This window comes from Cibotium barometz, chromosome 7 (genome assembly GCF_041138505.1).
Source record: "Cibotium barometz isolate CiBa-2024 chromosome 7, ASM4113850v1, whole genome shotgun sequence".
Lineage (NCBI taxonomy): Eukaryota > Viridiplantae > Streptophyta > Polypodiopsida > Cyatheales > Cibotiaceae > Cibotium > Cibotium barometz.
Genome location: NC_141052.1, coordinates 5780537 through 5917500, shown reverse-complemented (window position 1 = coordinate 5917500; position 136964 = coordinate 5780537). Strand labels below are relative to the sequence as shown.

At 44.8% G+C, this 136964-nt stretch overlaps 2 protein-coding genes across 5 annotated transcripts; one reads left to right on the top strand and one right to left on the bottom strand.

Annotated features, from left to right (window-relative positions):
• Positions 1-15289: 15289 nt before the first annotated feature.
• Positions 15290-109153, bottom strand: LOC147636623 (regulatory protein RecX family protein). 4 transcript variants are annotated; one of them, XM_086800068.1, is made up of 6 exons: positions 108999-109153; positions 108370-108584; positions 107802-108216; positions 107617-107709; positions 24321-24408; positions 15290-16197 (listed from the first exon to the last, which is right to left on the bottom strand). In XM_086800068.1, exons 1-6 carry the CDS (start codon positions 109100-109102, stop codon positions 15877-15879), a joined length of 1236 nt encoding a protein of 411 aa, XP_086656194.1. In that variant the 5' UTR covers positions 109103-109153; the 3' UTR covers positions 15290-15876. The 4 variants fall into 4 exon arrangements, with proteins under 4 accessions (XP_086656194.1, XP_086656193.1, XP_086656196.1 ...); XM_086800069.1 differs by adding an exon at positions 24016-24088 and having other exon boundaries at positions 16070-16197; positions 107802-108584; XM_086800067.1 differs by having other exon boundaries at positions 15292-16197; positions 107802-108584.
• LOC147636624 (uncharacterized) lies at positions 73619-74436 on the top strand. Its single transcript, XM_086799925.1, has one exon. The coding sequence runs from the start codon at positions 73726-73728 to the stop codon at positions 74434-74436; it is 711 nt and encodes a 236-aa protein (XP_086656051.1). The 5' UTR covers positions 73619-73725.
• Positions 109154-136964: the final 27811 nt, after the last annotated feature.

Genomic DNA, 136964 nt, shown 5'->3' with positions numbered 1-136964 from the left:
GTAAATATATTAGTGCGTAGGTAGCTCTTGTATGTATGTATGTATATGTATATGTACGAGGTGTATGAATTTAGGTAGATATATGTATATATATAATTATATCAATAAGTATGATGTGGATCAAAAGACTTTGTAATCGAGACTCTTCATGGTTTGGAACTTTAAAGATCGGTATATACATTTTTTATCTTTAAAGGATTGTTTTTTATATTTAAGTAAGTAAGAAAGTATGTATGTATGTATGTATATATGTTAGTATGTAGGTAGCTCTTGCATGTATGTATGTATATGTATATTTTGTATGTGTATATGTATAAGGTGCATGAATTTAGATAGGTTTATGTATATATGTAATTATATCAATAAGTATGATGTGGATCAAAAGACTTTGTAATTAATATTTTTATGGACTAGATCTTTAAAAGACTGAAATTTATATTGTTGATCTTTCAAAGCTTGTTATTTATATGTAAGTAAGTTCTTGGTCCTTTACAAAGCTCATAGTAAGTTCTTGGTCCTTTGCAAAGCTTGGACTACTTGTTCATTGCTCCAAAAAGCTTAGCAAAAAAAGCTCGCAAAAAAAAAATCCCCCCTATATGATAAGTGGTCGTATTGATATATAACACCTTTTGATTTTCATTTAGTACTAAATGATAAGTATACAACAGTTACTATATAGAATTGATTGACTATTATTACATTTTATATTAAGATTGAGCTTTATATGAGGCTCAAATCAACTTTTATAGATGCCAAAATTGGGCAACGTTTGTTTGAAAGCCTAAAACCATTAATTAACAACTCTAGTTGAATAGCTTTCAATTACTACTATATAGTAGTATATAGTGTTGTAAAGTAGTAAGGTAGTGCCATATAGCACTTTACAGTAGTCTTAGTGCTTGAAGCCATTCACTTATAGCAGTCTAAGTGCTTAAATAATCTAAACCATTAACTTATAGTAGTCTAAGTGCTTATAACAGTCTGAACCATTCACCAACGACTCCAATTAAATAGCATTTAGTCACTACTATATAGTAGTATATAGTGCAGTGATGCAATGCTATATAGAACTTTATAGTATTCAAAGTGCTTTGAAGTAGACAACTATAAAGCACTTACTCCCTGCTATATAGCAATCAGTCTAATAAAGTGTTATATAGCACTACCTTGCTGCTTTACAACATTATATATTGCTATATATAGCAATCACCCTCTGCCTATAACATAATATAAAGTGTTGTAAAGCAATGAGGGAGTGGTATATAGCACTTCATAGCAGTCTATGAGTGCTTACTAGAAATGCATTAGATTTCTATTAGGTGCTATATTGTGCTACCTAGCTCCTACTATAAAGCAGCTACTTCTTGGCTACACAATAATGAGTGCTTTGTAGCAATGAGACTGATTGCTAAATAGTCAGGTGTAAGTTCTTTATATATCTTCTTGCTATATATCATTCGTTGCTACTAAGACTCATTAACTCATTCAGGTTCAAGTGGCAAAAGTAGAGCAATTTAGAGAATGTCCAAGAAGCTTTCCAAAAGATGTTCATGTGGTGGACTTTGCTAAAAACCACACATTTAAAGAGAAAAATGAAATACAATCTATGTATTGGTATAATGATCAATGCACCATCCTTGTCTATATTACTTTTACCATTCACAATCAAGAGGATAACCGGATAATAAAAGAGATGCATTTTTTTATTTTTTATAATAAAATAAATGATTCTTTATTGATTCAAGATTTCTTTATGCTTCATTATAATTGGCTCCATAAACAAGGTGTGCATTTTAAGAATGGGTATGGTTTGTGATGGTGTAGCTTCATAGTTCAAGTTAGCCAGGCCATTTTACTTTGTGGACAAGTATATTGGTCTTACAAATTTGGAGATGACATGGAATTTTTTTGGATCAGGCCATGGGAAGAGAGAACACGATGGAGTAGGTGTGCAGCCATCAAGAGCAATGAGTAACTCAAAACAGATGACATTGTAGTAAAAAAAGAAGGAGATGTGCATTTCTTAACAAAAACATTGAGTAATGGAGAAGCAAAGGAAAGAGAAATGAAACAAATACTGTGGGAGGAAAAGGTTGGAGAGGTGGATAGAAACAAAACCTAGGGATGTGAAATTGTTGAAGGTAGTTGATCCCTCCATAGTGTATGTGGTTTTTCCAAGCATGATTCCACATAAATAAGAGCAAGGTACAATTATCTTGCTATTATGATGCATGTATATATGTGGAGCATGGAGAAGGTGTTCCAACAGGACCCATGTGACAAAGTGGGCATATATCAAGCCCCAACCTACAACAGATGAGGTTTCACAGATGGGAATATAACCAACAATCCAATATATAAGGGGTTTGAATGTTTGCTAGACAACTTTCTCATTGAAGTTAATATTTTTGCAGTATAAATGTAGAGGAGGAAGGCAATGAAGAATAGGTGGGGTTCTTGATTTTGAAATGTACTTTACTTTGCAACAAAGTAGTGGCAAGTGCTTCATACACTTGATAAATGTGCTTTATGGTAGTTATCACTGCTTTAGCAAAGTAAAATGCTATGTATCAATCACCCACTACAGGCAAAGTCCCATATAGCATTTTACTACTATATAGCAGTAAAATGTTATATAGCAGTCACCCACTATAGGCAAAGTCCCATATAACACTAAGAACTGCTATACCAGCACAAGACAACTTTCAATACAATGTGGGGGACATTTGCATACAAAGTTATGCCCTTCGGCCTCACCAATGCCCCAGCAACATTTCAACAAGTGGTTGATGTGCACAGCCTTCACGGATTACTTATAAAAGTGGTTGGATGTATTCATTGACGATCTGTGTGTACCCTCTCAATGGGCAGACCATCTAGCCTGCTTGAGAAAAGTGTACGAGCGATGTCGATTATATCACATATCCCTGAACCCCTTAAAGTGTCAGTTTTGGGTCAAGCATGGTGTGATATTAGGACAAATTGTCTCAAAGAATGGTATATCCACGGATGATAGCAAGGTCAAGTCGATATTGGAACTGCCACTTGCCCACACCAATTACAAGGGTGTGCAAAGATTTATGGGCCATGTTGGATATTATCGCCGCTTCATAATTTTCTATGCTAAAATAGCCAGACCATTGTACAAGCTAGGATATTGTCTTTGAATGGACTAAGGAATTCCAGGAAGCATAAGATCGACTGAAGCAAGCATTGGCAGTGTGCCAATTTTGCGACCCCCCCAATTGGGATCTCATATTTCACATGCATATTGATGCATCAAATTTTGTTATTGGTTGCGTACTAGCCCAGCCTGGTGAGTTTAAATTGGACTATCCAGTCTGCTTCACTAGTCGTTAGCTAAATGATGCAGAAGTGAACTACACCACCACAAAGAGAAAGGATTGGCCATGGTTTACAAGAAATATCAACATTACCTCTTGGCCAAAAAAATTGTATTCTTCGTGGACCATCAAACCTTATTATATGTGGTGAATAAGCTTTGCACCACGGGGAGAATCACATGCTGGTTGCTATTATTGTTGGAATTTGACTTTATAGTCACGGTAAGAAAAGGAACACAATATGTGTTAGCCAATCACATGTCAAGAATTCCAAATGGGAAACTAGCAACTGGTGTTGATGATCTCCCTGATGCTTGTTGAAGTTAGATATGGACTGAGGAGATCTCAGATTATCTAGCTTATGGTTTTTTGTTGAAAATACCTTTGAACAAAGATAAAATGTGGCGGCTTATCAAGCTTGCTGCACCTTATTAACTGATTGTGGGAGAACTATATAAGCTAGGAAAAGATAATGTGCTCAGAGAAGATGCGTTAGAGAAGATGAGTTCGTCACCATATTGGAAGAAGCTCATTCAAGGATAGCAGGCGGGCATTTTGCTAGAGAAATCATAGCTCGAAAAGTGCTCCAAGTAGGACTATGGCAGCCTACGTTATTCAGAGATGCCATAGAATTTGTCAAAAGATGCGAAGAATGTCAACGTTTTGCTATCCCACAACAAAAGGACAAGATGCCGCTCGCCCCTATAATTGTAAGACAACCATTCAAGAAATGGAGAATAGATTTTGTGGGACCTACTAGTCCATTGGCACATCCATCCCAAGCCCAATACTCCACATGGACTATTTCACGAAATGGGCAGAAGCCAAAGCCTCAAAGAGAGAAGATGCACAAACAATGGTAAAATTTTTATACAAGCAAATTATCTCGAGGTCGGCTACCCAAATTATCTCGAGGTCGGCTACCCATTAGAATTAGTTAGTGATCACGGCTCACATTTTATTAATGAGGTGATTGATCATTTACTTGCAGGATTCTTAGTGGTCCATCGAAAGTCATCACCTTATTATCCACAGGCCAATGGTCAAGCAGAGAGTACAAACAAAATTTTGTGTACTATCTTGACAAAAACCTTGGAACCAAGTAGAACAGACTAGGAGCATAAGCTGACAGCAGCCCTATGGGCGTATCGAACATCATATAAGGTAGCGACAGGATACCCTCCCTTCCGTCTAGCTTATAGTGTTGAAGCAGTTATGCCCATGGAATACCTAGTCCCAAGCTTAAGGATTGCCATACAAGAGCGTCTAACAGAGAATGCATTAGCTGAAACACTAATTGACTTAGAGAAGCTTGATGAGACCAGGCTGATAGCATCACATGGACTCATGGTCAAAAAACTACACAGGAAACATTGGTTCGACAAAAACGTTAAGCAAAAAGAACTGGAAACGGGGGACCTTGTCCTCATGCATGGTGTTGGAAGCACTAGGAAAAAGAAACTCAAATACCGGGGCCTGGGACCATTCCAAGTATCAGAGATCACACCTCAAGGGTCTATTCGAATTGAGACAATTGACGGCATCCAGATTGAGGGTTACATCAATGAAAGTAAATTAAAAAAATATTTTGGACCACTGACCCAAGAGATGCTCTTACAAGAACATCTCTTAAAACAACAGAAACATCTTGCAAAGGAAAAAATCCAGCAAGGCTCAAGAAGAATCTAAGGCTAGGGAGGCTAAAGCCAAACAATTACTGCACAATAGACTGATACATGTTAACATGGCTTCTGTGTGACACTCTTGGACGAAGAGGAACTAAACATTGAGCTAGCACGACTCAAGTTGGGACTTATTACAGCTAAAGGTCATGCAACAAGAATTGCATTAATAGTAGATACGGGGTCAAGTCATAACTTGATCTCATATGAAACCTGGGTAGCATTAAATAGACCACACCTTGAACCCATTGATGCACAAGTATGTAGTGTTCACTTGATAACCACAAAAGTCTAGGGATTTTTAAATGTTAACATTTCCATCAGAAATAATTCCTTGGTCGGGAAGGTGTTTTTCATGCCTGCAGGTTCCATGGAAGAAGAAATGATTCTAGGACGATCCTAGATCTATGCAAGTAAATGCAATATCCAATGGGAAGAAAGGACAGCATTGTTAAGCACGGACGACGACAAGGTCATGTCAATACCCTTATATGGAGCTTGACAAATAGAGGGAAACATATAACTCATGAACAAATGAGTGCAGTGGCAACACCATAGAAAACAAAACCAGTATCCGTCTCACGAAGCTTGCACACACAATACCCAACATCTAAGGGTACACAAAGTGGGTGCCCAAGATTCAACTTTAAGATCAACCAAACAAAAAGGACACCATGAATGAGAAGGGGACCACAAGAAGAATCTGCAAAAAATTCAAAAGTCAGACCTTGCTGACACAAACTGATTGGCAGGACTCCAAGCATCCCAAGGGACCTCAATAGTTCCATAAGCAATGGATCCAAAAGGACCTACTGTGCGAGCACAAGGATACTACCAAGGCAATACGGCAAAATGGCTACCCAAACCCCACTCAATGTCCAATACCAACAGTTCAAATCATAAAAAAGAGGGTGGTAAGAGCATACAACATCAACTCCCAGCTCAAGCAAGAACCTCTCCAACCCTTGTGTGGAGGAAAAAGACAACTCGGCCAAATGGGTTGGGAATTGCCAAAGCAACAAAAGAACCCACTCCGGTTACAGAACTGAACAAGGAACCTAAAGGTAGAAACAAAGAAATTCAACAAGGAGAAACAGATAGAAGCCCTCCACCACAAGGCACAGTGACAACATTGTTCAGTTGGGTGGAAGGAACAATAAAAAAATCCCACATCGAGCTAAAATGTCATCAACAAATGCCCAAAAGTTCCCAGGTGACCCCTTGGTTCTCGTGGGCAATAAAACAAAAGGGTGACCAATGGTTGCACAATGGGTACGAGGTAAGCAAGGTATCATCACTCATCATGTGAATATCTGACTGCTTGAGCATGAAGGAAAAAATGATAAGGTATCGATCTTATGCATTCAAACTTTGAAAAGATTCACGTCGTGAACAAATTCCAAAACGTTCACGTCGTGAACAAATTCACAAATATTCACGCCGTGAACAAATTCCAAAACGTTCATGATGTGAACAAAATCACAAAGATTCATGCCATTAAAAATTCAAAAAATGTTCACGTCGTGAAACATTAATTTCTCACGGGCCAATCGAGCAGTGCCACGTGGTGTTCTTCATTAAGGCAACCGCCCTGTCCGCCGACGACTACGTTATAAAATCGAAATTCTTTTCTTTTTTCATCATTTTGCATCGTGTGCCGCCTTGAATTATCGATTGCGCATCGCTTCCATTTGCATCTCCCAACCCGCCATTTCATCTGCGGATTTCGACTATCTCCTTTCAAGGTGGGATCTTGATCCTCTTTCTTTTCGTTTTCTTTTTATTCTTGTATTTTTTATCTTCAAAGATTCATCACATCTTGTGAACAAACATTGTAATTAAACAATGTCTTCATAGAATCTTCACATGTGCATCTTTACAATAAAATTAAAAAAATGAAAAAACCCTCATAAACAAACAACCATAATCAACGATTCACAAAAACATCTTGCAATTTCACGGTGGAAACTCAAGTTCGTGAACTTGTAGTTTCACGAAACCTGCAGTTTTATGGAAAATTTTCACGGCCTGACTTTTCACGACTAAATTTTTCACGGCCTGACTTTTCACGACCTGACTTTTCATGACTCACTTTTTCACGTCTAACTTTTTCACAGCCTGACTTTTCACATCTCACTTTTTCACGGCCTGATTTTTCTCACGACCTGACTTTTCACGGCTCACTTTTGCACGGCCTGACTTTTCACGCCTGACTTTTTCACAGCCTACAGATTCACGAACTCACTCTAACCATGCACCTCCACGCCACAACCTTCTCCCCTGACTATTAACACACCCCAAGATTGCTCCTACACTAACAAACTCCTCAATCCAACTAACCTATTATCCATTATTTATTTATTTATTTTTTAAGAAAAAGAAAAAAGAAAAGATGATATCAACCCCACCAGTCGGTAGACTGATCCGAGGTACATGTACAGATGTCGGCCTCAGAGTCAGAAGCTCTCGAGACCCCAGCCAGTGCCTTTGGATTCCCAACCAGCAAGTTAGAGAAAGAGGCCAGCACAGTGCCCAAAGATGAACTTTTTGGGCCCTTATGCCCAAGCCTTCCATGGGGCCATCATCAGCAAAGAATCTCTCACGGCCCATGGAAAGGTAGCCCTCCAGTATCTGCCTACAAATTCTGGAGGAGACCAAGGTTAAAGCAAAGGTGGACAAGGCTGGTCTAGATAAGATGGCAAAGATACTCCCAAGAAGTATCAACGCAGAACTATGCACAAAATACCTCAAGACCTACGACAAGGGAACCAAAAGAGGAACCATCACCAAAGTAGACAACACTACCGAGCAACTCCTCATCACAAAAGATCTCATACAGGATGCTCTACAACTTTCGCCCGTAGTCAAGGTCCACGCACGCTTCATTGACAAGATGCCTCTGGATGCCATACTCAAGAAAAGTTCATACAATTCAAATGGGGCCAAGTACGAAAACATCCAAGATGAGGCTATCAAGAAAGCCATGTCCTTGATGCTGCAAGTGAAGCCTGTGGGACAGATACAACAGGGTCAGTCTAAATAGGATTGCAAAAGCACATGAGGGAAAGAAGACGAATTGACACACTACGTCCATAAGGAGATGGAGAATTACTTGAAGGCACACCAATCAAAAATCTGTAACCCATACCTCCTCACACAGGTTCTAAATCACGTAGCAAAAAGGCCTCTCAAGGAGCTCAAACTAGAGGAGCACATGCAGTTGGCACTGCTACCAGACCAGCCCACATTAATAGCTGAAGATATGCAAGAAGGGCAGGCAATCTTGATGGAGACCAAGGAAATCATGAAGCAGATCAAGAAGGGGCGAAAGAAGAAAACAGATAAGAAGATGAGGGGAATGTTGCTAGATATAGCTGCTAAGTCACAGAGATTAGAGGCTGAAGTGGCCCAAGAAATCCGCACATACTAAGAGGCCCTGGAAGACACAACTCTCAGCCAAGCCACACAAGAGCCCCTACAACAAATTACTCCTTCGACAAGCCCATCGCAACTAATATTTACAGATCTATCTCCTCTCAAAGATTTCAACTCTGGCGACACGCTAACAAAGGTAGCGCCAACACCAATACAGGCTAAGGACAGACAAGGCATTGAGGCGGCCACAACTCCAGTACAAGAACCAGAGGCCCCAATTGACGCAAGAAAAAGACAAAGAACTCCAGATCCATCGAGTCCAAGCAAGATAAGGAGGTTGGAAGATGAAGAAAGACTACCCCAGCTGGCCTCCCTGCAGAACATAGACTATCAACAATTCTTGTGCAAGAGACCACATGGAAGGACTCGATGAGCTGCTCAACCAACCACCACAGACTGGGCTGGAAGCTGAAGCAAGCACAAGTGCGATGTGGGAGCAATAACAAAAGGTCTGGCAGTGCCACCTCCTGACAACGCACATGCTCCACGATTGTAACGTTGCCCTCTGGAAATAGGTAAAAGATGCATCCACACAAGCCCAAAGATTAAAAACCAACTTGGAAGCAACTGAAGCTACCCATAAAGATGTCATCTCACGAAGAGCTTGAAGGCCACGGAGGAGTAGGAGAAAAGGTACAATGCCCTGGAGAGAAATAACATGGTCGTAAGCCAAACAATAGTGCAAAGAATCAAGGACAATGTGGACCTCAATTCCAAATTAGAACAAGCGAAGGAGCAACTTCAAAAAGAAGTCACCCACACCAAGGAACTCACTACACTTCATGCACAACAAATACAGGAGTTCCAAGCAAATGCCAAGGCCAAAGAAGAAGATTTGCAAGGCTAAATCCAGAAGCTAACATCATAGCTAAAGGCAGAGGAGGAAAGGGAAACCCATTTACAGCATGAAAGGGAACAAGCAAACAAGGCCCATGCAGAAAAGCTTAGAGCACTTAATGAAACAATATATGCAAGCAAGGCCGAAGCACAAAGAAAAGAGTTGGCACACCAAGAGGCAGTGACGCAACTTACACAACAACTACACGACACTCAGAGGCTAGCTGCCCAAAGGCTCCATCAAATTACCAAAGCTCAAGAAAGAGAAGTAACGGCCAAGCAGGCCCAAGAAGACGCAACAAGAAGATTCGGAGAATTAGATGCTGCAAAGGATGGTCAGAGAAACAGCAATTTCAAACCTCCTTAGCAACATAGACTCCCGCCTACAAGAGTTAGAGCGTCAACTAGTGGTACAAGATAGAAGTCAGTGGCCAGAGCCTAGCGCTGATCTCCGCCTCCTCCTTGAGCGTGCCTCTCCGAGTTGGGTCAGCTCTGCCAGTAACTCCTCGGGCCCCTCCTCAATAGTATTAACAAATCCCCAAGTCTACCTTCTACATCCTATAGTGCTAAACCTTCATAGTTGGTGTCGCGTTCTCCAAAATTCAAAAATTCTAGACAACAGTGTCGAAAAATTAGACCTGTTTGTCCCAGATGACATTCCAGAGACGCCCGCCAACTATGAGGTAGTAGCACATAGTTACCAACAATGGATTATTAGTCATGGGTGGCTAGAACTATATAACACTCACGAGCATCTAAATTTATGTGAGTCCACATTATATCATCCTTTTGGCATTCTAAAACTCTACGCAAATATCTACAAACGCTTAGAAGCCATGCTAACAAATGTACAATACAATTTTGATGCTACCCACATAGAATATCCCACTATCAATTCTAAAGAAATTCCAGACTTACAAGAATTTATTAAGTCTCATAAGCCTATCCACCCACCCCCTAACACATGTCAGGGTCAAGAAGAATCCTTCTTCATTCTTAAAATCAACTTACCCTGTCTATTCTAATGTCGCTACTAGTAAGTTACTTAATCCATATCCTAATACGCCACCTACTAACACACTCAAGATGACTGCATTTTATCATCTTTCAATCCTCCAGAGATGGATTTTCCCACTAACACTCTCCCAATACTGGCAGCTCACCCATCTCCACCATGGCACCCTCAAGAGGTACGACATCTTATCCCATAAGATAATATTGAGGCATTTAGTGATGATAAAATATTAGAATCTTTGTCAGGTGTAGAATACGAGGGTTTCATTCATGCTGGCAACCCTCTTTTGAAGACAAAGTTAATGTTCAAAGTCCTCATGTAGATAATTCCATTTGAGCCCACAAGACGAATCATGCCAGAAGCTTATTCGAAAGTCACTCCGGTAAAACAGCACAATGTGCCGTACCCTCTCCGCACTCCACGCCATGAATTAGAAGAACTACTTCTGTTGGCTGGAGAGGGTACATTATGGGCAAATGTGGCAAGACATACAAAGCTAGCAATCCCTCAGTTAGTTTATTTGCTGGAGATACGGATTGTTACATTCATGATCAGCTACTGTTTCTGAAGGTGGAGGAAACCAAACCCTGTGCACACAAGAGGTGGCTATGCCACCATAGTCACCAATGAAGAGCATCCCAGACTGGAAGACTTTGGCATACAACCAGACAGGCGAAAGGAGTACTTGGCAATTCCAGAATATAGCCAAGTGTATATGGGTGCGCCACCAACACTACAGGTAGATCCTCTATACATGCCAGTTAAAAGAAGATGGACACCGTTGGACTTTCAGGAAACCAAAAGGTGCGACTCACATGTTTGCTACAACTTCCCAATTTTCTTACCAACATTTGCAAACATTAAGGAGCAAAGACAGCAAATGCTTACATGGATAAGGGCCTGGCGCAAAATTCCAGACCTCGCAATTGTGGCTAGCGTCAAATTTTTAAAATTGGTGATGGTGCTAATAGACTAACCAATGGAGCCCTATGATGGATATGAAGCAGAACACCTAAAGTTCGACATGAACCAAGGGCCATCCGCCGACAAAGGTATCATGCTTTACTACCACCGACTGCAATGTTTTCCAAGCTACATGCATATCACTTTCGAAGACATGCTGGATACAAGATTCTGGAGATCACACTTAGCATTCTGATGCACACTCAAAAAGCTCCAATCCAGAAGGAACTTCTACCGACATGAGTTCGATGACCAGGTCTTTAGACCTCGGTAACAGGTTCTGTGTGGACAGAACGCGGACAGAACCTACATTAGGAAGGGGGGATGTTAATCCCGTTTTGGATTAACAAACATGATCCTCCAATTGAGGACATTAATAAGTGTCATGAAACGGCACTATAAAAGTTGTACATTATGAGATATTGGCCACCCAAGGCTAGTAAGTAAGTTTTGGGCGCCTAAGTGTAAATAAGGGCCAAATGTATATAAGGCATTTTCTCATAATGAAAAGACACAATCCCCTTTGTGCTATAGAGAGCTCTCCCTTGTATCTTGAGAGAGATTGAGAGAGAGAGAGAGAGAGAGAGCATTCTAGCATTGTTCCTCTTCTATGCTTGTGTGATTCATGCTTGTGTGGAAGAGTGAGAGAGAGTGTGATTGCCTTATGCGACGGTGCTAACGACTCTACGGTGACAGCGTGGAGGTGGAGCTTGGAGGTTGGAGCTTAACAAACGAGCTTGGAGGCCTCAAGGGACTCAAGATTGAAGCATTGCCCTACGACAGTTGTGATCTATTGCTCATTCTTTAGGTGAATGTGTTGAGTTCCCTCTTGGAGGTGTGGTAACCCATAACAAAGACATAGTGTTTCTCCAAGCTAAACCAAAGAAGAGTTTCCTATCCTTGGGAAAGTTCCAAGAACTCTTCCCTAAAGTTCCAAGAACTCTTCCCTAGGTATTGTGGTCCACATCAAATCACAAGGAAAATTGGTGTGACCAGGCCAATCAACTACTACCTCCTCATCTATAGATTCATAATGCCTTTCGTGTAAGTCTTCTTAAGAAGTATGTAGCTAACCCCTCCTATATATTAGATGATGCTCAAGTGATCATCCCTAAGCAAGGAGAGTTTAAAGTGAACTAGAATATATCTTAGACTTCTGAGAGAAGACCCTTCGGAATAGAATTCTCCGACGGAGAAATTTTGGTGAAGTGGAAGCACTTACCATTACAGGATCCTACTTAGGAAAAGACTCATGATATCGAACATGCATATCCTCGTTTCTTGTGCTAAGGGAAGCTTGTTCTTTTTAGAGAGAAAGGATGTAAGGTCCTTCCCTCTCGACATCTGATGACTTTAGTCATTGTTTTTAAAAACCATACCTCCTTGGCTGTAAAAATTAAAGTTGTGAATTTTATCGTAAAAGCTAGCTAGAAAAATTCTTAAGCTAGCCATTTCTTTAAGATGTAAAATTACTTTCAAATTTTGAGACTCCGAGATCGATAATAACTAATATTATTTAAATTTTACAAGGCACTAGTGTTGTAAATATTAGATGAGAGAATTTTTACTAGGAGAAAAGCTAGAAAAAATCTTAAGCTACTCATTATCTGGACATATAGTAGTAAATCTCAATTTTGATTTGGGCATGGTGCATTAGTAATAAGTCAAATGAAAATATCAAATTATTTTTTAAAAAAAATAAAAACTAATTTTTTAATCAATTTTTGGAAAAGAAAATTTTAGTCTCTTGTAAGTGACTGTTCAGACACCTAGGGATGTCCAGATTGTTCCCTTAAGTACTTGGACCTTAATTATAAGGGGTCTTCTTGGATAAGATGCCCAAAGGGGCTTGCTTCTCCATCCCCCTGCCATGTGTCCACCTTACCTCGTTTCGGAAGGGACTCGCCATACCTCTCACTGTTCCCTTTCCCTGTGAGGCCACACCTACCATAACCCTGCTAAATTTGGGTTGACTGGAGGCTTCTTTTCCCTAGTCTCATTCTAAAAAAGGTGCCTACTTTACATTCTTATGATAATTTTCTCTCCCTTTTGCTGCCTGGTGCTTCCTACTTCTACCCCTTCTACACTTGGGTCACATTGGAGCAGTTTATGGAGCTAGAAAGCTGACACCCACTCAAGCTAAGTGTTTTGTAAGTAATTTTCTAGGTTTCCTTTGAATTTTGAGCAATTAAACTTAATTAATATTTGCCTGTTTATTTCTTAATTATGCTGCTAATGTGTTATATAGTGCCTCGAGAGACCCTTTCTTGGAGTTCTCCACTCGTTTCTCTCTTTTTTGCAATTAGAGATCACTTTCTCATGAAATTAAGTTTTGAAATTCCATTAATTGTGATTAGTAATAAGATATAATGATTAGAGAAAGTAGTGAAATAGATCACATGATTACGTTATTCTCTAATTCCCTACTAGAGATAGGCTATTTGTGAGAATTTTTCTCGTATGAAATTTTTCTTCTCTCTATGTTTTCTTAGGTTTCAATTAAATTAAGCATCTCTTTTATGACTTTTAAGAGAATTAGAGATAAACTACCTTCTCTAATCTCCCAAATAGAGTAGAGAAACTTTTGTTGATAATTATGATTTTATTATACTATGTGTAAAGATTTATTTAGTTGATTAAGGTTAGAGTTTTGTCTCTTTTAAGTAAAGAAATGGTTATTTACAAGTGTGAAAGAAGCATTATAATTGTGAATAATGCATTATGACTATACCCCTCTCCAAGTGCAATGAATAATGCTTACCTCAACACATCGTGGGACACTTGCCAACATCCAAGGTCGTATCTCTAGAGACTCCAAGTTACACTAGTGGTGGCTAGCTCCACTCCTTTGTCTCCTTCCTCACAAGCTATCACCAAAAGATTGTCTCTCCAAAGACTCTCACTTCTCTCTCTTCGCACACTCATGAACACAAGCATAAGAGCAACATGCACCAAGAATGAAGTTCTCTCTCCTCTCAACTCTCTCTCTCACATTATAAACACAAGAGAGCAAATGGAGATTATGTCTTGCATTATGAGAATTTATTATTTATACAACTCGCCCTTCTTCACACTTGGACGCCCAAAACTTGAAAACAGATAAACTAAATGACTACAAGATATACAGAGTGCGAATGGCTAGCCGTACTCATAATTGCAACATTTATAGTGCCATTTATGACCTGTCTATGACCTGGAGATGGAGTTGGAGACTTTGCACTTTTTTGTTAGCAACTCCATATTGACGCGGCTTCCAAGGAGCTGGCGATGGTGATGACAAGCTCCTGTGTGAGGGAGAGGAAGACTCATACTACGCTCTCCTGTGTCGAGTCCCCCTCTGTGATTCCTCACCTACCCCTTGTAGGATAGTCCCACAAGCATGCCTCACCTTCTTCATCATTACCCTGCTACGTTCTATTTGCCAATGGTCCACAGCAAGTTTCAATTTTGAACTTCACTTTGCATGTTACTACCACTCCTTGTTACTCGTTACTAAGACACTTGAGAAATCTTAACGCATGCATGCATGAAGTATTTTCAAGCATGCTTATCTGAAAAGGAGGAGAATAAAATCATTTGGAAGAACTTGCAATTTTAAAAGACATGTAATTCTTTCATTTAGAATGTGCTATAAAAACACTATGCTTGCATATGCTTACAAGCACAAAAAGCGTAGCACATTAATGTGTGTTCACCCACAACTACAACCACGAGGGCATGAAATTTGACCACAACATAGGGCCTTCCGATAGTGTTATCATGTACTACTACTACAAGCTTCGTTGTCTTCCATCTTACATGCATACTACTTTTGAGGATATTATCGATACCAACTGAAATTTTATTGCTAAAATCTTATTTCGATATTGAAAATATAATCAATTCGTTATATCAAGCAAAAACACAGAATTTTGTGAAAGCAACAAAATAATATTCTTATACTTAGTTCTTTCCTCTTCCTCCCTTGGATTGAAATGTGATATAATAACAAATACTTTTACACACAACATATCACATTTATTCACATATCACAATTTTTTTGTTTTGTTTTTTGAGCTGAGGTCAACTGGGCACAGAAATATACCATAATGTTTTACATTTGTGTTATCACATCACACTGAGGATAGAGCTCAGCCCCGTGTTGTGGATGGACTGAACAAAGGATGCTACATGTCACATTAGCAGTAGGGGTTTGCACCACATTAGGATCATTTTGAAAATGGGTGCACAGCTACAGCATCAAAGAAGTACAAGCATGAGACTGATGTCAACTCAGTAATCTGTTTTCTTCATGAATTACATCATGATTGTGGCAGGTTTTTCAATAACCATCCCACCCCTACCACCAATAAATGTGCAAAAACTTTACATATTTAGACTTTCATAGCCATTTAAGCCACAAACACAAGTACCATAGAAACCATCACTGCATGGGCTACAAGGCAATGGATGGAGGGTGGAGGACATTTTAGTTTTCCCACAGTCAAGGACAAGCTCACAAAACCCTCTGCTCTGCAGAGCTAATGTTTTTGTACAATGCCTAAAAAAGTAAGCTCAAGCTTAGCTCTTCATGTGTCTTGCTTTCTGAAGAAAACCGGATTCACTTCCCCCCCTCAATGTGAGCTTTCTGCTGCAGAGAGTTCAACACAGTTCTAATCACTTTGTAGCTGAAGCCCCGATACTGCAGCCAAGAAACCATTCTGCGGACCTTAGTATCGTTGGTTGCATTCCTTCCGCGGTTCCATTGCTTGGTGGCCTGCACTAATAGCTGTTCCATTGCAGTTTTTGACATTTCAATCAAGCTGGACTCTGAGTCATTTTCCGATTCCCCATGCTGCTCAAATTCATTTTCATCCTCACGGAAAACACCATTGATAGCTACCTGAATGACATCATCACTGATGCCTCTCTGTTTAAGTCCCTGTCAACAGAAGGCAGTGTCAGAGAGCTGCTTTACAAAAAAGAACAGACAAAATTACTACTCGTGGCAACCAAAACAACGAAAAAAATAGATATGCATATATAATCATATAATTATGACAACTTAAACAACTCAGGCACCCCCACCCTCACCACTTAGCAAAAAAGATCAAAAAATACGAGAATGGCTACTCACTCTGCACCCAGAGAGGGGCTGGGGAAGCTAAGTTCTCTGCCAATTGCCATAAGCTTGCTGCATGATCAAGCAGTTGCTTCTCTTCTTGGCCTAAATACCCGTAAGGCTTTTCATGGGCTGAGGGCTGAGGGCTGAGAAGCAGTGCTTTTTGCTTAGCACCCAGCTCTAAGGCTGATTTGCAGCTTATGCACGTCTCCCAAGGCAGACCAAGTTGTTGTGCACAGCTCCCAAGTAGGCTCTGCAACAGTGTGTAAATCTAGAGGCAAAGAACAAGGCTGGTTCAGTGCTCTATTGCCAGCAGCAGCCCACAAGTGCAATCGGTTCGGCATTGGCATCTGTTAAGCTGCCGTCTCCGGTTCAGACATCAGCGGACTAGTTGGTCACAATCTGGACACAATCCGGCCGAGTGTTTGACATTGACTAACTAGTACTCCAACAGTGTCCAGAAGGCATAGCTAGGAAAAGCAGAGCTACAAAGGCAGTGTGCTCCTGGGGTCTAAGTTGGATTACCAGGCAGTCACGTCACTCACACCAGGGGATCTCCTGTAGTTGTGCTATTGAGTCACGGCCACGAGATTGTCAATGAGAGTTGCATGCAGTTTAGCATTGACACAGAGCTGATTTCTAAGAGTTCCTTTTTAGCGTGTTTGTCAGAATATGCGGATTCTGTGTGACCTAGCACCCCCAAAGCTTTGTAAAAGTTTTTCCCTTTTGGAGTAAAGAAACCAGAAAAAGGGAAGGGGGGAACGGACCGTGCCAGACCTGCCTCCACAATGGTCCCGAGGTAACAACCGGACAGGCCCCAAAGTCAGAAGTGAAAAAGCGCAAAATCTGCCACCAAACTTGCAACGCCTTTGGGCAATCCTAAAGGCAATGTCGCTAAGTCTCATGGGCATCACCGCCCTGACCACACAAGGCAAAGCAATGGCAATTGCAAGAACCAAGTGCCCACCGCAAGACTCCTGTGGACAATCAGCCATAGGAAGGGTGGGTTGAAAGCTGTCCTAGAGCCTCCTCCAGAAGTCCTCAAAGAATGAACAACTTCGGATGTGCCATCAAATCTCGCGCAATTGAATCTGTTGACAGTGTGGCAGAGTACTCAAAAGAATGCAAAACCAAGGTGCTCCGAAAGACTACTCGAGGGAGATTTATATACCACTGCACCAAACGCCACAAGGTTCCCTTCGTCACTGGAGAGGAAGGCCGCCGTGTCATCAACCACCCCTAAATCCAAGAGCTCCTCCAGAGTCCGAATGGGCAGTCGAAGGCCCTAGAAACGTCTATTCTATGCACCAAGAAAGTTGCTCATGCATTCCGCCACGAACAAAATGAGAAAGGGAACCAGGGGCAGCCTTGGCCCACAGATCTAGAGATGGAAAAGTGCTCCCCTAACACCCTTAATAAGAACGTGACTGTGAGTTGAGGAGAGGGTTGTAACAGCATAGGTTTCCCAGTTTTCTTTCTTAGACAAATTTTGTTTCCAAGAGTGGCAACGTCCGAGGAGGGGAAGTACGTTACGTACCTAGTGCTAATCCTCGAGATTAGTGGCCTAATCTGGCAAGGTTAGGGAAGCCCTGGGATTAGGAGAAAGCAGGCTAATTCGCACAGCTAAGGTTAGTATAAATAACTGCATGTGTACTGGCTATTTATAACTATTTAGTTATTTATTGCAACAGTGGACACTATAAGTGAAAATGGGTTATTGTTGTCATAACCTCACTATTGGTCAGCGTTCCCAAGACTCCAGCTATGTGTGTGGCAGAGCTTAGATCGGCATGCCAAAGGACTAGCATGGATCTATGGGAGTCACACCTTAGCCCCTGGCAGGGGGGTGGTTCAAAGCATAGAACCGACAATTGGGAGGTGAGCTAGCCTGCACCCTTCTCAGGGCATTTGTACTAATCACACATGTTTTGTGTTTAGGAGATCCGTGGGATTGTAACAGGCTAAGACCACCTGCACCCATGTAGCAAAAAATCCCATCCTAAGCATAGTGCCCTCAAGAGAAGCACAATCCACACTATCATAGGCTTTCTCAAAATCTAAGAAAAGCACCACCAAGTCCTCCTAGTAGATCCTGGCTACAATTGTTGCCTTGCAAAAGGTGAAGATATTATCCAGGATGGTCCTATCCTCGATGAAACGTGTCCAAGTACAAGGATACTAATCACACGTGTTTTGCGTTTAGGAGATCCGTGGGGTTGTAACATGCTGAGACCCCCCGCACCCATGTAGTCGAAAATCCCATCACCACCAAGTCCTCCTAGTAGATCCTGGCTACAATTGTTGCCAGGATCTAGAAAAGCACCACCAAGTCCTCTTAGTAGATCCTGGCTACAATTGTTGCCTTGCAAAAGGTGAAGATGTTATCCAGGATGGTCCTATCCTCGATGAAACGTGTCCAAGTACAAGGATACTAATCACACGTGTTTTGCGTTTAGGAGATCCGTGGGGTTGTAACATGCTGAGACCCCCCGCACCCATGCAGTCGAAAATCCCATCCTGAACATGGTGCCCTTGAGAAAAGCGCAATCGACACTGTCATAGGCTTTCTCAAAATCTAAGTGAAGCACCGCCAAGTCCTCCAAGCAAATCCTCGCTGCAATTGTTGCCTTGCAAAAGGTGAAGATGTTATCCAAGATGCTCCTATCCTCGATGAAACCTATCTGAGTACAATGGATGAAGTCTGGGACGTAAGGCTAGAGGTATCTGCTGATGGCTTTGGCGAGGGTTTTGGAGGTAGTCGGTCCCGCCCCCCTCCTTGGGGAGAGATGGATCAACCTCAGAAAGCCGTTCGGGCATGACTCCAAATGCCATGTTCTCATTGAAGGCACTCCCCAAGCGAGTCTTCATGAGATCCCAATACCACACGAAGAGCGACCCTAGAAGGCCATCCTCCATCCTTGCCTAGACACTTTCCACACATGGAAGTGTCCAAGCAATTGGTACCTAGTTGAGAGACTCAATCTGGCGTCGGCTCTCATCTTCTCTCTTAAGTAAAGTGGATTTTGCATAAACTCATAGGTTTAAAGAAGGCTTTGTTGCATGTTACAACAGTCGACCACACCATCCTTTCCTAGACCGACATCTTCCCACAGGAAAGATGTTGGTCCCTAGCTGAGAGGAGACAAGAGTTGGTCCTTTAGTTGCGAGTGAGAGACTAATGTTGACCAGCAAGATAATCAGCACATTAATGATGAGGATTAACAAGATGATTAAAGAGGGAATTAAGGACGAAGACACAAGAGTTGTGGAAAGCATATTTGTATTATTTTATTTGTTCCGAAGGAGAGGCCCCCCTTTACAAGGTGTGTGCATATGCTGCCACCACACATGCCACATGTTGGCATGATGCCAAGTGTGTCCCTAAGAGGTGTCACCTTTACACATCATTGCTTACATAAGATCCTTCTAAGGGGCTGTCTCCACACATAAATGAACCTACACACCAATGGTTGTTCACACACACTAGAATCGCTTTATCTAAGCCCCAGTTCACGCAAGTGCTAGTTTACACAACCACCTAACATTCATTTACTGACCCATTACACATTCTCACTACCGTGAATGTGAATACCCTTGTAGTGGTAATGCGGTAATGCGTGTATGTACAGAGTCATGTCCCAAAATGACAGGAAGCCCAAGACTTGTCAAAAAGCCTTGAAATTTACTCTTGAACGCTCTTTCTTCTTTGTCCTTGAAGCTTGGCCTACTACTGACGAGTCATCTGCAGAGGATGGATGTCCAGCACCGGTTTTGTCTTCAACTTTGGTTGTGAATGGTGCTTTGTACTCAGCTCCACAAGAAGTTTGTTGTGTTTCAAAGTTCCCTGTTGAATTTGAACAGCTCCAAGCACCAACTACTCCCTAGAATAGCAAAATCCAAAGTCCAAGAGAACCTGTATCTAGGAGATACCCAAGTCTTGGGCTTTTGTCGGCTCTTAGGATCTCTTCTCATGGAGGTTTTCACTCTCTCTCTCTCTCTCTCACACACACACACGCACACACATATATATATTATGTAAGTTGCGAGCTTTTTTTTCTTGGGTGATGATGTGGCACACACGTGAGCCTACGTGATGATGTGGTACTCTTTTTTTGTGATGATGTTGCACACATGAGCCTACATGATGATGTGACAAACGTAAGCCTACATGCTAATGTGTCACTTTTTTCCCCACAATTTTTTTGGTGATGATGTGCTCCACAACTAATGGCCAATGCTGACGTTGGGAACTTACAACCAATGAAACCTCTGCACAAAGCATCTAGCCCATACACACTCAATGGTAGCTATAAATGTTGCCCTATACTTAGCCTCACAGCTAGACGTGGCCGTTGTCGGTTGTTTCTTGCTAAGCAATGATATGCATGAACCACCATGAAGAAACAAAATCCGCTAGTGAATACTCTGGTATCGTAACATCCTCCCACATGTAGTTGTGCTCTCACCACCTGCAGGAGCAAGAACCACCATGAAGAAACAAAATCCGCTAGTGGATACTCTGGTATCGTAACATCCTCCCACATGTAGTTGTGCTCTCACTACCTGCAGGAGCAGGAGCAGGAGCGGAAAACTGGCAAGGGAGGACGGACCTCCTCACCAGTAACCATAGCCCATAGGCCCTTGGCAACCAGCAGGTGCCTCATCATATATGCCCAGAATGGATAGTTTGTCCCATCCAATTTGTCCTCAGCTGTAAGCATGCCAAATACATCATTGCCAGCCATTGTTCATGCAAACAAGTTCTCTAACCCACACATTGTGCAAGTGTCCAAGCACACTGCTAATGCAATATCCACTGAATGCAACCAAAAAGGCTGCCAAGTGGCCCCTAATGGCTGTAAACTTGCAAATGTAATGAAAAAGCAAGTGTAGGGATAGAGATTACTGGCCAATTACTGCAATTAATGCTTTAGAATGCCAATATTGCGAAAAGCCCCAATTTTTGTTGATGTCGAATGGTCCAATTGTTGCAATTTCTCCTCAAAGCCCCAAAATCTGATGCCGATTTTTGAAGAATCTCTGAATTCGATGCCGATTTTTGACTCCCCCATATTTGGACTTGATTTTTTTGAGAAGCCCCAAGTTCTGGCAGGAGAGGGCATTGCTACAACAAAGGAGGTGGTGTCAGTTTGCTTCGTGTTGGTGACGCCTGCTCTAACGGGTTGTCCACGTGGCTGTGAGCTAGTTGCCTAGATGGCGGGCACGGCCTGTGTGAACTGGACGGCGGGGTTGCGAGTAGCTAGACGGCAGGCGCGGCTTCTGTGAACTGGACAGCGTGCGTACCTGGAGGGTGGGTCCGAGTGAGCAGCTGGACAACGGGCACAGGCTATGTGAAGTTTGAACACACACGCACTGAACTATGCGAAGACCTACTGAGAAATGGCTAGCTATCCGCGCAAGCCACAAAGTGGGCTAATCTCCACCGGCTCGGGAGCAAGCACCGCTCACAAGCTGGCCATTGGTGGTTCTCCACGCACTAGCGCTGCCCATTCAGGAGGTGGTACGGGCTGCACTAGGGCCGCCAAGAGTGGCTGAGCAGAGTGGTGGCGAGCAAGCCGCTCTGGACTCCAGCATGGCGAGACGGGTGGCTCATACAGGAGCACACACAGCAGCTCAAAGGCCAAGGCAACAGCGCACAGCAGGAATGGCTAGCTCCGAGAATGACATGCTCTGATACCAAATGTTGAACCTATGTTGGACCTGTATTAGGGTTAGCAGCAGCAGTACACAGTACGCATACACAGTGAAGCACTCGTGACGGAGAGATGGCACATAGCTCGATTAGATTTTCCTGGAGTGAGTGTACAAAAAACAAGTACAAAGATAAGGACACACCATAAGCGAAATAAGAGGGTGTTTTAGTGCATGAGGGAAAAAACCTGGTGGTGAGGAAAAAAGTATTGCGGCTGGTCCTAGAGTGTTCACACACCACTGCCCATGACAGATGTCTACACCATCTACCTCAAGGATGAACAATCGAGAGTGAATTTCATCCATGGTCTAGGCACAAATCATCTTGTCACATGACAATACAATATATCCATTCTACAAGCTCATCTCAATTATATAGTCACTTATCAGTTATAAATAACTATAACTTATGGAATTATTGACTTTTGAGTCTTATCCACTATAATCAGCCTACTTTCTAATCTTTTGGCCCCCTAACTCACAGATTTACCTCACGTTAGCCTCAGGTACATAACAGCCTTGATGGCATGCTGTAGATTGTGGGCTATGCATGAGCTTCATGCTATACACAAATTGTGAATTGTGCATGGATTGCCTAAAAACTAATTGCATAATGTTTTTTTTCCATAAGTAGTATAAGAACAATTTTGTTTGCAAAAAAAGGATTAAGGCCTTGTAAGGAGAATCGGCAAAACCCTTGCAAGATGGCCAAAACCCCAGAATCATTGCAAAATGGCCAGAACCTATAACCATCTCAAGATGGCCAAAACCCTAGAGCCATCGCAAGATGGCCAAACCCCAGAACCATCTCAAGAACCCGAACCATTGCAAGATGGCCAAATCCCAAAACCATCTCAAGATGCCCATAAACGCAGAACCATCGCAAGATGGCCAAAATTCATGTACCAAGAACTCAAGAATAATTTTGAGAGAAAACTACAAAAGCATGAAACTACGTCATCTTATGCTTGATTATCATGAAGAAGTATGGATATTTGGTTTCCTCACGTTTTAAGATATAACTTGAAGTCAAGGATGACTTTCTTCCAAAGGGGAGGATTGTCATGACACTAAAGAATCAAGCTGACACTAAAGAATCAAGTCTTTTTTTGAGATAAGAGAGCGAAATCAATCACTGAGAGCTTTGTAACATTGAATACCATATAGAAGTCTAAAGTTTTTATGTGGAACCTTTCCACAAAGAAAAATAGAAGAAAGTTAGTTTTTTAAAATTAATATAGAGAAGTAGTACTGTCCAATTCATTCCCAAAAGAAAAACTACTACTTCAAGAAACAAAAGTTTCTTCTTGTAAATATAATAAGAGAGAAACCTATGCAGAGCCTGCTCTCCCCCCCCTTCTCCCCATCTCTTGTAAGACTAATGGCATTTACCCATCCACCCTCGTACTCACCTCTAGCAAGATTAATGAAATCCCACCCTTGATCTAGGAAGGGGTTCCTGGCCACAGCCTTAGGTGCAAAGTCCCATGGCCAAGTCCTAGCCTTGTGGGCAACAATTTCAAAGTTTTTATTGTAATGTTTTACTTATCTATGAGGTTTTAAGTTTGCTTTAAAGCTAATCATGTTGATTAAGGATGGATTAGTTGAGCCTAGAGTAGTGTGGGGTTGCTATGCACATATCCGCTCCATTGCCATCTGGGCCTGTCCACTACCAGACAGCCTACAGAATCCCACAAGCTGACAACACTGCCACCCATGCCACCCGGTCTGTCCACCCAGCACCCGTTGCTTCTGGTGCTGGTCAGCATGCTCCCACATGGAGCAGGGATCGGAGAATCCAAGGGATAAAAAGGCCAAAATGCCTGACAAAGACCTGGTCTCTTTATTATTATCTAATACGATATGCATTAAAAAAAACCAGTCCAAATCATGAACACGCCTTGCAACTCCATGCCATGGACCTACATTGAGATGATGTAGCTCGAGTAAAGAATGGTTAAAGAAATTTGTGCCTTCCTTGCATTTCCATACTATGGACCTACATTGAGTTAGGAAAGAATGATTAAATAAATTTGTGCATTCCTTGCTATCATCCTATGCATACACACTTATAAACAAAACAAAAACAAGACAAAGGACCGATCCATTTTCTAAAAACCCATGCAGGCGAAAAATCAGAGATTGTGCATGTTGTTTTTATTTTTCACATTCCATTTGAATATGTTCTTGTACAGTATAATACTTTAAAAGGTGGTGCAATGCTTTGCTACCAGCCTGATCCGTTGTGGTCCCCAACTTCCAGAATTCCATCTCGCACGTGAGAACGTTTCGGCATAATCTAAATCACTCTGCATTCCACTACCACAAGCAAAATATTAACACAATTGCACACGAGAAGAAGAATACAAAGAACAAAATAAATTTACGCTTCACAAAAGGAAAATTTAAAAAAATGTTCCGGAGATATATTTGCATACTTTTACACGAATCCCATGAAACATCACATCTTAGGCCATGTGACTTTTTTATTTGGAGAATTTACTTACCATAATAAGAAAATACTAAAGAGTAGGAGTGCTCAAATGGGTGCATGCACTCAGCTCGCTGAAGCTTTCGCTCCCCCCCTGCTTGCGCTGCCGCCTGCACGCACATCCCCCTCCCCGCCCTCGCGTCTGCTTCCCCCCGCCTGCCCCGTCCTCTCCGCCCTCGCATCTGCTCCCCCGCCTGGTCTTCTCGCGCCCCCCGCCCCTGTTCTTTCGCGCACGCCGCCCCCTGCTCCGCCTCCTTCGCTCCCCCCTGCGCCTCCCCTTCCTTCGCGACCCACCCCCCCTCCGCCTGCCTCCGCCCTCTTCCCCCCACCCCTCTTTTCGCGTTTCCTCCGCCCCCCCCCAGCCCCTTTTGCCGCCTCTGCCTTACGCCCCTCCCCCACCCCTTTTCGCGTTTCTTTCCGCCCCCCCTCTGTTTTCAGCCCCTTCCCCCTCTGTCTCCCCCCTCCCCCTCTGTCTTCCGCCTTTCCCCTCCCCGCTCCGCCTTTTGTGCAGCTCGGCTCTTGCAGGACTTTCCGCATTCGCTTCGCCTTCGACTCAGCTTCAGACACTGATGGAGACTCCTCCCGCCCCACCTCAGATGGACTCTTCCGCAGCCCCCTCGCCCGCCCCTGAGGATTCTCCCATCAGGCTTTCTCTTTCGCCAGAAGAGGAAGCGAGCCTCGCCGCAGAGGTGGAACGCCTCCAGGCACATTCCACCATCTGCCGTATAGTCGGCACTCGCCCCTGAATGGGAGAAGAAGAATTTTAGGGTTAGAGATTCATGTGTGGGAGACATACACAGAGAAGCAAGGGAGAGAGAGAGAGAGAGAGTTGTGGGGATAAGTCAACTCATCAAGGAATGTGAGTGTGTGACTCCCCTATCACACATGTATATTGCACTAGTACACATAGTGCACTTAGTACATTAAAAGTACTAAGTGTACTATGTACTATAACTTATGGGCTTGTACACACTATAAGGGTGGGCATTATGCCTTTACCCCAACAACCTCCCACTTAAAGGCAAAGTGCCCTTAAGTAAAGGAAAAGAAAAAACAGCATGTACATGATAATATACAAGGCCATATCAAGGCTAAAACTGGCCTCATCCAATGCCCATCAAGTGTCTGCAATGAGCAAACCGCTCCGGAGGCAAACTTTTTGTCAACAGATCAGCCGGGTTGTCATCCGTGTGAATCTTAACAAGCTGAATTTGCTTGTTCTCTATCACCTCTCTGATGAGGTGATACTTCACATCCACATGCTTCGTCTTTGCATGAAAGACAGGGTTCTTTGCCAACTGGATGGCACTCTGACTGTCACAATGCAACAATGGAATATCCCCTGTATAGCCCAAATCAACCACTAACCGAGATAGCCATAATGCCTCCTTGCAAGCCTCTGTGGCTGCAATATACTCGGCCTCTGTAGTAGATAAGGCTGTGCACTTCTGCATCCTGGATATCCATGACACAGCACCTCCTGTGAATGTAAATACATAACCGGTAGTAGACTTCCGGTTATCTGGATGACCGGCATAATCCGAATCCGTGTAACCATGCACTAATGCATCCTGTTTGCCAAAACAAATGCACATATCCTATGTGCCCTTCAGGTATCTCATGACACCTTTCACTGCTTCCCAATGCTTCTTGCCAGGTTTAGCCATGTATCTAGAAACTACTCCCACTGCAAATGCAATGTCCGGCCTAGTAGCAACCATGGCATACATGAGACTGCCACAAGCTGAAGCATACGGAACCTTGGCCATATCCCTGTCTCTATCCGACTGTGGGCTGTCCATAGCACTGAGTTTCACATATGGAGGCAAAGGAGTACTAGTCTTCTTCCCCCCGTCCATATTGAACCTCTGCAAGACTTTGCCAATGTATTCCTTCTGAGACAAATACAACACATGCTGATTTCTGTCCCGAAGTATCCGCATACCCAAAATGTGATTTGCATCACCCAAATCCTTCATATCAAAGGTTTCATGCAGCCTCTTCTTCAAAGCATCCATCTCTTTACGAGATTTCCCGGCAATCAACATATCATCAACATACAAGATGAGGATCAAGAGACTGCCATCCAAAGCTTTCTTGGTGTACAAGCAGTGATCTATGTCACTTCTCCTGAATTTCTGGGATTTCATGAATGTATCAAATTTATGATACCATTCCCTTGGTGCTTGTTTGAGCCCATAAAGACTCTTTTTCAGCTTGCATACAAGCTTCTCCTTTCCACTCACTACATAACCCTCTGGCTGCTGCATATATATCTCCTCATGGAGATCACCGTGAAGAAAAGCAGTCTTCACATCCATCTAAATCAAGTCCAGATCATCATGCGCAACCAAAGCTAACACAGCTCTAAGTGTGGTCATTTTGACCACTGGAGAGAAGATCTCATCAAAGTCCACACCATATTCCTGCTTGAAGCCCTTAGCCACTAACCTGGCTTTGTATCTTGGCTTTGCATCTGGTGCAACTTTGAGCCTGTAAACTCATTTGCATGGCAAAACCTTCTTGCCTGCAGGCAAATGCACCAACTTCCATGTTCCATTTTTATGCAGAGAATCCATCTCTGACTTCATGGCACGCTCCCAAAGAGCCTTGTCTGCCCTCTGTAAAGCCTCCTTATAACATGAGGGCTCCCCACAGTCAATAAGCATCAAGTAGTCAACCCCTGGAACAAACCTGTCAGGGGCTCTGGAGAGTCTTGTGGACCTCCGTACCCAATGACCATCATTTGCAGGTTGCTGTCCAGCCTGCATATCACCCATTGGTGGCTCTTGTTCCATGCCATAAGGCTGAAAAATCATGCCCGGTATTTCCTCTAACTGTGGTATATCCATAGGGATATGTCTGGCTGTCCATTTGGACCATTTTCAGCACCATTTAAGGGCTGGTTTTCCTGCTGTAATGGCTGATTTACAGCCCTTGGTTGTTGTCCATGATGTCCATCATCATCAAAGATGACTCTGCTAGGCTCCTGTTGCCTTGCAGGCTCCTTATACATGCATGTTTCATCAAAAATGACATCATTGCTGCGTATAATCTTTCTATTCACGGGATCCCAAAGTCTATACCCCATTTCACCTCTGTCACCATATCCTAGGAATATGCATTTGTGAGACTTAGGATCAAGTTTGGTGCGCATTTCCCTGCGTATGTGCACGTACACAACGCAACCAAACACTCTCAAGTGCTTGTATGACGGAGGCTTCCCTGTCCATACTTCCTCTGGCACTTTCCCACCAAGCCTCGTGTTAGGTGACCTGTTTATAAGGGGAACGGCTGTCATAACAGCTTCAGCCCAAAAACCATGAGGTAACGCAGCATGTGACAACATAGAACGGACCTTCTCCTAAATAGTCCTGTTCATCCTCTCTGCTGTCCCGTTTTGTGGAGGATCATAAGGAGTAGAGAGCTCCCTCTTGATGCCTTTAGCATCACAAAAGTCCTGAAACTGTTTGGACATACACTCTCCACCATTGTCGGAACGCAAAGCCTTCAGTGTTTTGCCAGTTTGATTCTCAACAAGAGCAACAAACTTCTGAAACACTGAGAATGTATCACTCTTCAAACGAAGAGGATAAACCCACACCTTGCGTGTGGCATCATCAATAAAAGACACAAAATATTTTGCCCCTCCCAAAGAAAGCTGAGGCATCTCACATACATCTGTATGCACAAGCTCTAACTGAGCATCTTTCTGTCCAAGAGCTTTCTTGTGGGGGCACTGTAGTTGCCTACCATATATACATGTAGTTGCCTGCCATATATACAATGCTCACAAAACTGAAAACTTGAAAACTTTAGAGAAGGCAAGTAACCCAAACGAGACAATGGCTCCATTCCCTTGACACTCATGTGTCCCAACGGGCTATGACACATAGAGATTTCCGGCAGCTCGGTTGCATTTACATTAGCATGGTGACAACATGCATAAAGTAAAGAGTGTCCACCTTAGAGCCTCTGGCAACAACCAGTGAGCCCTTACTAATTTTCCACTTTCCACGACCAAATGTGGTAACATAATCAGCATCATCAAGCTGTCCAGTAGAAAGCAGATTCTTCTTGATCTCAGGCACATGCCTGACATCATGGAGCATAAGCTGTGAGCCATCTGAAAACACAAGCCTCACATCACCTCTGCCAAGAATCTTGCATGCATGGTTATCACCCAAATAAACCACTCCTTCATTGCCAGCAGTATACCTGACAAACAAGTCTCTGCAACCTGTGACATGAAAGGAGGCACCTGAATCAATGATCCATGAGTGCATACTATGACCACCTGTAAGAAGTGAATGGGCATCAAGTGAAGACGTAAATAGGACCTCATCCTCACTGTCACCTGCATGTGACACATTGATTTCTTCAATCTTGACTCCACTTTTGCCCTTTGGCTTTACATCTTTGGCTTCATCTTTGTCTTTGTCTTTGCCTTTTCCCTTTTCCTTTTGATCATTTTTCCATTTGTAGCATTGCTTTTTAATGTGTCCCTTCTTGCCACAATAATGGCATTCCAAGTCCTTTTTGGAGCGGGACTTGCTCCTTCCCCGTTCTTGGCTTTTACCCCTTTGTTGGGATCTCCCACGTGCATTCATTGCATTGGACTTTCCAACAGAGTTGTTTTTCCTGTTCATCTCTTCTTGAAGAAGAGCACCCTCAACATCTGCATATGACAGCATAGCATTCGAATTGCTAGTGGCTGTCCTGAATGTGTCCCAACTCTCTGGCAAAGTGCATAAGAGAAAAGTGGCTTTGAACTCATCGTCCATTGCCAACTTTTGATTAATGACTTGGCTGACAATACCATTAAACTCATTTAGATGGGCTGCCATAGACGCCCCTTCCTTCATCTGAAGACCTATGAGTTTCTTCAACCAATACACTTTGCTTGAGGCACTTTGCTGGGCATACAAGTCCTGCAATCTTTGCCACATTCCCCAAGCTGTCTTCTCTTCACGAATGCTGAAAAGTAAAGAGTCTGACACAAACAACATGATAGTAGATCTTGCCAGCTCATCCATATCTTCCCACTCTTCAGCAGTAAGAGAAGCGGACATTACACCCCTTTCTTTGATAGGCTTGTGCTCCTTCTTTTGGAGCAACACATTGTAGCACTGGGTTTGCCAAATATCATAATTATGCGAGCCTTCAAGCTTCTTGATGTGAAGCAATGAAGAGCTCTCACCTGTGGTTGCCATAGCAATATGCAACCTGTCAATGCCTGACTCCCTGCAAAATGTGCAAACACTGCACCAAAAGCACACAAAGTGCTCACAGTTGTTCTCCCAAGCTTTATCTCCCACTGCGGAAGCACAAATGCAACTCTACTCCCACTGTATGTGATGAAATCATCAAAATCTGGTTGCTGCAGTTTTAGGACAGCACCTTAAATGTGCTCTGTTGCCCTTCCAAAGTACTGTACAGCAGTACTAAGTGCTCACCTGTGATGTACCAAACCTGTACCGGCAAGTACAACAGCTGAAAATGAACCTTTTGCTCACTCAAATCAATGTGCAGCCATGCCAAAACTTGTACAAAGCTGTACCAAATCTGTACCAGCAGGTACAGTAGCAATAAATGCTCTCTTGGCTGTCCAAATGAGTGAAAATCAGACTTTTACAGTCCCGAACACTGCATACAACAGTTCCGAACAGAAATTGGGCAGAAGCCCCTTGATTTTAAGATCAATTGCTGATCATACATGGTACATTGACGCACATAAAGACATCCAGAGTCTTCGCGATGCTTCCCCCTGGCCACATATACATCAAATACATGAAAGCCCCTTGATTTACAGGCACATTGAGTGCTTGACAAGCATCAACACGTTGCCCAAAGCATCAACTGCGAATGCCTGCATGCAAATCAATTCAATCGGCACAAAAGCCCCTTGATTTGCACTGCAATTTGCTGCAATTTTGCCCGAATGTGCGATTTTTTACATCATACAGCATGTATGACTGCTTAACTGCACAATTACATCAAAAGCCCCAAATTTCGACATCCAATTTCCTGCAAATTGATCCTGATTGTGACCAATGTCACCCAATTTTGCCAATTTTGCTCAAAAATTGAGCAATTTGGCACCTGTACCTGCTCAATTGATGATTGTACCTGCTCAATTGCAAATCCCAAGAAAAATTGAAGCAAAATACCTTGTAATTTTCTGATTTTTTGTTTTTGTTGCAGAAAAAGGGGGGTTTGCTGATGCTGCTGCAGAATTAGTGCAGATGAAGGACTCCTTTGCAGCAGCCCGTGCGAATCTCTACAGTTCTCTGATGAGACCCTTTTCTGTGCCAAAGTGTGCTGCAGAAACGCAAGGAATACGAGGATCGATCTTCTTGAAGCTCTTCAAACAAAAAAAAGGTCTTCCTTCTCTGTGGAGAGTGGCTTCTGCGCCAAAAATGCTAGATGGGAGGAGGTGATCCGACACAAGAATTACTTGCGAGGGAAGCTCAACCATGGCATTCACACGAGGCCGCTACTGCTGTTGAGCTGGGCGCTTATGACTCCATGCTTGGCACCTTCGACGCCGATGTGAAGGTGGCGAGTGATAACAATTCACAAGACAGCAGCGCTCGCAGTAGTCGCAGGTACTCACCACTTGTCACCTCGTAGGAGTTTGTTGACGCCGCCTCCGACCGGTAGCTTTACGCCGTCTAACACCCAGCGCTGACACCCCTTCTTCGTTATCGCTCCCAGCTGCCTTCGCCGCCTTCCTAGTAGCTTTACACTTTATGTGGCCAGGCGCCTTGCTGCAAGCCTACGACTGGCTGTTGGCTACCTGCGCTAGGCAGCCTGAGCTTCTTACTCGTCCCAGATTTGCCACCACAGCCTCTGCGCCTGGTGTATTGACGCCCACCTCCTAGCCCAAGCCAGTCACTTGCTTCGCTTGTAATGGGAGCCTACAAATACAGCATATAGAGCCGTCAATTTTGCTGCCCTGCACTGGAGGTGTGTGAAGCGAAGGCTACAGAGATGAAATCAGTGGCACTTGCTGCTAGCTCTGATGCCAGTTGAATGGGAGAAGAAGAATTTTAGGGTTAGAGATTCATGTGTGGGAGACATACACAGAGAAGCAAGGGAGAGAGAGAGAGAGAGAGAGTTGTGGGGATAAGTCAACTCATCAAGGAATGTGAGTGTGTGACTCCCTATCACACATGTATATTGCACTAGTACACATAGTGCACTTAATACATTAAAAGTACTAAGTGTACTATGTACTATAACTTATGGGCTTGTACACACTATAAGGGTGGGCATTATGCCTTTACCCCAACAGCCCCAGCAGAGGGGAGATCCGGGATCTTCTCCAGGCCCGCCTTCTTGCAGATGTGGGAAAGATCCTGGACGTTCAGTTACTGGGCCGCGGACACTACCAGATTGAGTTCGAGACAGCCCAGAGCGTGGCCCAGGTCCTAGCCATGAGTCCCCTTGACATCAGGGGCGCTCGGGCATTCTTCAGACCATGGCACCATGGCTTCGACGCCAGTACCTTCCACTCCTTTCTAGGATAGGAGCATTGGTGGGCTCGGTGCTTGAGACTGGCCCCACAGCAGCTTTAGTGGTGGCTAGAGCAACTAGCCTACCTTCGGTCAGAGTTTTGGTTCCTGACATCTCCTCCCTTCCGACGGTCATTCATCTACCTAGGATGGGGGGGGGATGGATCGATCAAAGAGTGGAGTTTTCGGGGCTCCCGAACCAGTGCTTTGTATGTAGGCAGGTCGGCCACATGGCCAAGGCGTGCCCTCGCAGGAGACCCCGACCTTCACCGCAGCAGCAGGCCCCCGATGGCCCGCTCACAGATGAGGCTCGGCAGGTAGCCTCCGGGACACCTGCTCAGCCCACGGAGACCTCGGAGTGGCAGCCGGGACAAGGGGTTCGTAGAGGGAGACAGCCTCAGCAGCAGGCCCAGAGACCGGTGCAGCAGCAGCCACAGTCTCAGCATCACTGGGTTCCAGTGAGGAACAGCTTTGCTCCCCTCTAGGAGGAGACCCCAACGCAGACTGAGGATCAGGAGATGCCAGCACCCCCTCCTTCGCCCCCACCCCCCCCTCCCCCGTCCCCCCCTCTCGCCTCGCTTCCAGCTTCGCCTCCTCCCGTTCCCGCTCCCGTTTTGTCAGCGGCTCCTTCTCCACCCCCCTCTCCCCCCCCTCCTCCCCCTCCGCTCGCCTCAGCTCCCCGGGAGGCCCTGGCAACACCATGGCGCTCACCTGCAGTCTGGCGGGCACTGAGCACCGACCTTGCTCGAGCACCGCAGAGGAGACCTACCATGCCGATTCGGGCTTCACGGATATCCTCTATCCGTAGTCGGCTGAGTAGTCTCGACACTAGACAGAATGTGGTGATACCTCCTTCCCTCTCTGTGGCCCTAGCGACCGGGAGTGGACTCTGGATCTCGCTCTTAGCATTTTGAAGACTCATGCAGTTGAGTTTTCTCACCATGTGAGCGATCTGGAGATGACAGACGTGATAGGCCGACTCTGGGAGTTGGCTCATTTCTTTGATACCGGGAGTGTGGATGCCTCCGGGATTCGACACTTGGTGGTTCGCATTGTGGCAGACCTAGCACGCGACCCTAGATATGTATGCATACACGAGGTTGCTCTCTCTGAGCGAGAGGCAGTCGCCATGGGACAGCCAACTGGCGCCTGATCCGAGATTCTTGCAGCACACCGGGTGGGCAGATTCGTAGCCGCTTGGATGGGGACTATTCTCCATCCAAGCTGCTTGGGAAGGCCCGCCGTATGGCTGAGACAGCCTCCACCTCAGCAGGTCATCCATGACAATCATCTCATGGAATGTACAGGGCCTTGGCGGCGCACGCTATGTACGTTATCGTGGTTGCTTGAGGCAGGAGCTGCAGAGATGCCTGGTTGGGGGCAGTATTGATATTCTGATGATACAGGAGCACCATTTGAGTGAGAGCAGGATTCGGAGATATGGTTCGGTGATGCATGGTAGATGGGACACATTTTGGTCTGCAGGGTTTGGCCCCTTGAGTGGGCAGGGAGGAGTATGTATGGTCATTGCGGATGTATGGCGGCAGGCCACTGTGGATCGTGGGGTCATTGTGCCTGGTAGAGCACAGTATGTTATTCTGAGGATGCACGATGAGCTCTTTGGCGTGCTCAATGTCTATGCGCCCAACCATGCTAGTGCCAAAGCAGAGTTCTGGACTCTTGTCACAGATGCATTGCCTGAGGCCGCACATTGGTGTGTCGGGGGTGACTTCAACATGCTTGAGGACCCGGCCGATAGGGTGGGAGGCAGTCATGTTATAGTGCACGGCACGGAGCTTGCAGCTTGGGAGTGATTTTGCATGACACTGCAGATCACTGATGCATGGCAGCATGAGGCTTTCTCTCGCTCTCAGGACAGTCTTAGTTTTTCTCGGTCGGATCGCCGGCAGGGAGGGACTAATCTATCACGGATTGATCGCTTTTATGTGGGCGACAGGTTCGGGGAGCGTGGGGGCTCCGTTGGCATTCTCGCTGGCACCTCTTTTTCAGACCATGCACCAGTTATTTTGACTCTTGAGGAGAGGGCACGGGAGACCAGCTTGCAGTTGAGGATCCCAGAGAGGATACTTACAGATCCCAGTCTTTCTGAGGACATTGAGAGGATCTGGCATGATAGCCAGAGCTCTGACCTGGATGCAGCAGGCCGATGTGCCCAGGGACTCATCGAGCTCAGCTCTTTTTTGCACGCTGTAGCCTTAACACGGCTGGGAGAGACACGAGAGCGGGAGCGTCGCTTGAGACGTAGCCTTGCTTCGCTCCAGCGCCTTCAGGAGCAGCAGCCTACATGTGAGTGGGTGGTGTCCCAGCTGAGCCAGGCACGCCAGGAGGTTAGAGAGGCAGAGGAGCAGAGACATGAGTTCTACTATCATCGCCAGGCCTCTCAGTGGACACAGCTTGGTGATAGAGTGACTGGGGAGTTCTTTGAGATTACCGGACCCCGCCATGCTCGAGCAGGAGTACGCCAGCTCAGGAGGCAGGATGGATCGTTAGCCACTGAGCCCGAGGAGATCAGAGCCATTGCCACTGAGTTCTATAGAGACCTGCTTTCAGCGGAGCCAGCGCAGGATCTCGACTTTCCAGTGCTGGTTGCCCACAGGGGCTCTGTGGTTGGCACCTGGCTTGTCTACAGTGGTCTTCTGGCGGCCTGCGTCTGATGCGGCCACCCATTGAAGACGCAGAGACATTGCCTATGGGACTGCCCACAAGCGCATCAGATTTGGCTGCGGATGCTGCGCATTTTGGCCCCCCTCTCCCCAAGGGGCATGTATACGTGGGGTGCCACTGCTTGGTCGACTTCGTCAGGGCCTGCTCTGGGATACGAGACGGAGCAGGACAGCCAGGCCATCAAATTCATTAGGGGTCAGCCTCGCCTTGTTCCTTCACCGGATTTCTCATTCGCCGGCTGGACACAGGAGAGGGATCTACGATGGGAGCTCCTCAGCAGCCTCACCATCTGGTTCACCTGGAGGGCCCGGTGTTTCAGGGCCTTTGAGGGGAGACTGGAGCCACCAGCAGAGACTGTTCGGGGGATCTGGCAGGAGTTGATCCACACCCTGCGAGGACAGTATGACCGCATCCGGGGCGACTCGGATGCGGCGATCTTGCGGCGCCAGGCCTTTCACACCACTTGGCGCAGCGGTCCCTTCTATACCCTACATGCGGGTACCCCCCGCTGGCATTACAGGCCACATGTTTGGATTTCCCCCCTCCTATTGTATGATATAGCCTCTCAGTTATTTGTACTTTTTTGCACCTAGGGAGAGTCTCCCTAGCTGCCTTGATTGGATCTCTGCTCTGCCTTCTTATGAGCAGGAGAGTTTTTGTAGCCCAACAGGCGTTTTTTTATAACTAATGAAAGGATCTTTTCTCGGAAAAAAAAGGAGTGCTCAAATGATCCAATTTGCAAGGCAAAAATCTGCCTTGTCCCAAAACGAGTTTTTTTTTGTTGACCGCGTGGGGCTGGGGAGGGGGGGTGTGGGGGGTCAAATTACAAAAAAAGAAAGTCAAATGAGAAATTTTGAAATTCAACAATAAAGAGGGCAGTACTGACATGCAGCAAGTGTCTTGCATATGCTATAGTACCTACACACACCAATACTCCCCATAACATGAAAGAATGCAGAATAGTAGAGCATCACGCGAGCAAAAGCATAGCACACGGATGGAGGCCAACAAACGGCCGGGTCCCCCCCACCCAAGAATCCCGTGAACCACCATAAAGGTGGGGGATGAGAGGAGACCAAGGGCTATTTAGCCCTATATAGAGGAGTCAATTAGACCCCAAGCTAGTATGTGGGATATTACACTGCCACATGGCAGCATGAGAAGTAGGCGGGCAAGAATCCATTTCCAACACCCCCTCTCTGGATGCGAAGCTTGTTGCCGAGCAAGAGCTAACGAGGCTCAGATGCGAAGCCCAATGCCGAGCACGAGCTGACGAGGCTATGATACCATGAAAGAACGCAAAACAACAGAGCATCACGTGAGCGGAAACATAGCACGCTGACAGAGGCCAACAACCGGCCGGGTCCCTCCCCCCTCTCCCCACCTGAAGATCCTATGGACCACCATAACGGTGGGGGATGAGGGAAGACCAAGAGCTATTTAGCCCTATATAGAGGAGTCGATTAGACCCCAACCCACTATGTGAGATATTACACTACCACATGGTAGCGTGAGGAGTAGGGCAAGAATCCATTTCCAACATAACAAAGCCATCCGCACCACACAATACAACTTAGCTAACCTAAGAAGGTACTTTGGGGACATGGAGTAATGTTCTTTCTCTTGGGTAGTTACTTGTCTCTAAAAAACACCACCTCAATAAGGACCTAAGAAGTTACTACACAGAAGTGATTTTAGCGCAAGCCATTAAGGAGCATTGAGCTAACAATTTGATGATGACATTTTTATGTAAACATTTTACATGTCACAAATCGGTTGTATGGGATGGCAACCAATGACCATCAGCTAAAAGTATGGACAGAATTATGGTAAAGTGCCTTACAATCTTTTGCAACCAAATTCGATTTGCAGTTTGATTTCAATGACGCAATCTCTATGAATGACAGACCATGGGATGCATATGCGTAAGGTACTTGCAATCCTAAGGAAAATAAACTTCGCAAATCCCAGCAATCATAGACTAGCCGAAACATAAGACAGTCAAGGAGACGCGGATTTCTCGGATTAACAAGATGGTATCACATCTTCATTTCCCATTATGCCCACATCAACCATGGTTTCTAGGTGAATGTTCCTTGTATGCAAGGGACTAAATCCTTAGTTGGAGTATGTGCACACTCGTTGTGTGTGTGGCAAGTGCCGAGATTGTGTTGGGTTAGTGTCGGGTCATTTTGTGAGATGGCTTTTGTGGGTTGGCTAGGTATGGAACGGGGTTTTAGACTTGTCGGGTGAAAGCTCTTGAAGTTTTTAGGTGTGCTTTTGGATTATCCGGGTAGGTAACTACAAGCAAACCTAGGATACCAGCTTACCCTCCATGTGGAACGCCAGTGGAGCCAAAATAAGTAGTAAAAGGAGGATTGAGAAACTCTTTACCTTACTTACCGAGTTTTGCGATGATGCCTTGCATCTTGTGAATGTGCAATGTAAAGTAACCTTATTCACGCTTGAGGAATGCAGCCATATATATGGTAGTGATATGTGTGAACACACTTAAGAGCATCCGGGGCACGTTTCCCCTCTTCAGGAGGTGCATGTGAATATCCACTAATTGGGTGTCCTTATCTTTTGTACTTGGCACTCATTTCATTATCTTTTGTACTTGGCACTCATTTCATTACCTAATGCTATCACTATCAAGTTGTGTGCTTCTCTCTCACAAATGTACTTGCTAGACTGCGTGTGGAATTTGGTATCAGAGCTTTGGTCACCAACCTGCAGGCAATTGCCATCTCTCAGTAACACCGGTGGTCGTCACTTCAATTCCATCCCTCCCCTCTGTGCACAAAAAAGCCCGCCCTCGAAGCACTCGCGTTCAACTCTGAACGCCCTTGGACCACTACCATTTCTGCCTTCCTTTGCACCACCACTCCCCGCCACCCTTCTTGGCCGAGCTCAACCCCTTTTGGCCTTCCTGGGATGTTGAGTGCTCACGATAAGTTGGATGGCACCAAATACCCTTTATGGTTCAAACGGGCTTTGAAATGTGGTCATACGTACCGAGGCATGCCTTGTCTCGACAATGCAGCACAAGCTACAGGCGGTTTAGAAGTAGATTATGACTCTAATATCACAGGTGCGTACCCACCTACTCCAGAGAAGATAAGATGGGGATGGCAAAGATGCACATTTGTTCATGCAGAATTGCCATGCAGGCTTGGAATGTGCTTGCAGCGCTTTACCAAGTGTGTAATGAGGCATGCAAACAATTGGAGTTCGAGCATTTGAATGAGAGAGACTTGATGAATAAGTTCCTTACAAAGATTAAGGATTTCAAAAGAAACTTGCTAGCATTGATGAGATCTATCCGAACAGTTCTCTTTGGTGCCGACTGTCCTCGATGCATTGCCAAATTCCTTGCTTCTACTATCAGGCTCATGATGAAGGGAAATCCTAATGCCCTCACTTTTGATGAGCTAGTTTTTGTGCTCTTGCAAGAAGAGAAATCATAGCATCTTGCATGTTGGGGATCAAGGTGAAAGAAGCAAAGGCAAAGTCTCTTCACAGGGTGGCTACAAGCCAAAGGCAGATTCACCCCATTTTTTAGGCAAGGATGCCGAGAAAGGGGGCGAAAAGCCTAAGAAGAAAGGCAAGTGCAATTACTATAGCAAGCCAGGGCATTACATCATTGAATGCAGGAAGAGACTGGAGAAGGAAAAGAAGAAAGATTCAAGCATATCTGTAGCTAATGCATCAGCACCTAGTACTAAGGAGGAGTAAGCTAGATACACACATGATGATGGGGCTTTCACAATGCATTGTAACTATGATCCTTCTATACATGATGTATGCTTATTTGTAACAGACTCACATGTTTGGTACTTTGATAGTAGTGCTAACAAGCACATTATGTCTCAGCATGGTTTGTTTTCCTCCCTTGAGTTTGCTCCTCAAGGAGGCACAGTCACATGTGCAAACAACTCCTAATATCCAATGAAAGGAGTTGCAAAGATTGTGCTCACTACTGTAAATGGTGGAAAAATCACGCTCACATGTCTTGTTTATACCTAGCATCAAGAAGAACTTACTGTCAGTTTCTACCATTACTAAAGCAAGTCTAGAGGTTAGATGGGTGGACGACAAGTGTATAGTTCGTGATCGAAGTGATAGAGACATCATTGTTGCCTCTGGTACACTATGCCATGGTCTTTACGGGCTGGATAGTTATGAGAGACTGGCACATGATGCATGCTAAGTAAGAGGAAAGAAATGATGTCAAAGTTGCCATCGCTTGAGGCCCCGGTCAAACATGATTGTGAGGGGTGTATTTTGGGCAAGATGCAACGGGCATCATTCCCGAAAGACGGATCAGTAAGGGCTGTCTAGAGACTACAGCTTATGCATAGTGATGAATGTGGTCCTATGACGGCACCATCTATTGGGGGTTACCTCTATTTTGTGACATTCATTGATGACTACTCCACGCATGCTTGGGTATATTTGTTGAAGCAGAAGTCATAGGTTTTTACATGCTTTAGACACTTTCTTTCCATGGCTGAAAATGTATCTAGGGGGGGGGGGATGTGGTAGGGTAGTACATGTCGAAAGAGTTTACTGCATACATGTCTAAGAGGCATAAAACACCTGTACACAGTGCCTTACACACCTTAGCAAAACCATGTGGCAAAGAGGAAAAATGGGTCTCTCATGGAGATGGCACATTGCATGGTAAAGGGGCAAGATTTGCCTCTCAGTTTTTGGTTGGAGGTTGTTATAAGCCACTTATGTGCTCAACATGTGCCTCACCAAGGCCCTGCAAACATCGACGCCTTATGAAGCTTGGAATGGCACGAAGCCCTCAATGCAGTCAAAGTATATACAGAGATTGCTTAAAAGTTTTAATCTTGATGATTGTAAGCCCGTGGCTACACCAGTTGAGACAGGTGACAGGCTCCTAGTCGCTTGTCAGCAACTCCTTTTCTACCTGTTTGCTTCCACACACATGCTCTATTGGCCACTCTCTGCTTGAGCCACTGCTTCTCAGCCGCGTGCCAGCAGCCCACAAGCGTCGTCGCTAACTGCCTCACGCCAACACTTTGCACATGCTCCACCAACTGCCGCACCTTTGTCGCCTACACGGCGCCCTCGTCTTCGTCCCTATTGCAGCCGTCATCTCTCCAACACAGCCACCACAAATAGATAAGGTTTTAGTTATTTTAGAGTAAAAGTCCTTGAGGCTTTATACCTTAGAAAGATAAGGGCTCATTCATATGTTGCTTGTTCACATGGGCACCCTTATATCTTGGGCCCCACCAACTTCATCGACATATGTTTCATCATGGGCTCCTGCGACTTATTTGATGGATGGTATTGAGCGAGATGAGCAGACACGCTATGGTGGCTTGAAGAGCTTCACCATAGCTATGGCATTGGACACAGAGAGAAGGAGAAAGACCTACATCATAGGTGACTAGAGGTGGTCACAATCAAAATAAGTACTTGATCTAAAGTACCAACGAGCATACACACAAGACCTTGATATCCCAACAAACCCTCCCTCAAGGGATTGCCACATACTATGTCAAATAAGGTTGCACACAACATACACTTAGACTAAAGAGCCTTTTTACACACCAGAAATCTCACACAGAGGGAAACACACACTTGTGCTCTATGGCACCACATTTATCAACAACCCCCTTGGTACCAACTTGGCCAACTCATTTGGTGGCTCAGAGGTTGAATCATTACATTAAACATGGATAAGATTTTATCACTTCATTCCCCATAAAAGATTAGGGTTTTCAAAAATTAGGGTTTTCTCATAGGGCTTTTTAGAAATGATGCTACAGGGAGCTGTAGCCTGTAGCAACACTCTAATGCTTGATATATGAAAAATATTGAATAATTAGGGTTTAATGCTATGATTAAGCAAGATTTGTAGAAAAAAATTGAATAGCGCCAAATATACTTTCTTTATTTGATTTGATGTGTCGATTTGCTGATGTCTCATTTTGCTTTGCTTTGCTTTTGATGTGTGTCTGCAAATCGTTGTTCACTTGTTTGCTTGTTGTAGAAAATAACTAAGCTAGGTGCTTAGCTTGGTGATGCACAAATTCCACAGACAGCAGCTTTGAGGTGCAATAGAGGTTGACGGTGGATTCCAAGCTGGCGCAAGCAAGCACTTAATCGGGCATAGGTGTGAGATACAACAAGACGTGGCTTTTAATAAAGTATAAGGTTATTTAAACCTTATCAATAGGCAGCTTCAACACTCAACGGTTTGGTCGTGACAAGTGGAGTCGCCCAATGTATTGACACGTAAGAGCAAAGAAAAGAGTGATGCTTGGCTGGTGAAGGTTAGGGCTGCAATCGAAGTCAAAGGCGGAAGGAGAGGGCACGGCAAGCTGATGAAAAGGTCGCCTCTGATGGAGCTTCCTAACGGACTGAAGGTGCCTGTTAGAAGCTCTAATGAAGAGCTGATGATACACATGCTTCTTGGGCTACGGACGAAATGGTTGTTAGACCTGTAAATGAGATCCGGCAATCTTGATGGCCCCTCTCAGGAACCAAGCTCTGTTATCATTTGATGGTATTGAGGGAGATGAGCACACAAGCTATGGTGGTGGCTTGAAGAGCTTCACCATAAGCTATGGCGAGAGAGTGTGAAAGTACAATGGCACAAATAAAGAGATTGATTTGCAGGACTCAATGATGTGTACATGTCACATGCACTCTGCACTCAGTGCATGGTGACAAGATGGCTCATCATCAGAAGTGCAGCATTTGTACAGTTTTAGAACCCAATAGGATGATATTTGGCGTACGCCGTGACCCCATTGTACATCCTCAGTCCAGGATAAGTCAGGCACGAGCTACGTAGGTCATTCCTCAGCCTTAGTGGGTCAGTCAGTCAGTCAAGTCCCTTAACCCACTTGGAGAGAATCATTCATGCATGTAGAGTCAGTAGAAGCCTTAGGGTTTGCATCAGAAAGCACTCTGCATCTTGCATAACATGCATACATATGCCTGTGCATCATTTAGAACATCCCCAAAGCCTTAGGGAATTTACTGGGATTTATCTGGTATTTTTCCCATATTTATTAGTATTTATTTATCATTATTTGCATTATTGGGCATTTATAAATATTAAGTTTATTAAATGACCAACCCCCAGTTAGTATAAATAGGCTTGCCTAGAGCCTCTTTTGCTCATTCAGTCTTCATTGTGCTAAGAGCTCTCCTCTCTCTCTTGCTCTCAGCATAAGACTAATCCATGCCCTAGTGCCCATAAGCTTTCTTCTCCAGCCCTTGAGAACCATAGCTTCAGTCCAGCCCTAGGTGTTTGTCCTCAGCCTCTAATCAGCCCAGATTCAGCATCAGTTCATGCCCATAGTTCAGCCCACAGTACAGTAGAGTTCTACGCCAGATTTCAGCCTGTTTCTCCTGCGTTTTCTGATTCAGCAGGGCAGCAGTGCTGCGTTTCTGTCCAGCAGCTCCAGATACCTGTGTTTTGCAGTCCAGCAGCCCTACAGGTCTGCGTTTCAGCTCCTCAGCACCCCTACTCTTCAGCGTTTCTGTCCACAGCAGTTTCCAGCCCTGAAGATTCAGTCCACAGCAGTTTCCAGCCCTGAATTTGCTGTTTGCATCAGTGTCCAGCCTTCTATGCATCATCAACACATTCAGCAGTCATCTGGTGAAGGTAACTCAGCATTCATATGTGTTTTCAGCATTCTAACAGTGTGTAGAACAGTCCACCTTCTTCTTCTTTGAGCCTCAGGTGTGCAGCCCTTCCTCATGCCCTTGGGAGGAGTGCATAGGCTCGAGATCAAGTCATTGAGGTGTTTCTACAGCAGTGTACAGATCAGCCCTACTCCGATCCTCCGAGATCTTGCGTTTAGCTTATCTACAGTCCAAAGTCATTCTCTCTAAAAGTAATAAAGCAAATACTATCTCGTTATCGGGATAGGGGGCCCTTCAGTGGGTAATTCGGGACCCAATCTGGTGTACAGTGTTCATATCTATCTCTCTCTCAACTCTTTAAAGTTTGAAGTAAATGAAATGGATTGCTAAACTCATGAAACTCAGGATACAGAAGACGGTGTGAGCATATTGTGTGACAGGATCAACCAATACAAAGACTTCCGCTGCATATCACATTGGTATCAGATTCAAATAGTCCACACACACCGTATCCTAGCGTGGGGGCATCCTCGGATGGTTAGATTGCGTTCCGGCACGACCACCGACTTCAGCATCATGTCTACAGGAGAGAGTACTCATCAGCCGGAAGACGTCTCCCCCGAAGGAGACCTTGCTCTTCCGCCTACAGCACACACCATAGCTCTTCTTAGAGCTCAGAACCAGCTACTCATGGAGCGTCTCCAACTCTTGGAGGCAGCAGCAGCACGTCCTTCTACACCTCCAGCAGCACCCGACTACATCTCCCTCTTCTTTCAGATGGAACAACAAAGGAGAGAGGACGAGGCCCGAAGGAGAAGAGAAAAAGAAGAAAGACGGGACTATGAGGAAGCCCAACGCAGGATCGACGAAGACCGGCGTCAGGCTGAACTCGCCGCTCGGGAACACCAACGTGAGCTTGATCGAGAACGTATGTTACTCGAACACCAACGGGAAAAGGAGGCCATACACTTGAGGTATCAGCAGCTCTCCTCAGTCTCCCCAGTCATAGGTGTCACCAGCCAGCATCCCGCAGCAGCATCAACCACCATCATTCGCAGTCAACCGAATTTCAGCAAGTATGATGGTAAGTGTGATCATTCTTCAGTTAATCAATTTATTCATCAGTTTAATGCTCATTTTCCATTAGCTAGGATCACAGACCCACAAGACAAAGTCCACTTAGCGGCTCCCCATCTCACGGGTGAGGCAGTCACTTGGTGGCAGCATTGGTCTAGTATTCATACTGACCAGTCCACAGGTGTCACAGCCTTTGACTGGGACATCTTTGTCCATGACCTGAAGACCAGATTTCTCTCGCCCCAGTACATGACCGGTCTGAAAGACGAGTTCTATGGACTCAGACAGAACGGTTCCCCAGTGCTTCAGTTTTCCGGTAAGGTTATTACTTTAGCACAGCAGTTAGGGTTATCTGAGCAGGCCAAGATGGAGCAATTCATTCGTGGATTGGACTCCAACATTCGGTTCACAGTTCGTAACTTTGAACCAAGTACATACGACCGGGCTCTGACTCTCGCTCAGAACGAAGAAATGAAGCTCAACGGGGGCAAGCCCAAGCAGACATCTCAGTCCAGTACCAAACCCCAGCAGCAACAATCAGCTGCACAGACAGGGAAAGGTAACGCATCTTCTAAAGATGCTAAGAAGGACAACAGTAATAGCTCCAGTTCAGGGGGTAAGAGGGATAAAGAACCTAAGAAAACCCCTGATGAAAAGGCTAAAGCAGGCATTACTGGAGGTTATCTTCCTCCAGAGGAGCAAAAGAAGTACCAGTCAGAAAATAGATGTTTTTTCTGTCATATTATAGGGCATGGTAAGAAGGATTGCCACAAATGGCAAGCGGCACAAGCTGCCAGAGCTCCTTCTGCCACAGTTGCCACAGCCTCCCCAGCTCCTCCAGCCCCGCTTACTACCTCAAATGCAGTTCAACTTTTACCTTCCATGCATCCTATACCATCCGTGGTATTTGATGCTAAGCAGGAGGGTGAGAGCGATGCTGCTCAGAAGAGCCTCATCCGAGCTTATGGCTCTGCCCAGGGCCGACAGTTTGTAGTCCTTTTCGATATGGGTAGTTCTGAAGATGCCAGCTCTCCCCAGTTGGCTAATAAATTGAACTGCACATTAGTCCCATATCATCTAGATGTGGACGGGTTTACACCTGGTCTTCGCACCCACATTTCCCAGAAGGCACAGCAGTTTGCCTTTGAAGTTCAGAAGGCCTCATTTCAACGAGATTTCATTGTCTCCCCTCTGTTAGGGTGTGACATGATCTTAGGAATTCAGTGGTTCCGTCAGTATGAGCCTATTCCCAATTGGGGGCAGGACACTTTTACTATTTGTAAAGGTTTTCCTGAGCCTGTCATGATTCGGGGGGGTAGAAGCATTCTTGGCATCCCATTGATTTCGCATCTCCAAGCCCGACGAGCTATCCGCAAGGGAGCAGAAGGAGCACTCCTTTATGTTCGTGCTCAAACAGCCCCTCCCTCATTAGTAGCATCCATTACATCTTCAGTCCCTCAGTTAGCAGACCTCCTATCCAGACACCAGGACATTATGCTTAGGGACGATCTCCCACCCAGTCTCCCACCCTCTCGCCTTGAGGACCATCACATTGATTTGGTCCCTCGATCAGACCCTCCTAGCAGGTTTCCCTATCGTCTTTCCAAGACTTTAGAGGGCGAGTTGGAAAAGCAGTTATCTGAGCTTCTCCGAGCCGGATTCATTCGGCCTTCTTCCTCCCCATTTGCTGCACCTATCCTATTTGTCCAAAAGAAGGACAAGTCTGCACGCCTTTGTGTAGACTACAGGGCATTAAACAAACTCACTATCAAGAACAAGTTTCCTATGCCCAGGATAGAGTACATTTTGGAGCGTTTAGACGGTGCTAAATTTTTCACTAAGATCGACCTCAAGAGTGGTTACCATCAGGTCCGCATTTTTGAAGCTGACATTGCAAAAACAGCTTTCAGGACAGAGCGTGGTCACTACGAGTTCGTAGTCATGCCTTTTGGGCTTACAAATGCACCCGCAACGTTCAATAAGATGATGTCTAGGATTTTCGCAGTCCACATTGGGAAGTGTGTTTTCATATTCCTTGATGACATACTAGTCTTCTCAGCCACTGCGGAGCAGCATGAGAAAGATGTGGAGAAAGTCTTGCAACTTTTGCGAGATAATCAGCTCTACATAAACGCCAAAAAGTCTATCTTTGGTGTTAAGGAAGTTCAGTATTTGGGCTACATCATCGGTTCCGATGGGATTAGACTGGACCCTCAAAGGTTCAAGAGATCTTAGATTGGGATATTCCTAATACCGCCCAAGAAATCCGTTCATTCGTAGGTCTTTGTCAGGCCTATAGCACACATGTCCATCAGTTTTCCAACCTTGCAGCACCTCTTACCGACTTGCTCAAGGGGGTGAAGACTCGTAAGCAGAAAGTCTCAGTTACAGGTAAGGCACTTGATGCATTCCGTGCACTCCAGAAAGCTGCCTCAGAAGCACCTGTATTAAAGTTAGCATCATGGGACGAACCTTTCGAGGTCATCACCGATGCCAGCAATGTAGCCATAGGTGCAGTCCTCCAGCAGGACAATAGACCCGTGGCTTATTACAGCAGAAAGTTGGATGTCGCCGAAAAGAATTATTCGGTATATGACAAAGAGCTTTTGGGTGTGATCACAGCGCTTAAACATTGGAAGTCTTTTCTTTATGGACAGGCTTTCACAGTGAAAACAGACCACCAAGCACTTAAGTGGCTTCAGACTATGCCAAGTGCCCAGTGGAGTGATCGACAGGCCAGGTGGAGTCAAATCTTCCAACAGTTTGGAGGTATGATTGAATACATCCCTGGTAAGCATAACCCAGTAGCAGATGCTCTCAGTCGAAAGTCCAGCATCCAGGCAGTTCAAGAAGCTACCATTCTCGAAATCACGGGGAAGGACTTGGATAGTATGAAAGACCAATATGTCGACTCCCCTGAGTTTGGTACTCAGTATAGTTTGGCCCTCACTTCTTGAGCCTGGCCACTATTCAGTACAGAACGGTTGGTTGTTCTACAAGAACCGTCTCTGTGTTACTCGAGAAAAGCGTTCTGCTCTTCTCCACGATGCCCATGACTCCTTAGTTGGAGGACATAGGGGTATCAACAGTACCCTCGAGAAATTAGAACGGTCCTTTTATTGGCCAAAGATGAGGCGTGATGTCTATGCACATGTCCAAGCCTGTAAGATTTGTCAAAAAGTCAAGGTTCCCCATACAAAGAAGGCAGGTTTACTTCAACCTTTGCCTATCCCCGACGAACCTTTCATCGACATATCTATGGACTTTGTAGGGCCTCTACCAGCATCCACTGGATCCCGTAACACTCATTGTTTTACCATTGTGGATCGCTTTAGTAAGTTTTGCATGCTCATCCCATGCAAGCATACGGCCACAGCCGAGGATGTAGCCCGTCTGTTTCTCAAGCATTGGTATCCAATTTGTGGTTTGCCTAGTACCATAACATCAGACAGAGATTCCAAGTTTACCTCACATTTCTGGAGGGCATTATTTGAAAACTTTGGAACTAAGTTGCAATTGTCTAGTGCATTCCATCCCCAGACAGATGGCCAGACAGAAATTTATAATCAGTTGGCCTTTGATGTCCTCAAGTCATACTGTCATGACCAGCAGTCCAAATGGGAGCACTATCTTCCGTTGGTCCAAGCTATCTTGAACGACACTCATTCATCCAGTGTCGGACGGACTCCATATGAAGCAGCCTTTGGTCGCCGATTTTCTTCTCTTTTGACGAGAATGGTGTCTCCATCTTTAGAGGCTAATAAAACCACGGAAGCATTTTCCGAGATCATTGAGTCAGTCAAAGACCGCTTGACCAAAGCTCAGGAAGTATATAGCAGACAGGCAAATAAATCTAGACGAGATGTCCACTTCAAGGAAGGGGATTGGGTCTATTTGCGTATCATGAAGCAGAGATTGAAACAAGTGGGCAAACGTTGTCCCAAGCTTTCATTCCATAGTTTTGGCCCTTTTCCAATAGTTAAGAAGATAAGTGATGTCTCAATGAAGTTAAAGTTGCCTGCCAGTTGGACAATGCATGATGTTTTCCATGTTTCTTGGCTAAAACCATATGTTGGTCTAGAAGTGTTTGATGTTTCAGATGAACAGCAGCCAGACGTGGTAGACGAGGCAGAAGTTATTGAGCCTGAGCAGATCCTTCTTCATCGATGGAAGCATGGTTCCGGTCGACGAATTCGTCAGTTCTACACGAAGTTCCGAGATCGAGGTACCCACGAAGCCGTATGGCTCGACAAGGAGTTCTTCCAGGAGTAACCCCAGTTATTGGCGGACTACTTGGAAGCCATGAACCTGCCGCCAAGCTAATCAGGAGGGAATGTCACATGCACTCTGCACTCAGTGCATGGTGACAAGATGGCTCATCATCAGAAGTGCAGCATTTGTACAGTTTTAGAACCCAATAGGATGATATTTGTCGTACGCCGTGACCCCATTGTACATCCTCAGTCCAGGATAAGTCAGGCACGAGCTACGTAGGTCATTCCTCAGCCTTAGTGGGTCAGTCAATCAGTCAAGTCCCTTAACCCACTTGGAGAGAATCATTCATGCATGTAGAGTCAGTAGAAGCCTTAGGGTTTGCATCAGAAAGCACTCTGCATCTTGCATAACATGCATACATATGCCTGTGCATCATTTAGAACATCCCCAAAGCCTTAGGGAATTTACTGGGATTTATCTGGTATTTTTCCCATATTTATTAGTATTTATTTATCATTATTTGCATTATTGGGCATTTATAAATATTCAGTTTATTAAATGACCAACCCCCAGTTAGTATAAATAGGCTTGCCTAGAGCCTCTTTTGCTCATTCAGTCTTCATTGTGCTAAGAGCTCTCCTCTCTCTCTTGCTCTCAGCATAAGACTAATCCATGCCCTAGTGCCCATAAGCTTTCTTCTCCAGCCCTTGAGAACCATAGCTTCAGTCCAGCCCTAGGTGTTTGTCCTCAGCCTCTAATCAGCCCAGATTCAGCATCAGTTCATGCCCATAGTTCAGCCCACAGTACAGTAGAGTTCTACGCCAGATTTCAGCCTGTTTCTCCTGCGTTTTCTGATTCAGCAGGGCAGCAGTGCTGCGTTTCTGTCCAGCAGCTCCAGATACCTGTGTTTTGCAGTCCAGCAGCCCTACAGGTCTGCGTTTCAGCTCCTCAGCACCCCTACTCTTCAGCGTTTCTGTCCACAGCAGTTTCCAGCCCTGAAGATTCAGTCCACAGCAGTTTCCAGCCCTGAATTTGCTGTTTGCATCAGTGTCCAGCCTTCTATGCATCATCAACACATTCAACAGTCATCTGGTGAAGGTAACTCAGCATTCATATGTGTTTTCAGCATTCTAACAGTGTGTAGAACAGTCCACCTTCTTCTTCTTTGAGCCTCAGGTGTGCAGCCCTTCCTCATGCCCTTGGGAGGAGTGCATAGGCTCGAGATCAAGTCATTGAGGTGTTTCTACAGCAGTGTACAGATCAGCCCTACTCCGATCCTCCGAGATCTTGCGTTTGGCTTATCTACAGTCCAAAGTCATTCTCTCTAAAAGTAATAAAGCAAATACTATCTCGTTATCGGGATAGGGGGCCCTTCAGTGGGTAATTCGGGACCCAATCTGGTGTACAGTGTTCATATCTATCTCTCTCTCAACTCTTTAAAGTTTGAAGCAAATGAAATGGATTGCTAAACTCACGAAACTCAGGATACAGAAGACGGTGTGAGCATATTGTGTGACAGGATCAACCAATACAAAGACTTCCGCTGCATATCACAGTACAACACCTTTATAGGTACAAAGGTTGCCCCAAATGACATCACTGCTTATGTCAAACACGCAATAATACCTAGATATTAGTCTTTCCCCTCTAAGAGGTGGTTCATACACAAAAACACACAACCAAGGCTTAGTAACCATTCGCACACACCCACTACACCAAGTAACCAAAGATATGGCCTTGCTTCCAACATTATTCTTCATCGACTTCGACGGCAGCTTTTGAGTCATTGTCCATGCACGGGCCCCAAGCCGAAGTGCCATGGAAACGCCACCGGAAGAGACCGTCCTTCATCGACTTACGCCTTGGAAGTCATTAAAACTTCCAAAAGTTTCCCCTTTTTTGTGCTTACCTGTGTGTATTATGGGTCCTCTTCCCGGGTCGTCCCCCGAAAAAGATTTGTAATCAATGTTCATATCATACTCCTATGATTAGTGAAGCAAACATTTGCTAACGTATGCTAGAACGACGTATGAAACTGGCCTATCATTCTTGCTCTTTTTTTTTTATAAAAAAACTTTTTTGCTGAGAGTGACACCATGACTGGTCTGCACCTGTAGGTACTAGGCTCAGGCTGTAAAGAACTTGGGCCTCAAGTTGGGTAGTAGGCACTATACTATGAAAAAGCCCTGCACTGTACCAACGTACAGCACATACTTATTAATACATATAGTACATAGTATGTACTATGTACATTCAAGTTTTCAACCTTCAACTTTCAAGTTTCAAATGCGAAATTGTCAATATTTTTAAGTTCCTGCCAACTCCCACATGCATATATAGCCCCAAATTTAAGGCCACGTATGAAACTCCACTAGAAGCTAAATCATACTTTATCATATACCTAGATGAATACAGGAACATGCCCAAATTCACCTTTTAGGAACGTGCATGTTATATTCTCATGGCAGTCAACCCACAAGACTACATAACTATCAACTCCATTATGCATAGTATGGACTAGATACTACGACATCCCCACTAACGTCATAAGTGCCCAATAGTGGGTGTAGAACTCTGTATCAAGATATGCTCTCACACACGCACTCCACACACACACACACACACACACACACACACACACATAAGAGCATATATTCACACAAAACCCTTTGTACAGAGTTTCTGTCAAACCTCCAGAGATGCAAGGCAGACTCAGCCATAATGAAGCCTAGCACTAAGGGAAGTAGCAAATAGAAAGAATTAGTACAGCAAATAAGTAGTTGATAGGACAAATGCACCGCTAAAGATGAATCATACTTTATCATACCTATCATTCTCCCTAACGTATGGGAGTATGAAACATATGACTGGAACTATGTTTGTAATAATGAATGTCAATTTTTTATGTTTGTACCGCCTTATGCTATCCCATTCTATCCTTGTTTAGATCCAGGGGGGTTGATTTTTGAGTAGACTAATGTAAGTGAGTCATGGGTGGTCAAGCTCATTTGGCACATGTTCCCTAAACCTCTGAGTCTAAGTGCGTCCATGCTTGTTAAGCCTCTGAGCCATGCTTGTTGAGCCTCTAATACTTTTGTGCCAAGCTCAATGGCCTCTGAACCACGCTTGCTAGCCTCTAAGTCTGTAACATGTAGCAGGAAACATGTCTTAGATGGAGCATTAGAGTACAGTGTTCAGCCCAAATCACAATGGCTATTGAAGGTCTATCTCGGGACATCTCCTGTAGCATGTGCCGAGCTAGGACCGTGCGAAACAACAAAGCCTTCTTTAAACCTGATCTAGGAAAGTCCCAATCGAGGATTGCCTTTATCTTCTCAGGTCAAGGCAAATTCCGTCAGAACCGATCACATAGCCTAGGTACTGGACTTTTGAACTCCAAATATGCTCTTCTTTGCATTAATGTAGAGTTCGTTGTCTCGCAAAATCTACAAGACCTTCTGCACATCCTTCTCGTGTTGTTCTGCAATGGCAGAAAAAATAAGAATGTCATCCAAAAAAATGAATAGAAATACACCGATGAGTACGGCGAAGACTCGAGACATCATCTTGTTGAATGTCGCCAGTGCATTGGTCAAACCAAAAGGCATGACCACAAACTCGTAATGACCTCAGTCTGTTCGAAAGGCCGTCTTTGGGATATCGGCTTGGAAAATTCTGACTTGATGATAGCCACTTTTGAGGTCGATCTTGGTGAAGTACTCAGCACCGTTGAGTCTTTCAAGAATATACTCTATCCTTAGCATGGGGAACTTATTCTTGATTGTCAACTTGTTCAAGGCTCGGTAATCCACATAGAGACATGCGGTCTTATCTTTCTTTTGCACAAGAAACGGTGCAGCAAATGGGGGATGAAGGCCTGATGAAACCAAACCTAAGCAAGTGTGCTAGTTGCATCTCCAACTCAGCTTCCAACGCCTTGGAAAGACGATACAGAAGATCATCCCTCAACATGATGTCTTGAAACTACTCGAGGAGGCCTGTCATCTGTGGCTCTAATGGAGTCGCGATGGATGTTGCTATCTGCCATCAACAGACATAAATCATCACACTCTCAGCTCCCTTTCTAAAAGCTCTACTAGCTTGAAAAGGTGGGAAATAAGCGGAATACCCTCAATGCTCTGACCCCCACGAATAATAGTAGGCTCAGGCAAACCTTTGATGATTGTGAAGGTGTCCTGCCTCCAACCAGGAATGGGCGCATACTAGTGGAACCACTAGATCCCAAGGATCATGTCACACCCGAGGAGGAGCAAGACAATGAAATCCCTCTGAAACTAAGCCTTTTGGACTATGAAGCCAAACTGTTGAGCTTTTTGGGTGATATGGGTACGTAGGCCGGGAGTGAACCTGTCCACATCCAAATGATACTGCACAAGGGCACGTTTCATCTTGGTCGCCAACTGCGGAGTGATGGCAACGTTTGAACTGCCCATGTCGAAGAGAACAACAAATTGTTGCCCCTTTGATCTCCCATAAGCTCTAATAAGGCCTTTTTGAAGCTCCTCAACTCTACCCTCCTCCTTATCATCGAATACCACTGTGGGTACCGCATTCAAAATGGGCAAAAGCTAAACAGCATTGGTGGTTGAGAGCGGGGGTGGAGAGTGCAACAATTTGGCCACCCAATTGGTCCACCTGTGCCTTCTCATTATGTATGTACATTGGACTGGCATCCATGGCAGTTGCATATGCCAGGGATTGATGCCACTCATGTGATACTGTGGACTTGGCTTTCTGCCTGGAACTTGTGCCTGTGTGTACATTCCCAGAAATGCTTGGAAGATTGATGTTCCATTGGGTCTGGTACCTTGTGTACTTGCCTTGAGCAAGTCTATTTTGGTAAAGTCTCATGAACGGGGATTGTCCGTACCAATGTTGCATTGCATAGTATCTTTATGTGCTTGCTTGCAATTGAAATTGCATGTTGTTTTCATGCTTGCCTGACCAATGTTTAGTTCCAATAAAGGGGACACCCGTGCGTATGAAACTGCCTACTGACATGGTTATGTGGCATGTGACAAGTGGTAAGTATTGGTCAAAAAGCTAGCCTTAGGAATTAGCACTAATTTATAAGTGAGTGTGTACACACTTCATTAAGTTTTGGGCGACCAAAACTCACTTATAAGTTATGACCAACCCTGTGTTCGCACACACTGATGTCCCGAGGTAGACAAAACCTAATGCCCACCGCCGAGACCTTATCCCCTTTGTACAAAGGGAGCAACCAGCCATGTGTCCGTTCTAGCTTGTGCCTTTTGGTACTTGTCCTCTCTACCTGACACCTAGAGTGGACAACTCACCATCTCTCTTACCTCTCTCTCTAGAAGTAGGTGCCACCTTCATGAAGCCTTTTTGGTTGTATTTTCTACACTTTCCCCTTCCCAACTCCATATCCAAGCTCGCCAGTGTGTTTTCCAAGCTTGTTTGTTAAATATTAATAGTGATTAATGTGGGAATAAACAAATGCTAGGTGGTTAAGTAAACTAGCACTAAATGTAAGTCTTATGTGTTGATTCTCTTGTTCATTATCATCTCTCCCTCTTCTCCTCACTATTGTGTGGCTGCACTCTCTAGGCATTTGCTATCAGTGTTCACTCCCCAATGACTGAAATTCAACAAAACAACTCTTGTTTTTGCTGTAATTTTTGGTCTTTTTGCTGAAAACCCTAATTTCAGCCTTCCTTTCTCAAGTTGAACCATAGGGAAAGCTTTCCCAAGGTTCCCTTCATCCTCTTGAAGACTTTTGTTGCAAAGGATCACGACAAATCAAAGATTTCAACACTCCAAACGCTTCCATCGGGAAGACTTCCGCTGTCATCGACTCTACTTGCAATTGGTAAGCTTTGATGCTTAAATATAGAAGCAAGTAGTAGGAATCTTGTGTTGATTCTCTTGTTCATTATCATCTCTCCCTCTTCTCCTCACTATTGTGTGGCTGCACTCTCTGGGCATTTGCTATCAGTGTTCACTGCCCAATGACTGAAATTCAACAAAACAACTCTTATTTTTTGCTGTAATTTCTGGTCTTTTTGCTGAAAACCCTAATTTCAGCCTTCCTTTCTTAAGTTGAACCATAGGGAAAGCTTTCCCAAGGTTCCCTTCATCCTCTTGAAGACTTTTGTCATGAAGGATCGTGACAAATCAAAAGAGGGAAGAACCGGACTCCATGTTCACATACCCTGTGTCGTGTTCTCTTGTCAAACGTGTTCTCTTACATATTGTTGCTACCATGTGTTGGTGGAACAATAGAAAGCAAATGGTAGGGAACATGGACACTTGAGAGAGTAGTATGAGTTGTAAGTCTACACCGACAACTACATTGTTTGCAATACTGTATTCATATGCATTGATATGAAAATCTAGTCAGAAATGTCCATGACACTATGTACTTGATTCTCCCAAGATCAATATACATTATTTGAGAGAGGAGTCGGCCGTTCCGGCTCATTGTGCATCTCTTGTCAATTCCGCAAATTAATTCTTGTATTAATCATGTTGTCCATTAAATCTTGGTGTATTTAAGTGTATTGATTAGCATTGTGCTCGACCAAGTTACAGAGGGGGTGGTACAGCTGTGGCGGTAGCCACTGTAGAGACTGGTTGTTTGCCTTTTTCTGCTTGCCATTTGGTACAATCCTTCTTGGCATGGCCCACCGCCCATGTGGTGGCAAAAAAAACAACGGTTCTCTTTGAAGTACCGCTCCTTCTCATCTGACTGTAAGAATCCTCTGGTAAGACTCTCCTTGATCTTTTCTTCAAGGATCTTCTTAGGTCCATCTTGTCACTCCTTCCTAGTAGTAGAGCTATTCTAGCCATTCTTCTTTTGTTGTTGGGAGCCCCCTTACCTGCCTGCTAGTTAGACGCCTAGTTCTGTTGGGTGAGATATGTTCTATATATTAAGTTGCTAATAAAGTTCATCAAGTGTGATATAAATTTATGTTTAAAGAAATAAGTAGCTATGCCGCTGCTGAGGTTTGGGGGTGATTGGAGTGGTCTTGGACTTGCCTCTATTGAGCATCATCTCATGATTATGCGCAAGAGTCAAAGCTCTATCATAAGTCTGGGGTTCAAAATTTCAAACGGGGAACCGAATGTTTGGATCTAATCCCTAAATGAACTGCTTTAGCTTCTCCTCCTCGGACTTCCCCAATTATTGAGCTGATGTGGTCACTTTGTTGGAGTAGGTGAGCATAGGGAAACCGTTCTGGGTGAGTTTATAGAACTCATCTTCAAGTTTTGTCATGCACTGCGGAAGTAGAAACCTGGTCTTCAAATCAGACACAAAGGTGTCCCAATCATAGTCCAGTAATCCAATGTAAGAATGTGTGCAAACGGGACCAATGTTGCCACCAAGTGACTGCATCACCTGTGAGATGTGGAGCCGCCAGATGCACTTTGTCTTGGATATCTATAATCTTGGAAAGTAGAAAGTGGGCAACACACTGGTGAATAAACTGAGTCACAACCGAATGGTCGCACTTGCTATCGTAAGTTCAATGAGGCACAGATAACTGTTGTCGAGACTATGGCTGGGATTGTGGAGGATTGAAAAGGATGGAAAGAAGTTACCAGAGTCTAGAGTATCTGTTGGAACTCATCCCTCAAGTCTTCTTGGGCCCGTCGCTCGTGATTCGCCTTCGCTTCAAGCTCTGGCGGTAATCGCTCTCCTCTTTGGCCTTACATTTGGCTTTCTCTGCCAGCTGTTCGGCCAGTCTTGCTTCACGGTCTCACTCTTCTTTTTTAGTCATCCACATCGACACCATTGTTCCATTGAGGTAATTCTGCCAGTTTTTTTTCCATTTGGACTCTTTCAAGTTGAATCTGGAGTTGCCTTATCTGCTCCTTCAACTTCTAGTTGTCTTCGTCTTCTTTCGTTTCTTCGAATGGTTCTTCTTCTTTAGTGATGTCTTTGGAGCTTGATGCCATGGTGGATGGGCGACTAGTTTTTCCTGATCTAAGCTTTACCATCCACAAGATGCTCTCACCCTAGGTTGCCTGGTTGAATCACGTCCCAAGCTCTGATACCAATGTAGCATGCACCGAGCTAGGACCGTGTGAAACAACGAAGCCTTCTTTAAACCTGAGTTTAGTGAGTCTTTAGCAATCCTTTAAAATAACATACATGCATCTAAAGATGTAGTAGAGACGACACCAAATGGGGTCCCAAATTGCCCGCTGAAAGCACCCCCCCCCTCGCTGCAAGCAGGAGTATTTGCTTTATTTCTTCTTCTAGAGAATTGAATACAAGCTGAACTGTGTCCACAAGACTAAGCGGACAAACTGATTGGCTGACCGCCAAACGCAAGGACAAAGCGACCAAACGCTCAGCACAACTATGCATAAGCTGTAGGCAACTGTGAAGCTATCTTCGAAGAGGATACACTGGCCCGAGACCGAGGGTTGGTGTGCTAAATACTCTTGAAGAGACTGAGCTTCTTTTGCCTTGGGCTGAAAGCACAAGAGTGGCTGTCACGACCCTGTGTTTTTCTCTGGACAGTATGCAGGTGTGCACGGGGACATGGTGGACAATGTGAATGGCATCAGATTGGAGTTAAAAAGGAAACCCATGTGTGGACAACCCCAAGTGTGAAGGGGGCAAAGAGATTTTAACTCAAAAGGTTTTCAAAACCTTTAAAAACATTATAATGCTCTTTATGAAAGTAAACGTGGCCCATATGCTATTATTGGGGCCACGTGTGTGCTTTTTGGAAAAAGAGGGGCTGGCGGGCAGAAAAGAGGCGCCTCTCTTATGATGAAAAGGAGCTTTGACTTGTGGAAAAAGCTGGCAGGCTGGTCGGGCCAGGGGACTGGGCTGTAGCTCTTTCTTTCTCTCTCTTTCTCTCTCTCTCATGAGAAGCGGACAGGTTTGCAGGGAGGGCTGTACAAGCAGATGCAGCAGAGATACGTGCTTTTCTCCTTGGAGGACTATCGGGCTGCAGGAAGCGCACAGCCGATCTCTCTCTCTTCGCAAGTCTGGGGGAGGTTCTAGAGACTGAAGACAGGTCTCTCTCTTGCTTTTTGGGAGAAAACAGGGGGCTGGCAGGCTGCTTTTGGGCACTTTTCTGTGTGTGCAAAAGCTGAGGGCTGAACAGTAGGAGGGGGCTGAAGCTGCGGCACATGCTCTTTTCTATCTCTCTCACTTGGTGCACAGGAGGGCTGGACTGCAGCGCTCATGGCTGCGTGCTCTTCTCCTGGGTGGCCAGGGGGCTGGTTTCTCAAGACATAAAGGCGGACAGGGGCTGCTTTTTCATGAACATAGACATCATGTCGATGGCGTTCAACTGATGGAACTTTCAGCTTCTCTTTGCTTTGGTTCGGGACTGTTTTGAGATCAATTCGAGGACAGTTTATGGGCTGTTTTTGGTTGGCTGCAAATTCAGCTATGTGCTTGGGTTTCCGGCTGCAAGTACAGGTCAATTGAAAGTGTTTCTTGGCATGGGAGTGATGCAAGCTCGCATGGCCGCATGCTCATGGAGCAGATTGTTTTCTTCGTGCTAGAAAGAACCAAAGGGACCTACAGTTATGGGCATCTCTATATTTCCAGATGTTTCATGAGGGAACCGGTAACTAGATGTATGCCGTTGTTGGCACTGTTGTTGAATGGTGCCATGAATGGTTCTGTATGGAAACAGGACAAAAGTTTCAAAGGGAAACAGGCCTAAGGGTTTCATGTGGAAACAAGTCCTAGGTTTCTCGAGGAAACATGTATTTGGGTTTCTCCAGGAGATAGGTCACATGCAGGCAGAAGGTACAGGAATGGACACATGTTTGGTACAGCCTTGCTACTGATTGGGCAAGGGACAGGGAATCCATGACAGAGATGGATAGTACCCTTGGAAGGTAGAGAGGGTTGGTACAGGTGTGTCGACTGTATGGTATGCTGTGCTGTGGTGCGAGTTCTCTTTTGAGAGACAGTTTTGGGAGTCAATGTTGTGATGCAGAAGAACTGGATGTGTCAGGGTGTGATGCTGTTCATAGGGTGAGAGGCTATGGATGGTTGTGGTAGCCCTGATCATGGGAGAAAGCTTCTGTATGCAGGACTCAATGTGAAAGAGTCTTTTGATGTGAACAATGGCTGGATTTCTTTGTGGATGCCGAGTGGATATGAAGCCATGATGCAGGGTCTTTGCAAGCTTCAGGAGTTCTACTGTGACGACTGAGTTTCCAGCCTTATTGTAACCAAAGCTCTTATATTCAATTAAAGAAATACCGCAAGGGGTGCCACTGCGATTTGGGACCAATCGGTGTCCGTGTACTGTTTGTAGGAGCACTCTAGCTCCCCCAGACTTGTTTTCCTTTTCTAGGTCCTCGATGGTGTTGAAGTGTTTTGAGTGCAAGTTTGTTTTTGCACCGCCCTTTGGTTTTGTCTGAAGACCAAGGCCGGTTTACAGTGGCTATAAGTATGCAAAGGCTCGACCCTATGCACACATGCTTGAATAACTTTGCTTGATATTTTCTGATTTTATCTTATGATTTTTGGGATTGACTATGGCATGTCTTTTTATATGGATCTAGAGGGCTGGTCGGCTGCCAGATAGAGCTGTCGGCCTGCTGAGAAGCTCACGACTAGAATAAATAGCATTTAATGCTATGTATGGCTATGTGGGTTGGTCGGGTTGCTGGCCAACTGCTGCCACACCTGGCCGACAGCACACAGGCACTGGCCGACTGCTGTGCAGGCCCTCCTTGTCCTGGCCGAAGCATGCTAAGGCACAATAGACTACCGCCTAGTCTTATTGGGTGGCTAGGGGTACTAAGTACCCCTTGCAAGGCTTGCCCATGGTTAGGGGCTGGCCCCTACTACATGAGGTGCAACTAAATGCTTCTATGATGCATACTACTGCTATGGCTGACATCTACATGTACCTACATGATGAACACTTGCTGAATTCTCCACATTGGGTTAAGAGGACTAACCTGACACTAACCTCTATGGCTGGGAGACTGACCTACATAGCTCGTGCCTGACATGTCCCGGACTGGGGCTCACAAAGGGGTCACGGCATACGACAAAATATCCTAAAAGGTACTACTTATGTACATGATTCTTGCACTGTCGATGAGCCACTTTGACACCGTGTACCGCAGTGCATGGGTGCACGTGACATCTCCACCTTCGCTCCTAACGGGGGTTTGTTGGGTATTTCGGAGACATTGTGTGTACCCATCGTGTACGCGTATCCCTGTTTGTGTACCCACTTGTGTCTGTGTGTAAACAACCCTTGTTTGTGTGTGTGAACACTCACTTATGTGAGTAAGTGACTAAGTACATGTGAACCATCACTCATAGCCACTGAAGTGTTTGTGTGTGTGAGTAGTGATGAAAAGTGTCCAATCAATGAGGAAAGCTCAAGACCCTCAGAAAATAAAATTAGGTAAATTAGGATTAAATTTAAATAAATTGGATTAAGACCGTGAGTGCACAATTTTATTGGGACCCTCCCATGTGCACATGTGCACCCTCTTACGGTAGGCACATGGGCTTAGGACATCTCTATACATGTGGGCTTAGAGCCTTGGGACTATAAAAGGCAATACATATGGGATTAGGGCCTTGGGACTATAAAAGGCACATGGCCTACGTACTTGGTACCTTTAGATTACCTTTTTGAAAAGATTTAGGCTTACTATCTTTTGGAGATTGATCTACTATAACTCTATACATGTTCACGTCATCACTACAAGGGAAACTTTGTGAGATTTTTAGTAGTGACCATGTGAAGTAGGGACACCGGGGCACATTTTACCTTCACACTAAAGGGTTCTTTTCCCTACCTGTGAGCACACTCTTTCAAAGAGTGTAAAGTGACTTATTAAGTCACTCACTTTTGTACTTCTACCCTATCTCATTAGTGTGTGCATCATGTTTTTTCACTCTCTCTCCTACAAATCGACCATCAATCTTGATTCTTTGCATGTGGGATTACTTAGCATCCTTTTTTCCCATCTTGCAATCCCCACTACCCATGCGAGATTTGCACCTCCAATAGCCCCCCTCCAATAAAACACGGAGCGATGTGGAGCGGGACCATGATCGGGGCTTTGATACCATCTTGAAATTACCACACTGCCCATGACGTGTCCAATACCACACCACGTGAGAGCTTGGCTGCGGGCCGACATTCTCATGGTGTTTGACGCTAGAATATGTTGCATATGCGGTTACAAAGCTATGAATTATTTATCAATAACATGGACTAGTTGATTCTAGACTATGAGTATACTGTGATTGCAGTGGATTTATTGGATATCTTATGGATCGAGGATTTCTCTATGGATTTCAATTGGCGACCGAAATGCCTGTAAAACTATTGGCAACCGAAATGCCTGTAAAAGTATTGGCGGCCGAAATGCCTGTAAAACTATCTATTGCAGACATGTTTATGGAGAACCAGGGTTTCTATGCCTGTGATTTATTCTATCTTATGATATACTGCACTCCTGGAAGAGTTGGTGACTCTAGTGAGTGAGTATTTGAACTCATGGAAGAGTTGGTGACTCTGTACAGGAGGAGTTGGTGACTCCGCTTAGTGAGAAGAGTTGGTGACTCTGATTTCTCGCTAAATGGGATCATGGAAGAGTTGGTGACTCTGTCCATTAAGTATTTCATGAACTCATGGAAGGGTTCGTGACCCTAGTGAGTGATTTTGGGTTGGTGACTCTAGTGAGCTCATATCTGGACTCATGGAAGGGTTGGTGACCCTGGTGAGTGAAGCCTCGTGGGAGAGGTACCCTTCTACAGTCCAATGGCATGGCAAGATGTTTTATGGCTATGTATGCTGCTTCTTTATTTTTCCAAGTACTTAAAGCTACTTATGGACTTGTGGATTTTGGGACACAGTTGGCTCTTGTGCCTGTGTCTAGTTATTATCCGGTTTATGAAATTTATTTGAGACAGTTGGCTCTTGTGCCTTTGTCTGCTTATTATAAGAATTGTTGACCCGGGATATGGATAAAGATGATTCTTTCTTGATACGGTTGGCTCTTATGCCCGTAGTTGAATCGTGGATCTAGATTTATGGCTTTAATGCCAGAATTATGAAATATCATGGATTCGCAGTGCATCTGCTATTCTTAAAGGATATCTCAGTGGTATTAGTTTTATACAGTTGCAGACAACTACTTCATAAGACGGACGGGATGTCAACATTTGGTCCCTTCACCAATCTTGACCAGTGTTTCCCACACTGAGCAGAGCCAAGGTGTGAACGAGGATTTTCCACAGAAGAAAGCTGAAGCATTCACTAGCATGGATTGGCCTGAAAGATGGCCACACAGTATGAGCAGCATGGGATTTTATCAATAATAAAGTGACTTATAATGTTTATAAGTCAGTGTTTTCACACATCATTAATGAAGGGCTAGACATATTATTATTTTGGGCATCTACAGGTGGACAAAAGGAGACGCCTACTTGTAACTTGGCCAGCAAGTTTGGGAAAAAACTTAAAAAGTAGTTATTTTTGGCAGCTAAGGCCACTTTTGGCAAAAAATAAGGCCACTTTTGGCAAAAAAAAAGGGGGGGGGGGGGGGGAAAGCAAGGGCTAAAAAAGAGCTGGTGAGAACACTTTCTAAGGCTGGTCGTACTTCTGCTACATAGTGTTCTCTCTCGTCTAGCTACCGCCTTTGAGCAAGTTGACAGTAGTGTTACTCAGGTTATTGCTGGTCGCCTGCTGAAAAACTAGCCGATATTCCACCTAGAGGCTGCAGAAGCTGGCCTCTTGGTCAACTGGTTGCGGCAGAAGCTGATTTTCCCTTTTCTACTGGCTGCGATTGAGGCAAGCCATACAGTTGTGAACTTTCTCTATCATCTGGCTACCTGTGAGCAGGCCGTACATTGGCTGTTCTCACTTCTCAGGAAGGATGGTTCCTTTGGTGATGCTCCTATTGTAGGCATATGCTCACTTATGGTAGTGCTATGTGTGAACAGGGCTTAACCAAGGGCACTTTTTCCCATGTGGTTTTTCCCCTTGGACATCAAGTGTGAAAGGACACATATAATATTTTGTAGTTCTATATTATATGGATGTGGCACACATGCAAGGGTTGACTTGCATTTTGTGGATACCACACTTTTGGCTCTCTCTCTCTCTCTCTCATTTCTGTGTGTGAGCTTCTCAACCTTGCACCTAACCCTAATGTGCAGGTTTGTGTGTGTGAGTGTGTGAGTCCAACACCCAACATTTGGTATCAGAGCTGGGAGCTGGCCCTGGAGTGGTGGCTGTGCAGAAACTGCAGAAAAAACTGCAAAATTCCATCGACGCTGTGTTTTTCCGTCGACTGCGAATTTCCGTCGCCGTCCGTCAGAGGTTTCCGTCGACGCTCCTCCCTCCAGCCACCGCAATCGGGCGGCACTAGTGGGGAGCCCACCTCCTCCGCCCAGCCTCACAGGCGGCGCTTCCTCTGCAGCCGGCGCCGGCCAGCTCCGTCAGCGCTACAGCCGTCCCGTTCCGGCCGGTGCTACTCCAACGGACGCAGCGCCGTCCCGTTCCGTCGACGACTGCGACTACCCGTTCCAACGCGCCACGGCTCCCGTCCCGTTCGGCCTCCGTCGCCGTCGCCTCGCCCAGCGTCGTCCGAACGCTTCCGGCCAAGCCTCTCCGTTCCGGTCGGCGCCTTGCGCTCCGCCACAGCAGCCGACGTCGCCGGCTCACTATTCCGTCTCGACCCGTGCCTGCTCCGGCCATCCTACGCCGGCGACTCCAGTCGCCCTCCATTCGCGCCTGTAGTCTTTACCGTCGCCCGTTACAGGCCTCCGTGCGCGCCCACGCGTGGTTTTTGTACGACTCCAGCGCATCGTCAATATTCTGAAGCGCCTTCATGCTGGCCCACGGCACTCATGCTCACCTGCCCGACTCCAGCTTCCGCCGTGCTGCTCACCCTACATAGTTTGCTGCACGCCTAGACAATTTCTGCCGACTGGCCCATCGGCTGCCCTCAGCCATCCGCCATCCAGCTACCTCCGTGTGCCTAGCAGGCCACTCGACTGTGAAGGTATTTCTCTGTCAAATTTTTTTATCAAATCCAAATACAAAATCTGCAGCCATTGCAGTGCAGGTCATATGGCGATTTTGCAGACAACAAATACTGTGCAATCAGATTGAAAAGAAAATTGCAGATGAAATTTGGGGGTTTTTGAAATTGAGGTCAAAATCAGCAAATTGAACCTCTCTTATTTGCAGAAATTTGGGGGTTTTCAAAATTAAGGTCAAAATTGGCAAATTGGAGCTCTTACATTTGCAGAAATTTGGGGCTTTTGTGAAAATTGGCCAATTAGATGCACATTGAAGCGATTGGAGTGCATAAAAATTGGGGATTTTCTGATTGGAGCATGTAATTGGACATTACAGCTGCGATTTGTCGCGTATGTATACACATTGAGTGTAATTGGACAATTTGGTGCAGGTTTACACTTGCTTTGGTTTGCAGGCATACATTTGCGCAGGACATTTGGTTGCCTGGCAGTGCACATTGGTGCTTGGTTTGCTTGCAGATATATTTTGTTGACATGGCACAGAATGCTACAGATGTATTTGGTGTGCTCACCCAGGAGGACAAGCTGGATGGATCTAATTACTCCCTCTGGAGTTTTATGATCCGTAATTTGCTGGTAGCCAAAGGGCTTTGGGGCATCGTGTGTGGTGATGACACACGCCCACATACCATTCAGCCAGCCACGCCTCAAAGGGGAGGTGCTCAAAGAGCTCCTGATGTAGATCCTGCTCCCACACAAGAGCAGAAAAGATGGGACTCTAGAGATGCACAGGCCATGTCATTGATAGCCCTTTCAGTGAAAAGGACTATTATTCCGCACATTCGTTCATGCAAGACATCAAAGCTTGCATGGGACACATTGGAAGCAATGTATCAGGTACGCAACGAGGCAAGAGTTGCCTACTTGAAGAGGCAATTGGATCTTCTTTCTATGGATGAGGGTGACTCCATGGCAGATCATCTCACCAAAGTGAAAGATTTGCAGGAACAATTGCTCAACATTGATGAGGTTATCCCAGACAGACAGATGGTCACCAACACTCTTCATTCTTTACCGCCTTCCTACTTGGGCTTTCACACCTCTCTCAACCTCTCGATGAGAGGAGGTGGTGATCCCGTCACTTTTGAAGAGCTCGTGGGTTTACTCTTGCAGGAAGAGCAAACAAGAGCAAACATATCGAGCAACCGTGGTGGAGAAAAGGCATTTACAGCCAAGGATAAGGGTAAAGCAAAGAGCTTTAAGCATGGGGGACAACAGTCTAGCAAGGCTGGTCATGGACAGCCCTCTTCTAGTGGTGAAAAGTCTGACAAAGGGGATGCAAACAAGCCCAAAAAGAAGGGCAAATGTCACTACTGCCATAAGCTTGGACACTACATCAGTGAATGTAGGAAAAGGATTGCAAAAGAGAAAAAAAAAGAAGCAGGCAATGCAGTAGCAGACTCTTCGGATGACAAAGCAAAGCAATCAGCTAATGTAATCCAGGAAGAGTACACTTTTTTGGTCACATGCACTAGTGACACACCAGGTGCTTCAGACACTGATATGTCTTGCATTGCATCTGACAGACAGAATGCATCATGGTATTTTGATAGTGGTGCTTCGAGCCACATCACTTCATGCAAAGATGTATTTCAGCACTTGGTTTATGCTTCAAATGGCCGCACTGTATCATGTGCAGATCATACCACATATCCAGTAAAGGGAATTGGTAATGTCATACTTATTGCAGCCAATGGTGCCAATATATGTATGAAAAATGTATTGTATGTTCCAGGAATAAAGAAAAATCTGCTCTCCGTCTCAGCCATAAACGATCAAGGTTTAAAGGTTGAATTTGAAGATGGGAAGTGTTTGGTAAAAGACCCATCAAAAGGTTATGAAATAGTCACTTCTGGAACACGATACAAAGGCTTGTATAAGCTGGACAGCTATGACAAGCGCACTTATGATGCAAATACAGTGGCTGCCCACACTCCTGCTATGCATGATGCAGAGCTATGGCATGCTCGTTTTGGGCATGTAAATTTTCAGAGTTTGATGCTTTTGCAGAAGCATCATATGGTTGATAATATGCCGCCTCTTGAGTCTCCGCCAAGACATGTATGTGAGGGGTGTATTTTGGGAAAGATGCATCGGAAACCATTCCCCAAAGATGGAGCTGTTAGAGCTGAAAGTAAATTACAGCTCATACATAGTGATGTATGTGGTCCAATGCGGACACCATCCATAGGGGGGCATCTTTACTTCGTCACATTCATTGATGACTACTCCAGGTTTGCTTGGGCTTTCCCTTTGAAAAAAGATGTGGGCTACAGCAATGAAAGCAAAGGATACCGTCTTTATAATCCAACTACACGAAGGATTTTTGTGAGTAGAGATGTGGTATTTGCTGAAAATTCAGAACAGCCCATGATCAGCTTGTATAAAAGCAATGATACAGGCATACAGGACATGTTTGATGGACTTTTACCCATTGCAATTAGGGGGGATTCAGATCAGCCAGCCCCTACACAAGTACATCCACATGTAGAACATGTGGAACAGCCAGCCATTCAGCCCCCTTCTGTGGAAGAAGTGGAAGATCTTGTCAGGGAAGAGCAAACAGCCATAGACACAGCCAAGTCAGTGCCAAGATGGTTGCTGAAAACTTTGCAAGAAAGCAAACTTGCAGCTCCACTCACAGGTAGAACAAGGGCTAGTTCCAGCCATGCCTTGAATGTACATCGTGGGGACTCTGCATTCGCAATGGGTGGTCTCTTTGATTCAGAAGAGCCTTCTTCTTATGAAGAAGCACATGAGAATGAGCATTGGTTGCAAGCTATGCAAGCTGAAATTTCTTCTATCATGAAGAATAATACATGGGATCTTGTGGAATTGCCTAAAGGCAAGCATGTAATTGGCACAAAGTGGGTGTACAAAGTCAAAAGAAACTCTGATGGTACTATTGACAGGTACAAAGCAAGACTTGTGGCTAAAGGCTACTCCCAGAAAAAGGGAATAGATTATGAAGAGACTTTTGCTCCTACTTCGAGAATGACCACAATAAGATCTGTGATTGCATTGGCTGCCCATAAAGGATGGAAAGTGCATCAATTGGATATCAAAACTGCATTCTTAAATGGGGATTTACAGGAGGAAGTATATGTAAATCAGCCCATTGGTTTTATAGTTCCTGGTGAGGAACATAAAGTATGCAGGTTGCACAAAGCATTGTATGGGTTAAAACAAGCTCCAAGAGCTTGGTATGATAAGATACATGCTCATCTAACCAGCCAAGGTTTTGAGAATAGTTCAGCTGAAAGCACATTGTATGTGAAGAAAACCGATGCCGATATTCTCATAGTCATCTTGTATGTAGATGACATGCTCATTACAGGTACAAGCAAAGCACAAATTTCAGATTTCAAAGCTGATTTGAAAGCTGAATTTGATATGTCAGATTTGGGGCCTTTACACTACTATCTCGGCATACAGTTTATGCATACAGATGATGGCATTGTTATGCAGCAAACTAAGTACATAAAAAGTTTGCTAAAAAGGTTTCACATGGATGAATGTAAGCCCATTTCTACTCCAGTAGAATCAGGTGTACGGCTTACTATGCATGATATTGGAGAGCCTTTTGAGGCCGGCCTTTATAGCCAGGCAGTGGGATGCCTCATTTACTTGTGTAACACGAGGCCAGACATATCTTTTGGGGTGTCTTTGTTGAGCAAATTCATGCACAACCCAGGCACAAAGCATTGGCAAGCAGTCAAACGCATTTTTCGATATCTTAAGGGTACCCTGGATCTTGGTTTGTTCTATCCCAGGGGGGGCAGCTTGCAGCTTTATGCATACAGTGATTCAGATTGGGCTGGTGATTACGATACCAGGCAATCCACCAGTGGGAATTGTTTTTTTCTTGGCAGCTCATGCATATCTTGGTTGAGTAAAAAGCAACCCACTGTTGCTACATCTACTTGTGAGGCTGAGTACAGGGCAGTCTTTACAGCTACAGTAGATTGTGTATGGTTGAGGAGACTATTGGCTGATCTTCGTGAGTGTCAGCAGACACCCACCACCATTCTCACTGATAGCCAGAGTGCTATGGCCGTGGCACGAAATCCAGTATTTCATGCACGTACCAAGCACATAGAGATTCATTATCACTATGTCAGAGAGAGGCTACATGCAGGGGAGATCAGTTTATCTTATTGCCCTACACAGGATAATGTTGCAGATCTATTCACAAAGGCTTTACCTCGAGAAAAGTTTGAAGCTTTCCGCAAAGCTTTGGGCTTACTCTCATACAGAGAGTGATCTGCTACCTTGTACAGGTTCACACTTCCACTACAGGGGGGATTTGTAGGCATATGCTCACTTATGGTAGTGCTATGTGTGAACAGGGCTTAACCAAGGGCACTTTTTTCCATGTGGTTTTTCCCCTTGGACATCAAGTGTGAAAGGACACATATAATATTTTGTAGTTCTATATTATATGGATGTGGCACACATGCAAGGGTTGACTTGCATTTTGTGGATACCACACTTTTGGCTCTCTCTCTCTCTCTCTCTCATTTCTGTGTGTGAGCTTCTCAACCTTGCACCTAACCCTAATGTGCAGGTTTGTGTGTGTGAGTGTGTGAGTCCAACACCCAACACCTATGGGTCCCTCTTCGGCTTATCTTCCAACTCCCTACTGACAATAGCACCAACGGTGGATCTTGAAGCTAGTAAGGCGAGGGGAGTCTAGGCCTGGGTCAGGGCAACTAACTCGCCACCGTAACCATGGAGGTGAGGGTCACTTGGGACACTCCTTTGATGTGTGCCCCATGGTGTGAAGCCAAAAACATCCACCTTCACCTAGATACTGGACCTTCTCAACTTTGCCACCGGTCTTGCCCTCCTTGACATTCTGGTCAAGAGTTAGTTTGGGCGTGCTGTCTTGGTTCTCGGAGCTTGGGGATCCCAAAGTCTGCCCTCGGCTTGCCCTCGAGTTATGGCCTTTGGAGCTGGCATTCTCTACTTCAGCTCTGTGAGGCTGGTTATGTTTCATTTCAACATTTTAAGCAACCTCAAATACATCGTTGAAGTTCTCAATCTTGAAGCACAACACATCCCTTGAAATCTGGCTATCTAGACCAAAGAGAAAAGCCCCTCGCTTATCAACATCTGATTTGTGTAGTTGTGTGGCCAATTGAGTGACCTCATTAGCAAACGGAAGCACCGATTGTTGCGAGTTCTCGAAACTCATTCTCCAATCACTCTAGTAACTTTGGCAATGGGGACCGTCATATCACACCTACAAGAAATTGATCCCATTCAAACACCCCTACACCATCCATAGCGTGTAAGAAGCCTCATAGGCCTGTCTAACCAAGATCTCCTAAACACAGTCCAAACAAGTTTAGTGAAACCAAATAAAAGAGGTGGAGGCAAGCTCTGTTAGAAGTCATCTCCTGTCCAGTTTTATACACCAAGGCCTTTGTTGTGGGTGTGCCCGCCCTTATGAGGTGTTTTATCATTTTCCCCACCCACGCACCCTATTCAGAGTACATCCCCGCAATGGCAGATCTATTTGAGATGGCCGAGAGGCATGTGAAGATCCCGACACTCCCCACGTTCCCGGTGGACCGTCAGTTGGACGGGGGCAACTACGGCATATGGAAGGTTATGATGGAATCTGTTCTGGAGTCTTACGACCTCGGTGATTTCGTCGTTGTTGGTGTTCCACGGCCGGAAGTAGAGGAAGGGGAGTTACCGTCGATCCGAAAGGACCGGGAGGCCCAGACACACATGTGGGATCGTGTCAACGCCAGGGTCCGTTCGTTTATCTTTCTCAACTGCACACCGCAGGTAATCAATCATGTAAAGCACATGACGCTGGCCAGAGGTATATGGCAGCATTTGGCCTCTCGTTACAACAGGGTATCGCCCATGAAGAGGATTTCCTTGGAAGTACAGATGCAGGTTATGAGCCCTACAAAGTCGTCGACGATGCGGGAGCATATTAACAAGCTGCAGGCTCTTCAACAGAAAGTTCTTCAGGCTAGGAAGGAGATATCGTCAGAGGACATGGCCATAACGTTGCTATCACACTTGCCCTCTTCGTACTCAGCATTTTACTCGTCTTTGATTACCAGTGGTGGCAGGCTCAGCACCATCACGTGGGAGGAGCTTGTGCCCATGGTCCTGGACCAGGAGCTCCTCAGGGTGGAGGTTCGGAGGCCTTAACTGGCCAACGGTCGAAATGCCATAACACGGGCAAAGGGAAGGCTTCGTCGGAGAAGTCTTCTAAGAAGAAGTCCGTTACTGACCGCGAGAAACTAAAGGCAGAGAGGACCTGTAATGATTGTGGCGAGAAAGGCCACTATTGGAGGCAGTGTCCCAAGCGGAAGACCGAGAAGGGTGAAGATTCCTCCGCAGCAATCATGAAGACTCCGGCTTTTGTGCACCTGGAGGTGGTGGACACCGCTGTTTCATTTTCTTCAGGCAGGGAGGAGATTGGAGGACTCTCCGCAACGGATACTCGGGAGTGGATTCTAGATAGTGGTGCTTCCAGGCACATGACTCCTTCCCGTTCCGGTTTACAGGATCTCTACAGGCTTTCTGGTCACATTCTTACTGGGGATACATCCACTATCCCAATTCACAGTGAGGGCAGGATGGAGATAGTTCCCGATAGCAGAGGGGGAAAGCATTCCTCCCAGGTGTTGTATGTTCCGTCACTTGGTTTTCATCTGTTGTCAGTGCATCAGGTTTGCAAGACTGGCGTACGGGTGGAGTTTGATGAGCATTTTGTTGCTCTCCGGGACAAAGCAACAGGCCAAGTGGTTTGGGAAGGCGAAGTGGAGAATGGAGTTTACAAGCTTTCAGCACTCTCTCTCCCAGGTCCTCAGGTTTGTGATGAGTGGCAGTCTGGTAATGGCCACTTAAGTGAGGATACGCTGCAGGTGCAGGCTTTCCGGGACCAGATGGTGGATAGCTTGCCAGTAGATGGCAGCAGTTGGCAGGAACTTTCCAGTACTGATGTTGGTGGTTCTTGTGTTCGACAGTCATAGGAAACTGAACAGGTCACTTATGCTCTGATGTCTCGTCGTATTCGGGACAAAGAACCTCCAGTAGTTGAGGATGTTCTCTCCACGGGGACCTTTCGGAAAGCCAGGCAAGTGGCAGGTGATTACTTGCAGAAGGAGGTGGTTTCTCCAGGCTTTGTGGTTCCGGATTCAGAGGGAGTGGTTGACAGGTTTCAGAAGGCCTTGCGTGGTCTTCATAAGGTTTCCAAGACTTGTTTGTGCACCGTAACAGGTGTTGATCCTTGTGAGCAGTGTGATGCCTTTTTGACTCAGAAGCTGTATGGTTCATTGATCTGGTTGATGGACACCAGATTGGACGTGAGCTTCCTGATGAGGCAGTTGAGCTCATGGTTGCAGATGACTCTTTGGGAGGCAGGATTGCGTTTCCTGTGGTTTCTGCGGCATGCGAAGGATCATGGACTCTTGTACACAGGAGGGGGATTGTTGGATGCAGTCCGACTCCACGGTTGGAGTGACTCGGTTTGGGGAGGAGATCCGGACACGAGGAGATCTACTTCAGGCCCAGGAGCAGTTTTACGGAGCAGTAAGAGGTAGTCATCTTTTGCCTTGTCGAGGACAGAGGCAGAGTACCGGGCTGTTTGTGATGCTGCTTGTGAGGTGATGAGGATGCAGAGGTTGCATTGCAGGTTTGGCTTCCACTGGAGGAACCCATGGTCATCAAGAGGCACTTTGTTCGTAAACAGATCGTTTTGCTGATGACATCTTGCTAGAGTTCTGTTCGACGGAGGACAGTACGGTGGACCTCTTCACGAAGTTGCTATCTCAGGATTTGCTCAGGCGGCACCCCAGCTCCCTGTGGTTGGTTTCAGGGCCAGGAGCTGAGAGGGGGTGTTAGAAGTCATCTCCTATCCAATTTTATACACTAGGGCCTTTGTTGTGGGTGTGCCCGCCCTTATGAGGTGTTTTATCATTTTTCCCCTATTTTTTCCATTTTTTCTATGGCTTGGGAGGCAGCCTTGAGTTGGCAGGAGGATCCATTTTGCTGGCCGACTACATCAAGATGTGTGTATTGGAGCTGGCCGACTGTACTTGACCAGTCGTGGACCCTCAGTGCTGGCCGACTGGCTGCATGCTGCTGGCCGACTTGATGCAATCGTGGAGTGCCTTTTTCAGCAGGCCGACTGCTCATATGGGGGCATATAAATAGGCCCCCAACCCCCTTGCCACTTGTGTATCATACCCAGGATTTTCTTGTGTATATAGAGCAGAGTTACACGCCTACATCTCTCTCTCTCTCTTGTGTTGTATTTTTTCTGCATGCGTTTTGCTCGTGTTCCCAGATCTGGTCATCATCTCCGCTGCGTATTCTGACAAGCTCCCCACCAAACCGTAGAATCAATACTTTGATCCACGCCTGAGCCTGTCGGAAATATTGTTCATCCCCACATGGACTCCCTGCACGCTTGCATCTGGCTCATTTATGAATATTATATCTACTACTTTTGCACCATTTTTAGGTGCCTTTTTTAGCATTGTTCAGCATTTTATGGATTTATGTCCAAGTCGGCCTGTAGGACCTCACCGACCCGCTCATGAGGACCTATATAAATAGGTGCCTCATTCCCACATCATTATATCTCTGATTTCAGCTTACTTGAACATACCAGCACTCACGGGCCTCCCTCATGCTGTACCTTCTATCATATTCAGGTTCTTGATCATTTGCAGTCTACTGTCTACACATATATGCTGTTTTATTTTCTGTTTTCAGACTTACAGCAGTAGCACAGATTTCTCGCATGGTATCAAAGCCTAGAACTGCTCTAGGACCTGCATGAACCTGTTGTTTACAGATTTCAGCACATAAAGACCTGTGTTTTCAGATCTGGGAGCTGCATTTTCTCAGTGGTGCTGCGTTTCCTTCAATCAGGCTATGTTTCTCCAGAGTCACACGGGGACGCGGGGATGGGCCTTAGGGACGCGGGACGCGGGGACGGGGACGGGGACGGGGACGGCCGGGGACGGGTGGGACGTGCAGGGGACGCCGTGCAACATGGGGACGCATGAGGTCGTCCCGGGGACGCGTTCCCGAAACGCGGGACGAGCAGGGGACGCGGTGAGGGGACGCCTCCAACGGCCAAAAACGGCCAGAAAACAGCCAGAAACGGGCAGTTTTCCAGCTATACAAAAAGGCACACTCTCTATTGCACCCACACTCGTTTCTCAAGCCTCAAGCTTCCAAAATCCAAACTTCAAAGTTCCAAGTTGTGCCAACTTCCAAGCCATCTCTCTCTCTCTCTCTCTCTCTCTCTCTCTCTCTCCAAGTTCCATGATCCATCCCTCTTGAGACTTGCAAGCCTCAAGAGTCAAGCGGCAACTTGCAACTCTCTATTGCACCCTTCTTCCCTCTCTCTCACACTATCATCATTCATGGCATCTCAAGGTGAAGGCGCCGCCACCACATCTTCCGTTGCGGGCTCTTCACGAAGGAGGCCGGCGGTGCACACATGGTCATGGTGGGATGAGGTCCACTACGCTAGTCGTGGAGTGGGCGGTGGTTCAAGGGCATGGAATTGCAAGCTTTGTTCCTACAAGAGAAGTGGCGGCGCCAACAAAGTGCGAGCTCACTTTTTGCACAAGACCAGTCATCAAGTGCAATTTTGCGCACGCGTTACTCCTGAGAAGCGAGCGGAGCTTCTTGAGAAGCTCAAGGTTTATGAGGCGGCCGAGGCGGCAAAGAGAGGGCGACATGTTGCCGTTGATCCTCATGATGTGGTGAGAGCACGAGAGCAACCGACGCGAATGGAGGTGGAGAGGAACCCAAATCTTGCTTCAAGCTCTCAACCATTCAAGTCCACTCCATCCACATCGGGTGCCTCCATTCCCATCCGCCGTCAATCCACTCTTAACGAGAATTGGAACCCAAAATTGAAGGATGAGGTGGATAGGTCGGTGGCTAGGTTCTTCTACCACGACCACATTGCGTTTCAAGCGGCACGGTGAGAGTCGAGACTCAATTCTCTTCACTCTTTTTTTTTTTAATGTCTCATGCTTCAAAGCATTTGTCATATTGCCAAAAAAAGCTAACATGCTACATGGTTTTCCTTACTTGAAATAGGTCTCCTTACTTCCGTGAGATGGCCACAAAGATCGGGGAATATGGCCCCTCTTATGTGCCACTTTCATCGGAAAAGATTCGCACCACTTTGCTTGATAGGGAGAAGTTGGCCGTTGAGCAGGCGGCGGCGGATACAAAGGCAACGTGGGAGACTAACGGAGTCTCTCTCATTGTAGACGGATGGAGTGACACGCGCAAGCGCTCCATCCATGGAGTGGTGGCCTACTCAAGGGGCAAAGTGTACTTCATCGAGTCACATGATGCGAGTGGCACTGGGAAGGCCGTGGATGTGCTTGCCGCGGGAATGGGCGTCCACGATCGAGGTCATTGGGCCGGAGCTTGTGGTCGGCATGGTGGCGGATGGAGAGGCGTCAAATAGGGCAGCCGGGACCATTATTGAGTCAATGTATCCATCCATCACAGTTTCTTTTTGCATTGCCCATTGTCTCAACAACCTCCTCAAAGACATAGGTGCCTTGCCATGGATTGCACCCACCATTAAGGAGGCTAACCAGCTTGTATCCTTTGTCCTCAACCACCAAAGGCTGCGACATGAGTTCTCTAAAAGGAGCACTCTTTCCCTCCTCAAGTATTCTGAGACAAGGTTTGCATACAACTTCCTCATGCTAGGCCGCTTGTCTACATGTGGCGGAGCCCTAAGAGGGCTTTTCCTTAGTGATGAATTTTTTGCCATGCCGCAGTCAAAATCGGCAACAGGGAGAACGTGGCGAGATCGCGCCGACGATGCCGCTTGGTGGGAGAAGGTGAAGACACTCGATGCCTTGGTCAAGCCTATTGTTCACCTTCTACGAGTCATTGACGGCCGTGAACCATGTATCGGCAAGGTCTATGAGGCCATGGATCGCATGATCGAGTCACTCCAGCAGCTTGTGCCAGACAAGGCCGAGTTTGAGGAGATCCACTCATTATGTGAGTCCAGGTGGAACTCCTACTACTCCCCTCTTCATGCGGCTGCCTTTGTGGTTGATCCAGAGTTCCAGGGCAGAAAGCAAGAGGCCGACAAGGAAGTAAGCAGGGGATGGCGGATCATTTTGGAGCGCTTAGAGCCCGACCCTACCATCAGGCGGAAGATCAGAGACCAGCTATCTCAGTGCAGGACGCGGCAGGGATCTTTTGGATGTTTAGATGCACAGCTTGACCACCTCAAGATTGGGTCTCCTCTTTGGTGGGAGGATTACAGATCAGATGGGCCGGAGTTGCAGCGCTTGGCTATTCGCATCCTTAGCCAGGCTGTGAGCTCTAGTTGCTTGGAGCAACTTTGGAGCGTTTACAGTCACATTGCCTCTAAGAAGAGGAACCGCCTTGAAGTGCAAAGGGCAAGTGATTTGGTTTTTGTGAGCGCTAACTTGCGCATGCTATGTGCAACAGCAACAAGGAAGGCGGATCCCTTCACCGAATGGGAGATGGCACAGCAGGATCCTGCAGCTCAGGAGCATCTTGAGGAGGTAGAGGAGGAGCTACAGCCTGAGGGGGAGGAGGAGGCTTCAAATGGCATCGACGACTTCGACTTCCAAGCCTCCCGCGAGGCTAGCACTTCAGGAGCTTGAGGCTTGACTCTTGAGCCTTGAGCCATCTCACCTTTTTTGTGCCCACTGCCAATGGCCATGATCTATTGTGATCTATCTAGTATCCCTATTTTGTACCCACTCTTTTTTGTAACCCTCACTGCCCATGAGGCATGTACTTATCTCTTTGTATCTATCAGACTATCAATCACATAATCAGTGTGCCATCGATGTTTTATTAGCGCATTTTGCTCAAAATGACTCTTGTTTTTTTGTCTATTCGGTGTAAAATTTTGTTCAAAGTGTGTCTCTATATGTATGTCATGCATACAACTCCTAAATTGCTTTTAAAAAAGAGGTTTTTTTTGCCGTTCCCGATCCCGTCCCCGGGACGCCACTTCCCCGTCCCCGTCCCCCGTCCCCATGTGACTCTGTGTTTGTTTCTCTTCACAGAGCTGTGTTTTCAGCATCTGTGGTGCCATTAAACCTTGGAGAACAATTTCTTTTCTCCTCTTCTAATTTTTTTTCCTACCCTCCCACCCTGCTTTCCTTCTTCTTCGTCCTCATACTAACTATGATCAATTTTAGAGGAGGTCTAGCAGCTTCTAGACCTATTTGAAGAGGAGGATTCTGCGTTTGGAGGATATGGCTTCAGGAGATTAATACTCTAACTTCTCTCGACTTCTTTTCTCTTCCCAAGGAACCCTATCCCCTACTTCTCAAGCTACCACTTCATTGGTACCCTCTCCCTCCACCACTTTGGTGGTTCCCCCAACCACTTCTTCTCTTGTTTCTCCCCTCCCACAGAACCTCACCCCTTCTTTCTCTCATGTTCCATCCTACACTCCTCCCCAAATCAGTGATTCCAAGAGGCTTACAGCCACCAATTGTCATACTTGGTCCTTCTATACCCAATTGCTTCTTGAAGGTGGTGGTGTTTGGACATCAATTATGACACCTGCTTTGGTGGATCCAGCTTTTCAGGGAGTTTTGGATGCTCGTGCATGCCTCATCATCATTCATTGCATGACTCTTGCCATACATGCAAAGTTTATTTCTACGAGGAGTAATGCCCGACAGATGTGGCTTGAGATTCAGAGGAAGTTTGGTGATGTTTCTTCCGTGAAGATTGCCAAGATGGAGGCTGATCTTGAGAAGATTTCTAGATCATGCCATAAGGAGGAACGGTGCTTTGCTCGACATGACAATTCTCGGGGAGCCAAAGCCAAATACAAAGCCAAAGATAACTCTAAGGATTCTGACAAGGATTCTAATAAGAACAAAGGCAAGGAAAAGGTGAAGGACGAGGGTGGCATACATGGTAGTTACAGATTCTCCCCCTACCTCTCCACAGGATACTTTCCTCGTGATCATAGATATAACTTCTTCCATAGAGGTTAGTGACACACCCACAGAGGTTGAGTGGGTCAGTGATAATGGTGCTTCCGCCCATATGACCAAACATTCACATATTTTAGAGGATTACCAGCCGCTCTCTTCTTCAGTTTGCATTGGAGATGACTCTTCCTTACCGGTTCTTTTTATTGGTCATGTTTCTCTTGGTTCCTTTGGTACGCTCCATGAAGTTTTACATGTGTGTCGGCTTTCAAAGAACTTGTTTTTAGTTCACATGGCTAGTCAGAAGGAACTTGGAGTTTATTTTGATGATGAGGTAGTTGAGGTCATTGACAGAAAGACACTCTCGGTTGTGGCCAATAAAGTTCATGATGAAGGCCTCTACAAAATCACCACTTTCTCCTCCCAGATTCCCTCATCCGACTCTCATATCCATCAACTATTCTCTCCTTCTCATGCCTTAGTCTCTATTGATGAGACTTCTTTGTGGCATTCACGCTTTGGTCATGTACCCGTTTCTGCTTTGCAGAAAATTTCTTCCGAGCAGTTGGTTCTTGGTTTATCTAAGCTCCGTCAACTACCACATATATGCTTGTCTTGCATGATGGGCAAACATCACATAGATGCTTTTCTAGAGGAGGCTACAGATCGGGCTACACGAAAGCTCGAGCTTATACATGCAGTCTTGGCTGGACCTACGATGGTTGAGCCCCTTGGAGGGGCTAAGTACTTCATGCTTTTGGTGGATGATTTTACTCGAAAAGTGTGGGTATGCTTTTTGGCTCAAAAGTCTAATGCTTTTGCCAATTTTAGGACTTGGATAGCCTTGGTTGAGAACATAGTGGTTGCGTGCTTTAGGTACGGTACGATATGCGTACCAGTACGTAAAGTACGTTTCGAAATAAGCACTTTAAGTACGTTCACTTTTTTAAAATAATGTATATATCATAAAAATATATATTATAAACCTCGGTGCCTTTAGAGGTGGAAGGACGACTGTGCTGAGCGGAAGTTGTCATGAGAGCTCAAGATTGAGCTCGAGTGACTCCTCCATCAATGCCCTACATCTCCTACTCCTCGAGCCTGAGCTCGAGTGACTCATCTAGCAATGCCCTCCAGCTCTTTGTGAAGCTGTCTATATATCTCCTCCTGCTCATCATGTACCATGTCACTCTCCTCGGCATGTTGTTGTTTGTGACACTCCAACTCCTCAACATCAACCTACATACCATGTATTCACTAGTAGTTATTAGTGATGTCACGTGCATCTCGCACTTGGATACCACGTAGGTTTTCTGTACAGAAGGTGTGGGACCTGGGATGGTGAACTGGTCCAATGTGAGCCCAATCCGGGACGAGTCAGCCAAGGATCCATCTCAGATGTCCGAGGTCAGATGTGCATTGTCCTGCACACGAGTCTAAGGTCAAGTGTGCACTGTCCTGCACATGAAACATTGCCAGTCCGCGCTGTGAGTCTCCCTCTAGAATGATGTCAGTGATTCTGTGTATCGGGTTTGGTACCGGATGCCAGATCACTGAGTAGTTAGTGTTTAGGACAAGGGGCCAGCCCATAGGGCTACCCCGGATCTTAGTGTGGACATGGGAATGGTGTGGAACCACCCCCATGAGGACCAAGAAGGCCCAGGCTGAACCCACCAGCCATGGAGGGGCCGTAGGACAGCCCTAGGGCAAGAAAAAGGCAAATTCCAGGAGTTTACAGCCTTTACATGGCTGTAGGGCAAGTATGGGGCAGCCCATACAGGCTGCCCAGCCCTTGGGATGTGTGCAAAGGCCTTGCCCAGCCATTGGAGTTCAGGTGCATCACCTTCTCAGCCTGTAGGGAAAAACGCAGCATTTTTTGGGATTTAATTCAGCATTTATTGCTGGATTTTCACAAGTCGTAGGACTTTTAGGCTGGCCGCCTAGATGTATACTGGCCGACTGCTCATATTGAGTAGTATAAATAGCCTAGCCCATGTTCCCATTCAATCATCTCATTATTCACCAAGAGCTCAAGCAAATCAAGGGCTAGACAAGCCAAGGGAGTTGCTAAGCAAAGGGGTGGAGTACTGAAGGTCAAGGGCAGGGATTTCCCAGCCAAGAAAGGTCAAGAATTCTGTATTTTCTTTTCAGATTCACATCATTCTAATAAAGCAAATACACCATCCGTGGTGGGGGCCCTACAGAGGGTAATTGGGACCCAATACTGTGTCCTCTCCATCTCTCCCTCTCTCTCTCTATTTTCTGCACATCTCCTTTCAGTTTGTGCATTAATTTCCGTCGCAAAAAGAGTGCTGAATTCTGAGTATTGAAGTTACTGATTCTTCTCCGAAGCTTCCGCATGATACAATGGTATCAGAGCCTACTTCAAGTACAAAGATTCAGCAAAGAAACCAGAATTTTTTCTCACTCGTGGGGTTGGTTTTTAGACGCCCCTTTCGGAGTGACTCCTGTCACTCGAAGGACGGTTGGTTTTTAGCCTCCGGAAGCCTCCGGACGTCTCCCACACAGATAGTGGATGGTCAGATTGCGTTCCGGAAAGGAAGTGCATTTGGGAGCTTATTTGTGGGACGAGTTTGTTCGCGACCTTAAGCAGCGGCTTCTACCGCCCCACTACCTTGAGCGACTCGAAGACGAGTTCAAGGGAGCGCGTCAGAACGCGCAACCAGTCCTTCATTTTGCCAATAGACTTTCGACTTTTTATGTCTGCAATTAGGCTTATCTGATACGGACAAGAAAGGGCAGTTTTTGTATGGCCTTGACACGCAAATCCAATGGAAGGTGCGTATGTTTGGGCCAGCCACTTTTGAAGGCGCACTCTTGCTTGCGCAGAGTGCAGAAATGAAACACAATGGTGGCAAGCCCAAGACTTCCCAGCCGGCTCCTCCCAGGGCTACCGCCTCGGGGGCAAAAGCCAGAACCAGACAAGGTCTTCCCCAGGTCACAGCCCGGGAGCCTCTGGCTCCAAGAACTCGAACAGTGCGTCTAAGCTTACTCCAGACCAGAAAGCGGAGGCAGGCAAGACAGGTGGCAAGTTGAGTGCTGAGGAGCTTTCTCAGTACAAGGAGGAGGGTAGATGTTTCTTTTGTCATACAAAAGGACATACTTCTCGGGATTGTCCGAAGAAGCCTCCAAAGCCCACCGCCGCCGCCTCCACAGCTTCCATGGTGAGCTCAGCTCCCACACAGACCCCAGCGGCTACCCCTAGTTCTTCAAACCTCAGTGCTTCAGTTGGAGCAATTATTAGCCGGGAGCTCGAAGATAAGCAGAAGGACGCCCATGACCAGGAGTATGAGCGCAACGAATTGCTCAAGTCCTTTGGCTACATAGGTGGCCAATGAGTCGCCGTCTTGTTTGACAACGGCAGCACGGAGGATGTGGTCACGGAACAGGCTGCTAGGCGTGCCCGTTTCGAGCTGACTTCGGTGGACAAACAGGTTGAGGGTTTTGGCACAGGTATGACAACGAGCGTCAAGTATGAAGCTCTAGGTGCTAAGTTAGTGATTCAGGGCATAGAGTTTGTTCGTGACTTTATGGTTGCCCCTCTTGTAGGAGCAGACATAATTTTGGGTATTCACTGGTTTCACAAGTTGCTTCCATATGTCAAGTGGGACAAGCACACGTTCCAAATCAATCGGAATGTGTCAAACGCCCCGGTGACCATTAAGTGTGAGCCAGAAATTCCAAACTTTCTGCTCATAAGCCACTTGTTGCAGGCTAACCGAGCAGTCCAGAAAGGCGCACAGTGTGCAATGATTTACATCCAGACAACCCGGACGGTGGCCAGTGCTTCCGAGAAGTATTCGGTTCTCCACAAAAAGTTCCAGAAGATTTTTCTTGGGGACAGCTTCCCTTCCCCGGCTCCCCCCGTCCAGACCGGAGGACCACAAGATTGACCTCCTCCCAGGCTCGAAACCCCCGAGCAAGTTTCCGTATCGCCTTTCCAAGGCAATGGAATCGGAGTTGGACCGCCAACTCCAAGAATTGTTGCAATCTGGCTTCATCCACCCCAGCGTATCACCATTTGCAGCACCGATCCTATTTGTCAAGAAGAAAGATGGGTCTTCCCGTTTGTGTGTCGATTATCGTGCACTCAACAAGCTAACTATCAAGAGCATATTCCCGATGCCTCGAATTGAATGTTGATGTGGAGAAAGTCCTTATAATGCTGGAAAGCAACGAGCTCTACGTCAATGAAAAGAAGTCGGAATTTTATCTATTCCAGGTGCATTACTTGGGATATATAATTAGTGCTGAAGGCATTCGACTTGATCAGGCTAAAGTGGCCGAGATTGTCAACTGGGAAGTAACAGACAGCCTACGACATCAAATCATTTGTGGGTATATGCCAGGCATATTCCACCCACATCGACAAGTTTTCTGACCTCTCGGCAGATCTCACCGATCTGCTAAAGGGAGTGAAAACACGAAGGCAAAAGATTCGAATGACTCCACGAGCGTTGGAGGCATTCCAAAACCTCAAGGTGGCTTTATCAGAAGCACCTTGTTTAGCACTTGCCACGTACGCTTTCCTAGCGAAGCACCCAAAGGCCTCGTGGGACGACCCATTTCAAGTGATCACCGATGCGAGTAACATCGTAATTGGAGGTGTATTGCAACAGAATGGTCATCCAGTAGCTTACATGTCTCGTAAGTTATTGTCCTACTCAGTCTATGATCGTTAACTCCTAGCGCTTATACAAGCCTTGAAACATTGGAAACATTTTCTGTATGGCCGTGACTTCGAGGTTCGCACTAACCATCAGGCATTACGCTAGATTCAGCAATACCAAGTGCACAGTGGAGTGATCGACAACACCGCTGGAGTCAGATATTCCAGCAGTTCGGTGGTATGATTGAGCACCTTCCAGGAAAGGCCAATCCAGTGGCCGCCGATGCTTTGAGCAGGAAGGGACAAGTGTCTACGATTCAGACCACTAGACTTGATCTTGTTGGTACAGGACTAGAAGACATGATGCACACGTACACGGATTCCGAGGAATTCGGTACACAGTGGGAACAGGCATTGGATGCCACAGGACCATGCCATTTTCTGATACGCGATGGTTGGCTTTTCTACAAAGGCCGACTATGTGTCATAAAGTCATTCCGGACAGCTCTTCTCCATGATGCCCATGACGCCATTACAGGTGGTCATAGGGGCATATGAATTCGACTCTGGAGAAATTAGAACGGCAATACTATTGGCCAAAGATGAGGCGTGATGTGTTTACATATGTACAACGCTGTGACATTTGTCAGAAGGTGAAAGCTCCTCGTGGAAAGAAGATAGGGTTGTTATAGCCCTTGCCAATTCCTGAGGGTCCTTTCCAAGACATTTCCATGGACGAATCTGCCTCCCAGTCCAAGTAAGCGTAATACGCAGTGCTTAACTATTGTTGATAGGTTTAGCAAATTTGTTATGCTTATTCCTTGTAGGGCCAATGTGACCTAAAGCCATATGCAGGTCCAACCCCTTCAAAGGTCAAAGACAAAGCCGAACCAGACATTGTTGATGAAGCCGAAGTTATGGTTCCTTCTGCACCGTTTCAAGCATGGCTCAGGCCGAAGACTACGAGAGTTCCTCACAAAGTTTCAGGACCGAGGAACCCATGAAGCGGTATGGCTCGACAAAGAGTTTTTCGAAGACTATCCGGCGTCATTGACGGATTATTTGGAGGCTATGCAGCTTCCGTCAAGCAGAAGGGGATGTCACATGCATCCCGCACTTGGATGCCACGTAGACATTTCTGTACAGAAGGTGCAGGATCTGGGATGGTAAACTGGTCCCATGTGAGCCCAGTCCGAGACGAGTCAGCCAGGGATCCATCTCAGATGTCCGAGGTTAGGTGTGCATTGTCCTGTACAGGAGTCTAAGGTCAGGTGTGCACTGTCCTGCACATGAAACAGTGCCAGTCCACGCTGTGAGTCTTGTTGAGATATCAAGCTCATCTAGTGAGGTGGTGGACACTGATGACCCGCCTGGGGGATAAACCCCACACTTACACCACTAGCATGGTTGGTGAGATCATGGGTGATATGTGGCCAGTGGGATGACAGGCTATATGACAGCCATTCTAGAGACTGGCATAGTTATAGCGCCAACTCATTTAGTTGGGTTCACACTATAGAGAACCTTAGTATGTATTTGGTTGAGTACCTTTCATATTGTGTGTACTCTTATCTTTGTATATGGTGTGTTGAGTGTTGTGTGAAGAAGAAGAAGATTTTCAGCCTCTCACCTTGTGTGTTCTCTTTTAGGATTTTGTGAGTGTGTGTGTGCTTGCAAGAGCTCAAGCTCTCTTCTCCCCTGCATCTTTTCATGGTATCAGAGCCTGGTTCATGCTAAGGGCTGAGCTACAAGCAAGAGAAGCATAGGAAGTGGTACAAGGGTAAGAGCTTCATCTACTCTTCCCTATTTGTGTTGGCGACTACACCCTTGTCAGGAGCTCTACGGGAGGCACCGGCAAACGATCTCTCATTGACGAGCTTTCTTCGCGGGAGTAAAGCTGTAGGGCAACTATACTGTCCTATTGGACTTATTTTTCAGGCCGAAAATGCGTTTCGGGCGCGTTAGGACCTCCGTTTTTCAGAAAGCAGGCGATTTCGAGCACTGCGGGTAAGTCATCGATTCTCTGCAAAACTCTATTTTAAGAACAGCAAGAAGACAGATTGATTGTGCTGTGTGTGCTACACGGAGGTCAACAATTGCCATTGGGTATGTATGCACATTGAGGTCACTGGTTGTGACATTTGAGTGTAGTACAGTACCGCTGCAGAAAATACAGCAGTTTATGCAGAACAAACCAGAGTGCTGTTTCTGGTAAATTTGTGTATCTGACAAGATGTCAAATGATGGCATAAACTAGATTGTTGCTGAGAAGCTTGATAAGAACAACTTCCATGCTTGGAGGTTCAGGCTGACAAATTTCCTGATGAGAAAGGGTTACTGGGACTACATAGAAGGTGAGCATGAAGAGGCACCGGAGATATCGGAGATCAATCCGACTGCTGCAGATGTCAAAGAGTTCAAGGATTAGAACCAAGGAGCCAAAAAAGTTATGTATTGGCTCTCTATCAGTATACAGGACACCATGATTGGGCACATACAGGATGCCAAGTCCCCCATGTTGAAATTAGAGCAATGTGATGAGCTATGGTGGATCAAACACTAGAATCAACATCATTAACAAAGTGATTAGCAAATAATTAAGACGTAATTAGTGAGTAATTAGCAAATAGCTTAATGTAGGCATGGATAATCAAAAACCAGCAAATTCTCATTAGGGCAATGCCTCAATTTATAGAGTTTACATCCAAGCATCAAATCCCATTGATTTCTCCTTGATTCACTCCACCTCTTTTTCCTGATTCTCTCCACCTCTTCACTTTTCCCAGAATATCTCCCAGAATATCTCCACACTTCCTCAATCTTCTCATGCTACCCTTTATTCTCTCCCAGTAGATTCTTCTCACCTTTTCACACGTTCTTTCACATTTACACATTCTCTTTTACAGCCTCTAACCAAGGGCTTCTTCCCGCACACACCCTATTCACTTGTATATTTCAACACCTCCCCTCAAGTGAATACTCCTAGAACACCTAGACCCTATACCAAGTTTCCCTCCTTACTTGATAGTCCGCGACCAGTGTCTACACCTCCCCTCAAGTTAACTTAGCACACCTGGATCCTGTACCAAGTTTTTCTCTTACTTGATAGCCCGCGACCAGTGCCTCAAGTCCCTAAACTCCATAGTCCTTGACACTCTCTCTCTCTATGTGTCCAAGGCTACTATAAGTGCCCGCGACCTTGACTAAAGTGCTCACACATACATCTATCTACCATGTGGCCTACAGCATCGGTGGCTCAGAGGTGGTTTTACTTTGTTGGGACAGGTTACATTGGGTTGTGGGTCTCTCTCTCTCTCTCTCTCTCTCTCTCTGAGATTTTCACATGGCTCCTCACTCTTTGAAGCCTCACATCTTCTCTTCTCTTCAGTCTTCTTGTCGTGGCAGCTTCTCTCCACGCGTCCGTCTCTTCTTTCAGTCTTCTTGTGGAGCAGCTTCTCTTCTCGTGTCCATGTCTTCCTTCAATGCTTCCTCTAGATCTTCTTGGTGTGGATCTTCTTCTTGGAAGGAGATGTTCTTCTTCTTTCATGGCTGGGACCATGAGCTTGTCTGTCAGGTCTTTTTGCTCCATGTGAGCAACATGTTTCAATGTTTTGCTGACAGTTCTTTTGGGCTTTTTCTGTTTATCTTGTGTCATTATGCAATGCAAACCCAAATTTATGCGGGAGGTCTTACCTCTTGCCTTATTCTGGACAAGGGCAGTGTCTGATCCCATTTTTACACTGATGTAATGTGCCCAATACATAATGCGTATAGCATTCATTCTTATGCACATTCCCAAATGCAACTCTGGCTGTGAATAATCTTGAATTTGAGTGAGATTTACAGGCATTAACCAAGGGTTAAATGCAAAATGATGATTATCACAAATTTATCAGCACAATTTTACCAGAAATTACATAAAATCAAGGGTAACCAATTTGTACGGAATGGTTGGAGTATCAAACCAACTCCGAATTGCAATCTGAAGTTATAGGGATCTGTATTAGATACCTAATGGTTAATTTGAACCCTCAATTGCACCAAAATACAGTGATTAGCATTGATTAATCACTAATTAGCAAATTAATCCACTGTTTTGTGTGCAAAAAACAGAGTATGCGGGGAGTCCAGATCTGGTGTCTTAGACTTCAAATGAGCTCAAATGCTTTCAAAGCCATCAATAGCAATGAGTCTAGTAGAGGATTAAGCCAATAAACACAAGATTTGACCAAATATTGAAAGATTAATCTCTCTTTTAACAAAGTCACCTGCAGATTTGATGAAGAGCTTGGATCTCACTGTAGACTTGATCGAATTCAATTCTGTCTTCACCAGCTTGTAGAGCATGCTTGAAAACACCTTGGACTAAGAGAAATTAAGGCCATTTGAACTGAGCAAGAAGACATATCAAATCCCCTTCTGAAAAACGGCGCCTGCAAAACGTGCTGCCGCCGGCGATGAGACTAGTTGAAAACTAACTAAAATTTTGATTAATTTCTAATTATCTACTAATCCTAATTAATTAGATAATGGACTCATAAACCTGATGGATTCTAGGCATGGCTCTGATACCATGTTGAAATTAGAGCAATGTGATGAGCTATGGTGGATCAAACACTAGAATCAACATCATTAACAAAGTGATTAGCAAATAATTAAGACGTAATTAGTAAATAGCTTAATGTAGGCATGGATAATCAAAAACCAACAAATTCTCATTAGAGCAATGCCTCAATTTATAGAGTTTACATCCAAGCATCAAATCCCACTGATTTCTCCTTCATTCACTCCACCTCTTTTCCCTGATTCTCTCCACCTCTTCACTTTTCCCAGAATATCTCCTAGAATATCTCCACACTTCCTAAATCTTCTCATGCTACCCTTTATTCTCTCCCAATAGATTCTTCTCACCTTTTCACAGGTTCTTTCACATTTACACATTCTCTTTTACAGCCTCTAACCAAGGGCTTCTTCCCGCACACACCCTATTCACTTGTATATTTCAACACCCCAAGGAGACGTGGGACACCTTGGTAAAACTCTATGAAACGAATACCAAGGCGCGAAAGATACAGTTGAAGAATGAACTTCATACTGTGGAGAAAAAGAGTATGTCTGTAAATGACTATGCATTGAAGATCAAGGGTATTGTGAAATCCCTTGCATCTATTGGTATTTCAGTAGATGATGATGATAAGGTGGAAGTCTGTCTACGTGGTCTCGGGCCACAATACAAGACGTTCAAGACGTCTATTCAGACTCTGGAAAACATTCCCAATTTCACAGATTTAGTGTCTATGTTGACTATAGCAGAGAAGAGCTTGGGTGAAGACCAATAGTCTTCACAAAACAAAAACAGTTTAGAGCAACAGGCCTTCTACACAAGTTCAGAAAGAGGACGAGGTAGAGGAGACCGTGGACGCGGCCAAGGAGGCGGCCAAACAGGTAATCAGAATTATAGCCAGCAGCAGCAACAACAACAGTCCCAAATTCACAACAACAACAACAACACGCAGGTGGAAGAGGCCAATTCAGAGGCAGGGGGAGTCACAGAGGTCGTGGAAATTGGCAAAGGCAGTATAATGATACACGTGGATGCTTTTATTGTGGTAAGCCTGGACATGTGCAGGCAGATTGTTATAAGAAGCAGGCTGGCATGCAAAATGGAAAATTGCAACAAAACAACTATGCATCCTCGAGCAGAAACAATGAGGATAATGAAAGGTTGTTTGTTATGCAGCATGTCGTTAATTCCATGTCTAAAAATGTTGAAGCAGCACATAAAGATGATGTATGGTACGTTAATTCAGGTGCTTCGAAACACATGACAAGTCATGGGGAGTGGTTCAAGGAGATGAAAAACCTTGAAAGACCAGGTTTTGTGGAAACAGGGGATGACGCTGCTCATCCAATTGCCCATGTTGGAGATGTGTCATTGTCTATGCAGGATGGCAAAGTGAAGTACCTTGCAGATGTACTTCATGTTCCGAACATAACAAAGAATCTGGTTTCAGTTGGCCAAATGATTGAGCAGGGTTTGCAGGTTCGGTTTAACCCTGATGGTTGTTATGTTAAAGACTTTAAAGACAAGTGCAAGTTGGTTGCAAAAGGCAACAGAGTGGGCAGAATGTTTACATTGAATGTAAACATGCCTGAAGTGAGTGCTGCGATGTTTGCAAATGGTTCAGGAATTGTTGCAAACACAGACATTTGGCATGAAAGAATTGGACATGTGAATGTGCAGAGAATGAAGTCTATGCAGACTAAAGGAATTGTGACAGGGCTGCCAAAGTTTAAAGTTGAAGGTATGCAGAAAATATGTGAAGCATGCCAATTTGGAAAGCAAACAAAGCATGTATTTCCACGTGACAGAATTGTGAGCAGAAATGCACTAGATGTTGTACATTCAGATGTATGGGGTCCTACGCAGACCATGTCTATGGAAGGCTGCAAGTATTATGTGACATTTATTGATGACCACACAAGGAAAGTGTGGGTATACTTCATGAGGAGAAGGGTGAGGTGTTCACTCATTTTCAGAATTTCAGAATTATGGTTAAAAGCAAACAGGAAAATATGTAAAGTACCTAAGGTCAGATGGAGGGGGAGAGTACTTCTCCAATGAGTTCTCTGAATTTTTGAAGAAGAATGGTATTTGGAGACAGTTTACATGCAAATACACTCCGCAACAAAATGGAGTTGCTGATGCGGAAAAACAGACACATTGCTGAGATTGCGCGAGCATTGATGAGAGAGAAGAATATGCCGCATAGCTATTGGGCTGAGGCTGTTTCTACAGCAGTTTACATCATGAACAGGACTCCACCTGCAGCCATACATGATGTAACTCCAGAGAAGAGGTTTACTGAAAGAAAACCTGATTTGTCTCATCTGAAAGTCTTTGGATGCATTCATATGTGCATGTGCCAGATGAGCTGAGAACTAAGCTCGATCCAAAAGCTGAAAAATGTGTGTTTATTGGATACTTCCGTGAGCAAAAGGGATACAGGTGTTATAACCCTGCTACACGTGAGTTGAGGGTAAGCAAGGATGTTGTTTTTGATGAGATGAGCAGCTGGTATGCTGCTGAAAAAGAAGCTGTTGGGACTGATGTGAGTGGAAATGTGGTTGCACAGAATGCAAGTCAGCAATCACAGTCTTTGAGTGGACCATGAGAGTCCTCATCTAGTGGTTCAATTGATAGACCATGGAGTGGCAGGCTGCGTCATAATACCAGTCCTGCAAATGTGATTAGTACATCACATAAAGGCAAAGAGAAAGTGATTGAGCCCCTTAGTATGCCTGACATTTCTGCAGGGCATTCTCATGTTGATGGAGAGTCTAGTGGCTCAGAGATGAGCCTTGATGAGGATCTTGGGATACCAGCTATGAGAACACCTGGTGTAAAGAAGGCTATGGAAGCCATGAATGCAAAGCTGCGAAGATCTGGGAGAGTGAAGAATCCTGTGCAGAGGTTTACCTATGATGGTTATGTGGCACATCACTATGCATACATGGCAAAAGTTGTACAGGTTGTAGAGCCCACATGCATTGATGAGGCTGTTGGAAATGTGTGTTGGGAGAAAGCTATGGATGAGGAGATGGATGCACTATATAGAAATGAGACTTGGGATTTAGTGCAATCGCCTGTAGGCAAGAAAGCCATTGGATGCAAGTGGGTGTACAAAGTAAAACATAACAGTGATGGAAGCATAACCAGGTACAAGGCTAGATTGGTAGCCAAAGGATATGCGCAGACATATGGCATTGATTATGAGGAAACTTTCAGCCCAGTTGCCAAGATGGCAACAGTGAGAGTTGTGATAGCAGTGGCTGCGTCAAAGCAATGGTCTTTACATCATATGGATGTAAAGAATGCATTCTTGCATGGGGATTTGCAGGAAGAGGTGTATATGTTGCAGCCACCTGGTTATGAGGATGTGAGTCACCCCGAGCATGTTTGCAGGTTGAAGAAAGCCTTGTATGGCTTAAAACAAGCACCAAGAGCATGGTCTGACAAGATTTCTGAATATCTTGTCACTATTGGCTTTCATGTAGCCAATACAGATTTCTCGCTGTATGTGAGACACAGTGATAGAGGGGTTGTGCTTGTTGTCATCTATGTAGATGACCTGATCATTACGGGGGACCATGATGCAGAGATCTTTGATGTAAAGATCTGGCTTAGACAGAAGTTTGAGATGAAAGATCTGGGGGAGCTCAGATATTTCTTGGGCATTGAGATGATTAGGTCACCACATGGTATTGGATTACTGCAGAGACAGTATGGCTTGGACATGTTGTCCAAGTATGGTATGACAGACTGTAAGCCAATCTCAGTGCCATTGGATCAGAATGGCAAGTTGAGTGCAGATTCACGAGAGATTTTGGAGGATCCTACTATGTATAGGCGCATAGTAGGAAGCTTGATCTACATGACGATCACCAGGCCAGATTTGAGCTATGCTGTTGGGTTGGTGAGTCAGTTTATGCAGGTTCCTCGGAAGCCGCATTTGGATGCATTGAGACGCATACTGAGGTATGTGAGGTCTACTTTGCATTGTGGACTATTTTATGAAACTGGGACAGAGATATGTGTACATGGGTACACGGATGCTGATTGGGCTGGTAGTATCTCAGATAGAAGATCTACTAGTGGCTTCATGTTTTCTTTGGGAAGTGCTGCTGTGACTTGGAGCAGCAAGAAGCAGCCTACGGTTGCTCTATCCAGTACAGAGGCCGAGTACAGAGGTGCTGCTATGGCAGCATGTGAGGTAGCTTGGTTGAGAAAGCTACTTGCAGATTTGGGTCTATCAGTGGATAGACAAGTTGTCATTTTCTGTGACAACATTAGCAGTATACAGTTGGCCAAGAACCCAATTTTTCATGCTCGCACGAAGCATATAGAAGTCCACTACCATTTTGTCAGAGAGAGGATTTTGGCCGGAGACGTTGACCTTGTTTATGTCAGCACACAGGATCATGTCGCTGACATATTCACCAAAGCATTGGGTACAGAGAAGCTCCGCAGATTCAGGGCTTCGCTTGGTGTACATGAGATGGAGTTGAGCTCGAGGGGGAGTATTGAGATATCAAGCTCATCTAGTGAGGCGGTGGACACTAATGACCTGCCTGGGAGATAGGCCCCACACTTACACCACTGGCATGATATGCGGCCAATGGGATGACAGGGTGTGTGACAACCATTCTAGAGACTGCTTAGTTATAGCGCCAGCTCATTTAGTTGGGTTCACACTATAGAGAACCTTAGTATGTATTTGGTTGAGTACCTTTCATATTGTGTGTACTCTTATCTTTGTATATGTTGTGTTGAGTGTTGTGTGAAGAAGAAGAAATTTTCAGCCTCTCACCTTGTGTGTTCTCTTTTAGGGTTTTGTGAGTGTGTGTGTGCTTGCAAGAGCTCAAGCTCTCTTCTCCCCTGCATCTTTTCAAGTCTCCCTCTAGAATGATGTCAGTGATTCTGTGTATCAGGTATGGTACCGGATGCTAGATCACTGAGTAGTTAGTGTTTAGGACAAGGGGCCAGCCCATAGGGCTACCCCCCGATCTTAGTGTGGGCATGGGAATGGTGTGGAACCACCCCCATGAGGGCCAGGAAGGCCCAGGCTGAACCCACCAGCCATGGAGGGGCTGTAGGACAGCCCTAGGACAAGAGTAAGGCAAATTCCAGGAGTTTACAGCCTTTACATGGCTGTATGGCAAGTATGGGGCAGCCCATACAGGCTGCCCAGCCCTTGGGATGTGTGCAAAGGCCTTGCCCAGCCATTGGAATTCAGGCGCATGGAAAAACGCAGCATTTTTTGGGATTTAATTCAGCATTTATTGCTGGATTTTCACAAGTCGTGGGACTTTTAGGCTGGCCGCCTGGATGTATACTGGCCGACTGCTCATATTGAGTAGTATAAATAGCCTAGCCCATGTTCCCATTCAATCATCTCATTATTCACCAAGAGCTCAAGCAAATCAAGGGCTAGACAAGCCAAGGGAGTTGCTAAGCAAAGGGGTGGAGTACTGAAGGTCAAGGGCAGGGATTTCCCAGCCAAGAAAGGTCAAGAATTCTGTATTTTCTTTTCAGATTCACATCATTCTAATAAAGCAAATACACCATCCGTGGTGGGGGCCCTACAGAGGGTAATTGGGACCCAATACTGTATCCTCTCCATCTCTCCCTCTCTCTCTCTATTTTCTGCACATCTCCTTTCAGTTTGTGCGTTAATTTCCGTCGCAAAAAGAGTGCTGAATTCTGAGTATTGAAGTTACCGAAGCTTCCGCATGTTACAAGTGACTAGTCACTTTAAACTTTTTTTTAAGTACGGGTACGGAAAGCATGGTACCACGAGTACGGAATGCAATATGGTTGAGATTCAATCTCATTCTACAATGGACTAACAATGGTGGTGAGTTTGTACCCTTTGATGAGTTTCTTGCATCGAAAGGTATTCAACGGCAGACAGCAATTCCTTTAGCAAAATGGAGTAGTTGAGAGGAAAAATCGAACCATGACAGAGATGGCGAGATCTTTATTGCATCATTCTGGTCTTCCTTCCGCATTTCTGGGAGAAGCTATGGCTACTTTTGTTTATCTCATAAATCGCTCACTCATGAAGGCAGTTGACGGGTTGACACCAAAGGAGGCATTTTCTGGACATATGCCATCTGTATCACATCTTCGTGTCTTTGGTTGTGTTGCTTTTGTTCATGTCCCAGATAAGAAGCGGACTACACTTACCCCTAAGTCCAAGAGGATGATTTTCACTGGCTATAGCTCGACATCCAAAGGATACAGTTTTTGGGTTCCGGATGTGGAGGATATTATCATATCTCAAGATGCTTGGTTCGATGAGATATTATTTGGACTTGATTCTTCTTCCATGACCTCTTCTGAGTAGATTATGGACCCATTTCCAGGCGATATTGGAGAGTTTTCTCATCTACCACAGCGAGCTTCTACACCGGCAGTGACTCCGGTGTCTTTTTTTTCTCGAGAAAAAGATCCTTCTATTAGTTACTCAAAAGACAGCCACAAAGGGCTAAAAAACAGGCACGAAGGGCTAGATACAAACTTGCCTCATGTACAGGGCGGGGATCAAGTAATCAAAAGAGGGGAAAGAGACGCTTCTTCTCTAGCTGGCCACTCTATGAGCAAAGAAAGCTATCTCATACAGGGGGAGGGGGGGAAACAACCACACAGGTGGTCTGTAATGCCAAGTGGGGTCACCACCTCTATCAATGAGAACAGGGCCAGCCCGCCAGAGCCTCAAGAAAGCTTCCCGCCGCTTCTACATGCGGTCGGATCCACCCTGCAACTTCCCCAATGACCGCAAAGGGTATGTATGATATCGAGCCAAATGCTCCTGGTAGACTCTACTGGCGGAGTGTGGGTACCCTCAAGAAAGCTTCCCGCCGCTTCTACATGCGGTCGGATCCACCCTGCAACTTCCCCAATGACCGCAAAGGGTATGTATGATATCGAGCCAAATGCTCCTGGTAGACTCTACTGGCGGAGTGTGGGTACCCTCAATGGCTTCGCTACATCTAGGTGCCAGGCTGCAATGCTACTGCAAATCTCCCATCTCTGTAATGAGCCTGGTCGCAAGTGGGGCTGTGACTTGTACTACCGAAATGTGGTGGTGAGAGACCTGAAGGGCTAGCCTTCTCCCATCCTCCCCGTAAGCCCTGACCACCTCAACCTCTGTGGCCCAAGCGACAGTGCCCCATGTAATGATCCGAGTCAAGGCTGAAACCGGCCTCTGATAGAAAACCAGAGTGCGGTAAGAGCAATCACCCGTCCACTTGTAGTCTAGATGATAAACAAAACACAGATTGGGGCTAGAGTGCCCAAATCTGAAAACACAGCGACACCTGTTGGCCCCAAAGCTTGGCGCCCCTTACGGTATTTCTTTATTCAATTATAATAATATGTATGGCTGAGTACAACACAAAGACCAGCCAAGAGTTTACACCTGTAAGTCCAATCTGACTGCCCACAAATCCTTCTCAGCACAGAGGATCTATGCACACAGATCTGTGTCTTCAAACAACACACTGTGCCTCCCTCTGATCAGCCAAGATCACTAAGCAGGCCAGCCATGGGCATACATCTGGCATAACTCAAGAGCATGATACATCTTCTCAGCTCAAACATACATGTGCTTTTCAATCTCTGTCTTAATCCCTTGTCAATCTGCCAAACCCCTCCTCTCACAAGGAGCCAGATAACACATACCTGCAGCAGACATCAAGCAGTAGAAAGAGAGATGGATGAACAGAAACAGAGCTTACCAAGTTCAGCTCGTGAAACAACACTGGAGGAAGCAACAGCACCAATCTGTGCCTGCAGGCACTTGAATCCACAATCCTGCTTCACACGTGTGCTTGCACTTGCCTGTATCCTCCTCCTGATGCTCACTCCTATGCTGTCCTTGAAAGTACAGATCTGAAAATCAGCACAGTACCCGTCTGTACCGCCTCGGGATACGCGCCAGGCGTTGTACTTGCATAAACAGCCTGCTGTCCACTTCTGTACCTGCCTGAATCAGCATGCACAGTTCTGTCCAGCACCCTAGAAAGCGCCGCCTGCACCAGAACTTGCTGTATCTGACTGCCCGTACACTGTACGGCAGTCGTACAGTAGGGTATGGGCTGAAAAACAGACTGTACAGCCTGTACAGGTCTTCTGCGCAGAGTTTCCAGCAGCTGTCCTGTGCGCCGCCAGCAACAGAGGAGAAAGAGAGAGAGAGAGAGTGCCCAGTTCTGGCCGTACAGTGCTGTACGGCTGATTCTACTCAGAAAAACAGCTACAGCCACAGCAAAACAGCCGCCTTCTCCTTTCTCTTGAGCTTTTCCACGCTAGTACACAAGCGCATGAGGGCTTCTCCACTTTTGCTACACGACTCCCCAAAAAGGGAAGAGAGAGAGAGAAGAGAGAGAAAACTCCTTCTCAATTTAATCCCTAGGGCCCCAACTTAATAAGTTGCTAGGGCCACTAAGGCCTAGGGGCAAACTTCAATAAACATTAAAACTTAATGTTTTTAGTTCCCCCCTTCACACCTAGGGATGTCCACACATCTTAAACACTGTCCGGGCACCCCCCATGTGAATCATAAAATATTCTGACTCTGCAACCACCATGCCCACACTTGTCCTGCTCCATTTTCACAGGGCCATGACATACCCCCCTCTTGAAAGATGGCAAGCGTCCTCGATTGCATTCTGGTGTTGCATCAAAATATTCAAAGTGAAATATACAATATGGCAAGATCAGCGTCCCAATCTCTCTGAGCCATACACATGTATCAACATTCACTGCAAACCAATGGCATAGTAATAATCCAAGTTGTATACCACTGTGAACCATACATATCCACAAAAATCTCCATGTGACTAGTACACATATATCATAGAAGTCCCATAAACAGATGTACTGTCAGCCGCAGTACCTTCGGATGAGATAAAATCTGCACCAAGCGACCTCTAGATGTCATCTGAGCCTGTCTGTATCAAGGGAGTGGAGGTGCTACCCCCCTCTTGAGCATCAGGTAATGCTCCAGACCCATGCTCTGCTGAACCTGAATGAGCCACAATAAGAGTCGGCTCTAACTCAAAGGCATCGAGATAAAGCTGCAAAACCTGAGGTGAATCTGTTAAGTCACCTTCCTCCATCCACTTCGCATCCATCGGTGAATAGTTCTTGAACTTCACAAGATAGCGACGGGAAACTTTACCTCGTACCTTCCTTTCTTTATGTGCCAGTATCTGCTCTGGAATCAGAACCTCATCAAGTTCCTCAACTTCCGGCTGAGCCTCATCTGATACATCCTCAGGCACATCCCCACGGAAAGGTCTAAGAAGACTCACGTGAAAAGCATTGTGAATCCTCCAGTGATCTGGTAACTTCAAACGATAGGTTACCTCACCAATCTTTTCCAAAACCTGAAAAGGCCCATAATATCGCATACTCAACTTAGGGAATAAGCGCTCTTTACCCTTCATCTTCTTGAGTCTAGCCTTTTCAAAGCGCAAAAGAACCCAATCACCCAATGCAAACTGTAAATCACGTCTGTGACGGTCTGTGACGGTCTGCGGCTTTCTTTTGCTTCTGCTGAGTTTTCTGGAGGGCCAACTTAACTCTCCGATAAGCTTCATCCAAGCTCTCCACATACTGATCAGCCTGAAAGAGCTTATCCTTTGTATGCAAAATGGGTGGTATCTTCTTCCCTCCTTCTACAATCTCAAAAGGCGCCTTGCCTGTCGAGCTATGTACAGTGTTGTTATATGCAAACTCCACCAAAGGAAGATACTTTTCCCATTGTTGCTTGTGCTCTGACACATAACACTTGAGAAGATCCAACACTGTAGAGTTAGCCTCTTCTGACTGACCATCTGTCTGTGGATGAAATGACGATGAAAACTTGAGAGTTGTACCCATGTTGTCAAACAACCCTCTCCAAAACAAACTCGTCATCCGTGGATCACGGTCACTAATGATAGACGTAGGCAAGCCATGATACTTGAAGATGTTCGCCATGAACAACTTCACCATATGATCCACTTTAATGGTCTTCCGCACGGGAATGAAATGAGCCTGCTTACTGAACCTGCATATGATAGTCCAGATGCCATCATTTCCCGTTTGTGTCCGTGGAAGATCAAATACAAAATCCATGGCAATGCTCTCCCAAGGTCTATCCGGAATAGGTAAAGGCTGTAATAACCCTGGTGTCTTCTGACGGTCAAACTTTACCTTCTGACATACGATGCATTGCCTCACAAAGGCATCAACATCTCTTCTCAAGGTTGGCCAATAAAAGAAAGTCTCCACTGCTTTGACCGTGGCGTCAATACCTCTATGACCTGCATACGGTGGAGCATGACTTTCAATCATAACCTTGAGTCGCAATGGCCTGGTAACACACAGTCTGCCATGCATCAATAAAAACCCATCTCTGAGAGTGTAATGCTCATGCCGCTGACCCTCAGACATCTGATCATACAACCTTTCAAAGTCCTCATCATGGGCATACTGCTCTTTCATTTCATCAAGCTCATGATGATAAGCAAGTGAAACTGCAGAGACCTGTGGCTTGCGTGACAAAGCATCTGCCACTACATTCTTTTTGCCTTCCACATGCACAATCTGAAAGTGAAACATTGACAAAAAGTTTGCCCAACGCATATGCTTCTCTGAAAGCTTAGTCTGCGTGAGGAAATATCGCAAGGTCTGATGATCTGTCTGCACAGTGAAATCAGCCCCAAGCAAGTAATGTTTCCATGTAGAAAGAGCGTGAATTACAGCTAACATCTCTTTCTCATACACCTGCAAATGCTTCTCGGCATCTTGCAAAACTCTACTCTCATAGGCTATCACATGTCCCTCTTGCATGAGAACTGCACCAATGCTACTTCCACATGCATCACACTGGACAACAAAAGCCTTTCGGAGGTCCGGTAACACCAATACTGGGTCCGAAGTAAGCTTTTCTTTGAGCTTTTTGAATGCTGTAATTTCCCGATCAGCCCATCTAAACGGAGTTGCTTTCTTCGTCAAAGCATGAAGAGGCGAAGCAATTTCAGCAAAGTGCCGTATGTAACACCTGTAATAGGAACACAATCCTAGAAAACTGCGTACATCATGCACGGTCCTCAAAGCTGGCCAATTAAGTATTGCTTCCACCTTTGCTGGATCCATACGGACTCCATGACCAGACACAATATGCCCCAAGAAATGGATCTCCTGCAAAAAGAACTCACTCTTCTTGCCATTAACCACCAACCTATGGTTTCTGAGTTCTGCAAACACAATGGCCAAATGCCTTCTATGCTCTTCCTCAGTTTGTGAATGCACAATCATATCATCAAAGAATGTGCCCACAAACTCTCTATGAGGCCTGAAAATCTTGTCCATCATTCTGTTAAATGTGGCAGGCGCATTCGTCAAACCAAAGGGCATAACCAAGAACTCATACAATCCAAACGTGGTTCGGAATGCTGTCTTATGCACATCCTCGGGTCTAATACGTATCTGATGATACCCGCTTTTCAAGTCAATACGACTAAAAACTGTGGAGCCCTGTAAGCGGTCCAAGATGTCATCGATCCTCGGTATGGGGAATCGATTCTTGATGGTATTCTTATTCAGCGCCCTGTAATCAATACACATGCGCCAAGAACCATCCTTCTTCTGCACTAAGAGCATAGGTGAGCAAAAGGGTGATGAGCTAGGCTGAATCAACCCCTTATTTAGAAGCTCCTGCACCTGACTCATAATCTCTTCCTGTTGGGCTGCACTAACACGGTACGGCGGTCTATTCGGTGGAGTACTACCAGGAATCAGATCTATGGCATGATCTTCTGGCCTCTCAGGAGGTAATTCTCCTGGCAATGACTCGGAAAAACAGTCTTGAAACCCACTTAAGAAATCAGCCCTGTCCTTATCTAACATTGACAAATTAGACTTAGACTCATCATCCTGTGCATCCTTTACATAAATCAAGTACGCGGAAAGATGCTTTTTCATTACTGATGAAATCGCCGAAGCGGATACAATAGGAACAGATTCCCCTTTGAGTTTTACATCCAATACATGCTCTTTCCCTCTATGAGTCAGAGTAATTTTCCTATTGTAAGTATCCACCACCGCATGTACCCTGTGGCACCATGGCATCCCCAACAAAACATCACAGCCATCCAAAGGCATGATGAAGAACTCCTCGCTGTCCACATAACCCTGCAAATGAAGCCAAAGCTTCCCAATAATAGGAGTAACGGGTTCTGCATACCCTGGACAAGCCATATTAGCCTCATGTAACGGCCCCATCTCCTCTGCGCGAATCCCCAATCGGCCAGCCAAATCTGGTGAAATGAAGTTGGCTCTAGCACCTGTGTCAAAGAAGATCAACGCATTCTGATCTCTCACTTTGCCCCATGCCCTGCACAACTCTGTAGCTTCACCACTTAGCTGCTCCCCCACAAGATCAGGAACTAAGCCTGCAGAAGGCTTTTGTTTCTTTGGCTTGGGCTCTCCTTTATTGTCAGGGTCCTTCTTGGACGTTCTCTTGGGACAATTGAATGACATATGCCCCTCTTCAGTACAGTAAAAACACTTTTGAGCATCTCTCAAAGCCTGTCTTTCCTCAGAAGTCCTCTTGGGCATTGGCAACTTCTTATACTTTGTCTGAAGACCCTTTAGCATCACGAGAAGCATGCCCAAATTTTTCAGCTTTCTTGCCCAGCTTCTTACTGCCTTTAAATCCAGATGAACCACCTGTGAGTAACGCATTGGCTATCATAGCATTCTCAATCATCTGTGACATGTTCATTACTCTTGTCTTTATACAATAATCTCGTACCTCCTTGGGCAGCCCACAACAATACTTCTCTACCTGCTCAGATAATGGCACGGCACGATAAGAAGTCACTGGGAGTAGAGCTTCCCAAAACTTCTTGTTATAATCCTCCAAACTATCACACTTTGAAGCATCCAGCTTGTGCCATGCTGTCATAACATCCACCTCGAATGTAGATGTGAGCCATACGGAAGAGAAAACCTGTTTGAATTGGACCCATGTGGTGGGTGCTATGCCCTGCAAAAGAAGAGTAGACCACCACTGCAAAGCATTGCCCTTGAGAAAAGTGGCAGCTTTCCTCACCTTCGAGGACTCTGTGTAATTCCCACCAGAAAAAGCAGCATCAAACTACTGTAAAAAGGTAAGTGCCTTCAATTTATCCTTGGCCCCACTGAAAGTGTCAAACTTCACTGCAGCTCCCCCTTCCTTGTAATCCTTCGCCTTTCCCATAGGCGTTAGATTATCATATGGAAGTGGTTTCGTAAGATTGCTGCCCCCAACATTCATACCCATCATTGGGTCAACATTTCCCATTCCAACACCAGGCATACCATACATCCCAGCCATGTTTCCAAACATTCCATGCTGCATACCTGGCTGCATGCCACCAAACATATTGCCTTGCATCCCAGGTTGCATGCTTCCAAACACATTTCCTTGCATACCGGACTGCATACCACCATACATATTCCCTTGCATGCCAGGCTGAAAATTGGTTCCAAAAGGCCCATACATACCCATGCCTCCCTGAGGATAACCCCCAGTCATGGATTGGAACACCGAGCCACCACCAAAGTACCCTGGATGCATGTTCTGCTGAGGAATAGGTGGCTGTCCATAGAAGGAACTCTGTGGGTTAGCACCAAAAGCATGCTGCATATTTGGAAACTGGGCAAGAGATGGATCCTGTGGAGTGGTACCACTATGACCTTGAGAAAGATTCTTCGAACGAACCTTCTTCTTCTTTTTCTGGGGCTCTGTGCGGGGCTCTGAGCGAGATCTCAAAAATTCAGCAAATCTCTCACTCTGTGTGAGCTGCATAAAAGTATCCATAACACTAGCCAAGCGATCTTTGAACCGAGCATCATCATCCTCTTTACCATGCACATCTTCTGGCTGTGTTACATCCTCATAAGGCTCAACATCTGCAGCTTGTTCTCCTGCAAAAATATCCTCAGATACATCTCTTTCAGGAGAGGACTCTTGCTCTTCTTCTTCTTGATAGAAGTACTCTTCCTCTGTATCAGACATGATTGCTGAATTTTCAGCGATGGCTTTCTCCAAAGCAACCACGAGCTCACCCCCTTCAGAAAGTTGATGATTGGTCCCGGCAACGTAACCTTGAAACCGGCCTCTGATAGAAAACCAGAGTGCGGTAAGAGCAATCACCCGTCCACTTGTAGTCTAGATGATAAACAAAACACAGATTGGGGCTAGAGTGCCCAAATCTGAAAACACAGCGACACCTGTTGGCCCCAAAGCTTGGCGCCCCTTACGGTATTTCTTTATTCAATTATAATAATATGTATGGCTGAGTACAACACAAAGACCAGCCAAGAGTTTACACCTGTAAGTCCAATCTGACTGCCCACAAATCCTTCTCAGCACAGAGGATCTATGCACACAGATCTGTGTCTTCAAACAACACACTGTGCCTCCCTCTGATCAGCCAAGATCACTAAGCAGGCCAGCCATGGGCATACATCTGGCATAACTCAAGAGCATGATACATCTTCTCAGCTCAAACATACATGTGCTTTTCAATCTCTGTCTTAATCCCTTGTCAATCTGCCAAACCCCTCCTCTCACAAGGAGCCAGATAACACATACCTGCAGCAGACATCAAGCAGTAGAAAGAGAGATGGATGAACAGAAACAGAGCTTACCAAGTTCAGCTCGTGAAACAACACTGGAGGAAGCAACAGCACCAATCTGTGCCTGCAGGCACTTGAATCCACAATCCTGCTTCACACGTGTGCTTGCACTTGCCTGTATCCTCCTCCTGATGCTCACTCCTATGCTGTCCTTGAAAGTACAGATCTGAAAATCAGCACAGTACCCGTCTGTACCGCCTCGGGATACGCGCCAGGCGTTGTACTTGCATAAACAGCCTGCTGTCCACTTCTGTACCTGCCTGAATCAGCATGCACAGTTCTGTCCAGCACCCTAGAAAGCGCCGCCTGCACCAGAACTTGCTGTATCTGACTGCCCGTACACTGTACGGCAGTCGTACAGTAGGGTATGGGCTGAAAAACAGACTGTACAGCCTGTACAGGTCTTCTGCGCAGAGTTTCCAGCAGCTGTCCTGTGCGCCGCCAGCAACAGAGGAGAAAGAGAGAGAGAGAGAGAGTGCCCAGTTCTGGCCGTACAGTGCTGTACGGCTGATTCTACTCAGAAAAACAGCTACAGCCACAGCAAAACAGCCGCCTTCTCCTTTCTCTTGAGCTTTTCCACGCTAGTACACAAGCGCATGAGGGCTTCTCCACTTTTGCTACACGACTCCCCAAAAAGGGAAGAGAGAGAGAAGAGAGAGAAAACTCCTTCTCAATTTAATCCCTAGGGCCCCAACTTAATAAGTTCCTAGGGCCACTAAGGCCTAGGGGCAAACTTCAATAAACATTAAAACTTAATGTTTTTAGTTCCCCCCTTCACACCTAGGGATGTCCACACATCTTAAACACTGTCCGGGCACCCCCCATGTGAATCATAAAATATTCTGACTCTGCAACCACCATGCCCACACTTGTCCTGCTCCATTTTCACAGGGCCATGACACAAGGCCCTGTCCATAGTGAAGATGCGGAGAATCCACCGCCAAACCTGCTGAGCCTTCGGGCAATCCCAAAGACAATATCACTGAGACTCCTTACGGTGGCCGCACCTTGGGCAAGTTGCTAGCCAGCCGCCAGCCAAGTGCCGACCGCCAAGCTCATGTGTGCCATCAGCCAAAGCAAGAGGGTGATGGCATGAAGCATGGAACTTGGGTATATAGCTTGGTAATAAAGCTTGGGCATGAAGCATGGAACTTACACATGGAACTTGGGTATATAGCTTGGGTATGAAGCATTGAACTTGGATATATAGCTTGGGCATGAAGTTTGGGTATGAAACATGGAACTTGAATGTGATCTTAGACATATAACTTGGTTTTGGACTTGAACTTGGGACTTGGACTTGGACTTGGACTTGGACTTGGACTTGGACTTGGACTTGGATCCAGACTTGGACTTGTATTTGGACTTGCACTTGGACTTGGACTTGGACTTGGATTTGGATTTGGATTCATTGGATTTGGATTTGGATTTGGATTTGGATTCATTGGATTTGGATTTGGATTTGGATATTAGATTTGGTACTAGCCCGGTGAGAGATACTTGTGGGTCATCCCCGTGGTGAGCTCGGCATCAAAGATCACATCGACATCGACTTGGATATCCTACATCGGCATATTTGTTTGTTTTGTATTCATTGATTGTATTGGTCCTGGCCAACGTTCCTGAATAAATTCCTAAAAGGGGACGGGGCTTGTTCCCCGCTCAATGTGGTAGATCCCTATTCCCTTCTCTCTCTGCCCCCTCTCTCTATATCTTTATCTCTTGGACACATGGTTGAGTCTGTCACTGCACGCCCCGTTGGGCTTACAGTCTCACTGATGCACAGCTCCATAACCAGATCTCTACCACCACCCCTGGACCTCACCGTTCATCTCGGGCTTCCACATCTGATCACACAGTGAATTATGCTCTCATGACTTCTCTCCAAGAGATCGATGAGCCTGACAATCCAGAGGAGGCTCTTTCACAACCGCAGTGGCGACAAGCCATGGAAGCAGAGATGGCCTCTATTGAGAGGAATAACACTTGGTCTTTGGTGCCACGGCCTTTACATCATCGTGTTATTGGTGTGAAATGGATTTTCAAAGGCAGATGGTACTTTGGACAAGTACAAAGCCCGCCTTGTTGCTCGAGGATATGCTCAGAAGGCAAGTGAAGACTTTGATGAGACATTTGCTCCTACAACTAGGTATACCACCATCAGGATTGTTTTGGCTTTGGTTGCACACTTCAAATGGCCCGTGTTCCAAATGGATGTCAAATCTACTTTTCTGAATGGAGATTTAGAGGAGGAAGTTTAAGTTGAGCAGCCTCCTGGTTTCGTGATTCAGGGACAGGACACCCATGTGTATCTTCTACAAAAGGCTCTTTATGGTCTCAAACAGGCACCCTGTGCCTAGTATCAAAAGATTGATGCCTTCTTGTTATATATATACCTAGATGAATCCAAGAACATGCCCAAATTCACCTTCTTGTTATCTCTTGGCTTTGAGAGGGCATATGCTCACAGCAATCTCTATGTGCTTCTTTCTGATGGAAATATTTGTGTCATCGTTTTGTATGTTGATGACCTCATTCTTCTCGCTCGATACTGGATTGGTCACACAAGTTCAGTCCAAGCTTTCAGAGACATTTGAGATGACTGATCTTGGCCTTCTACATTATTTTCTTGGGCTGGAGGTTTGACAAAAAGATAACTATATCTTCATTTCTCAGCAGAAGTATGTGAAGACGCTGCTCTCACTTTATGGGTTGTCAATTTGTACCTCTCTCTCTTGTCCAATGGATCTCAATGCCAAGTTATCCAAGGAGGACGATACACCCTTGGTGGATTCCCCAGAGTACCGGCAGATTGTTGGCTCATTGCTTTACCTTGCCAACACCCGTCAAGACATCTCCTATGCTATGAGTGTCCTCAGCCAATTCTCATTAGCCGCTCAAAGGTCTCATTGGCAAGCAGCTTTGAGAGTTCTTTGTTATCTTTGAGGTGCTTCAGATTATGGCATCGCCTACTCCAGTGGTGCTGATTTGGTTGGCTTCACAGTTACTGATTGGGCAAGCTGCATTGATACTCAGAGGTCTACATCTGGATATTGCTTCATGCTTGGTTCTGGATTGAGCACAAAATCATGTGATACGGGGACAATCCAAGCATATTGAAGTGCATTATCATTTTGTACGCGACTCGATCATGTTGGGACTTCTTCGACTGGCCTGCTGTTCTACCAAGGACAATGTGGCTGATCTCTTCACCAAACCACCTCCGAGAGCTACTTTGGAGGTGTTACTTCAACATGCTGGTATTGGACCGCCCCTCTGGCGCTGAAGAGGAGGTGTTGGATTATATCATCTCCAGAGGGTCTACATCACCTTTTTATGCTTGTACTGGTCATTTTATGAGACCCTGCATTGGCATATTTTAGCATATATTATTCAGCATTTTTCTACTATTTTTTTAGGCATTTTTTAGCATTTTATGCTAATGGTCTGCTGTCGACCTACTACAGCTAGCCGACCAGCACTCTGGGGGAGTATATAAGGGTTGACCCCCATTTCCCCCATTTCATCTCATTGTTTTGCATCCACTTGAGGTCATTAGCAGTTGCTTCTGCTTCTTACCATTGTCCAGCACCTACGGGCTTTCCTCGTGCTCAGTTTTCACCAATAAACATCAGTTTCCAACATTTACAGGTCTTGTACCTAGGCCTAAATTTGTGTTTTTGCTTCACTTTCTTTCATTATTCACTTTGTGGTTTGTGATGAACCAAGATTACCGTCGAGAACATGATTGGATTCGCTGGATCACGGACGGTCATGCCAAAGGCCTCAGCAAGCAGGGACTAACATGGTTCGTGGAATTGGAGCCTTGGCTTCTGGCTCGAGGGAGGCTTGCAGATGCAAACCTACGATTGGGTGGTGAGCTAGCCTGCACCCCTCTTAGAAAGTTTGTACTAATCACTCGTTTTTGCGTTTAGGAGATCCGTGGGGTTGTGACACTTGGTATTATAACAATCATCATGAGTAGGAACTTTATCTCAGTTAACTTTGACCACCTGAAGTATCCAGAAACTTCAAGTCCCAGCCTAGCCTACTACGTCAAGGTAATCAAGATGCAAGCGAAATCAGCCAACATCAACACTCTCTATTAGAATTGAGTCGAACTAGTATAATCCAACCAATCAATACCTCACTACACAACTATGGATAACAGCCATAAAGCTGATAACTTGGACATCTGCCTTGTAGTGTGTGGCTAATGAATTGGACATCTGTCATATGAGAGGCTAGTGCACTCTCCTCGTGAACTAGGCATCCAGCAATCCTGAGTTCTAGATAACAATCCCATCAGAAGCTAAAACATCAACCTCGACGAAACTCTGTAAACCCACACATGTGATACATCCTAGCGTCCCATACCACCACAAGTTGGAACATACCCCATATACGTCTTACAATCCATCACTTCTCAACTTGCAATTCTTCCAAAAGATTTCTTAAGGTTGCTAGCAACCTCTTTCAACATACAAACTAAATCTTATTGAGAGAATAAATCTATCTGAGAACCCTCTTGATCTCAATACCAACAAAAACTCATCTCAATCATGATCTCTACAAAATATATGCACGTGCCAAGATCCTCAAAACTATCTCAATAAAGAAGCTTTACCTAGCATCTAGCAAAGCATCCACTTTACCCAAACACATCTACGAAGCAAAGAAGCTTCACACCTAGTAAAGCATAACCACTTTACCCAAAACATAGACCCAATCATAGTTGCAAATTCTACCCAACTACATAACACTCTCCAATCATCTACAATCCTCAATCTTGTTCTTCCTTCCTTTTTGTAATTGATTTCTCAAATCAATTGCCACTTCCCCTCAATCTAGAAATCCACCCAATAGGAATATAGACATATCCAGAAACCTTACATGCTTTTACACATAAGATTAAGTCAAGAGTGATCAATTCCTTCCCAATCTTGATCAATTCCTTCTCAATCTTGCCTAACACAACTAGATTTGCACTTGTAGGACACTAACTCAATTCCAATAGAGAGTGTTGACGTTGGCAAATTTCGCTTGCATCTTGATTACATTGACATAGTAGGCTAAGTTGGGACTTGAAGTTTCTGGATACTTCAGCAAGTCAGAGTTCAACTGAGATAGGTTCCTACTCGTGATGATTGTTATCAATCTGTCACGCAACAGAGAGGATACATTAGTTCTAGTTCTCGTGGAACATTGCACATGTCCAGCACCAAGAGATCATTTGATTAGTCAAGATCTGCCTATGATAATACTAAACATGTTATGTTTGGTATGGGCGGCGTCAACCCAAGTTTCCCTTGAGAATTAGAACTTGAAGATGTAGTTCTAGGTGTAGTCCTAGAAAGAATTGACCTACTATACAACAAATTCCATAGTTGTGCATTTGGCAAAGGATAGACACGGTCTTGATAGGAACACTTTCAAAGGTCATTTCTCTAACGAGTGTTCACATATCTTACAGTTCTATGGTTCTGAGAGAGGGAAGGTATTTTCACCCCTTGGATACGAGAAATTACCCAATCCCGATAGAATAGGTAATTTGATTGGCCACGACAATTGTCTCTATGATATTAGATTTTTCGATTCCTCGAGAGTTGAATTGAGGGATTGTTGTGTTCCTCACGACTCTGGTTCGAGTTGGTCTGTTTTTAGTTCCATTGAGATAGTTGCAGGGACAGTGACTCCACATTTAGTCAGTTCCTATGGCAGAGTTATGCGTGGAAAGTGCATGAATGGTGAACCAGATTATGGAGTCGATGGTCAAATGTAGTTTGAGTTTCCCCTGTTTATTTCCAAGACTGGAAAATATTCAACTTGGGAAACTTGCTATTTCACTACATAGGTTTCCCTATTTTCTATATTAGACAGATTTTGTTTCCAAGAGTGAAAATGTCTAAAGAGAGGAAGTATGTTACATACCTAGTACTAATCTTTAGGATTAGTGGTCTAATCCAACAAGGTTAGAGAGGCCCTGGGATTAGAGGAAGTAGGCTGATACATGCGGCTAAGGCTCATGATTGACAATACCATGTATACTTGCTATTTATGACCGGACAATTATTTATAGCACCAGTAGCCACAATATGAGTTAGACTTGGGTTATTATTGTTCATAGAGAGTTGTTCACTCTGTCGTCTGTGATGGACCAAGATCAACGTCAGAACATCATTGGAGTCACAGATCACAGATGGCTGTGCTGAAGGTCTCAGCAAGCAGGCGTTAGTTGTATACCAGTGCTGACTAGCATGGTTCGTGGGATTGGAGCCTTAGCCTCTGGCTCGGGAGAGATTTGCAAATGCGAACCTACGGTTGGGTGGTGAGCTAGCATGCACCCCTCTTAGGGGGTTTGTACTAATCACTCGTGTTTTGCGTTTAGGAGATGGTGTCAGAATATGCAGCGGAAATGATAACTAAACTTGGATTGACAAGAGCAAGTAGAATGCAGAAAATGGACAGCACAAGAAACACAGAGAGATAGGTGTGTAAACTCTTCTCTATACACAAGATCCCGCAAATAACTGAATGATACAATGGTGGGGGGCATGGGGCCTATTTATATGCCCCATGCATGCAGTCGGCCTGCTGTAAAAGTTCTCCACGACTGCATACAGCAGTCGGCCAGCAGTAAATGGCCTCCACGACTGTAGGAGCAAGTCTGCCAGCCACTAGCACCTCCACGACTGCTGAATATGCAGTCGTCCAGCCACACGACTGCTGAATGGACAGTCGGCCAGCCACTAGGTGCTCCTACCAACCATCTAGCATCCATCCACACCATGGAAAAAATGGGAAAAATACGGGGAGTGAGGAAAAATGATAAAACACCTTATACAGGGCGGGCACACCCACAACAGAGGCCCTGGTGTATAAATATCGATAGGGGATGACTTCTAACAGATCCGTGGGGTTGTAACAAAAAGAGAGGGTAGAAGAGAGAAAGGGAGAGACAAGTACACCAGATTGGGTCCCGAATTCACCCACTGAAGAGCCCCCACGTATGAAGGTGTATTTGCTTTATTGCTAAATGAGTAAATGACTAACCTGAGGCCTGAATGCCCTGGAGACTGACTGGAATGTTGCTTCTACAGATCGGCCCAGGACTAGACAGCACCTTAGAGGCTAGCCACATGCACCTTATGGCTGTGCTTTCCTTCACAACTGCTGGTCACCTGGTTTGAGACCCTTCTACCTTGTGTTTCTGCCCTGTAGCCGCCTCTAGCATGCATACATGGATTGGGTTCTTGCAAGATTGTCACATGGCTTGAGAATCTTTTTGTAGCACTTATTCAGCCCAACTTACGTGTATAAAACTTTCTTTCAGTAGATAATGTTGTCTATCTATTTCAGTTCTTAATAAATCAATTTTCATAAGTACTTCCAAGGAATGCATTGCTAACTATTTGCATTCAGTTGCAATACAGCTTCTTGAATTGCATTTGATTGTGTTTGTCTCAAACTGCAATTCATCCTTTCTCAAGAATCAACCCCAATATGCAGAAGGGGGCAAGTCTCTAAGTCTCAACCTTGCAAAATTGTCACATGGCTTGAGAATCTTTTTGTAGCACTTATTCAGCCCAACTAACCTGTATAAAACTTTCTTTCAGTAGATAATGTTGTCTATCTAATTCAGTTCTTAATAAATCAATTTTCATAAGTACTTCCAAGGAATGCATTGCTAACTATTTGCATTCAGTTACAGTGCAGCTTCTTGAATTGCATTTGATTGTGTTTGTCTCAAACTGCAATCCATCCTTTCTCAAGAATCAACCCCAGTATGCAGAAGGGGGCAGCCTGGTATATACATCAAGAGCATGGCTGATCTCCCTACCATATGTGTAAAGGCCTTCAGCTGAAACTTGGACACAGAAGATTGTCTCCCAAAGAAATTAAGCTCAACTATCTGATCGATAACCCATAGCAGCTCATTATAAAGAAAAAGGAAAAATGCACCTAAAGTCCTTTTCTACTTGAGAGATGGTAATTGCTTAAGTAGAGTACATACCAGTTTTGGACAACAGCTAGTGCATAATCAGCCAACTTAGGGGTAATGTCTTGACTTTGAAGCTTTTTCCTCAACTGGAAAGCTGTATATGGCCTAGTGTGCAAGAAATATTACAAATTCAACACGCTGTTGCCTACTTCACTATGTGATTATATAATGCAAAAATATTTGCGTCATAGGCATACCTCATAGCCAGATACCGAATTGCCTGATTTTTGGCATGCTCTTGTGCAGCAGTACTGTTTGAGTCTAGTTTTCTTGAATTAGAGTTGTCAACCCCTTGATTTTCATCTAGGGTTTCTTGTTCATGAAGCGAAGACAAGTCCTCGTCATCAATGCAAAGGCTGTCTTCCATATGAGGAGTCATAGATAACCTGACATGAGGTATGCTCTTTGACTGCCCAGGTGGCTCCAAGCCAGTCCTTTTTGCTTTCTGCATGTTCAAAAGAAAACTATGAACATCTTGAGATGACCGCAGATACACAGGTTTTCCGCCTTCCAGAGCAGACTTCCCCTTCACAAAAGTCTTACCCTGTTTGGGAAAAGACAAGTTCTCTCCCCCTCTTTCCGCCTTTTCTTCTGCCAGATCATGCCATTTTCCTGACACATCAACCAATCCGGTTAAAGTTCCTGCATCCTTAGCTCTGGCTTGCTGTGTTTTCCTGGGTCTTTCAAGGCTTTTCCCTTTATGTTCTGCCAAATCATGGCCCGGATCAGACATTTCAACCACACTGAGAGGATTTATATGCAAACCTGCTGCATCTTCACACCCTTTCTGTGTTTTTCGGGACAATAAATTCTTATCCGTTTCTTGAACATCATGGCTGTGTCCATGGCCATGGTCCTTGTGTTCATCCCGTTTTTCGAAAGGGGGTTGATTAGGCAGCCTGATACTCCTCGGAATGTAGCGCACTGGACCAGAAGACTTTGAGAACTTGCAGGTGGGAGACCTGTAAACGTTTCCTATCCTGCAACAATCAAAAGCACAGGCTTTTTCCTTCCTCTCTCTCTCTCTCTCTCTCTCTCTCTCTCTCTCTCTCTCTCTCTCTCTCTCTCTCTCTCTCTCTCTCTCTCTCTCTCTGCGCGCGTGTATGTGTGTGTCAGAGAGAGCATACACGCGCGCAGAGAGAGAGAGAGAGACAGAGAGAGAGAGAGAGAGGTCTCTCTCTCTCTCTCTCTGCGCGTGTGTATGTGTGTGTCAGAGAGAGCATACACGCGCGCAGAGAGAGAGAGAGAGAGAGAGAGAGAGAGAGGGAGGGAGAGAGAGAGAGAGCACTCACCTTGCTAGTCAAAAGGACGAAGACAGATGTAGGACTCGTGCAATAATCAAAAGTGCAGGCTTTTTGCGCGCGCGTGTGTGTGTAAAAAGAAAGAGCACTCACCAGAGTGTAGTGTGTGTTTGCTGCCTGTGGAAAAGACGAACAGAGAGGTAGTACTTGTGCGCGTTTCTCGCTTGCCACATAGAAGAGAGCTGCAGGGAAGCCATATCCAAGAGCTTATTAGCACTCCATGCTACACTAAGCAATTTAATTAATGCTTTTCTTAGCAAAATATAAATCGGATGGTTAAATTTTTTTCCGTACATACCCAAGTGGGTGGAGCCGATTTTCGGATGGTTAAGTTATTTTTCAAATGTTTATTTAAAGAAATGATGCCCCTCCCTGTACATATGCCAACAAAATTGTTGTCTTTTTTTACATACAGCCCCTCCTCTCTGAAAATATAGCAAAGGCTTGCAGTCTCTCCCTCTCTCTCTTTTCATAGTTCAAGAGCTCTTTCTCGCTCGGTTCTTTTTGTGCACTAAACATATTATCTCTCTCGCTCTCTCTTTGCTCGTGCATGTTCAACTGCCAGCATATTATATATGTGTCTATCATGGGACAGTGGAGAGAGGGTAAACGTAGGGGGTGGAAGCGATGGAGAGGGCAGAGGGTAAACGGAGGGGGTGGAAGCGATGGATGGGGGCGCGGTGATGGAGAGGGCAGAGGGTAAACGGAGGGGGTGGAAGCGATGGATGGGGCCGCGGTGATGGGAGAGAGGGGGGAGCCGAGGGTTGCTTTGGGGGGTGGTAACCTGGAAGTTAGAGCATTAATTTATATAATGCCACGTTATTGGCATTTTATAAATTAATTTACACCAAATAAAAGTGTCAATATGCACACCAAATAAAAGTGTCAATAGGACACCAACATCTTTTTTTTATTTCTATCGAATAATATTATTCCTCCTGTTCCATGCAATAACTCCCATCGAGGGGAAGTGGAGGAGGGTGGCCTCCTCTTTCGAGGCACCACTCTGCATGTGGACGTCTATGGTTCACTCGGGGAGTGGGGGAGTGGCCTCCTCTTTTGAGGCACCGCCTTACATGTGAGCGTCTATGGTTCGCTCGTGCTCGTGTTGGCTAGGCCTCATTGTCTGACTGCACTTGGTCTACCTAAGTGCTCGTGCTCGTTGGGCATCTGTATGGCCCACTTGTGTTCGTGCTTGCTTGGCCTCTTGTATGCTTGTGGTCTTCGGTCGGGTTCCATGAAGGTAACATGCAGGTTTTTTCTTTCTCTCCCATTGTTATATCTTCTTTTATCATTCCGTTATTTCTATATTCTAGTTATGAGGGGAGTAGGGTTGCATGATGCTGGGTCATGATGGTTGGCCTATGTCCGCATGTTGTTGTAGCTGATTGCATTGTTAGTGATGTAGGGGAGTGGGCTCCTCTTTTCGAGGTGCCACCCTACATTTGGGCGCTTGAGGTTCGCTCAGCGTATGTCATGCTCGTGCTCATGCTTGGTAGGCCTCTATATGATTCAATCGGGCTGCATGAAGGTATGTGCTCATCTCTGTGTTTTGGTTATGAGGGTGCCAAGCTCATTGTGTTTTGGTTATGAGGGTGCCAAGCTCATTGTGTGGGTGGGCACCTTTATAACTCTGGGTCTAGCTTTGTTATTTGTATGTGCTTCGCCTCTGTGCGGTTCTGTGTCACTCATCTTACTTGTTGTTGCCATCTTGCTTTCTATCTGTTTGTTGGGGTGCCAATGTCCTATTTACATAAGCCCTACTAATAAACCTTTGACTTTAATTGGAACCTTACACTAAGAGTGAATAGAAGACCCACAAAATTAATTAATGCTTTTCTTAGCATAGACATCCAAATGAATTGGGCAAGGATCTATTTTGATCATGCAACATTCTTTTTGATCCAACATTTGTATCATGCAACATTGGGATGGTGTACCCACCAGTATTTTGATGGTTTGGATTGGTTAAGGAAGAATGCTAGGAATGTTGGGTTGGTTAAGGGAGAATGCTAGGAACATTGGTTAAGGGAGAACACTAGGAACATTGGGTTGGGTCTGTTAAGAGAGAATGTTAGGACGTGAGGTGCAACCTAAAATGGAATTTTTTACCCCCTCTTGTAGTGCAACACTTGCAGCTAAGGCTTGGTAGAGAGCGAGCTTGGTCAAGGTAGCTTCTTCTTCTTCTTCTTCTTCTTCTCTCTCTCTCTCTCTCTCTCTCTCTCTCTCTCTCTCTCTCTCTCTCTCTCTCTCTCTCTCTCTCTCTCTCTCTCATAAAAACTAATATCCTCTCACTAGCCTTCTACAAGTAGCTCCTCCCATCTTCACCACCACTATAGCCGTAGCCACTCAGCCAAGCCCAGCTCAACTCCTCCACCCACCACCACCACCACTACCGCTCAACCCAACTCAGCTCCTCCTCCACCAACTTCTCTCTCTCTCTCTCTCTCTCTCCCTTCTCCCTCTCACCATCTCTCTTGTTCTTGCTCGCTCTCCCTCTTGTCTCTGTCTTTCTCCCTATCTCTCCCCCTTTTTCTCTATCACCTATAGCCCTCTCCCTATTTGTCTCACCATTTCACCCTCTCCTCCCTTTTATCGAAGTTCTCACCCTCTCCTCCCAATTCTCCCTCATCTTGTCTAAGATTTTGTAAAGTTGTCTTAGAAAGATATCAAAATCCTTGTTTTCGCTCTCTCTCCCTCTGTCTGTCTTTGTCCCTGTCTCTCCCTCTTTTTCTCTGTCACCCTTCACCCTCTTCCTATCAGTTGCCCTCTCACCCTCTCCTCCCTTGCATCAAAGTTCTCACATAAGTCTCCCTCATCATCTCCCTAGACTCTCTCTCTCTCTCTCTCTCTCTCTCTCTCTCTCTCTCTCTCTCTCTCTCTCTCTCTCTCCCCTTGTCTCCCTCTTTCTCCCTCTCTCTCACCCTAGACCTTATGACTATTCCGTATTTCTTCTTCACGATTTCAATGAAGCGCACCCCTCTTTCCTCTTTTGCAATCCCTCTTGCTCTCTTTATCTTTTTCCTCTCTTCTTCTCCATGTTGTCACCTCTTGCATCTATCTTGCTCTTCATGTTTTCCCTCTCTTGTCCTTCGGATCATTTGAGACTACAAACTTATCATTAAATTATTTATATAGTACACACAAACGTCATAACTTTATTTATCCTACAATTCAGTTATCCCCTACATATCCTTTGACTCTACAAACTTAACACTACTTTATGCATCTACATAATACACACAATGTCATTACTCTATTTGTTTATTTGACATGTTAAGCAAAAACATAAAAGAAACTCTCATTCTCATTTTATTTTAAAACCCAGCACGCATCTCTCTCTCTCTCTCTCTCTCTCTCTCTCTCTCTCTCTCTCTCTCTCTCTCTATTCATATGTAAAATAAGATCATGATATAATCACAAATAATTGTTAAACCCAATCACTTGAATATTTGTAAACACATATGTTCATTGAACTACAATGATATGTTCATCAAGACAGCCTTCACAACTTCCTCTTCAGGATCAATACAAACTATGTTCATGCCTAATTTGTGGGCTACCATAGTGCAATCTCCACATCCTATATAAAGCTCCACAATCACTCACCCTTCTTGTAAATGGTACTTCAAGAGTTTATCCTAGAACTCTTTTCCACATTGACATCTATTTCTCTAAATTTCACATAATATGCAACACCCATAATTTGAAGTACTCATATGTTTATGACTCACCTCGCCATGCAGTCCCCTCCACCAGGGTGTCTTCTCTAGTGCATAGTGGAGTAAGGATCAAAAACATAATCAGGTGGTGAAAATGGTTGTGCATAATTTGTTCCAACTATGCTCAAGAAGGTAGCTCCGATGAGTATGTGTCTGCACAAGAATATAAAAAGATTTATTGTAATAGAAAGTGTTGTTCAATGACAATCTTTTATGAGAATCACAAGTACCTCTATGGTTAGTGTTACTCACCTGTTGTCTAAATGATTTTCCAATCTTCGTTGTTTGTACGCTGCACATTCAATAGCGTGTCCAATACGAAGCCATATTGCTCGGCCTTACCTATTATGGTTGTCACTTGATACATTGTGCCAATGACATAAGGGAGCCATTGTCGTCAAGAATGGTCTCGTAACTTTTGAGTAATAAAGGCTCGTCTCCATCTACATAACATGTACATGAAAACATGAGAATTTGTGCCTTAGATTATATAGTAATACATAAGGTTTTATTGTTGAACATTTCCTCTAATCACTCACATGTACAGAGATTCCACGACGGGATTATGTCATCGGGGAAGCTATAAATGGAACATCTTGTGGACAATCTCACTATAATACAATCACATCCTACGCTTGTATTGATACCTTTAATATGAAGATCCGATTTGCTACACAAACACTTTGTAACATTTGTTGAAGACTTGCTAGCTCTTGTGGACTCTCCTTGTTTTGAACTACATGTCCTATCTTAATAGGATCTCCTACAAATAATCTCACCTTTGCAAGAGTATCTAATGTTGCACCATCTTGAGAAGAGTTTGTTAAGATCAACACAAAAGGCATACATAACATGCCATTACACATGTGATGCACAAATGATTAGTATACTTGTAAGTGTAGAGGTACCTACTACAACAACAGAGGAACTTGCACTTTGATGTCGGAACATTGAGGACTAATGAGTAACACATATTTTTACTAGTTAAATAAAATCATCTTACAGATTGTAAAGTAATGTGATAAAGGCACAAATCCATACTTACTAGTACTTATAGGTGCATGTAGTTTTTTTGTTGTACCACGAAATAATGTACTTATCGTACCACAAGACACTCCTACAAAGCATGCATTTTTTAAGTACATTCATTTCACATATATATTACATTTTCATTACTATTTGTTAGAATCATACCTAGCAATTTCATTTGAATTAGCATCAAAACACGGTGGGTAGGTGGATTATTATGTCACATTGGCCTATAACCAAATCATGTAAGTTAGTAGTCCAAGTCTAACTATAATGAAAGTAATCAATTACGATTAGAACAGTGGCTTGCCTATGTTGCAACATGCTCCGCTTCTTCATTATTTGGTGTTGATTCTATGTGCCGATTGTCATCCTTGGAATCACTATCATTTTACTATGATGCAATGTCAGCATTCTCGTCATCTTTTTCCTCTCTTGCATTTGCTTCTTCCTCTTCATTCCTAGTATCCTCCTCTGGCACTTCTCCTACTTCATCCTCTTCATCTTCATCATCCCCTAGGTCTTCCATAAGCTCTTTACTCTTTCCTTTAAGATCCGATTGGTCATGTAGAATTTGAGTCTTAATAATATAAAATCGTGAATCAATAGGATATAATATTAGATATTTACCCAAAAATCTAATTACAAGCACGAGTAGATATATAGTACATACCGTCTTGGATTACTTTGATTTACAAGCCCGATTGTACATCTCCTTATCGTTCCTAGGAAATTTTCCACTTGTAAAGTCAAGGAATAGCGGACATCTCTTGTACACCTCTGTATCCCAAAGTTCTCAAACTTGTTGTTGTGTGTACATTATGTTCTCATGTCCTGGATCCCACCACTTATTTACGATGATTGGCATAGCTACAATGTAATTCTTGGAATGGCACTTACAAATCCATCTACATATACGATTGTTTCCATTCAAGTTAAGAATACAACAACATAAAAAAGTAGTGAGGGTTAGGTATCCCTGAGTAAGCAAGGGTGGAAAAGGTGGAGCGGGTATTACTAGTTGACGTATAGGATATGACGACGGCAACTCTACGATAATCTTCGAATCATTGATTATTACGCATTTGAATATAGTATGCTTAATAGCTTTGATGATAGTATGGTGTGAAGCTACCATGCCTTGTTTTTTTTAGGGACCCCACCATTTCCTCGAATAACTTCCTAAAATACAACCTCTTGAGCTGAGAGATCTCTTCCTTAAAAGTATTTGGAAATTTTGTTTGGTACCTATAATTTATGTAAGGACTGCCACTCCTTGTTCTCCAATCTCATGTCATATCACTTCTCGTCTTAGCCAATCTTTGAATCAACTTGCATCTATTGCGTTGCCACCATTGAAAGTGTTCTTATAACAAGATAAGGTGCTTTGTATATATAAGGAAATGGAAAAAATGATCAGTACTTACATAAGTTACTTCATTAGTATGAGCTAATCTTATATTTTAAATGTTACAATTTTTTATTCCACTACAAAGTGATATAGAAGAATGTACTTGGAATACTATTTGGGATAGCTTAGAAAGTTCACAATTGTACCAAGTTTTTTTTGCTTCACGCCATGCTTCTCCATCTATGCCTTATTCATCATTCTTGTATGCTTCATAATTATTTCTTTATTTGCCAATCCTAGTGCCCTAATGAGGCACACCTTATCCATAAGGGACGATTAAACATAGCCCACTTCATTCATCTGTTAACCACTCTGGTTAACATTCCTTTGCGTGGCTACACTCATTATAACTTATATTTTTGTAACTGTGCAAAATGCTTAATGATAAAAGAGTCAGGGGATGACCGAGCTTATGGCTTATGTAATGCCGGTTTTAGAAAAGAGTTGTACATAGAGCTAGGAAGACTAGTTTTGGGGCCCCGATTGTAAATGAGAGATGTATATAAGCATTTTATGAAATATGAAAATGAACAATCCCATTAGTCTCATTTGAGTTTTGCCTTTCTCTCTCTCTCTAAGCTTGTGGATACATGCTTGTGTTGTTGATACTTGCATGTTTGATTGTGGTTGTGTATGGTTGTAGGGATGGTGATTATCTAACTTATCCTCTCCTCTCCCCTCTCTTGTCTCTCTACCAAGGTCCCTCTTGCATGCATGTGGCATGGAGTGAAGGTTGAGCGCTCCATAGCTCCTTCCTTCTTGTTCTTCACCTAGTAGCTCTTGAATCTCCACTTGGATGACACAAGTGGTGGTGGAGTGAGCCCCTAGGGTTAACCCTCATTAGGGTTGGCTAAGTGCACATCTCCAACTTGACCCTTGCATGTTTGTTTCTCTTATTCTCTCCCTCTCTTGTGTGCAAGGTTGTGTGTTAGGATTAACATTTTTGGCGCCGCTACGCGGGGATAGCACTAAGCTTAGGTTCCTCCACTTAGTTCATTTGCTAGAGTCCTTATTTGGCCCGGTTGGAGTGTAAATCCACCGGTTGTTTACTTCTGTTTGAGTTTGTTGTTTGTTTGTTTGATGGTGTCCATGGAGCTATGGAGGTCAACCAAAGCATTGGAGCATTGAGGTCTTCACCAAGTGCAGGAGACGCAAGTAAGTGTTCAATCTTTGTCCTTGACATTCATAGAAATTTTGATTTTTGTTCATCTTTCATTAAGTTTGACCCAAGGCTTAATTATCAAATTAATCTCAATTTGTTAGGTTTCTTTAAGCATTCTAGGCATCAATACGTAGCTTGAGACTAGCTCTAGCTCCCTATCAAATAAAAAATCCCAAAAAACATTGGAAAGATAGCTAAAATTACAAAAATCAGAGGAGGAAACAAGGTTAAAATCCCATTCTAGGTGCTCCTATGAGAAGTGAGCGGACGTTCCATTCACAAGACAAGGCCGTGGCAAATGTGCCACACCCATACCATTCCTTCTAGGCAAAATTTGGGGAAATCTTCTACAATTAATTTGGCAATTAGCATTAAAAAGAGAATACTTACATTAAGTAGGCATAAATTGCATTTAGTTGCATTAAGCCAAGGGGTATAGCTACGTAGTTAGAGAATATTTTAGGTGACAGTCAGACCTGCAGCCTTAAATTCTCTAAAATCTAGAAGTGCCATGCTTGTTCCATTTGTGCCATGACCATTCCTTCCCAGAAGCGTACGCATGTTCCAAGTGCTCCTTTCATTTGCCATGCCCGTGTCATTCTCTTTTGCCTTGGCTCCAGCAAGTGCACAGCTGTTCCACTTGTGCCACACTTGTATAATTTTTCTCTTCTAAAGCGTACGCTCGTGGAAAACTTGCCATGCCTGTGTCTTTCAAGGAGCGTACGCCCGTGCCATTTGCTCCCTGAGGAGTGTATGCCCGTTCCCTTATGAAGCGTATGCCCGTACCATCTCAGAGCGGTAGGCCTACCATTGAAAAAAAAAAGATTGTTCATAGGGGGGTAAACATAGTAGTTCCACACATTCATGCACCTACATTCACGTAAATTGGTGTGAAAAAGCCCTCTCTTTGACAACATAAACTCTCCCGAAGCTCCCTTGCTCATAAGGTTAGACCCATCAGTTTCAATACAGCATGGAGCCAAACGGTACTCGTCTTTAACAGCACTAGTGAGAGCGAAGAGCATCCCAACACGGGACGAGAAACTCCTGACCTCGAGACAAGAGAACCAGAAGCTTAGTGTATGGATAGACCACCTATCCAAGAGCAAGATCCTACCTCTCATGCGCATTCACAAAGAAGCCTTGCTTCAAGGCTTCATAACTTTATCTATCCTGGGTAACACATAGTTAGAAGAGCTTCAACCCAGGGCGAGAGCTATCGAACATCAGCAGGAAAGTGAGCCCATGTCGTCTCTAGACGCTAGAGTGGAAACAGGGTAAAGCGAAAGCCATCAGACCTAGACTCAACCTCCAGTCTCTTGAGAGCCATGCCTATCTCAGGGGTGGCTGATTCATTTAGAGCCCAAATACCCATACAAAACCTAGGGCCAGGTCTATCTTCCCAAGGACCGAAAACATTGTACCAAAGAGAAAGGGCCTACCCGGCCTCGTCTCATCAACCTAGTCCACCTGTATATCAATAGTACCCACATGGAGCATACCCACCAGGGTACCACATGGAGCATACCCACCAGGGTACCACATGGGGCCACAACCTAACCCACCCATAAGACAAGGGCCTCCAATGGTCTATTATCCACCGGGCCCCGCTTCTCCTCCAATCATTCCTCAACCAATACCCGCTCCAGCCATGGTAGAGCTAACACCAGAAATGTTAAGATTAGCCATGGAAATAGGGAGGGGGTGGTTGCGGGTATTACACCCCTAGCCGCCCCAGCTCAACCAGCACTAGGACCTAGAATAGATCGGAATAAACCTTCAAACATCTCGAATCGAATCACTAAATTCGATGGGACTAGAGACCCCATCCCACACTTGGATATGTTCAACCAAATCTGTGAAGCCTTTGGCCACATGGAAGATTAAGTTAAGGTGAGTGCAGGCCAATGGTTTAGGTCCTTAAAAGCTGAAGACAAAGCCACCTTCAAAGCCTTGAAAGAGGCCTTCAAGATTGGATATTCTTGTCAGGATACCAAATGGAGTCTGGTGGAGCAGCTGCACAATGTTAGACAAAGGGATCCGAGACTATATCAACAAAGTCAGATATCTCTATTCCCGTTACAATGCCAGAGACAAGTTCTCTGATGAAAGGTTAATAGGGAGATTTCTGGAAGGTTTGGATGACATACCCCTACACAATTCATTGTATGCCTTAGCTCATATCTCCTTCGAGCAATGATGTAGGAGTGCTATGGACTTCGAGGACAATTTCAAGGGAACACGTTCCTGAAAACTTCATGAGGGTACATTAGAAGCCTTATTCAAGACCACCAACACAAAATCTGATGGAAAGAGTAAAGAGTCCACATTTGGACAGCAAGTTGAGAAGTTGGCCACTGCATTAATGCAGCAAATGACCCAACATTGGAGAACCCCATCTCTATTAGAAGAGGGAGCTAGTATGGTGCCTGATCCATCAAGCCAACCATACTAGCATGGAGTGTCCATATTTGTGACCCTGTCCCACCCTCTTTGCACATATTGCTAAAGATGGGGTAATCACGAAGTCACGAACTGCTATCAGCAAAGGGCTGCTTAAGCCCGCGCTTTACCTCAAGCCCTGCCTCCTGCAAACCCAAGGCAACTGTTGGCCTTGCTAGCACTTGCTCTTCATAATGTACCTCAACTAGGCCAAGAAGTGGCCCAAAGAGGAATTCTAAGGGTACCCAAAAATCCCTTGCCACCCTCAGTTCTCCCACCTCAAATCCCATTGCCGCCGCAAATCACATATATTCATAAGCTAACCTTGACAAAAATCTTTGAAGAAGGGGATGAGGGGGAAGTTCCCAAAGGTCCTACCTATGAATCCCTTGAACCAACTAGTCCACCCTCTCAAATCCTAAGCCATTACGTGTGATGGAGGGTGACCAAATGTACCTAGTGTACTTAGCTGTTCCAATGCCACAGGGCTGAGACATGAATACAATGCAAAACGACCACCTATGCAATGCTATCATTGTGCAGGACCTCACCGAGTGGTTGAGTGTTCGATCAAGAAAGGGATGGCAAGTAACTCTGTAGTAGGTACTTCCACATTAACCCTTTATGTGTTGGGTGTGGGATTAACCATATGTATAAAGATTGTCCCTGCTTAGACCTAGAACAACAGGGAAGGCTCGGGAAGCTAATCCCAACACCAACATTAACCTACTGAGTGTAAGAACGGCTTCATCTACACGGTCCCTCTCAATGTCGTAACCAAATTGCAAAACAAACAGAGAGCCGCAGCTCATGCTGAGCAACAGAGGCATCAACCTCCTGAGACCAAGGATAAGCAAAGGTATTATCTTCCTTGAACATCCTTGAACAACACGAGCAACTAGATTCTCGAGAAAGAAAACCACAAAAATCAGTAAGGGAGACAGTCGGGTAGTTATCAAGAGTGGTTTGGAAGATGGCATGACAACACATGCATCAACCTCTTTGTCAGAAGAGGAAGATCTGCTACACTCAGCCACCCGAGCTAGGGAACCAATTGACACTAACTAGCTCCCTAAAAAGCTTTTCGAATACCCTAACCCTATAGAGGAAAAGGAAAGACTCTTGGCAGCCCGAGAATTGGTCCAAGATTGCCAAGCTCATATAGAAGATGAGCCCCCTACTGCTTACCTTGAGCCATGCCCTTCAGTCTCCAACATGAGACCCATTGAAGAAGCTCATGTATATACTAGAGAGCTCCCAAACCCGTCACCCCCATATCGGCCAACAAAAGCAACAACACCCACTGCAGTAGCTACCCCCCACCAGGGAAATCAGATAGCTGAAGATCTTAGAAACTTGGGGATGATCATCTTAAAAGAACGGACATAGAAATCCCCATCCAGATACTATATACACATAAGAGCTTAAGAACAAGCCAAGGCGACCTTCCTCACAGAACAACCTCCGCTCTTAGAGACATTGTTGGTCTCTCTTCCTTCCTCTCTTCTTAGATCCAAATCCCTATTGGCACCTTACTTCAAGGTAGCCCAAGCTTATGGAAAGATCTGAAGGATTGGATGGGGGACGCCTCAGGGAAAGGCATGCAAGAATCCATAGAGCTAGACAACTCTAATGAGTCTGAGGAAGACGAGCTTGTTGAACCCCACGAGATCACTGGCATCCCCACATTTGGAGTAAATAAGATCATAAAATACTTTGAAGGCAATGAACTCAATGCGACATTACCGACGATAACCTTCGATGGCCACCACATCATCGCAATCCTAGACGGGGGAGCAGGAGTGAGCATTGTTACCAAACAATGCTAGGAAAAATGGGGAGCACCTGCCATGGATGACACAACATTACTAGTCAAACTTGTTGGACGAAGCCACTGCTAGACCCATTGGTCGATAGAAGGATTTGAAAATAAAGATCCTTGGAACTACCTTCCGCCACACCTTTGTGGTGATGAACTTTGGATGTTAGCTAGTTTCATATATGACTGCATATACCAACCATCTACATTCGGAGAAAAAATCAGATAGTGAAGATCAACCTATGCACATGGAAGGTACATGTCATGAGTGGCAGACCCTTTACAGAGGACTCAATAAAACAACAACTAGATCCACTACAGTCCATTTGTGTCAAACGTGCCACTGGACATGATGTTGAAAAGGATAGTGAGGAATGTGCACCTTTTCTAGAGCCATAAGACTCTAAGAATTGGATGCATATCCTCGCTACCTTGGACATACTTCCTAGATACACAAGAACAAGGTTTGCTACGGCAGATGGGCAGGAGATCACATCTCTACACATGCTTAGTACTGCATACCTGCCTAATGTCGCCACTCAGGAACTTGAACAGGCCATTAAAGTGGAGCCATCAAGGGAAACAAACACGCTCACATAGAACTTGCAATCTTGATGGATTCCCTGGGCCAGAACGGTATGTCTTTCTTGACAATTCAGACGCCCACTGGCTAAAATATGTTGGGGCAGTTGAAGCACATGACCACTTCAACCAAATATGGCAAAAGGAGTTCACAAATAACTCTCTTCTGGTCCACACGACCACCCTAAAGCCAATGGATCCTGTTGATCCCAAACTCAAACTGGAAAAGCTTTGCTGCTTTGCGTGCAAAGTGCGCAATAAGAAGTTAGCATTGATGAAAAAAGAAGCGAAAAGGCTAGTAGAAGAAGAAAGCGCTAGGGTAGAAGAGACCAAACAAGTGTCCAAACACTTCAAGACCTTTCAAATGGCTGACATATTTGTTCAATATGACTCGGCCCAAAGGTTCCACAATGGACAACCAGGGACCTCATATGAAGGTCCAGCCAAGGTAAAAGAAATTAACCTGGCAGGCTCGGGCAAAGACCCGAGGCCAATATACATTGGAGATGACCTCTCTACAGAGGAAGAGACCCGAGGCCAATATACATTGGCTCATTGGTCTACTCACAGAATTCCAAGATTGCTTCACGTAGAAGTACACGAACATGAAAGGTGTACCTCCCGAAGTAGTCAAGCATACCATTCTGATGGTTGATGGAGCAAGACCGATTAAACAAAGGGCTTATCCTATGAACCCAAAGTATTCCAAGATGGTCCAAGAAGAAATCGATAGACTTATTGACACCAGGTTCATCTACGAAATAGAGCACACTGAATGGGTATCACCCATCATGATAGTGCCCAAAATAATGGGAAGGTAAGAGTGTGTGAACCTCAAAAAGGTCAATGTCTCCACCATAAGGGATCATTATACATTACCCTTCACTGAATATGTGCTCGAAAAAGTCACAGGAAAGGAAGCCTACAACTTCCTTGATGGATTCTCCGGCTACAACCAGGTGTTGATCGATCCCAAGGATCAGCACAAAACATCCTTCGCCAACCACAGAATGGGGCACTTACACATACCATGTCATGCCCTTTGACTAATGCCCCCGGCACCTTCTAGTAACTAATGCGCATGGCCTATAAGGAATATCTTTGAAAGTTCCTTGAGGTCTTCATGGATGACGTTTGTGTCAACTCCTCCGGGAATGCAAACTTGGCTGTTTATGTAAGGTGTTAGAATAATGTAAGCTATATCGCATTTCATTGAACCCACTCAAATGCCAATTTTGGATTAGACATGGAGTTATCCTAGGACACATCGTCTCCAAACAGGGAATCTCCATGGATGATAGCAAGCTGCGGCTCATCCTTGAGCTGCCTCCACCCACAAACTTAAAGGAGTCCAATGCTTCATGGGACATGTTGGCTATTATTTGGTGATTCATTTTTATGTATGCTGATATAGCTCGACCTCTTTATGGACTCTTGATCCTGTTCGAGTGGACAAAGGAATGCCAACATGCTTATATGACCCTCAAGAAATCCTTGGCTAGTGCTCCTATTCTGAGGTCCCCTAATTGGGACATTATCTTTCATGTCCACATCGACGCCTCCGCTTTTGCTGTTAGATGTGTGCTGGCCCCAACCCGGTGAACACAAGATCGATTTTCCATCAGCTTTGCTAGCCATCAACTAAACGAGGCCGAGATAAATTATACCATGACTGAGGGTTGTTGGCCATGTTTTACACCATTAAGAAGTTTCGCCATTATCTTATGGGGCGACCAAATTCATCTTCTTTGTAGACCATCAAGCTCTTCTATACTTGGTAAACAAGCCCTGTTCACAACAACAGGAAGAATGACCAGGTGTCTACTTATATTACTTGAGTTTTGACTTCATTGTCATAGTAGTGAGGAAAGGCTCCCAGCATGTCTTGGCAGATCACATGTCAAGGATCCCTAATGGCGAGCCGCCCGTGGGAGTTGATGATGATTTACCAGATGCCCCCTATTCCAATTATGTCTAATTCTTGAGTGGGGTGAGGAAGTAGCACACTTCTTAGCCAATGGCTTACCAATGTCTAGTTAAATAGGCAGCCCCCCTCCTAAACAAGGATTATGCCTGATGCCTAATTAAATAGGCAGTCCCCTACCAACTTATTGTAGGCCAACTCTAGAGGGGAAGGATAAGCTAAGACGTGTCTGTGAAACGAATATGTCTTCCTTCTAAACAAGCTCACTCTACCTATGCTGGGGGGGGCACTTTTTGTAGCAGATATCACTAAATGCAGAGTCCTCACAGTTGGGTTATGGTGGCCCACCTTAATGGCTAATGTAGTAGAATACATCAAGTGATGTGATGAATGCCAATGTGCGGCGATTCCCCGCTTTAAGGATAGCATGCCCCTAAACCGTGTAGTGTCCTTTGCAACCACTTGAAAAGAGAGGCATCTATTTCATTCGGCCCATTACTCTCGCAGCAGCCAGATACACTCAAGCCTAATATATAATTACTGCCCACCATGGACTATTGCACCAAATGGGTCTCTCATCCTTGTACACCGACACCCCGAGTTACTCATTCCCCTCATAGGAATCCAATTCAACAACCACAAGCCCACAAGGTACACGACAAATGTTGGCCCAAATTCTCTCCAAAGCCCAACTATCCTCAATCATAACCTCAGCCTTGCCCAACAACAACCTTCAGGTGGATCCTAAAACCTCTGCTACAAACCCAACATTTCTATGAGGGCAATCGTCACATTTGGATCCCTAAATCACCACGACACCAACTCCCAACTCGTGTCAGTCTGTAGTCACCCACCCTTCAATGGAAACCCAAAGTGGTCTCTGCCGACTGCATAGGAGAAAGGGAAGCAAAAGGTTCACGACGATGACACTATGACCCCCCAATAGTAGCCACCAGTCCATACTAAAGATATACCCTCAACGTCAGCTGCTCCTTCACCCTCATCATCGTCAAGCTACATCGGAGTACTCCTAATAAACCATTAACCACTTTTATCTCAAGTACTCCCTTGTCAACCAGTTGGTATGCTCATTCCAAACTGCTACCATGCTCATACTACCAAACGACAAACCTGAATAGTACGCCCGTTCCATTTAGGTTGCCACGGCCATTTCCTGGGAATGGAAAGAAGAAAGTTAGGATTTCAGTGGCTAGCCATAGGAAAGTGAATCCTTCTCAGTCGAAAGTAGCCGAGAAGGAAAGTGGAGTTTCCTTCTTAGAGCCAAAAGCAGCCGAAGGAGTAAACATGCTAGAAGGATTAGACCTCGATGAAGAGGAGGAATATCTCCAATAGAACGCAAGCCTGATTAGCCTGTTTGAGGTTGATGTGGTTCTCATATCATGGAGAGGTATCGACCAACCCATCATCACACCGTTGCGCAATTGCTTGTAAACCGATACGCTATTTTTGCGTCTTCTTGTGTATGTTCTTTATCAGACTAGTGTATTGCTGTGCGCATAACAAGAGACACTCAGTAGGTTGATTGGGTAGCGGTCACCTGACAACACCCATCAGCGGAGGTCAGCATACACCTGAGCAACAAAACAACCATGTATAGACTGCTCCACTGACCCCAGACACATCTCGAGCCCCCGGTCCACCAAGCTCCCTGCTCCGATTTGGGTGTGTAACGCCACCTGTCTAGCTTGCAAAATAAGCTCATCTATGTGAGCCCATCGTGCTCTCTATGACTCCTCTTCCTTGGGTGATAAATCCATCTGTAGTATGGGAATCTCAAAATCCTCTAGAAATTCCTTTGCAACATATCCATCGTCAGCCATGATATCTAGGATAACTTGTCGATGATCAATGCTACCGATGGGCCTTCGTGTGATAAGATCCACGGTCACTGCTCACTTTAGGTACAAGATGGCTATCCCCCCCAAAGGCGATATAGGACAAAGTCTACACTATAGTGATAGGTCGGACATGGCATCACCAATGAGCAAACAAGGCGCTAAAGATGAAATTGGTGGCGGCACCATAATGTGTACCACCCTAAGTGCCAAACTTGTTGAGGCAAACTCCAAAAACTATGGGACCGACATCCACACGTGGTCTTGCAACCAAAGAATCTAGGGGTAGGGGATAGATCATGATGCTTGGCCCACTCCCTTATATAGTGCTGTGCATAGTACTATGTGATCTGTCTCTCGAGATCCACCGTGATTATACTTTTCCAACTGTTTGATTCAACTTTTTCAATTGATGATTATACTTTTTTGATTGTCAGGATCAATTGCTCGATTGCACTTTCCGATCGTGCAATTCTTGTTTTTCAATCGTTCGATTGGTGACCTTCAATCATCCGATCGATCATCTCCAATCATCCAATCGGTGACCTTCAATCATCTGCTCGATCATCTCCAATCGTCTAATCGGTGTTTTCCAATCCTCTCCAATTGTCCATTTTTGCAATCTTGTGTGCTACTTTTTGGCACATTTGTACCTGTTATCGCTTTCTAACCACTATTAGAGCTACTGCAAAGCCTATGTGTGCGAGCTTTTTTTTTTGAGCTAAAGAAGCATTAAAACCAGCTCCAAAAATTAGTAACAAATGAGTGTGCTTTTGGTGCATTCTCTCTAGTGATACCTTATGGTTATAGTCAACCTCTTCTTGGTGGCAACAAAGATAACCTCTTGCAGTTCCTTATTTAGCCTTGAGTTGAGCTGAACCTATGTAATATAGAGCTCAAAATCAACTTAAATTAGAGCTCTTCTTGGTGATAATTGATGTAGTGGTTTTTACTTTTCACAATTCACAGCTTTTGATTGGTGCAGATCCCAACCTTGAAAAAGAGATCCTTTCTTGGTGCATCATCTTCAAATTCGCACATGTTGAGTTACTATTGAGGCTCATCATTAAGCTGATCTTCAACTCAATTCATAGCTATGTGTGAGCTTCATTCTTAGCAACTAGAACCTACAAAAAGCGGGTTCAAAAGGCCTTGCAACAATAATAACATAAATATCTACACATGTTTGTGCCCCTATACTTGTAGATTACAACTCCTATGTGGTTCTTTATGTGGGCCTTAATTAATGATAAGTATAAGCTCAAGTTTGAGCTTAATTCTTGCCTAAAAGAGAGCTTCACAAGCGGTAGTATTCATGTGCATTCAAGCAACATCTTCTCCTTGATTTTCTCTACTTGGTGTGCTTTGAGACGCAAGAGAAATTGAGTAGATTTTTTGTGTGCAAAGAATCTAAGGCCTTTTTCCACCTTGAAAAGAGGGAGGTTTATGTAAAACCTTGTGATGATTTAAAATACCTTTGTGAACCTTGTAATTCCCTTTGTGAAAATACCTTTGTGAACCTTGTAATACCTTGGATTCTAAAAGAGGGAGGTTTGGAACCCTTACATAAAACCTTGCGATGGTTGGTGAAAATACTTTTGTGAACCTTGTAATTTCCTTAGTGAAACTACCTTTGTAAACCTTGTAATGGGTTATAAAGGCTATTCCCATTCCTTTTGTGTATGATCAAAGCCTTTAGGTATTATAGAAATGTTTCTTGGTGCCATGTGTATTTAACCCATGTGTGAGATGGGTGAATGCACTTATTGAGGCAAGGAAAACGAAGTCACATCAATCATAATGGACCAAAAAGACGATCTTCTTGAAATGGCCAAGAAAGTAGTGGAAAGGAAGTACAAATTCAAAGGATTAGATGAACCCCTTTTTTCTAAGAAGTTACAAGCTTGCCTTGACTTGAGAGAGGAAATATTGAGAGGTTGAATGGCACTTCAGGAGTTGGTGCATAAAACCCAACTAGAAATAGAAGGGCCAGTGGGATAAATTTCTATGTTCCCATAGATAAACTCCATTATACACACCATTAGAGCCTCAGAAAGGAATTGCACATGTGAGGGGAGTGTCTTGAGTAAGGAACAAGAATTTCCCAAGCCTCATGAAGAAGGGCTCAAAAATGAAACAAAAACATTGGAAGAGCTCCTGGAATATGAGGTTTCTCCATAAGCACATAAGGGAAAGACTTGAACAAGAGGTAATATGCCCTCAGAGAATCCCTAATGGGAGAAATACTGAGAGATTATCGTTAGAATGAGCTAATTACCAACCTCACATTCTATATGGTTATGGGGATAAGGAGTCAATGACAACCGCTAACATGTCATCTTTAAGGCTTCCACTAAAATGAGAAATGACAGCCTCGAAAGCAATCATCTTAGCCCCATTATAACTATAACCATGGCCAAATACTTGGCATGTAAGTTGAAAGCTTGGAATAAAGTCCATCAATGGATGAAAGAAATGCTCAAACTAATTGGAGAAATTGAGGAGATGGACCAAGTTAAAATCAATAACCCACACCTTGACAAAATTACATGAAGGGGATGAAAAGAGAATATGAGGGGACACTATCTACCTCTAGAACCCCTAGAGGATCATAGTCCACCAAGTCAGATCCTAAGTCACTACATTCAAGATGGTGATAGTGTCTACCCTGTCTATATAGCTATAGTAGGGAAATCCAATAGGGGAAGAGACATTAATACCTTAGGATCTTGTATGCCTATAGTGCTATCACTATAAAAGGACCTCACCGATAGAGTGTTCCATCAAGAAGGCTATGGATTCAAGGATTTTCCAATCAGTGCAGTGGGGAAATACTATGAGGGGCATGATATGAATGCCACCATTCCAATCAAATTGGAGAAATGGCCACTTGTGTAATCCTTGATGGGGGAGCAGGTGTGAGCATTGGAGAAATTGGAGAAATGACCACCTGTGTAATCCTTGATGGGTAAGCAGGAGTGAGCATTGGAGAAATGGTCGTTTCTCCAATCAAATTGAAGAAATGACCACATGTGTAATCCTTGATGGGGGAGTAGGAGTGAGCATTGCTACCAAAGACATGTGAAAAACATGCCAAAATAGTCCTAAAGGTAGCGGATGGGTATTTAAGAACCCCTATGGGAATCTTAAAGGACGTCAAGGTAACATTGTGTGGCCTAACCTATGAGCATATGTTTACTATTATTGACTTTGGAAGGCCCACCAATTACAATGTGATATTGGGAAGACCATTCATGTGTCTATTTTTAATGATTCATGATTGAGGTTATGATGTCATCTACCTCCATCAAGATGGAAGTATCATTAAGGGGAACCTAAAAGACCATAAGTGTTTAAAGAAGTCACCAGAATGCCTATCGAGATGACTTGATTTTAGATACCACATCTCACTTGCACTTAATACACACGCACCACTTTAGTGGTCAAAGTGGCAAAAGATGCGAGTCCAAAGATGAAGCTTCCATAGCTTTACTACCTGACCTTGAGGAAGAGGAAAAATGGATGCACTTGCTAGCAACAATAGATATATATCCTACACCTCGGGAGAATAATTTTGTGATGAAAATGGTAGAGATATAATTCCAATTAGGATGGTGACCCCAATACTTCCAAAAATAGAGACACCAAATTCGCCAAGGAAGAAGGAATAAAAAACATGAAAAAGTCTTCTCAAGAGCCAAAAAGTATACCCAGTAGGGACTTAAGTAGAAGTTTTACACCAAGAAACTCCTCTGATAGCGAAGACGATGAAGGAGAAGTGTCACTAGAACACCAAGCTCTACTCAAAAGAGCTAAGAAACTAGCTAAGATTAGAGCTAGGACCCACCAAGCCTCAAAAGGGAAGAACAATTATGTGAAAGCCTTGAAGGCAAGAGAGGAGCTTTTATCTAGCTAGAAGAATCTAATGAAAAGGCCCAATGTAAATGCCATGAAAATAGATCCTGAGATAGCTGAAGTGCTAGCCCATGACTACTCTTATGATACGGTTTCAGTGGACTCTGCAAGTTTGGATGGAGAAGACAAAACAAGGCCATAAAGTAAGGGAGAGTCAAGAAGGAGGATGAGATTTCAAGCCCAACAACAACCAATGATCAAGAGTGGAGGACTCTAAACAAGTCCATTCTCGATTCAAAAATTACAAAGTGGAAAACCGATAGGTGTGTGCAGTACCACCAAAAAGGAAAAAACCCAAGGAACCAAGAGTATCATATGATGGACCGGAAGATACAAAACATATGGATTTAGCATTACTCCGTAGGGGGGAGTCCAAATCAGAATGGATAGCCATAGACTAAGGAGGAGATAGAACTTGTAGCTATTCTCTAAGGAATATAGAGATGTGTTTGCTTACAGCTATGTAGATTTGAAAGGAGTCTCTCCAGAGGTTTGCTAGCACAGAATTCCATTAGTGGATGGTGCTAGACCGCCTGTTAAACAAAGAGTCCCTCTAGAGGTTTTCCAACACATAATTTAAAAGAAGTCCCTCTAGAGGTTTGCTAACACATAATTCCTTTAGTGGATGGTGCTAGACCCATGGTCAAACAAAGATCGTACATGCATAATGAAACCTACACCAAGGAATTCAAAGATGAAGTCGATATAATGAGTAATGCAGGTTTTATTTATGAGATTAAGCACACATATTGGTTGTGCCAAATCTTTCTATTATGCTATATTATTATATGGTATCAGAGCTTAGGTGCTTTTAGCAGAAATAATGCATAAAGTTTAGTCTTTCTTTGCATAGAATACTAGGAATGATGGCTTCTACCTCAACTGATTTGCTGCTTTGTTGAGATAGAAATGATGGCTTCTGTAATTAAGAAGTTTCACTCATTATCTTTTGGCAAATAAATTTATATTTTTTGTAAACCATCAGGCTTTGCTTTACCTTATGAGCAAACCATGCACCACAAGAGGCAAATTACTTGATGGTTATTGCTTCTTCTTGAGTTCAATTTCACGGTGTCAATTCACAAAGAAACGTTGCATGTGAGAGTTGATCACTTGTTTAGAATTTCCAATGGGGAGGGACCAACAAGGGTCGAGGAGACGATCTTCTAGATGTGTCTCTATTTCAAATAAGCTAAGTGCTAAGGTGGAGTTATGAAATTGTTGAGTATTTGAGTAATGGAATTCCCTTAGATGAGACTATGTCCATAAAAAGAAAGCATCATTTAGTAAAAGTAGCAGCCCCATACACCCTCATTCCATGAGTGACAACTTTATAAACGAGAGAAAGATAATGTCTTAAGAGTTTATGTATGTGAGGAGGATGAGCATGCTGATGTTTTAGAATAAGCTTATGCAAGAGTCGCCAAAGGATACTTTGGAGGAGACATCACAACCAAAAAAGTCCTATATGTAGGACTATGAGGGGGCTAACACTCTTTGTGATGCAATAGAATATCTCAAAACATTATAATGAGTACCAATGTGCTTCATCCATTCCCTAATAAAAGGAATCATGTCCATAAGACCTTTCGCCAAATAGGGCATAGACTTCGTAGGACCCATTAGCGCTACTGCTAGAAGCACACTGTTAACCTATGGCGAACATTGAGACGTATTACTTTTTATGTCATAAAATTATTTTATGTATTCTGAGTCATGGGCCGGGCTTGTCGGCACCACATGTAAAGGGTAAGGGGATTGGGTGATCGCCGATGAGAGGTGCACCTCGAATTTCATCAGGATAAGGGTTAGGATCGGCCGGCCATGTATGGGCGCCCATGTGTGAATGGCCCAGTCACATATAAAAGTCAAATGTAACCTAAAACCTCTCATTCTCTGAGTGTTGAATACAAGGAGTGCTCTTGCTTCATCTTCTCCATCTCCTTCTCCAGCGTGTGTGTGTGTGTGTGTGTGTGTGTGTGTGTGTGTGTGTGTGAGAGAGAGAGAGAGAGAGAGAGAGAGAGAGAGAGAGAGAGAGAGAGAGAGAGAGAGAGAGAGAGAGAGAGAGAGAGAGAGAGAGAGTGTGCGTGTGTGTAGCGATCGAGCAGCAGCATTGCATGGCAGCACGATGGCCGCGAGGCGGTAGAGCGACGACGGTGGCTCCTTCTTCATCGCGACACGAGACGGCGGTCTAAGCGGTGAGTGACACACCATTGCTCCCTGTTTTGAGCTTGCTGGTTTCCTGGTTGTGTGCTTGCAGCGATTCGTGGCTCGCACATGGTGCTTGGCAAGTCCCTAGCTCCGACACGTGCGGCAAGAGTGCACATTTTTGGCACCGCTGTCAGGGAATTACCCTGCACCAGGTTCCAGATGCAGCTCGGGCTACTGTTTCAAGTCTATTTTATCCTACAGGAAAGGCAAAAAGAGGCGTGTTTGTGTGTTTGCTCTGCTGTTCTTCAGTCATTTTTCAGTTCTGTTTTCTTCATTTTTTGCACATTTCAGTTCTGTGTTAGCTGATAGTGTGTGCGTGCACGCGTGTAGATAGAGGGTAGAAGAGCTGCTGCGTGCTGTGCTGCTGTGTTGGCAGCCGTAGAGGGCGCCGCAGGGCGGCGGGGCAAGCGGCCAGCCCTAGGTGCACATGAGCTATTTTTCTCTAAAAATATTTTTTAAGTGTATATATATATATATATATATATATATATATATATATATATATATAATAAAAATTAAATCAACACAACCCGCGTGGAAAGAAAATTTTTATTGAAAAAAAAATTGAAAAAGAAAAAACCCCCAGTCTCGGTCTTTTGATATATATATATATATATATATATAGGAGAGTGAGCCTCCATAGCTTTCTCTCAAGTGAAAGCTTAAGGGGAGTGAAGCTCTATATATAGTCTACCCTCCCAAGGAGTGGAGTGGGCATGTGGGACAAAGCCTTCACCTTTCCCCCCACCGGCACCCTCAGACTTTCTAATTTAGCCTCACACCTAGGCACAAATAGAGTGTTCTGAGAGCCACGGGAGCTCCGGATAGGCGAACACTATGCTGTAAAGCATGCTAGGATCCCTTGAACGATACGCTCATCTGGAGCTATCACACGCCTTAGTCCAATTTTGACCATAATAAGTAAGGGGGTAAAAACGGGTTGAAAACAAGACAAAAACAAGTAAAAATGGGGTGCGAAACACTTGAGAAACCACTTGTGTGGGCTTCAAGGGTAGTTACCAATGCCCGTAGGATACCCACGTCACATGCATCTACGCTCTGGTCGGGTGATAGAGTCTGAGCAACTAGAAAGCGTTTCAGTTTACGCAGGCTCACACCATCCCTCCACGTTAGCATCTTGGCCTTCAGTTGGAACCCACAAGGAAGTGCAACCCAAGATCCACGAATAGCGGCTAATGACTCGTCCTCTGACTCTGAAGTCATGGAAGGGAATCCTGCCCAGAACTCTGAGAGGAAGCAAGCCAAAACGTGCCAATTTGGGCCCCACAACCCGGATCTAGCATGTTTAGTCATCTAATAGAGACTTTTAGTAGAGCTACATGCTCTGAACCTGCGAGACAAGTGAAGTAAACGAAGGAGGTGGGGAAGTAGATTCGCCATTCACATCTCATGTAGACCCTCAGGGGGTGCACTATATGGAAGCCCCTCCTACGACGTGCGTTCAAGGGGTATTTAAAAAACCCCTTATCTGTGAATTTTGAGCTAATAAAACTACCCCTTTTTCTTTATAGACTTACGGGTTTTTTTCCAAAGTACAATTAAAATACCCCTCTTGTAATTGTATTTTTGTAAATTTACCCAATATTTTGGATTAAAAAAACCCCACCTAATGATCGCACGTGGTAGACTTACATTTTTTGAGGTGCACCCCCCGAGTGTAGACCCTCGAGTGTAGACCCTGCCCTCCCAAAGAGTGTCCATGTGGATATTCTACCCACTTCATGTAATAAAGGCCCTGGTGAGCTACCACCTTCTAACGCTCTTCCTAAAGTAGAGGCCCCTAGAAGTCAAACCACAAGAAGTGACATTGCGTCCACTTTGAGAGAACCTTTGGCACGCCAAGTTTAGATGGGATATTTCTCAATGAAAATTGGGAATATGACCTACACACGGAGACTCTGATGTGACTGACCTATACACGAGTTACACATACCATGTAGGTTGGTTAGAAGTCATACGATCTACATCTAGTGCCACCAATCTAGATGAACAACAACAAATGATATGTGAAGTTATCCATAGAATTATCCAATTCGAGAGGCAGAATAGGGGAGTGAACCTAGTTGCAACTGGCCCTATGAGATTTTTGGATACGCGCAAGCCTAAACAACCAACCCTGTCGCAATTGGAGACTCCCTCATGGAGACTCCCTCAGTGAGTCCTGTAGATCCTTCGTATGTTGTTTTGCCTGGAGTCTCAATGCAGGTTGAGCCCACGAGTAGTAACTTTAGCTTTCCAACTTTGTCTCAACTTTCCATTAGGGAATCCACAATGCCTACTCCGATGATGAGAATGACGAAAAGTGCACCCGTTACCACTGTAGTTAGTACAACACTGCTACCTAGTGGTACAATACCTACAACAGTGTGTACTAGTGCATATTGACCATATGTATCTATTGCCTCATGCTCATGTAGCTCCTACGCCTCCTCTTATGCCAATGGCATATGCTCCATGAATGCCTTATTAGAACCCTTATCCAAGAGGAGCTATGCCTAGTCACATATCATATCCTGTGTCAGCTGCATACATACCAAGACTAATGCCAACTCCTGTCAACCAGGCCATCCCAAAAGTGCCTCCACCAGCTATGTCTGCTTACTTAGGTGATCTAACAGTGTTTGCTCAAACAATCGGACGATCTATTCTGCAGAAGACATGTGTGGCATACAAGAGAGAGAGCCTAGAAGCAAGGCGGTACAAGTTGCTGAGCTCACTCAGAACTTCAGTGTGGTAACGAAGATGTTAGGAAGCACATTGAAGTTTTTGAACACGTGTGATTCCTTGGAAGAGCACAATGAGCTACATAAGTGTAAAGCCTTAGGCTTAACCTTGAGTGGAAAAGCCAGAGATTGGTATCGAACTTTAAGAATTGAAGAGCGTACTCACTATCCCACTCTCAAGAGATTGTTCTTGAAAGAATACATACGTGAGGGTGTGCTTTGGGGTGTAGCATCTCAACTCCAAAAAGCTGAACGCGAGGAAGGAGAGTCAGTGAGAGGCTTTATTAGTCGACTAAAGCATCTAAATTCTCGCTGTACTCCCGATGAGCGCTTCAATAACAACCAACTTCTTGATAGATTCATCCGAGGATTATGCCACAAGGACATATACAATGGCCTAGTCATTAGAGGTCTTATGACATGGGAAGCGGTCACACTGCCAATGCAATCTAGTTTAGAAGACAACTTGATGATTGCAGGTAAAAAGGTGTCTTTGGGTGGAGACAAAGTCTATTAGTTTGCAAGTATCTGGGCACGAGCCAATGACTATAAAACCAATTGCCAACAAGGAGCCCAAGATATCTGAAATGTTTATAGCTGACCTTACTAAGGCTCTCCAAGAATATTTAGGGGTAATCGAGCTCCTCAAAATAGCCATATGTACCCAAGAAGAGAGCAACAATGGTGTTCGATTTGCTTAGGACCACATAGCATGAGTGAATGTCCCACCATTCAGAGTTAAATTCAATGGGACTTGCAATACATGTGGTTAGTATGGCCATCAATCTAAGGATTGCCTTGTACTTAAGCGTATGTTAGCAAATCAGGCACCACTAGCCTAGTCAAACACACCTCAAGTACCCGCACAGATGCCTGCACCACCTGTCTCGAGCAACTGTCACAACACATAGTTCCAAGGAACCCAAATTTAGTCCAGTCTGTGCCGTTACCACCGTGAGTGCTAGGACCACAACCTCCGCATCTGAGGGTTATCCCTATAAACCAGATAGGTTGTGAGTCACATAGTGCATGTGGGGATTATGAAGAGGATATAGACCCCACTGTTCCATATGGGATTGATACGTTTGAAATGACTTCCCAGTACTACATGGAGGGTCATTTTCGGCAAGTCAAGCCTGTATATCAAGTGGCTGCTCTCGCCACCACAAGAGGGCAAAACCTTAATACCTTTGCCAGGAGACCACCTCTTCAATGCTACGATTGTTGGTGGTGGACCGCATCATGTAGTGGAGTGCCCTAATAGGCTACAAAAGATCGCTACTCAAATGCAACCAAATCAAGGGAGCACATCGGGAATGTCGGTACTTACATGAAATCGTTGTGGCATAGATCATTTGATTACTCAATGTCCACATAATCCAAGTGCACCCAAGATTACGTCACCATTGAATTTGGTTGAGGTCACCAAAATGAGGCACTAGGAACCACACTTGTTGTACTCGCAAATGTAGTCACACGGTCAATGCTTAAAAATCAAAACTACATTCTTGAAGAGAGGGATACTGCATCAATTGCTCGAGCAAAGAAAAAGAAAACGCGACGGAAGAGATCGCTTAATGCCACAAGCTCCAAACCTAGTTCAAAGACTAATATAGGGATAGCAGACGACCCTGTTTGTGTATATGAATGATCCTGAAGATGATTTTGATTCAATAGAAACCATGGAGACCAAAGCCACTACTTTAAGGGAGGAACCCACTCGGGAGCGTAATGAAGGAGAATCAAGCAAAGACATAAATCAGGGGAAACAAAAGGAAACTCCTCCTGCCCCACAACCAAGTCAGCTTATGCCCTCTCGGCTACCTAGACTGACTGAGACTCTCAAAGACAAGCCACGTGGGCCAAAAACCCTCAAGAAAAAGTTTGGGACTTACCCAAACCTAATAGAGGAGATTGAACGAGTGCAACACTTAAGGGGTTTGGTGGAAGAAACACAAAGAGAACTGGAGCCAGAACCTAGAAAAATCAAGATCCCAGACACAGTGTTTCCTACACAAGTTTAGCCTCACAGGAGCCATAAACCGTTAGCTATACCTAGTATCATTCGGGAAGAAAGTGAGGATAGGACATCAGGAAGTGGACAGACACCCTTCTGGCTTGAAAGAATGTTTAGTGAGGGAATGTCTGACCCCATCGAAGAGGAAGTGATTCCATCTTCACCAGTCCCTAGTCAAGGGCCGATATCTCAAAAAGTACCGTTGAATGTGTCCAAACTAATGGATTTCATGTCCTCTGAAATCAAAACCACAATCATATCCAAGTTATACGGAGATCCTGAGCTATTCTTAGCTCTTCGGGAATTTCTCAATGGAGAACTAAAGGTGGGGTTACCACAATTTGCAAATATGGATAGACCCAACATGCTTCAAGATGTGGAGGAACATTTGGATCTACAACCCAACCTAGATGAAGAATCGGTCGTTAAAATACATGTTAACAAGTTGGGACAGTACTTTGAAGGTGATGAATCTAATGTAACCCTCCCCATTACTACCAAGGGATTAACTCTAAAGGGAATCCTTGATGGTGGTGCTGGAGTGAGCATTGTGACTAAAAACTGCTGGGAATCTATGGGAAGACCTCACCTAGAAGTCACAAACATAGTGGTTATGGTGGTAAATGGAACTATAGCTAAACCTATTGGAATGCTAAGGGACCTTAAGATCAAGGTTCTGGGATACAAGGTAAGGCATACCTTCATGGTAATGGATTTCTCTGAGCATCCTATGTCATATCAAATGATCTTAGGACGTCCTTTCATGAGGGAAGCACAAATGGTGCATGACTGGTTGAAAAACCATGTCTACTTACAATTCCAGGACTCTGTCATTCGAGTTGATCTTGAGAATGGTCGCGCGCATCCTTTAGGAAGTAAGGTTATCATTGATAATCGATCGGATACCACTAATCACTCAGCCCCATTAAAGTATTGCTATACCTGCAAAAAAGAGACCGATGATGGGGAAGATTCTCCTTATATGGATGTCCTACCGAGCATGACTGAGTCAGATAACGTAGATTGGGTACACCTAACGGCAACCATAGACACATGGGGACATAGAGGTACAAGTTGGGTAACACCTGAGGGGCAAGATATGTCACCATTGGTGCCAGTAAACATGATAGAGTGTTATGCACTTGACTTCCGATGGCAAGAAAGTGGCAATCTCCCTTGACAAAACTGAAAGTAGTAAAGACTCTGACCAATGCAACTCTGAGTC

What these genes read in the sequence shown, in the direction of transcription:
- LOC147636624 (XM_086799925.1), top strand. Translation starts at nt 73,726, where the DNA reads ATGGATCGCATGATCGAGTCACTCCAGCAGCTTGTGCCAGACAAGGCC.
- LOC147636623 (XM_086800067.1), bottom strand. Translation starts at nt 109,102, where the DNA reads ATGGCTTCCCTGCAGCTCTCTTCTATGTGGCAAGCGAGAAACGCGCAC. An exon ending in CAAACACACACTACACTCTG is followed by an intron (nt 108,585 to 108,998) that starts GTGAGTGCTCTT and finishes TGATTGTTGCAG; the next exon opens with GATAGGAAACGTTTACAGGT. An exon ending in ATTCGGTATCTGGCTATGAG is followed by an intron (nt 107,710 to 107,801) that starts GTATGCCTATGA and finishes CTTGCACACTAG; the next exon opens with GCCATATACAGCTTTCCAGT.